Raw genomic sequence first — 101,396 nt, forward strand, 5'->3', positions numbered from 1 at the left:
AGGTGTATAGTTTTGATTTGCATATTCCGCTGATGGTAAGTGATGAACATCTTTTCATGTCTGCTGTTAGCCATCTGGATGTCTTCTTCACAGAAACATCTGCTCATGTCTTCTGCCCATTTCTTAATTGGATTATTTGTTCTTTGGGTGTCGAGCTTTGTAAGTCCTTTATATATTTTGGATACTAACCCTTCATCAGATATGTCATTAGCAAATATCTTCTCCCTCTGTAGGCTGCCTTTTAGTTCTGTTGATTATTTCCTTCACTGTGCAGAAGCTTTTTATTTTGATGACGTCCCAATAGTTTATTTTTGCTTTTATTTCTCTTGTCCTGGGAGTTTAAAGCCTTTGCTAAGATTATTAAGGAAAGGAGCATCCTTCAATGGAAACAGGGGCAGAGATTCAAAAAAAAAAGAAGAAGAAGTTTACAAATGATAAGAATCATGTTGTACATTCTAATGGCTAAAGCCTTTGACAATAGAAATGATTCTCAGAATCAAAGAAAATTCTGCCACATATCAGGAGTGTTGTAACAGCAAACATGTACCAACCAGGAAGGTACGGTAAAGGAATGAATGAAATGAAAAGCTTTTGAGCACATATGCAGCTTAAAGACCAGTGTGGACTCAGAATATGTGAGACTAATGTAACTAGAATCTTCTAGATACTGAAGATAGATCAATGAACAAAATGAAAGTTCCTGCTCTCATGGAACTTTGTAAGTAAGAAGAAATAGATGGAAAACAATGGGCTTACCAGGTGCTGTTAAGTGTCATGGAGAAAAATAAGCATGGCAACTGGGTTAGGGAATAATGGTGTGGGCAGGACAAAGGAACATTGGTATTTGTACTCTGTGGTCAGGAAGACCTCTCGGAGGAAATGGCTTTGGTCAGAGCTTTACTAAAGGTGAAGACGTGACTCTTTGAACTTTGCAGATTTAAACACAATGAAAAGGCAGCCAATGAAAATTTGAAATTTTAAAAATTTAACTTTTGTTTAAATGTTTAAATATTTTTGGTTATTTAGTGTGGACTGGGGCAGAGGACTTGGGCTACAAGACAGAGAGTCTAGCAGGCTCAAGGCCCCTTGGGGAATGCTGTCACATTAAGAAGGCCTGTAAGCCAGCTGGGACACCAGAGCTGCTGGAATTTTCTCAGACACAGAGATTCTCAAGGAGCCAGTTTCTTGCTTGCTTTACTTCTGTGTCAGCCAGCTGCCAATGGAGCTGAAACTGGTCTGTTTTGGCAAAAGACTCATGATGATACAGTCATCACTAATAGATGGTAAGTGTATTTGATTTTAAAGCCTAAAATTAACTCATGCCTCTATGAGGTAGAAATGATCTGGGAAATACAAACTTCGACAATTTTAGCCATTTTGATCTTTAAGACCGACCTCGTTGGCGAGCTACAGTGCTGGTAACTCATTCCCTTCTCTTGTAGTTCTTCGCAGAAAATAGACATTTGCTTTGCCTTCTAGAAGCTGGCAGGAAATCTTGAAGGCTGTCTGTCATTTGGGGCCCTTCTGATGAGACTCATGTACCCTACACTCAGCCCCCGGGGAACATCCCTTCCAACTTTGAGAGCACATTTGTCACGCATCTGCAGGCACCAGCCTGACACAGAAACTCTCATAATTCAAATCCAGTGGCTTGGTGTGATGAGGCAGAAACAAAGCAAAGCAAAACTCAGGGGAAACCCAAAACCAGCCCAGCTGTCAGCTCAGATGGCCTGACTCATGGCCTCTGTGCCCAGGGGAAGAGGGTTGGCCTCTGGTGACACTCCCACAAGCCAAATCAAGCGCTCTGAGCTGGACTGTTCTGGGAGGAAAATGGGAACATATCCCTTAATTACTTAATATCCTAAGAGTCCATCCCTATGATGTGGAACGTGAACTCTGGGGCCATTACCTGGGTTTCCAGCTCAGCTTTGCTACTGACTGTGGGACCTGGGCAAACTGCCTCTGTCCCTGCTTCATAGGACAGTTGTTAGGGTAAAATGAGATAAAATGGGAACTTACTATGTGGGTGGAACATAGTAAGTTTTGAATCAATGGGAGCTAGAGGTGTTATTTCTGCCCACTCATGATCTCTTCCCTAGATGCCTGCAGTAGTTTCTCAACTCAACTGGCTTCTTGCCTCCAGTCCTCACCTACCATCCCATACAATTTTGCCAAGTCATCTTTCAGCATGATTCTAAAACCATCAGTGATTTCTCTGTCAGGATATGTCCAAATCCATGCAGAGGATGTATCAAACCCTTTACCGTGTGACACTTCTTCACCTCTGCCGTGACACATGCCCAGCCTAGAAGACCCTCACTCACCTTGATAACCTGGAAAACTCCCAACTCATTCCCTAAGATTCAATATAAGCATCAATTCCTTCAACCTCCCCGTGCCACTCATTGCATAGTCAGGCATCTATTTCTTTTCTTTTCTTTTCTTTTCTTTTTTTTTAAGGAGGCTCCACACCCAGCATGGAACCCAACATGGGGCTTGAACTCACAACCCTGACATCAAGACCTGAGCTGAGATCAAGAGTTGGACACTTGACCTATTGAACCACCCAAGCGCCCCTCAAGCATTTATTTCTTTGCTTCCCGCAGAACACTCAGTGTTGGCTTTTGTGAGGCACTTACTGCCATTGTTTGCCCGGCATTCTTACCCTCTAGGCTGTTCTGTTTGGCCAGACCATGGGCCGGAGACCAGGTTGAGGCCCAGAAAGAATGGCAACTCAGAATCAAAGAGTGGTGCTTTTACTCTGGTTTTCCAGCACTTTAGCCAGCTGGTGATGCGTGGAACATGCACAATTCAATGCCATCCTCTGCTCTACGGTGCCAAGGACTTCAGGTGGTACTCCGAAGAGAGAATTATTGTAAGAAGGGGAAATGAGGTGATCAGTTTTCAAGAACTGATTGTAAGGACCAACACCAGAGGCAGGAGATGAGGGAGAGGAATAAGAGGTTGTAGTTTCCCAGACTAAAGAAGATGACAACCTGAACTAGGGCAGTGGCAGTGGGATGGAGAGAAATGGAGAGATTTGAGAGACCTCGGGGTCCCAGAACACAGTAACTGACTAGAAGCACAGGTGAGGAAGGAGTTGACTGGGAATGCTATTATTGAAGTAAGCCAGAAAGTAGAATTCTACAGGAATTACACATAAAATCAAGGGTACATAATGATGCAAATGGTGAGGGACATTCCTTGATTCCCATAGGGAGTGCCCACATTTCAGGAGTCTCACTAGCCTGCGGGGAGGGAGGAATTTGCTAGGTCAGGGAAGCCCAGAAATGAGGGTTTTCTCCTTTTCACGTAATTTTAGGACCAGGATAAGAACCCTGTAACATCCTGTCACTGGTCCTAAGGTTAGGTTCATAATAACTTGCTGCACCACAGTTATGCAAGACATTTACTTATACAAATGCAAGGTTTCAGGGTAGTAGGCCTGACTCTGGCTTACCAGACTGTGCACCTTCTGCTGACAGAGACAATATTTACATATGAGAGAGAGAGAGATAGTAGGCGCTCAATAATTGTTTTTTCAAAAAAATCAACAGCATCTATAAATACATATAATATTAACTTTGTAAGGTTATGTAAATTTGATGAGATAACTAGGTAAAGTCAGACTGGTGTTTATATACAGAAAAATCTTGCCGGCATCTATTGGAAATGAAAGTAACCATGCTTAGCCTTACCCAAAGGGAGCTAACCTATTTTATCATAGTCACTCAATTTTAATGTCAAGTCATTGATATTGAATTCAATTCATTGAATATCAATTCTTTCCATTTCAATATCAATATCAATTTATTCAATTTTATCAATTCATTTTGACTGAATATTTAGTTTATATAAGACATGTCAAAGCAAAGACATATCAAAGGCACATATAATCTAATGATCAAATGCTGTGAATATAAATAAAAATAAAAACAGGATGAGGGAACTGAGGTTGACAGGTAAGGACGATTTTGCGTGTTAGGGAAGCTTTCCCTTAGGAGGTAATAACTGAACAGATACTTAAATGAACTGGGGTATTACACAGACATCTGAGGAAAGGGAGTTCTAGGCTGAGAGAGCAGCAAATGCAAAAACCCTAAAACATCAACAGCTATAGTCACATTTTCCTATGTCTTGTAATGTCTAGTCATTCTTGTTGGGAAGCTAGACATTATAAATTTTATATTATTGAGTGTCACATCTTGTTCTATAAAAAGTACTCGATTTTTTTTCTGGTCAGGTAGGTAAATTACCTGGAGTTCAGCTTGATCCTTTTGAGCCTTGTTTTTAAGTTTGGCTTGTGCAGGTCTGAAGTAGTCTCCACTTTAGAATTAGTTTAACCCTATAAATACGGCACTAGCCCTTTGAGGTTTTTACTGAATGCTCTAGGAATTCACTAGAACAACCCCTCAACTGATTAGAACACAAACATCTTCCAGCTTTCTAGCCATAAGCACTTAGAATTTTTCAATTTCTAGGATCTAGGCATTCTCTGTTTGGTCTCCTGGCGGTTTATCCTATGCTTACATAGTTTGGTACTCAGCAACAGAATCGAAGGGACACTTAGAAAGATTTCTTCCTCTGTGCGGCCCCTTGCCCCCTCTTCGTTACTCTGCTTTGTCAGTTTTAGCCACCTTGGCCCCTCCAAACTCGAGTTTCTCCTCGGCTCAGCAAGGTTGCCATGTTCTGCTTGGATTCACCCCTGCAGCACCACAGTCTGGAAAGCATTTCCAGACAGCAAACTGAAGTGATCATAGGGTTCACTGTGTGTGTGATTCTAGTTTTCTGATTTGAAGTTTCAAAAGTTGAGTCTGGCTGTTATGTGAATAGAATGAGAGATAAGAAGAGTGGGAACATGAGACCAGTTAGGAAATTAGAAAGTGGTCTTGGTAAGGGTAGAGTAGAGCAACTGAGGAAATGAGAAGTTAGATTCTGGATATATATTTAAAGATGTATTTATTTATTTTAGAGAGAGAGCATGTGTGTGAGCAGTGGGAGGGGCAGAGGAAGAAGGAGAGAGAATCCCAAGCAAACCCCCCACCGAGCACAGAGCCCAACATAGAACTTGATCCCAGAACCCTGAGATCATGACCTGAGCTGAAATCAAGAGTCAGACACTTAACTGACCAAGCCATCCAGGCACCCTTGAATACATTTTGAAGGTAGAACCCACAGAGTTTGCGGAGAATTATATGTAGAAGTGAAGGAAGAGAAAAATCAAGACTTTTTGACGTGAGCAGCAAAGTGAGTTGTGCTACCATTTATAGGATGGAGAACACTGAAGGAACTGGTGGGATGGGGTGGGAGAAGAGATGAAAAGTCCGGTTTCAGGCATGGCAAGACTGAGTTTCTTACCAGCATCCCTGGGGAGATGATACATAGGCAGTTGGTTATGTGTCTGGAAGGTAGCTGAAAGGTCAGGATTAAAGACATAAATCTGGAGTACAGAATGAACTTAAAGTAAGAAGTAGGAAAGATCACCTAAAAGTGAGTATAGGTAAAGAATAGGTTCAAAGCCTGAGGCTTGGGGACTTCAATGTTTAGAAGGCAAGAAGCCAGCAAAGCAAACTTATTTTCCCTCCCATCATCATAATATTTCTCCATGGCATCTAAGATGTGAGGCTTCCAGAAAGGATACAAGGCCCACATCTTAGTGCAATCCTGAAGAGCCATCCTTTCGTTATCACCCCAGAAAGTACAACCACCCTACATGGCCCACATGTGCCTGAGACCCAACTGATTTGGAATTGGCCAATGTAAGTTTCTAAGTATGACATAATCTAGTGACAAATGCATAGGATAAGCATCAAAGATAGGAGTTCCACTCCAAACAATGGCTTTAATTAACTGAACTCAAGCAAATATCAACTTCCCTTAGTTTCTTCACCTATAAAATGAAGACATTGAGCTAAATGGTCCTTAAAGTCTCTTCCAGAATTTTATTTTATTTTTTTAAATATTTTTCTTTCTTTATGCTATAGAGAGAGACCACAAGTAGGCAGAGAGTCAGGCAGAGAGTCAGAGAAAGAAGCAGGCTCCCCACTGTGCAGAGCGCCTGATGCAGGACTCGATCCCAGGACCCTGACATCATGACCAGAGCCAAAGGCAGAGGCTTAACCCACGGAGCCACCCAGGTGCCCCAAAATTTTATTTTAAAAATCCGAGAGAAAAAGTCCTGAACGCCAAGAAAGAGATATTTATAATTCCATCTTCCACTGAAGATATGACCCCTAGACTGCTCTGAATGTTCTGGAATAAGCAGTGCCTCTTCATATCTAACTGCTGCTGAGCCCTATGCCCCGCTTCCAGAAAGGTGACTATACAGAGAGGACCCAGTAGGCCCCTAAAAAGGGAGGAACTTCTCATCAGAGCTCTCAAGAGTTATCAAGACTCAGAGTACCTGTCAGAGTGCAGTCCATACCACACCAACTACCACAGCAGTTATTTGGAAAGAGAAAATTTAATGCAAAGAGTGGTTAGCTAGATTTGGAAGAATTGAAAGGGCAAAAGAAAAGTCTAAGCTATCACTGAGGTAACAGGTGCAGGAAGTAGTTCCCACCCCTAGGCCTAGGGAAACTAATGGAAGTTGGAATTAGTAATACCTAGAAACTTGGGAGGAAAGACCTGATGGGACTGGGGTCCAAACCTCAGAGGAAGAGGCACTAGCTTCCTGGCACTGTTGGCCCATGTCAGGCAGGGAAGAGTTGTGCCACGAGGCTGATTCTAGAAATGTTGGGAAAACTACCAATTGGATTCACCTGCTGCTATTGGACTAACTTGGCCCCACCATGGTGAAGAAGCAACGTTGCTGGTGTCATGCTGGGAAGCACCAGAAGCAAAACGACAGGGTCATGTCCATGTCTATTTTTCCTCTTCCGGCCTTCCTCTAGCACTGCCTACTGGTGCTACCCAGGAACAGCCAGCAAAGGAGAAAGGTGATTTAGTACAAGAGTGCCCCCTTATCCATGGGGCATATGTTTTAAGATACCCAGTGGATGTCTGAAATGGCAGATAGTACCAAACTCTATCTACTGTTTTTTTTCTATACATACATACCAATGACAAAATTTAATTTGTAAATTAGGCACAGTAAGAGATTAACAACAGCTCTTAATAAGATAGAACAATGATAACAATACAGGGTAACATAAGTAATGTATTCACATTACTTTACATTACTTTTTCTCGTTTTCTTTCTCAAAATATCCTAGTGTATTATGCTCACCTTTCTTCTTGGGGTGATGTGAGATGATCAAATGCCTACGTGAGGAGATGAGATGAGGTGAATGACAGAGGCCTTGTGACCTAGCTTGAGACATCTACTGACCTTCTGTTTCCTGAACACGGTTGACCTGGGGTAACTGAGACCGTGGAGATAAAACCACAGATAAGGGGGTTCTCCTGTAAAGAAGAGCACATTTGAAGCTGGGAGATAAGAGTTAATTACTGACCCACTCATTTATTTTGAAATTATTAAGAACAACACTGGGTTTGTAATCTGTAAGACACAATGTAGTATTTTTTAAGTTCTCTGCTGAGCAATCGAGAACTTCCTGTGTTTATTTTTAATGGATCTGAGTCCTACACTTCTAGGTATGTTTTTGAGCCCAGTAAATAAGTGCTCCCACGATACCCAGAAGGCATCTGCATATCACATTCCATTACACACTGTCAACTAATGTTTGAGCAGCTATCATACACTGCCTGTTATTGTAGGCACTGGTTTATTGCCCTCTGGTGCCCTGGCATGTTGGTGAGTCCTCTAAACCTCTTACACGATTCACAAATCCCTTTCCCAACATCCTCTTGCCATTTACATTCATTATCCCGTTGATCCTCCAAACCACACATAGAAACAGAGATGAATATACCCTTGTCCTAGACATCATACCCAGGGCACTGAGGTGGTGAGGATGCAGGGTGGTGTAACATGGCTTTGATATTCACAGATGATTTATTTGCCCTCTATCCCCAATAGCAGACAAACAGATCAATGAGAACCAGTAAAGCTCCTTGAAAAATGGGGCATGGCCTTTTATCTCAGAAATTTCAAAGACCCTTTACAAACGTTCATTAGGACCAACCTCATTCCATTGGCAGCAAGTGGAAGACCCAATATTAGCCATTGATTGTACTCTACCTCTATCCCTTCCAGCCCAGCCTTACACAATCACCTCTCTAGTCGCATCTGATCAATGAGCCATTTGCTTTACTCCTTTACTTTTATTCAGCCCTCAGCAAGATAGCCAGATGCAGTCTTGACAAGGAAGCAGCTATGTTGATGTATGGTGGCCTTCTCCCTTTCCAGAGAGAGTAGGACGATCACTGGGAGAGCAGATACAGCAAGAAAGAGTGGCAGGGACTGAGGTGAATCTCTGGCTTCTGTCCTCAGGGCATTTGGTCATCCCCAAAAGCTAAAGAATTGTTGATCTCACCATACCATATATTCTGTTTACCACAGTTAAGTGGCTTATTTTGACCACAAGCTATACTCTCAGTATCTCATTTTCTGGTGAAGAGGTTACCTTTGGAATCAGAAAGATGTGGGTGTTAATCCACTTTTGTTATATAATAGCTAAGTGACCTTCAACAAGATGGATTACTCTTGGAGCCTCAGTTTTCCCCATCTGTAAAATGGGAATGACAATAATAGTATCAGTCTCACAAAGTTGTGAGAACTAAATGAGGAAACTCACCTGAAGCACTTAGCCTATGCCCAGCACAGATTAAATGCTCAATAACTATTAGCCAATATTAAAGTTCACCAAAATCCCCTGAAGCAAATATTAGATATCATTAGTCCTTTTTTACAGATGAGATAAAGGAGGATTCAGAGAAAAAGTCATTTCCCAAGGTCACCAACAGGAAGTAACAGAACCCAGACTCAGTGGGGGTGTAACTGACCTGGATCCCACACTGGTAACCACCATCATGTATGGAATGGGTCACAGACTACAACTGGGGGGCTCATGGCCTCCATCCCAACCCAGCCATGTTCCAGTCATCCTGACAGGGTGCAAGACACAAGGAAGCAAAAGACTGGAAGATTTGGTTGGCCCAGACATGAAGTTCAAACCATCAAATATAAGTATCAAAGCAATGACAAGCAAAGAAATGCTTTGGTCTGAGATACTATTAATGCTTTTATTAAAATGGAGAAACTGAGGCTCAAGGGGTTAGGTGACCTGCATTAAGTCACATAATGAGTAAGTAACAGAGCCAGGACTGAAACCCAGACTTTCTGGCTCTTACCTGCTACGTGACATGGCTACAAGCCTATAGATAGCAGGTACCGTTGGCTCTTTCTGGGGCTACATACAGAACATGTCCTTGCTTCAACTGAAGGAGAAAAGGAAACATATCAACCTTTACTGAGCACCTCCTATAAAATACCCTGCATATATTCATTTAATCATGACAACAACCCACAGGAAAAAGTTTAATTTTACAGAGAAGAAAATATAAGTTCAGTCTCTAATTCAGGTTAATCGACCAAGGCCACCACTTGGTAAGAAGCAGGGAACTCGAAACTCCACTTTGGCCCACCCCGCTTCCCACATCACACTACCCCTTGGGGAAGGCTTGGGAGAGCCCATTTTCTCATGGACATGGCAAGCTCTGGATAACCTTTAGCCATCTGGATTTTTTTTTCTTCAAGAACTGGGACAAGATCAGCTCAGGCTGTTGAGGGGAGAACTGTCGTCAAAACCCATATTATTTAAAAAAAAAAAAAATTATACCCACTGGGAAGCTGTGTTCAAAGCTCATCAGGAGGGTACATAAAGACTGGCCACCTGGGGCGCCTGGGTGGCTCAGAGGGTTAAGCCTCTGCCATCGGCTCAAGTCATGATCCTAGGGTCCTGGGATTGAGTCCCCGCATCGGGCTCTCTGCTCAGCAGGGAGCCTGCTTCCTCCTCTCTCTCTGCCTGCCTCTCTGCCTGCTTGTGATCTCTGTCTGTCAAATAAATAAATAAAATCTTTAAAAACAAAAACAAAAACAAAAAAAGATCAGCTACCTAAAAGCAGCCTCTTAGACCCTGCAAGAGGGGTGGAGGGGTACCAGGGCTGAGATGACAGCCTCGAGGCCCATAAATTTCATGGAGGAAGATTTGTATCCTCATAGCTTCATCTGGCAAGTGACAATAATACATAGTAATGGTGCTTATGGCAGAAAGCCATAAACTCAGAGGACTGAGCTTGATTTAATTTCCAAACTAAAGCTATTTTTCTTCTATGATTACAGCTCTTAGTTTGCTCCAAGATTATTGACTCTTTTTCCTTTCTGGAGGTATGTTTTGGGCCAAAAACCTCATTGCAGGCTGCACTAAACGTAATGCTCGCCAAGATGGGTCTGGAGGGGTTGGGTGGGAGCTACAAAGCAAGCCTCTTCTTGCAGGGGTCCCAAATCCCAGAAACCCCAAGATCAAACAGGATCTTAGTGCAGCCCCCTCATAAGTCACTTTGGTTCCCATCTTTGGAAAGTGGTCCCTTGTTGGCACACAAATGTCTGGGTTTTCTCTGCAGTCTGGGAAAAGTTTGAGCTCATACTGGGTTAATCAGTGCCTGTGAACCACAATGAGCATTTTTCTCTCCTTTACACTTGGTGAAATGCTCTGGATTAAACAGGTTATTCACGATACATAAAACTGCCACTTTTCAAGTCAGGTCATGTTAAAGGAATGTCAAAAGAGGGTGGATAAGAGAAAGATTCAAATCACTTTTAGGATGTCTGTAGATTTCCAAAGGATTAAAGGTTTGCTGTGTGGCCAGCCCAGAGGGTGTGCTGTCTCTTATCTGAATGGGGAGCTGAGACGCGGCTCAAATTAAGAGGGCTGTTTCCCCGTGTGTTCGAAGAAGAAAAATACCATTAGTCATAATAATCATGTGTACTTATATAAGACCTTTCATCTGTGCCTCTCAAAGTATTCTAACCACCACTAATTATACCTCCCAACGCACCTCTGAGGTAGGTAAAAACTATTATACCCATTTTACAGGTGAATGAAGGACTACCAAGAGAGGAGGAGTGAATTATCTGGGGCCACACATAAACCAGTGGCTGAGCAAGCAATTCCTGCCCTCCAGGTCAGGGTTAGAGCTGCCCGGTTTCTGTCGGCTCTTCTCTCTGAAGAACTGAACTCTGGGAGAGAGTCAACGATGCTATTGGGATGCCATCTCTAGGGGCCAATGGAATCAACTTCTCTTAATCCAGGCTCTTAAAAAAAAAGTAAAGCAGGGGTGCCTGGGTGGCTCAGTGGGTTAAGCTTCTGCCTTGGGCTCAGGTCATGATCTCAGGGTCCTGAGATGGAACCCTGCATCGGGCTCTCTGCTCAGCAGGGAGCCTGCTTCTCTTCCTCTCTCTGCCTGCCTCTCTGCCTACTTATGATCTCTCTCTGTCAAATAAATAAATAAAATCTTAAAAAAAAAAAAAGTAAAGCAGCCTATTTATGGAGAGTATAAAGGCACTGTAGTCTCGGGCTTTGGTCATTGTCCCTTAGGATAGATATGGCTGGTGATCTGAGGGATGTTCAGGACTCAGCTTGGACCATGACTCAGCTGCCTTGGGCCCTGACCAAATTGTTCCTTTCCAGTAGTCACAGATTTGGGTCTCAAGGTGAATCTCAACCATAGACTTTCTGCACAACGGCTCTTCCTAATGACCAGGGCTCTATCTTCTCAAAGGGCTGTATCCCCCATCGCCCCTCACCTTCCATTCCCCATTGTCCACACCACAGGAACACCTAGCGGGGATAGCTCACCGAGTCTGGGGGACTCGGGAGAGCCCAAAGGAAGGGCGAGAGAATGCCAGCAGAGGGATGGGGAAGGGAAGTATTTTAGTTAGAGGTAACAGCTGCATGAGGTTGAGAGGTGAGAGAAAGCCTAAGTGTGAGGGACCCCAAGGCATTCGTTATGGATGATATGCAGCATATGTGAAGGAGGAGTGAGTGGTAAGAGCCAAAATAAGGAATTTTACAGGAGAGCATCAGTAGAGAGTGGTGAAACCCAGTGGAAAAACCCAGTTATTCTATATTTTGGGAGTGGTTTGCCTTTGGGGACCCCAAGAGAAGTCCCAAGTGTGGGTGGATGAATGCTAGCTCAGCTGGGAAGTGCAAACTTTGAGGCCCCGTGGGGCACCCAACTGCAGATCGTCAGAGCCTGGGCTTGAGATGGCTATTTGGGGTATTCAGGGGCACCATCTTTCATATTTCTAAGATCTCAACCAAAGGTTTAACAGTAACACTTTGTCTTCAGCTTTTCCTAGCAGCGTCCTTGATTTGATCTTTGCTCGAAAGCCAGTTATTAGTTTTAGCACCGTTTGCCATCTGGACAGACTGAGAAGATTCAAAACAATCTAGTCCTGGCTTCCTTTTGCTTCACAGTGCTTCCACCTGGTTATCCCTCTCTTCTCACATTGCGCAACAAGCCACAGGGAGCAGTCAGGAGACACCTTCTATTCTTCACTTGGAAATCCCATCAATTGGATCACCCACTGCATTCAATAGATTGTCTACTGTCTACTTTCACTTCACCAGGCGATGGTGTTACTTATCATTTCTGCCACTCCCTAAGGATCGCCGGTCTTCAAGTTTCCAGTAAGATTTTCCTTACTCTTAAGCCCTCACTTAGCGAAATAAGTCAAGCAGAGAAAGACAACTATCATATGATCTCCCGGGATGTGAGGAAGTGGTGATGCAACATGGGGGCTTAAGTGTGTAGGAGAAGAATAAATGAAACAAGATGGGATTGGGAGGGAGACAAACCATAAGTGACTCTTAATCTCACAAAACAAACTGAGGGTTGCTGGGGGGAGGGGGTTTGGGAGAAGGGGGTGGGATTATGGACATTGGGGAGGGGATGTGCTTTGGTGAGTGCTGTGAAGTGTGTAAACCTGGTGATTCACAGACCTGTACCCCTGGGGATAAAAATATATGTTTATAAAAAATAAATTAAAAAAAAAAAAAACCTTTATCCTGGGGCACCTGGGTGGCTCAGTGGGTTAAAACCTCTGCCTTTGGCTCATGTTATAATCTCAGGGTCCTGGGGTCAAGCCCCATGTCAGGCTCTCTGCTGAGCAGAGAGCCTGCCTCCTCCTTTCTCCCTCTGCCTGCCTCTCTGCCTACTTGTGATCTCTCTCTCTGTGTCAAATAAATAAATAAAATCTTAAAAGGAAAAAAACCCTATAGCCTACTCCCAAAGACACTCCCAGTTGAGGTTTTTGATATGGTAGTGCCCCACCTCCAAGAACCAAAATCTGTATTAGTTACCTGCTACTTTAGAACAAATTACCCCAGAACTTAGCAACTCAAAACAATGAACATTTATAAATTCATGGTTTCCCATTGTCAGAAGTCTGGAAAGCAGTTGAGCTGGGTGGTTCTGTGTGGTTCTCTCTAACATGTCAGTCAAGTTAGTTGACAGCCAAGGCTGCTATCATCTCCCAGATTGTCTGGGGCTGAAAATTTTTCTTCCAAGACCAGTCTCATGGTTGTTGGCACACCTCAGGTCTTCACAAGCCGTTGACTGGCAGCTTCAGTTCCTTGCCTCACAGGTCTCTCCATCAGGTAGCTCACATGGCAGCTGGCTTTGCCCAGAGTGAGAGATTAAAGAGAGAGAGGGGAAAGACACCCAAAATAGAAGTCTGAGTCTTTTCCAACTTAATCTTAGTGGTGACATTCCATCACTTTTGCCCTATGCTGTTGGTCACACAGACCAACAAGTGTGCAGACCAGTAGGCAGGGATCACTGGAGCCATCTTGGAAGGGAACTACCACAGCTGGGGAAAATTAACTCCTCCAGTTTTGTCTCCTTTCTCCCTCCTAGTTCCTAGGTTTGCATCCCTTCTTCTGGGGCAAAGACTGTGCTAGGCACTGGATACAAGGACCACCAGACCCTGCCCTTCCACAGGTGTTTGTCTTGTCTAGTCAGTGGAGATGAAATACGAACACAAGTAAGAAGAAAGAGAGAATTTACATCTATACTCACACCTCTTATGGACAGGCACTTTGCTAGACACATCCGTGCATTTCATGTCCATGATAATCTGACAAGGTAGACACACCGATGTCCAGTTTTATGGATAAAGAAACTAAGACTCAGAAAATCTAGGAATATTGCCCACATTCTCTTAACTAGTAAATACCAGGAACGGGATTTTAATTTAGGAGTTCAGGTTATGGAGGGAGGCTTGAGGAAGGAGCCTGCGTAGAAACAGGAAATAGCTAAGCTATCAAGAAAGCACTCAGTCGTTCAAGCACACATTATAAACTATTGGAAGAAATGTTGAGACAGGAGGAGAAGCAGCTACTGGTGGAGTTGCAGATATGAGTGACAGTTACTAGGGAGCTATGAAGGAGATTCTGACCCCTCCGCTTTGAACCTGACCTTTCCCTGCCAGGCTCTGCTGAAAACCTCCTCACACTTGAGTCCCCATAGTCATTGACTCGCTCAGCTCCCACCTCAACTGTCATCCTTAGGTTGTCACATGTGGGATTTAACAACCCTAGGCACTGACCCAGCCTGAAAACCCACTGGGCTTGCCTGCTGGTTCCCAGAATCCTTCACTCTGGTTGTAGCCATAAGTACCACACACCTATTCTGCCCCCAGTGGGTCTCTCTCTCTCTCTGCTCCCCACAACACACAGCCCATGAGGAGAGCTGAACCACAAATACAGGGTGGTGGGACATAAGAAACACAGTCACCAGCTTTTTGGTGGGTCTTCCCTTCTTTTGGGGTCAAGCAGGGGCCTCCCCTAGCAGTGTAAGTGGTTCTATCAGAGGAAGTTGCCTGCTTGGGTGTGTTTAATCAGATTCCTTAGTCTTGAGGTACCACAACTGGCTTATATCAGTCATAGGAACTGAAAAGCCATATTCCCTTTTCCCTCGCCCCCAAAGGTTTTTTTTTAGAGGTCAGTGATTTACCAGTCTTGTATAACACCCAATGTTCGTTACATCACGTGCCCTCCTTAATGCCCATCACCCAGTTATCCCCTTCCCCCCCCCACTTCGACCTTCCAGCAACCCTCAGTTTGTTGCCTATGATTAAGAGTCTCTTATGGTTTGTCTCCCTCTCTGATATCATCTTGTTTTATTTTTTCCTCTCTTCCCCTGTGATCCTCTGTTTTGTTTCTTAAATTACACATATGAGCAAGATCATATGATAATTGTCTTCCTCCGATTGACTTATTTTGATTAGCATAATACCCTCTAGTTCCATCTATATCATTGCAAATGGCAAGATTTTATTTTTTTTAATGGCTGAGTAATATTCCACTGTATATAGATACCCCATCTTCTTTATCCATTCATTTGTCGATGGACATCTGGGCTCTTCCCATTGTTTGGCAGCTGTGGACATTTCTGAAAAGCCATATTTTCTTAGCACATCTCAGTGTAGCAAGAAAATGTTGACCTCCACTTCCATCTAGAGGGTTTGTTATTCAATTAACAGCTGTCTCTCCTACTACACCTCGTCGGTTTGAATCACCACTGTATTCCCAGAACCTCACACACAGTAATAATTAATTATGTTTTGAAGAATGGATAGATAAATGAAACCAAAGAATGAAAGAGCTGAGGTAGATAGGATTCACCTTGACCTAAATCAAAGACTAGCTTCATGGGGGAGAATAGTGGAAGACAGATGGGAATCTGAGGAAGTTCAAAGGCAGAAGGTTGGAAGCTGAGGGAGTCTCTGCTAGATGTCTTTTACTTTTTCTGTGAGTTGGGGGGTGAGGGATTATCTCCTGAAAGGGAAGGGTGGCAAGAAAGAGGAGAGAGGGGGTGAGGAGAGAACTGAAGTTTTTAAACTTTTATAGGGAACGGGACTGAATGCCCACCAGAGAGTCATGGAGGGTTGGCTAGCAGCAGATGGCTCTAGGGATTCAACCATACACCAACGCCACCAAGGTTGGCGTAAGAGGGCAACAGATGCCATCAGCTAAGAAAGGGAATGCACAGGAAGGAAGCCGAACTCAGGGAAGAGATACAGGGGGTCAGACTTGCACATGGAGGTAGCCATCTCAGGCCAGCAGAATTTACCAGAATTTCCTACTACGTGCTGGACCTTTGTATCAAGTACAAAGAAAGATAGGAGAGCCCCTGGTTTGGAGGAGATAGAAAATGCATCAGATGTGAGGGAGTCATGAATGCCTAAGTAAAAGCATATAGTGCCTCAACCGTAAATACAAAGAATGACAAGTTCAGAGGTGTTTTCTCTTCTCTCTCTCCATTCTCCTTCTTTCAAACTAAACATCACAGTTCAGCTCCTTGTCTCTGTCCCCAAGACTTTTTTTTAGCAAGTACAACCTACACTGGGCAGTCTTAGAACACCACCTCGTGGTTCTTTGAGGTATTAAACATTGAGCTTCCAAAGGAAAGTGTTCTGGATTAAGACCAGGAGAAAAATGTATTCATTCTGCTGTATTTATTGCCCCCAAAACATTGCAACAAGCACCAGGAGTATGAACATATGCCCCTCAAGTTTCTTCCAATATAATAATAAAAAATTTAACTGAACTGAAAGTCTATATGAAAGCAAATTTAATGAGAACTACAATCTGTTGACTGAACTATGGTTCTTTATAGAAGAGAACATGGTATCCACTGTTAAATAGAAAATAGAAAATCCAAACTCCAGCCCATCCATGTAGACTCTCTCCTGGGCCTACTCTAACTTCTCTAGCTCTCCCAGTTTTGCTCTGAACAGACACTACAAAATATGACAAAACCCATGTCTTCATGGGGTGCCTGAGTGGCTCAGTCGCTAAGCGTCTGCCTTTGGCTCAAGTCATGGTCCTGGGGTTCTGGGATCAAGCCTCACACCCTCTCCCACTGCTCCTGCTTGTGTTCCCTCTCTCACTGTGTCTTTCTCTGTCAAGTAAACATATAAAATCTTCAAAAAACAACACATCTTCAAAGGTGTGAACAGGGTAGGCAACTATGGGCAGGGAAAGAGAACCAGACTGAAGCCAACAGTCCTGAACTTGAGCTGAAGAAAGCCAACCGAACTGGAGCAAAATCTTTTTCATGCCCCTGAGCTTCTATTTCTTCACTAGTTAACTGGAGATTAAAAAAAAAAAACAAACCTACTTTTCAGGGTGATTATATGAATCAAATAAGATAAGAAAGTGGGAAATGAGTACAGATCCTTTACCTCTTTGGTTAGGTTTATTCCCAGGTATCTTATGGTTCTTGGTGCTATAGTAAATGGAATCGATTCTCTAATTTCCCTTTCTGTATTTTCATTGTTGGTGTATAAGAAAGCCACTGATTTCTGTACATTGACTTTGTATCCTGCCACGTTTCTGAATTGCTGTATGAGTTCTAGTAGTTTGGGGGTGGAGTCTTTTGGGTTTTCCATATAAAGAATCATGTCATCTGCGAAGAGAGAGAGTTTGACTTCTTCATTGCCAATTTGGATACCTTTTATTTCCCTTTGTTGTCTGATTGCTGTTGCTAAGACTTCTTATACTATGTTGAACAAGAGTGGTGAGAGTGGGCATCCTCGTCGTGTTCCTGATCTCAATGGGAAGGACACAAGCTTTTTCCCATGAGGATGATACTTGCTGTGGGTCTTTCATAGATAGATTTGATGAAGTTCAGGAATGTTCCCTCTATCCCTATATTTTGAAGCGTTTTAATCAGGAACAGATGCTGGATTTTGTAAAATGATTTTTCTGCAGAGGCAGAGACTTTTAACCCACTGAGCCACCAAGGCGCCCTGCAAGGGTAGTTTTTTAATAAGTGCTGCTGATACAATTAGCTACCCATATAAGTAAAACAGAAATCAATTCCAGGTATTTTCAAGTTTTTAATGTGAAGGCAAAAAAAAAAAAAGAGTATACATATACATTTTTTTTTTGGCCAACATTTTGCCAAGAGAAAAATATATAAATATCCAATAAACTTCATTACAGGAAAGTACTAATTACAACAATGGTATAACGCTACATACTCACCAATAGGCAAACATTTTAAAAGCTAATATTATTAAGTGTTGTTGAGGATATAGAACAAGTAGAATTCTCATACACTGCTATTGGGAATGTAAGTGGTACAACCAATTTGGAAAACTATTGGAGGTGATCTGCTCAATTTGAATAAATGTATATTTTTATTCCTAGTTACACGCCCTAGAGAAACACACATACGTGTGTGCATGAAAATATGTACAAGAAAGCCCAGAGCAGGGTTTTCAGGAGCCAAAAACCTGTAGAACATTCAAATACCCATCAAGAATGTAACAGAAAAGTAAATTACAGTAAATTCAAAGAAATCCAGGTCAGAAAACTTTTCCCATGAAGGGCCAAAGAGCAAATATTTTAGGTTCTGCAGGTCTCTATCTCATAATTTTGGTTTTGTTTTATTTTTTTCTTTTATAACTTTATAAATGTGACAAGTATCCTCAGTCATGGGCCATACAGAGACTGCCACCAGCTGGATTTGGCCTGGGGGCCATAGCCTGCCACCCCCTGATACAACAGAAAATCATGCAGCGTTGAATGGATTCCACCTTGAGACCCCATAGGTGAATCTTACAAACATAACACTGAGCTAAAGAAGTGACACAAATACATGCACATAACACAAATTACTTACACAGACACGCCAGGTAAAATTCACAAAAATAGAATTCCATTTATATATAGGCACAATGTAACTATGGGGTTCAGCAATGCATAAATATGTGTTAAAACCACAAAGAAGTACACCTGGGTGGCTCAGTCGGTTAAGCATCTGCCTTCAGCTCAGGTCATGATCTCAGGGTCCTGGGATCGAGCCCCAGACTGGATCCGACTCCCTGCTCAGTGGGGAGTCTGCTTTTCCCTCTCCCCCCAGCTCCCGGCTCAGGGACATGCACTCTGTCTCTCTAATAAATAAATAAAATCTTAAATATATGTATAAATAAATAAATAATGAGCTTTTCTGGTATGCAGGCTGGGTCTGGATCCCATCAGCTGACCGCAGATGCCCTGCTCTCTCCTCTCTGCTGCACCGCTCCTTGTGGCTGCTCCCTCACTTTCTCTCTTCTGGGCTCGGGGGGCAGCCCAGAAGGTAAGCTCAAGCTTGTCAGACTTGGTCCCTGCAGGGCTGTCCTTTTATCCCCTCCTAATGAGAACACCGAACTACCCTTGGAAACTCATTTTTTTTTTCCTACTGCTCAACAGAACTATGTTAGGGATATTTAATGTTAAATAATGTGAATTCCTGTGAGCCATGGCCTTTCTTCTCTTTGGGCCCAAGAAATCAGCAGCCATCTTGTGACTCAAAGGTCTAAAGAGAGAAGCCTTCTCTCTCCCTGTCTTTTCACACAACCTGGCGGCCTGCATTTCAAGAACAATCCCATCAGGTCAGAGATTCTCCCTGGACCACTCGGTGGGGCATAGTACTCACCCAACGAGGCTCTCTGAGGAAAGCAAGCTTCTGATTTTTAAAATTATGCTCAAACCAACTTCTTGTGAAAGTGAGTCCCTTGCTCTGAAAAGCTAAGCCAAACCTACATGTGGACTTAGACCTAGCCAAGCATGTTTGGGCAACTGTTGGCCGGGGGCCAATTTTATATCAGGAACAAGTACCATCTTGGGAAATCATTCATCCTAATAGAAGAGTCTCTCAAATCTGGGGAGTCCGTGATGGTGGAGGGGAGGTGGGAATGCAAATGCTGGGAGAGGTCTTCCTCTCAGAGTGTACGCTCAGAGCTGTAATAAGGGTGGTGTACCAGGAAGCCAATGAATGGTTTGCCTAATAGCTCTATAGGACATCTGCTCTGTGGCATACGCAGGAAACCCAGCATAACACCCATGGGACTGAAATGCACTTTACTCTCTTGGAGTGAAGGCTGCAGCTCTTAAGGGCATGCAAGAAAAATGGTGCGGGTAAAGCTTGCAGAGATAGGTGGCTAGAAAAGCTTAAGGGATCAGAGGTCATCTCCGCTCAATTCCATTCCCTTCCATGTGCCAGACCCTGAGGAGCACAAATGAACTAGACCTAACACTTGCCTTCCCAGAACAGACCAGCTGGTGGGGGAAAACAGGTAACATCAGCAAGATAGAGGTTGGTATTGTGATAGAGATATACCCAAAATGTTACAGAAGCATGATGGAGGGGCACCCCATCTTGAAGAAGGGTTAGGCTTCCTGAAGGAAATGACACATGAGCTGAGCCTTTTTTTTTTTTTAAGGATTTTATTTACTTATTTATTTGACACACAGAGAGAGATCACAAGTAGGCAAAGAGGCAGGCAGAGAGAGAAGGGGAAGCAGGCTCCCTGTTGAGTAGAGAGCCCAATGATGCGATGTGGGGCTTAATCACAGGGCCCTGAGATCATGACCTGAGTCAAAGGCAGTGGCTTAACCCACTGAGCCACCCAGGTGCCCCATGAGCTGAGCCTTTAAATACGAACAAGAATCTACTAGTGAAGAAAGTGAGAAGAGCATTCAAGGTGGGGACAACAGTGTAAGCAAAGGCTCAGAGCATGAACAGGATGGGTCTGTTGAGAAATGACCTGAGCGTTCACAGGTCAGAAAGTAGGAAGACAGGCAGCAAGGAGCTAAGGCTGATGGTTAGGGAAGGGCCAGGCTTTCTATGCCAAATTAATCAAGGTGTTAGATTGTATCACATAAACTACTAAGGAAGCCCAAGGGGCTTTCTGAGAACTTGACCTATTTTTTTTTTCAAGTTCATGTGATCTAGAATTAATTTTTTTTTTTAAGTGACTCTTAATCTCACAAAACAAACTGAGGGTTGCTGGGGGGAGGGGGTTTGGGAGAAGGGGGTGGGATTATGGACATTGGGGAGGGTATGTGCTTTGGTGAGTGCTGTGAAGTGTGTAAACCTGGTGATTCACAGACCTGTACCCCTGGGGATAAAAATATATGTTTATAAAAAAAATTGTCCTATTTTTTTTAAAGACTTTATTTATTTATTTGACAGGCAGAGATCACAAGTAGGCAGAGAGGCAGGCAGAGAGAGAGGAGGAAGCAGGCTCCCTGCTGAGCAGAGTCCGATGCGGGGGCCCAATTCCAGGACCCTGGGATCATGACCTGAGCCAAAGGCAGAGGCTTTAACCCACTGAGCCACCCAGGCGCCCCAGAACTTGACCTATTTATTGGTTCCAAATCAGAGTAGGTATTGCAGATTTCTTCAAACTGTCAGGTTCCAGAGTGAGCTTTCTAATGTGTGAATCCAATGTTATTGCACAAATGAATGAATGAGGGGAGTTATTCAAGGACAAATAAAAAGGTTATCCGGCTACACTGAGGCTCCAGCTAAGATGACAAATCATGAATTTGCAGGGCTGCCAACCTGCACTGTTGCACATTTTCTCCAGCAACTAACCAGGTACAGGAGCAGGAAAGCCAGTGTAAGAGATGGATACAGAGTCAGAGTTTCACCATATCAGACCAGAGAGTGAAGGTTGTCAGAGATATCTGTAAAATTCTTACCTAATAAACAATTTAGGACAGTCAAAAGAAGAAAAAAAAAAAAAACAGCAGAATCATTCTTTCTTTAAGCAAGTTTAACATGGGGTCCTATCACTTGCCACTGGAAAAGTCCCGACTAATAATGCGCATAGCTCAGGACTCCAGTCTCTGGAGGCTTCTGTAAGTTTCCAAATGGCAGCAGGAAGGAGGCTATAAGAAAACCACTTGAGATGTCAGAAGTCAAGTTGTTCCTGGGAGCGGCAGCAGCATGGGGTAGGTCGTGGGAGTGGTCACTGAAGCAGATGGAATGAAAGGAAGAAGAATGAGCTGAGAGGCTAGGCCATCCTACACATCCTGAAATGACCCAGGTCAGTGGTAGGCGTGAGGTAGAATTCTACCTCAGAGAATGAGGGCTAATTGTTTTCTTTTCCCCTCAGAACCTCTCCCATACTCTGCCCCACCAAACTTTGGTTGGTCTGTCCCTGAATTTGCTTGGAAGCCCAACCACCCAGCTAATGGGAACTTTTCATTCTTTGTATCTCTGGAAAAGAAGCCAGAGAAAATCCAGTGTGCTCACTCAACAGGGAAGAAATCTTGAAGTGCCCCTGAGGGAGGCCTGGAGATGCAGTCTCCAGCCTTCCACTCCCATCCTGCCCCAGAATTGTTGTGGCTTGCCCGAAGAGTCTCAGAAACTTCACGTTATCACTTTGTTCTTCTCTCTCCAAAATCTCAAGTAACCATGAGGCGCTGGGGAAAAAGATGTGAGCATTGAAGAGCAGTAGATCTGACTTGAATCCCAGCTCTGACCTTGGACAAGTTACTTGGTATTTCTGAGCCTCGATTTCCTTCTCTCTAAAATGAGGATAATAATTTTCACCTCATAAGGTCGTTGTCAGAGTTAAATGAAATAATTTGTATCATGTTACTACGTTAGTGCCAGCACGTAGTTCCCACCTCCACCACCATCAGTCCCTGCCCCCCAACCCCAACTGCCTCAGAGGCATTATGCCTCCATTAGCCATTATTAGGCATGTGGATGGCCACACGGGGCAATGGAATCAGAACTGGATTAGCTGTCAGGAGCCCGCATTCCAGATGTGGATTTAGTCGTTCAACTGGACACAATACTCAGCCTCTTTGACCCTCAGTTCTAGCTCTGCCCACCTCACAGAATGGAGGTAATGTGATTTACAAATATTAGCAAAAAAAGACATGAACATGAACATGAAGTTTGTGTTAAAGTACCAGCAAGAACAACAGCACAGAGTGCTACTTTCCTGGAGAGTATTGCAGTGAAATGTAATCAGTCATTCATTTAATAAAACTGAACTGGACATCTAGTCTACCATGCATTCAATCCCTGTGCAAAGAATAATTTCACAAGTAACCCTTCTTCCTCCGTGATACTAGATAAGTGGGTTGAACATTCCTCATTCCCTCATTCTTTCATTCATTTAATAAATCTCTCTCCAGCTCTGAGATTTGAAATGAACTACAGTATTTATCTCTTATAGGAGATTATTTCAGTCTTACTAATAATTTCGTTGACGGTCATCTCCTGGTGACTAGACTGTAAGCTTTCTGAGGACTGGTAGGATCCAGGGTCTGTGTCCATTTACTGACCAAATGAACCCAAAGGACTGACCATTTCCTAAATAACACAGCTGACATAAGCTGCTTCTCTGACCATGAGCTATACTCACAGGGGCTCCTTGTCACCTTGGTCTGGCCCAGGAGAGGGAACTGGACTCATCACATTTCCATCATCCCAAGCAAACAACTCTTGCCCTCCAGATGACTCAGAGTCTCTAGTCCCTGGCCTGGCATCAGCCCCCAGGATGGCCCCAGGCAACACCATCTCTATGACGAGCACAGCCTGGCATGTGCCCAACCCATGATATTAGCACGCCAGTCCCTTTGCCGCCTACAGGCTCAGGGGCCATTAGGGCTGTCTGGGCCTCTGATATTAATGGGGGATGCTCTCAGCACAGCTCAGCTCTGCTTCCTGGGCATCAGCCCATCAGCAGGAGACAAATCTCACTGGCAAGTATACTTCCCTCCAGTCCTGGGCCACACCCAGGCTGCCTGCTAGATGGATGACATGGGATTTGGCTTCTCTCCCTCCCGTTGGCCTCCTCCCTTCTGCCATCTCCCATCTCCATCCTCCCTTCCCTTCCTTGCCCCCTTCACTTTATTTTTGTCCGTTCCCCCCCACATACATCTTCTTACTCCTTAGCACTTTTCCTGCTTTCTCATTGTCCCTCTCCTCCTTTGCCCTGTACATACCTCCCTTCCTCTATTGTCACTCTTTTTCATCTTTGTTAATTTCCAGCTCTCTGCCAGTTTGCCTCTTTCTGTCCTTTTGCTGTCCAGTTTGCCTGTCTCTGTCTCCCTTTCTGGGTTGTCCTCTTGCTCCCCACCTTTCCCACCCCTAAGTCCTCACCTTCAATCTGCAACCATTATAGAATAGGAAAGCAAGGATGGTTCAGGGCACAAGAGAAGTCCAGTCCTAAAGGAACGTGAGACACACAGAGGGGGCTAATCAGAGGAATCTGGGCAAGTGTTTGAATTATCTCTCAGACAAACTTGAAACCAGGATAAAAAGGTGTCATCCCAGCAACCTTCTCAGGTCCCCTCCCGCTTTGAGAGCTTTGTACTCTCACTCAGTAGACCTTGCTTTGTTGCCCACCACTTCGCCTGGTCTACCACTTCATTCTTTAAAGTGCCATGACCAAGAACCACAGGCACCAAAGGAAAAAATCCTGTAACACTACTTACGTCTATTTAATTCATTAGTTCTCAACAATTATGTAGAAGTTACATTTGAAAATTTCATCATATCAAGTTTGTATTGTTGTTAGAAAATTTTATAACAAATAATGAACTTATTTGACTAATAAACCCAGGTAGAATAAAAGCTTTACATCTGTGTTATTTTCTTTATAATACTTTATAAAGACATGTCCTCTTTGGGGCACCTGGATGGCTCAGTTGGTTAAGCATCTGCCTTTGGCTCAGGTCATGATCTCAAGGTCCTCAGATCAAGACTTGAGTTGGGCTTCCTGCCCAGCAGGGAATCTGCTTCTCCCTCTGCTCCTCTCCCTGCTCCTGCTCTCTCTCTCAAATAAATAAAATCTTTTTAAAAGGGGGGGGAGTCCTCCCAACCCCCCAAAATAAAGTACAAGTTATCACTTTATAACCACAAGACAGCTATAAATTTGGACATAATTTGGCAAGGATGGAGAAGCAACCAGAACTTCCACACATTGCTGTTGGGAGTGTAAAATGTTACAACCACTTTGGAAAACTGTCCTTTACTTTTCTCATAAACTCAACATACCAGCAAACTCAACATGACCCATCAATTCCACTCTTTGGTATATACCTGAAAGAAGTGAAACCTATTATCACATAAAAACAAAGCATGAATATCCACAGCAGTTTTATTCATAATAGCCAAGATCTAGAAAATACCCAAATGTCCATCAATAAGAAAATAATCATGGTATATTCATACAATGGAATATTACTCAGCAGTAAAAAGGAAAATGCAACATAATGAGTAACCTCTGACATGTTATGTTGACTGAAAGAAGCCAAACACAGAAGAATATGATTCCATTGATATGAAATTCAAAAACAGACAAATTGTTGCAGTTGACCTTGACTGCAGGCTTGTAAGTCTCTGAAACAGAGGGCCATTTTTCCATGCCCTAATTTTCCATGCACTAATCTATGGTAGGGGCACCTGGGTAGCTCATTGGCTAAGCATCTGACTCTTGATTTTGGTTCAGGTCATAATCTCAGGGTCATGAGATTGAGCCCCACATCGGGCTCTGTCATCATAAAGATGTATCGTGATGTACCTCACCATTTTCCGGTGGCTGGACAGGTACGTTGTTTCCAATTTTTCACTTTATAAATGGCAATGTCATGACAAACATAAATGGAAAAGTATAGATACTGAAGATTTTTTATATTAAACAAGGAGTTTAAGAGCAGGGATTCTGGAGTCCAGACCATCCAAATGTTTGAATCTCAGTCCCACCACTTATTTTTCGCAACCCGGGCAAGTTACTTAATCTTTCTCTGCTTCAGGGCACCTAAGTAGCTCCGTTGCTTAAGCATCTGGCTCTTGATTTCAGCTCAAGTCATGATCTCAGGGTCATGAGATCAAGCCCCATGGGCTCCGTGCTGGGTGTGGAGACTGCGTAAGATTCTCTCCATGCTGGGTGTGGAGACTGCGTAAGATTCTCTCTCTCACCCTCTCTCTCTGCCCTCTTCCCCACCCTCTTCCCCACCTTTCTCTTCTTTTCTAAAAAATAAATAAAAACCTTTCTCTGGGGTGCCTGGATGGCTCAGTGGGTTGAGCCTCTGCCTTCAGCTCAGGTCATGATCTCAGGGTCCTGGGATCGAGCCCCGCATCAGGCTCCCTGCTCATCAGGGAGCCTGCCTCTCTGCCTGCTTGTGATCTCTGTCTGTCAAATAATTAAATAAAATCTTAAAAGAAAAAAAAACAAAACCCTTTCTCTGCTTAAATTTCCTCACTAGAAGTGACGGTATTAATCATAACTCCCCTCATTACGTTGTTGTGAGTTAAATGGGGCCTTAGATATAAACCACTTAGAAAAATGCCTGGCATTTAGTAAGCCCTCAAAACGTGTTAGCTATTACTCACAGTATTGTTTGAGGAAAGACCTATAACTCGGCTTAAACAAGTGAGGTTACAAACAAATGAGAAAAAAATAATTATTGTTAGAAGACTGGAGGAGACTGGAGAGGGTTACCATTTACTCCAAAAGTCTGTGTTTGGTTTGGCAGTCTAGACCATGGATGGCATATTCCATATCTGTCTTATCCTTTGACCTTGGCTGACAGAACTCTTCAGTTACCACACTGTTCCCAGATAGAACCTTGAAATCCCTTTCATCACTCCAGCTTCCCTTAGTGTTTCAACCGAGTTGAGATAAGGGAGGGCTTTTTGACGTCCATGTTCTGGAGCAGTGGTTCTCAACCCTGGTACACACTGGAGTCCCTGAGGTGGTGGTGTAGGCAGACTGCCAAGATAGCCCCAGTGATCTCCACCTCCGGTGGGCAAGCCCTCATGAATCCTCTGTCCCTGAGTGTGGGCTGGACCTAGTGGCCTGTTTCTAATGAACAGAACATAGCAAAAGTAATGAAATGTCATTTCCATGAATGGGTTATAAAAGACGGTGACTTCCATCTTGTTGGCTGATTCTCTCTCGTGCAGACTTTAATAAAGTAAGCTTCCATGTCGGAGAGTCCCGAGTGGCAAAGAACTGAGAGTGACCTCCAGCCAACAGCCAAGAAGGAATAGACTCTCAGTGCAGGGCCTGTAAGGAACTCAGTGAGCCTGGAAACAGATCCTACTACAGCTGGACTTGACAGCAGTCTTCTGAGAGACCCTGGACCAATACCTTGACTACACCTTTGTAGGAAACCTTGAAGCAGAGGATCTAGTTAAGTGTCCCTGAGTACAGAAACTGTGAGTTAATAAATATGTGGGGTTTTAAATTTTTTTTTATTTTGTTTAAAATTTTATTTATTTATTTGACAGACAGAGATCACAAGCAGGCAGAGAGAGGGAGGAAGCAGGTTCCCTGCCGAGCAGAGAGCCCAATGCGGGGCTCGATCCCAGGACCCTGACATCATGACCTGGGCTGAAGGCAGAGGCTTTAACCCACTGAGCCTCCCAGGCACCCCTGTGGGTTTGTTTGTTTTTTTTTTTAAGATATTATTTATTTATTTGTGTGTGAGAGAGAGAGAGCATGAGCAGGGGGAGAGGCAGAGGGAGAACCAGACTTGAGCCTGATATAGGGCTTGATCCCGGGACTCCGGGATCATGACCGGAACTGGAAGCAGCCCAGCGCAGAGCTATGCTACTACGAGGAGCTCAGCTATTGTTCCCCTCCCTCCAGCCCTTCCCTGGATCCGAGGGCCCCTACCAGATTGCCCACTCAGACAACAGGCTCTAAACAGGGTTTACAAGCTGTAACTCTAAGAATATTCTTAAACAGTTATTCTTTGTAAAGTGTTCTATGGTCCAAACTGGAAAATAGGTGTCCCATCCCTGGGGGGTGGCACCTCCCTGACACTGACCATTTGACATTGATTGGTCCCCTGCCGTTGTTAACAGGCGGCTTACATGCTAACGTGGACACCCTCAGGAGCGGCCCCCACTGTCCGGCCGGCCCTCACATGGCCTTCAAAAGGGCTTAGGCGTCTCCTGGGTCACATGTACAAACAAGGGTTCACAGTCAATTTACTGGGAAAATATAGTAACACTGACTTGACCAACTTATCCTTTGGTAAGGTAGAGAAACAGAATAATGGAGTGTCTCATAAGCCAAACAGCCTGAGCATAAGTTGAAGCTCTGGCACTTACTAACTCTGTGTCTCAACTTTCCCATCTGTGAAATGGGTAGAATGATACAGCACTTTTCTACATGGGACATATTAATTGATTGAATGACTGAGTCAATTACTACCTCTGAGAGACTTAGGACAGCGCTGACTTTCCATTGGTAGTAATGGACCTGTATCTTCACAACAACCTTGTGAGATAGTATGGTTAATGTTCCATTTACAGATGAAGAGGGGTGCTTGGTCCCACCCTTGGTTTCAGCTCAGTTTGTAAGATCAAGCCCAGTGTTGGGCTCCCTGCTCAGCAGGGCGTCTGCTCAAGAGTCTCTCTGTCCCTCTCCCTCTGCCCCTCTCCTTGTCTCTCTCTTTCTCAAATAAATTAATAAATCATTTTTTTTAATTACACAGATGAAGTAACTGAAATTATTGCCCTCAGGAGCTCCTATCATGCGTCCCCCATGGCAGGTACGGTGAACAACAAGAGACTAAGGTCTTTTTTGCTTCAGCTCAGGAGAAGAGGGGAGTCACAAAAACAACTAAATTAAAAAAACAAAAACAAAATTTTTTTAAAGATGTTATTTATTTATTTGGCAGACAGAGATCACAAGTAGGCAGAGGCAGGCAGAGAGAGGAAGGGAAGCAGGCTCCCTGCTGAGCAGAGAGCCCAATGCAGGGCTAGATCTCAGGACCCTGAGATCATGACCTGAGCCGAAGGCAGAGGCTTTAACCCACTGAGCCACTCAGGAGCCCCCAAAAAACAAGATTTTTAAAGAATCCTTTAAAAAATGTAATAAAATAAAATAATAAAAAAATAAAATAAATTTTAAAACCCCAAGATGATATCATATAATCATTGTGCAATGAAGACAATAAAACAGGCTGATGTCAATAAGCAAAAATGGAAAATAACCCAAATGCTCATCAGCAGGTGAATGAATACACAAGCTGCAGATTAGCCATGTAGTGGAAGAACAAGAAATGAAACACTGACACTTTATATTTTTATATTTTAGCCAGAGGCTTCCATTGAGGTTCAACAATAACCTTGTTGTTTAACCCTTAAACTGTCCCTGCTCCCCTTCCCCCAGGGGACTTACTTAAAAACAAGTCCTGGAAACCAGGCCCAGGTAACAAAGCTCAAATACAAGGGTGGGTCAGGCCAGGTAGAGACATCCGATAAGTAGGGGGGGTATGCATACTGTCTCCCTAGTTACCAAAGAGTATGGGCCCCGCCCTTTGGGAGCCTTTTGGGCGCCAATTCTGACCAAGGTGATAGGCTGGGTCAAATGTCTACTATAGGGTAAATTGTAACTCAATTGGTCACCTACCATCACTGTGCAGCTTTCTCTGTGTGTTACAATCTCATTGGCCACTTGTGCGTGGCCAGGCCCAACTACATGGGTTTTGCTCTATAAAAGTTAGTCTGGAAAGCAGGGAGGGGTTGTCTTCTGTGTAAGGGTTGGCCCCGGCCGGTCTGTTTGACGGCTGGTCTGATTCTTTTTTTAAACGATTTAATTTATTTGACAGAGAGAGATCACAAGTAGGCAGAGATAGAGGGGGAAGCAGGCTCCCTGAGCAGGGAGCCCGATGTGGGGCTCGATCCCAGGACCCTGAGATCATGATCTGAGCCGAAGGCAGAGGCCCAACCCACTGCGCCACCCAGGCGCCCCAGTCGGTCTGATTCTTGATGCTTGGCGTGAAATAATGCTTTGCTTGACCTTTGCTTTGTATCAGTCTCGCTCCTTTAATCACGGACCCATTATTGGGACATAACAAACAGCATGGGTGAAACTCAAAACAATGCTGGGTGAAAAAGAAACACTGCACGCTATATGATTCTACTTACGTAACATTCTAGAGAACGCAAACACATTGGTCTTGACAAACCAGTGGTTGCCTAGGGCTGAGGGCAGAAAGAAGGATGGACGGGCTGCGCAGAGAACCATCTAGAGTGTTGGAAATGTTCTGTATCTCGATCATGGTCATTGTTTCATGGGTGTATCCATATAATGAAACTCATCAAATTGCACACTTTAAACGGATGCCATTTCCTGCACATTAATTAAACCTCAGTCAGGTTGGTTGTAAGACATGGGACCGTGACTATGAAGGTCAATAGAACAGGGCTCCTGGAAGCCTCTCAAAGAGAATGTTGTTTGTGCTGAGATGAGAATGTTCAGGTTGTACGAAATCAAAGAAATCAAGCCCAAAGGCACAGGCTTATGTTCAATCCCTGATGATCCAGAGGCTGGGAACAGTTGGCCCCTTAAGCAAGAAGGAGTTTCAGTGTCTAAGAGAATTTCAAAATAAGAATAAGACCCACCTAAAAGTTTTTATTATCCCCAGGCTCTGGCAATTCTAAACAACATCAGCGAGAAAATGTTCTTCCATGAAGACTGCTCCTATGCTGGTGTTTTCCACAATGGTCCACGGGATCAGAAAATTCTGTGTGGCGTGCAGTTCATGGTAATTTTTTGTTGAATACAGTGGTAAATTGTGATTGTAAGAATATGACTCTTAAACTTTGATCAGACCTATGTTACTTTGCCAGGACTCCTTCACTGTGCCCTGACTTTGTGACTTTTTTCATTGACTTTTATTGAAATCGGGCTGGGCCAGCTCAGTGCCTGCCTTGTCAGGTGGGAAACCCAGCCCATCCAGGCGCGGGGAAGGTAAAGTCAGACCCTGTGGGCCAGCTAGCTCACAAACGCTGGCTAGTTCAGGAAAACCGCTTTTGTCTTTCTCACTTTTAGGTTTGTTTTGTTATGTTGGACTGAAGACCATATTCTGAGATTAAGCAAACGGCATCTGCCCCAGACCATGTACTCAATGCCTCACATCTCATTTTTACCAATGAAGAAACTGAGACCCAGTGATACAAAATCATTTCTGGAATGGAATGGCTAAGACCAGGATTCAAGTTAGACTTTTTGCCATCTGTTGGGTCCCCAACGTTGGGTCCCCCAGTAATGGGTCCGTGATTAAAGGAGCGAGACTGATACAAAGCAAAGGTCAAGCAAAGCTTTATTTCGTGCCAGGCATCAAGAATCAAACTGATCGGGATGCCGGGGTGGCTCAGTGGGTTGGGCCACTTGCCTTCGTCTCAGGTCATGATCCCGGGGTCCTCGGATCAAGTCCGCATCCAGCTCCTTGCTTGGCGGGGAACCTGCCTCTCTCTCTACCTCTGCCTGCCTCTCTGCCTGGTTGCGTGCTTTCTCTCTCTCTCTCTGATAAATAAATAAAATCTTTAAAAGAAAAAAAAAAAGAATCAAGCCTACCGTCGAACAGAACCCCACTGATCAGATGTCTCCACCTGGCCTGACCCACCCTTGTATTTGGGCTTTGTTACCTGGGACTGGTTTCCCAGACTTGTTTTTAAGTAAGTTCCCCTGGGAGGGGTGGGGCAGAGTCAATTTAAGTTTGACAACAAAATGGCAGTTCAACGGGGTGGGGCCGCTCTGCCTGAATAGGCCCTTACACCATCCACCACACTGCCCCCACTGCATATTTACTGAATACCTTTAATATGCCCAGCCCTGCATAGCATCATCCATAGAAGATCTAGAAGAAATGGTCTCTGCCCTTCAGAAGTATCATCTTTGAGCCCAAGACTAAAAAGCAAGAATGCCTCAAGGAAATTTATTCCATTACTGAGTACCCATTACACACCTATTATGAGCTGGACATTGTGATAACGGACCCAGGGTTTTCCGTGGAATCATCCGCCTTCCCACCTGTGTCTTACTGACCTTCACAGCAGCACCAGTAAGTAGTAATAGAGGAATCCCATCTTACAGCTAGGGAGACTGCTGTAAAGACATGTTAAATTATGGGGCGCCTGGGTGGGTCAGTCGTTAACCGTCTGCCTTCCGCTCAGGTCAGGATCCCAGGGTCCAGTGAACCAGCCGCATCAAGCCCCGCATTGAGCTCCTGCTCCAGAGGGAATCTGCCTCTTACTCTCTCAGTCAGAGTCAGTCTCTCTCTCTCTCCCTCTCTCTTTCTCTCTCTCTCGGGCGCACGTGCGTCCTATCTCTCAAATGAACAAATATTTTAAAACCTTAAAAAAACAATGTTAAATCGCTTGCCTAAGGTCACAAAGTTTAGAGTAGAAGAACTGGGCTTTTCCTGGGTCTGTCTGACTCCAGAGCCACAGTTCCGCTGTGTCCCCGGCCTCTCTATTCTCCTGCCATCAGGACAAAAGAGAATACGCTCACCCTTAAAAGGACTACTGGCTAATAGGGGAGAAGGCTTGCCTGCGTCAGTTACCACAGCTTCTGATCACAGAGGCTGCGCACTCAGGTTGCATGGAGCAGGCAGTGTAGACCAAACCAGTTTGGTGTAAGAGCCTTACTTAGTACACTATAAGGCACCATAAAAATGCAGGTCCAAGGAGCCAATTTTAACACAGTTTCTATAGGTCTCCCGTACAGTAACATTCCATCCTCTTGCATCTCATCACCCATCTCACACCATAACAACGTCCATGCGCAATACACAACAAACATATTTTCTTTCTTTTTTAAAAAGATTTATTTATTTATTTGAGAGAGAGAGAGACTCAGAGGGAAAGGGTGGGAGGATCCCAAGCAGACTCCACAGTGTGAGTGGAGTCCAACCTAGGACTCGATCTCACGAACCCCAGATCATGACCTAAGCTGAGACCAAAAAAAGTCAGATGCTTAACTGACTGAGCCACCCAGCTGCCCCAACAAGAAGCTTATTTTCAAGAAAGAAGCAAGAATCAAGAAGTTAACAGATCATCTGAAAGCATTGATCAGTTTTCCAGAACAAAACACCAGAATATATGGTTTGACAAATTCGTATGTCCTTATAGGAACAATGAAATAGCATATTTAAAATCATAGCATATTTAAAGTTTAAAAATCTCAAAAATGAGAACTCTATGGGGACCTACGGCTGTTATAAAGCTTGGACGATATAAACACACACATCATTTATTTCTCTTGGAAGTAAAAAATGGCTCTAAAGTTTTTGAGAAAATAAGCACTGGTGGGTGTTGATTTTTTTTTTTCTTTCCCAGAATGGTTGGTTGGTGAAAAGAGTCCCCAAATACCGAAAAGTTCCAGTGGCATATACTGTGGCAGAGGAGTCAATATATCAGGTTAGGTGTGAATTCTATCCTTCTGGCAAAAAAAAGCTCCCTCAGTATTGAATATGCGGACCCCTTCAAGTCTTAGTCCCAATCTACTTTTCTAGTCTTCCTCCCCGCTCCTCCCTCTCTGCCTCAACCAGATTGAGGCCATGCCTGGGATCAAGCAGGCACTTACTTGATATTGGTGAGGGTGCTTGAGGGGCTCAGCTGGTTAAGCGGTTAAGCATCTGCCTTCAACTCAGGTCATGATTCCAGGTCCTGGGATCGAGCTCCATGTGGGGCTCCCTGTTCAGCAAGGAGCCTACTTCTCCCTCCTCCACCTCGTTTGTGCTGTACATACATAAATAAAATCTGTAAGTAAATAAATAAAATTTTTAAAACAAACCAAAAAATAGGTATTCGTAGAAAGAAAGAAAGAAAGGGAGGGAGGGAGAGAGGGGAAAGGAAATGGTCAATGTAATCAAGTCTTAAATGGACTCGTGCTATCTCCCTCTTCTAGGCAATCCTACTCTAAAGAAAAGATCTGACAATCTAAGATTTAAGTGTCATCGAACATGACCAGAAGAAGCATCTAACTAATGCAGAACAGTGGTTTTCCGCCCTGGCTGGCTATCAGAATCCCTCAGAGAGCTTTTGAAATATACTAATGCCAGGCCCCACCCCAGAGCATCTGATTCCATTGAACTGGAGGGACACCCTGGTCCTGGTGCTTTACTCCCAGTGTGTGGACAGGATTGCCCATCTCTGGCCCAGGCCAGTCCCCTCAGAGTTCCAGAGAGTTGATGTCACATCTCCACGGCTAGACTCAGTGTCACTGGGTCACTCTAGCCTTTATCAGCGCTCAATCTCATGAAATTCTTCCTTTTCTCTTAACTTTCTCAGACTTCAGTTCTTCTCGTTTAACAAGTAGTTATTAAGCACCTGCCATGTGCCAGGTATCAGGTGTACTCCAGTGAGCAGAACAGTCCATTTCCTCTCACCTTGACCTCAGCAGGAAGAGCCCTCATGCCTGGACACTTTTCCCAATTGGGACCAGTCGGTCTCCACTAGTGAACTTCTCAGGACTAGGAGCCCTACATTAGTCATCTTTGGAGCTGCAGAGCCTAGCACATTGCCTGGTATGAAGGCAGATTTGATCCAAGTTGGATGAATGATTCCTAAATCCTCACAGATGGAATAAAGAAAACAGAAAACGGTCAAGAAGTTTACTTTCATTCGCCTGGACTTTCTCAATTCTACATCATAGAAATCTAGTTTAAATTCTCCCAAAGAAGGTATTTACTTGCTTATAAGAGGTAAGACAAGTGTACAGAATCTCGGAGCTCAAATCATGTCATTAGGGCTCAATCTCTCTTGGCCGCTCCCAGCTGGCTCAGGCTGTGTCATCTTGGCATCTTTCCTAGTTCAGGGCCTCTCCATGAGACAGGCAAGATGGTCCTCCAGGAGGTCCCAGGTCTGTAACCTCCGATTTTAGCAATCCAGGCACGGACTCCGGACTCCGAGGGCCCCAGGTGCACATTCCTGAACCAAACATTCTCTGGCTCAAACATTCCCCCAGTACTCTCTGAGTATCTATCATGTGCCAGGCCCTGTGCAAACAAGCAGGCAGGTCGTCAGCGAACAATTGGATAGATGGAGGGATGGAGGGATGGAGGGAAGGTTGATTGATGGATGGGTGGATGGGTGGATGGGCAGATGATGGGTGGTGGATGGGTGTCACTAGTATCCGAGCCTGAGGCTCCCTTGTTGTCCCCTGTTCTCACCCCTCCACCCCAGGCTATCCCTTCACTTTCCTAAAAGCCTCCTTGACCCTGAAGCCATTATAATGATCCTTTCTCTTGGTCCTCAGGCAACAGCTGGTACTTTCCCTCCCTCCCGCCATCCAGCATCCAGCGTCCAGCGTCCAGCGTCCAGCATCCAGCCGAATCTGGAATCGATACCAGTGAACTGGGTGTGAACGGAAGGAGACTGGCTCATTATTTGCCATTGTTTACTTCTGAGTGTGTGCATTCTCACCGCTTCCCATTCTGTCTCTCCTCTTTCCTTCCCACTTCTTCCCACTGGCTCAGCCACAATACAAACAGCTCATCAGCATTTGGCCCTGGAGGACCTGCGGACTCAGGGGAGGAGGGCAGAGGCGGCGGGCGGGAGCAGCACCGCGGCGGTGACAGCGCACAGCCGGGCCCGGCCGCGCCGCGCCGCGCCGCAGGACGCCCATGCCCGGCCCGAGCCGCCCAGTGATTGCTCATGAGGCCTCTGGCGAGCGGGAGTAGGAAGAACCGCGGCGTATCACTGGGGCTCCTGGCCCTCTTCCTGGCCGCAGCCCGGTGTCTGCAAAGTAAGCGCTAGGCGGCAGGGAGGTTCCGGGCGCAGTGGGGGCCGGCGGGGGCCGGCAGGGGTGGCGCTGGGGACGGAGAAGTGGCTGTGGGGCTCGGGCCCCCCCCACACACACCGCGGGGCACAGCGGGGAGCGGCGGAGCTCGGCTGGGCTCCGGGAGGGGGGCGGAGCGGACGGACGCGGGCGGTGGAGCAGCCGCGGGGCTCGGGGCGCAGCCGGGGACGGCGGGTGGCGCGGGGAGTCGCGGCGGAGCTCGGGAGGGGGCTGGCGGCGGAGCGGAGCCCCGCGGGGCGGTGCGGCGGACAGCGGAGCTGGAGGGGCCGGCAGGGGGCGACCCGGAGGCTCCCGGCGCAGGGTGGCGGCGGGGGGGCGGCGGTGCGGAGCAGCTGGCTGGTCCCGCGGGTCGCGCCCCCGGCCCCCCGGTCACAGGCCCTAGCCCACCTCGGGGGCCCCGGGTGTCAGGGGACGTGCTGCTTCCTCCGGGGTTGGGCGCTTCTTCTAGGGCTCCGACCGCAGGCGGAGGGACCTGGCCAAGTGGAGGCTCTCCCGGCCCGGCACCCAGGGCCACTTCGGGGTGCCCGGTCCGGCCCCGCCCGTCAAGGCGTTATCAGAGCCGGAAGCCGACGGGGAGATAACCGGCTCCCGGCCCCGTGGCCGCCGCCTCTACTGTATTTTCTATTTCTTTTTCCTGGAATAACCAGACTTGCAGCTGAGGTGTCCCCGACCCCAAGGGTACACGGGGCCCCGCCCACTACGGTGGGGATCCCTCGCCCTCCCGCAGGGTTCCCCGGGTCCCAGTACATTCTGTAGGCCTCTCCCCTCACGCAGAGGAACCCACAGCCGACCCTCTTGAAGAAAGGGAGTCTGGGGGGTTGGGGTTGGGTGTTGGGGCCTGAACTCAGGCCGAAGGTGGTCCTCGCTACTGCGCATAGAGTGGTGGGCGTTGGGTGGCTCGGCCGTAGAATCTCCCTAGTTTGATGAGCCTTAATGTAACTCACAGCGGCACAAACTCCCGCTGACACAAACCACAGATCCTAACACAGCTTTCTTTCTCCTCTAATCATTAACATCATTGTCATTCCCGTGTTACAGATGAGTCCGCTGAGATTCAGGGTAAGGACTGTGGGGCCGTGGGAGGTGGGAGCACCGACAGTAAGAGCTGGCACTGACTTAGCACGTGTGCGTTCACCATCCCTGGGACTCGACAAGATTTTTATCCCCGAATCCACAAGGCAACCCTCTAAGTGCTACACGATCCCTGTTTCACAAGTGAGGAAACTGAGGCACGCAGAGGTTGTTGCTTGCACAAAGTCCAAACCGAGGCAATCTAGCACTGGACTCTTACCGTGCTCTGACCAGAGTCCAGCTTGGGAGACTCGCAGATTTCAGAAACCTAGAAGGGCTGGGATAGGACAGGGACCTCTGGCTGCCTATTGAACTAGAAATAACCTTGTTAGTCCTTCAGGTCTGTGGGTGTGTTTGGCGTTGCAGTGGCCTTTCCATTGTTTCTCAACCCTCCAAACTGCTTCCAGCCGCCATTCTTACCCAACACCTAAAGATGCTGCCGACACGTGGGGACCAGGCCTTTGCCGAGCTCTCACTCACAGCACGTGTTCCTGGAGGAGGCAGGCCACCGTGGGGAAACTGGTTCACAGCCTTGGTGTTCTGAAACCTAGTGTTTACACATTTTCTTTTCAGCTCTCTCTGCATTGACAAGCAGCAATCTTGCTCTTTCCTCTTGACTGCTACCCCTAGTCATCACAGAAATATTCTAGTTTGTACTTTGCCAGCCCTGTCTGGATGGACATTGAAATTTTCCGTGTTTAGCCCTCAGGCAGGTGAAAGCAGCCTCCCTCCCACAGAATGGCAGGTTCAGTGCTAGGGAGAGGACAGGGAAGGCTGGGGCCACCTCCAGGCTGCCAGGGTAGCCCCAGGCCAAACACTTCCTTTCCACGGGGATAGTGCTCAGAAAAATGCTTGGAGGAGTAAATGAAGGATTGAGGGAGGGGTAAGGACTTTCAACCAGAAAGTCATCCAGATTTCTCCATTTCCGATCTCCACGGGAGATCTGAGGAACTCTGTGCTGGTCTGGGAGGAGGCCGCAGTCAGGAGACGCCCCTTTTCTCCATTACCACCAGGACCTGAGGACGCCTCTATATTTCATTCCCTGTAAGACTTTTCCTTTTAACATTTATGTATTTGTCTGAGAATAATTGGCATACAATGTTATAGTACCTTAAGATGTATGCCATATTGATCTGATCATTCTATACATTACTCAGTGCTAATCACAGTAAGTATAGTCATCATCTGTCACCAACAACATTATTTAAAAATGATTGACTGGGAACTCCTGGGGGGCTCCTTTGAATAAGCGTCCAACCCTTGATTTCCGCTCAGGTCATAATCTCAGGGTCATGAGATTGAGCTACTTGGGTTGCTTCCATATCTTTGCTGTTGTAAATAATGCTGTAGTAAACATAAGGGTACATATATGTTTTAAAATAAGTGTCTTTGTTTTCTTTGGGTAAATATCCAGCAGTGGAATTACTGGATCAGGTGATATTTCTATTTTTAATTTTTTTGAGGAACCGCCATATTGTTTTCCATAGTGGCTACACCAATTTACATTCCCACCAGTGGTGCATGAGGGTTCCCTTTTCTCCACATTCTCACCAACACTTGTTATTTCTTGTCTTTTTGATACTAGTCATTCTGACTTGTGCAAAGTGATATCTCATGTGGTTTTGATTTGCATTTCCCTAATGATTAGTGATGTTGAGCATCTTTCCATGTGTCTGTTGGCCATCTGAATGTCTTCTTTGGAAAAGTGGCTATTCAGATCTGTTCAGATCTGAACACATTTCAGGCTGTTTGGTTTTTTTGGTGTTGAACTGTGTAAGTTCTTTATATATTTTGAATATTAACTCCTTATTGGTTATATCATTTGCAAATCTCTTCAATAGGTTGCCTTTTTGTTTTGATGATTTCCTTTGCTGTGCAAAAGCTTTTTATTTTGGTGTAGTCCTGATCCTTTGTTTTTTGCTTTTGTGTCTGTTGTCTGAGGAGACATATCTAGAAAAATGTTGCTAAGGCTAATGTCAAGGAGATTAGTACCTCTGTTTTCTTTCCTTTTTTAAAAAGATTTTATTTATTCATTTGTCAGAGAGCGAGGGATCACAAGCAAGGGGAGCAGCAGGCAGAGGGAGAAGCAAGGATCCTAACCGGGGACTCTGATCCCAGGACTCTGAGATCATGACCTGAGCCAAAAGCAGATGCTTAATCGACTAAGCCACCCAGGTGTCCCCAGCCTCTATTTTCTTTGGTTTCAGGTTTCACAGTTAGGTCTTTAATCTATTTCAGTTAGCTTTTGTGTATGATTAGACAGGTGGTTCAGTTTTATTCTTTTGTGTATAGCTGTCCAGTTTTCCCAACACCATTTATTGAAAAGACTATCTTCTTTCCATTGTACATTCTTGCCTCATTTATTGTAAGTTAATTGACCATATAATCATGTATTTCTTTCTGGTCTTTGTGTTCTGTTCTACTGATCTGTGTGTCTGTTTCTGTGCTAGCACCTTACTGTTTCGTAGTATATCTTGAAATCCAGGATTGTGATACCTTCCACTTTGTTCTTTCTAGAGATCGAGTGGCTATTTGGGGTCTTTGTGGTTCCATACAAATTTTAGGAGCAATTATTATAGTTCCGTGAAAAATGCTCTTGGCATTTTGATAGGAATTGCATTGAATCTGTAGATTGCTTTGGGTAATATGGACATTTTAATGCTATGAATTCTTCCCATGATGGTCTATCTTTCCATTTGCTTGTGTTGTCCTCAATTTCTTTCATCAATGTCTCATAGTTTTCAGGGTATAGGTCTTTCAGCTCCTTGGTTAAATTTATTCGCAGGTATTTTGTTCTTGTTGGTGCTGCTACAAATGGAACTGTTTTCATAATTTCTCTTTCCGCTACTTCATTATTAGTGTATAGAAATGCAACAGATTTTTGTATATTAATTTGTATTCTACAACTTGACTGAGTTCATTTATCAATTCAAATAGTTTTTTGGTGGAGTCTTTAGGGGTTTCTATATGTAATATTATGTCATCTGCGAAGAGTGACCATTTTACTTCTTCCTTACCAGTATGGATCCCTTTAATTCTTTGTCTTGTCTGCTTGCTGTAGCTAGGATTTCCAGTACGTTGAATCAGAGCAGTGAGAGTAGACATCCTTGTCTTGTTCTTGATCTTAGAGGAAACACTTTCAGTTTTTTACATTGAGCATGATGTAAGCTGTGGATTTTATGAATGGTCTTTATTATGTTGAGGTATGTTCCCTCTAACCCCACTTTGTTGTGGTTTTCATCATGAACAGATATCACTTTGTCTAGTGCCTTTTCTGCATCTATTGAGATAATCATGTGATTTTTATCCTTCCTCTTGTTAGTATGATGTATCACCTTGAACGACTCGCAGATATTAAACTGCTCTTGCATCCTTGGCTTAATCCCACTTGATTGTGGTGACTGACTTTTTTACCATATAGTCGAATTCTTTTTTTTTTTTTTAAGATTTTATTTATTTATTTGACAGAGCGAGAGAGCACAGGCAGGGGAAGCAGTAGAAGGAAAGGAATAAGCAGGCTCCCCACCAAGCAGGGAGTCAGACACAGGACTCGATCTCAGGTCTCCAGGACCATGACCTGAGCTGAACGAAGACAAGATGCTTAACCATCTGAGCCACCCAGGTGCCCCTGTATAGTTGAATTCTGTTTGCTAATATTTTGTTGAGGATTTTTGCGATCTGTGCTCATCAGAGATACTGGCCTGTAGTTCTCTCTCTCTCTCTCTCTCTCTCTCTCTCTCTCTCCCCCTCCCCTCTTTTTTCTCTTTGGTAGTATCTTTGTCTGATTTTGGTATTAGGATAATATCTCATTACCTCATAGAATGAATTTAGAAGTTTTTCTTCCTCTTCTATTTTTGGAAGAATTTGAAAAGAATAGGCAATAAATCTTCTTTAAATGCATCATAGAATTCACCTGTGAAGCCATCTGGTCCTGGACTTTTGTTTATTGGGAGTTTTTTTTATTACAGGTTCCATTTTATTACTAATAATTGGTCAGTTCAGATTTTCCATTTCTTCCTGATTCAGTTGTGGAAGCATGTATGTTTCTAGGAATGTATCCATTTCTTCTAGGCTGTACAGTTTGGTGGCATATACATTTTCATCATACTTTGTTATAATTCTCTGTATTTCAGTGTTGTTGGTTGTTTTTTTCCCCCTCCTTCATTTCTGATTTGATTAATAGAGTCCTCTCTCTTTTTTTTCTTGATGAGTCTGGTTGATCAATTTTATCTTTTCAAAGAACCAGCTCTTGGTTTCATTAATTTTTTTTCTACTATTATTTCAGTCTTCTTCATTTATTTCTGCTATAATCTTTATTATTTTCCTTCTTTCCACCAGCTTTGGGCTTGTTCTTCTTTTTCTGACTCCTTTATATGTATGGTTAGATTGTTTACTTGAGATTTTTCTTGTTTCTTGAGGAAGACCTGTTGCCATAAACTTCCCTCTTAGAACCGCTTTGCTCTGTCCCAAAGATTTTGGACAGTGGTATTTTTATTTGCATTTGTCTCCATGGATTTTTTTTTCCCCTTTCCTTTTTGATTTCTTCATTGAATCCTTTAGGGGCATGTTGTTCAGCCTCCAGGCGTTTGTGTTTTTCCAGTGTTTCTCTTGTAATTGATTCCTAGTTTCATATGGTTGTGGAAAAGATGCTTGATATAATTTCAGTCTTCTCAAATTTATTGAGACTTGTTTTGTGGCATACTATGTGATCTGTCTTGGAGAATGTTCCATGTGCCCTTGAAAGAATATGTTTTGGGGATGTTGTTTTGGGGATGGAATGTTCTGTACATATTCATTAGTCTATCTGGTCTAATGTGTTGCTCAAAGCCACTATTTCCTAGTTGATTTTCTGTCTAGATGCTCTGTCCATTGATGTATGTGGTGTGTTAAAGTCCCCTACTATCCCTGTATTATGTTAATGTCTTCCTTTGTGTCTCTTAATAATTGCTTTATGTATTTGGGAACTCTATGTTGGGTGCGTTGATATTTACAATTGTTCTATCCTCTTGTTGGATTGATAGCTTTAGCATTATGTAGTGTCCTTTTATCTCTTGCTACAGTCTTTATTTTATAGCTTATTAATTTCTGGTAGAAGTATTGCTATCTTGGCTTTTTTTCCCCCTCCATTTGAATGGTTTTTGGTTTTGTTTTTTAGAGATTGTGTGAGCCAGCATGGTGGAGGGAAATCTTTTGTATAACTTTGTAACTGATTAACCTATTGCTTTGCCGTATGCTCCCTTTTACTTGTGAAATTTTTTCCCTTTCACAATTTTTTTTACTTCTAGTGATGGCCTTTTCTTTCCACTCAAAGAATTCCCTTTAATATTTCTTGTAAGACTGGTTTAGTGGTGATGAACTCCTTTAACTTTTCTTTGTCTAGGAAACTCTCTCCTTCTATTCTGAATGATTAATTTGCCAGGTAGGGTATTTTTGGTTGTAAGTTTTTCCCTTTTAGCAGTTTGAACATATCATGCCACTCTTTCTGGCCTGCAGAATTTCTGCTGAGAAATCAGCTGATAGCTATATGGAGTTACCCTTGTATGTAACTGTTTTCTTTTTTCTTGCTGCTTTTTTTTTTTACTTTTGTTCCCCCTTATTTTATTTTTTTTTATAATTTTTTATAAACATATAATGTATTATTAGACCCAGGGGTACAGGTCTGTGAATCGCCAGGTTTACACACTTCACAGCACTCACCATAGCACATACCCTCCCCAGTGTCTGTAACCCCACCACCCTCTCCTTACCCCCTTTCGCTAGCCCCTCTCAGTTTGTTTTGTGCATTAAGAGTCTCTTATGGTTTGTCTCCCTCCTGATCCCATCTTGTTTCATTTATTCTTTTCCTACCCCCCAAGCCCCCCCACGTTGCATCTCCACTTCCTCATATCAGGAAGATCATATGATAGTTGTCTTTCTCTGATAGACTTATTTCGCTAAGCACAATACCCTCTAGTTCCATCCACATTATCACAAATGGCAAGATTTCATTTCTTTTGATGGCTGCATAGTATTCCATTTACATATATATACCACATCTTCTTTATCCATTCATCTGTTGATGGACATCTAGGTTCTTTCCATAGTTTGGCTATTATGGACATTGCTACTATAAACTTTCTGGTGTTTCTTGCTGCTTTTAAAATTAAAAGTTCAGGGGCGCCTGGGTGGCTCAGTGGGTTAAAGCCTCTGCCTTCGGCTCAGGTCATGATCCCAGAGTCCTGGGATCAAGCCCCACATCGGGCTCTCTGCTCAGCAGGGAGCCTGCTTCCTCCTCTCTCTGACTGCCCTTCTGCCTACTTGTAATCTCTGTCTGTCAAATAAATAAATAAAATCCTTAAAAAAAAAAGAAAGAGAGAGAGAGAGTGTGTGTGTGTGTGTGTGTGTGAGTGGGGGAAGGAACAGAAGGAGAGGAGGGGGGAATGAATCCTAAGCAGAGTCCACAGAGTGCAGAGCCCTACACAGGACTTGGTTCCACAACCCTGGGACCATGACCTGAGCCAAAACCAAGAGGTGGATGCTCAACTGACTGAACCATCAAGGCACCCCTACTTTGGGTCATTTTAATTATTATGTGTCTCAGTGTGAACCTCTGGGAATTAATCTTATTAGGGGCTCTCTTCGCTTCCTGGATCAGGATGTCTGTGTCCTTCCCCAGATTAGCTGTTATTTCTTCAAATAAGTCTTCTGCCCTCTTGTCCCTCTCTTCTCCTTCTGGGATCCCTATAATGCAAATGTTATTACACTTGATGATTTCACAGAGTTCCCTAAACCTATTCTCATTTATTATTATTTTTCTTCTTTTTTGCTGTTTAGCTTGGTTGCTTTTCATTGACCAATCTGCTGTAGGACTTTCTTTTTTATTTATTTATTTATTTTTAAGGATTTCATTTATTTAGGTGACAGAGAGAGAGAGAGTGAGACAGCACAAGCAAGGGGAACAACAGGCAGAGAGAGAGAGGCAGACTCCACTGAGCAGGGATCTTGAAGAGGGGCTTGATCCCAGGATCCTGGGATCATGACCTGAGCCAAAGGCAGACCCTTAACGGACTGATCCATTCAGGCGTCCCCGCTGCAGGACTTTTTAAAAAATATATTTTAAATTGTCTAAAGTCAGGATGCATCAGTATCTAATCAATAGCTTTGCTATAATCTCTGTTGGCCTGGATCGAAGTCAGGCCCTTCCTGAGAGGATGTGTGTTGCTTCTGTCCATAGCCAGAGGCAGCTTATCTGGGGAGCAGGAAAGACTTCTTGAAGGAGGTGAGGCTGAGTCTTGAAATAGGAGTACGTGTATACAATAGGGCAAGATGGAGAAGAGAATTCTAAGTATACAGCAGGCACTCAAAAAATAGGTATACTGTTCCTTCTGGGGCCTGACGGGGTCTAGACATGCTAAAACAACAACAACAACAACAAAACAGAAGAGGAAGTGGGCTTCTGCCTTAGCAAGCATCTCCCAGGATCTTGGCAGAAACCCCACTCCACAATCCTGCCGATACTAAGCCTCCTTGCTCCAGTGCATTTAGAACCCTGGTCTGCCCGCACCTGCGTTTTCCCTGGAAAATGGGCTTGTGGAAGGAGTGTATTTATTTATCAAGAAGAAATGAGGGTAGGAGAGAGGCTAGACTGGCACGTTCAGAGTTGGAAAATAATTTTCTCCTGTCACTGGTTTGCTGGGCGGGGGATGCATCAGTCAGCCCTGTGAGCATAGGGGAATGACACAGTGGACCCTAAGGGGAGCACAGGATGTTCCTCCTTCACATATGGTGCAGGAAGCATGTTGGCCTTTCCCTGTGCTGAGATGCACCCTGCGGGAGCTCAGGCCTGTGCCATGCTGACCCCACAGGAGACTTCCCCGGGAATCCCTAGTCGGCAGAAGAAGAGTCTGGGTCCCAGTCCCACTGCTGGCTGTAAACCCTGGATGCAGACAAGGCACCTTCCTCCTCTGAGTGCACATGGCAAGGAGGGTGGGCTGGCTTGGTGCTTCTCCACCAAGTCTGCACATTAGAAGCATCTGGGGGGCTTGTGAGAAGTAAGGACAACCCACAACCTACTCTATAGAGTGAAGTGGGTGTCTCCAAGGGCAGTTCCCCATACTGCTTTGTTCCTTGGGTGAGTCTAATGTGTGGCAAGGCTGTGCCCCTGGACTAGGCTATTTCTGGGTCCCTTCCCTTAGTCTTGTCCTAGGGAAAGAGCCTGTTATGAAGTGTGCGTGTTTCTTCCACCTTCTATTCTCAGGAGGCCCACCATTGTGGAGCTGAGTCTCACTGACATCTTTTTTTCTTTCAAGATTTATTGATTTACTTTTTAGAGACAGAGAGCATGAGCAGGAGGGGGAAAGGGAGGAGGAGTGAGAATCTCAAGCCGACTCTGCACTGAGCATGGAGCCTGATGTGGGACTTGATCTCATGGCCCTGAGATCATGACCTGAGCTGACATCCAGAGTCTGTCAGTTAACGGACTGCACCACCCAGGCACCGATCACTTATGTCTTATTCATGGTTTTATCCTGACAAACCTATAGATATTTCCCCCTTGGCTTAGGGTAGGAGACAAGGCTGCTTTGCTGGGGAGTTATGTTTGCTCAGTAAGCAGTTCCTGAAGGGTACATGGATGGCTCAGTCAGTTAAGCGTCTGCTGTTGGCTCAGGTCATGATCCCAGGGTCCTGGGATGGAGCCCCACATCAGGCTCCTTGCTCGGTGGGAAGCCTGCTTCTCTTGTAAGGGCCTATTTAGCCAGAGCAGCCCCACCTCAGCTGAACAGAAATTTGTTGTTTATGCAGTAAAACTTAAATTGACCCTGCCCTGCTAGGGGAACTTACTTAAAAGCAAGTCTGGGAAACCAGTCCCAGGTAATAAAGCCCAAATACAAGGGTGGGTCAGGTCAGTTAGAGATAACAGAGCCCGAACGCAGGGATGAGTCGGGTCAGGTGGAGACATCCAATCAGTGGAGCCCACATACTGTCTCCCTAGCTACCGATCAGTGTGGGCTCCGCCTTTTGGGCGCCAATTCTCACCAAGGTGATAGGCTAGTCCAAATGTCTACTATGGGGTGAATTGTAATTCAGTTGGTCACTTATGTGTGACCTGCATGACTGTGCAGCTTTCTGTGTTACAATCTCATTCACCACTTGTGTGTGGACAGGCCCAACCACATGGCCTTTGCTCTTGAAAAGTTAGTCTGTGAGGCAGGGAGGGGTCACGTTCTCTGTAAGAGGTGTGGCCCTGGCTGGTCGGTTTGATTTTCCATGCTTGGTGCAAAATAAAGCTTTGCTTGACCTTCACTTTATATCAGTCTCACTCCTTTAATCACGGACCCATTATTGGGGGATCCAACATTGGGGACCCAACACACTTTCTCCCAGTCCCTTTGTTTGTGTTCCCTCTCACTGTGTCTCTCTCTGTCAAATGAATAAATAAAACCTTTAAGAAAAAAAAAAAAAAGCTCCTGAGTACCTACTGTGTGAGATGCCCTGTGCCCACAGCCAAGGATATTCGGCTGTAGGGGATGACATGGCCCAGGGGCAAAATCAGATTCCAGCCTGATGATTCAATGTTAGAGGCCCTGGGGACACAGAGAAAGGGATTTACTTCCCTTGGTTGGAGTTGGGAAGAGTTCTAGAAGTTGAACAGTGAGTCTGGGAGGCCGAGTAGGAGGTTGCCAAGGAAGGAGAAAGTTCTGAGCAACGGGAAATCATAAACACAGACACACTTTTACCATCTCTTCTCCCTTTGTGCCAGTAGCAGGGGGACTGTTCTTTTTTTTTTTTTTTTTTAATTTTATTTGTTTATTTGACAGAGACCACAAGTAGACAGAGAGGCAGGCGGAGAGAGAGAGAGGGAATCAGGCTCCCCGCTGAGCAGAGAGCCCAATGCAGGACTCGATCCCAGGACCCTGAGATCATGACCTGAGCCGAAGGCAGCGGCTTAACCCACTGAGCCACCCAGGTGCCCAGGGGGACTGTTCTTTAGTTAAACTTGGTTAAATTTAATTAAATTTCTTCTTATTTCATCTTATAAGTTCTATAGCAGGTAAAAGAATGGAGCTTGGGAAGACTTTTAGGTGGAAGGTGCTGGAGTAGTTCCTCTGATAGGCCCTGACCCTGGTGCCAGAGACTCAGGAGGGAGGTGTGGGTCCCTTGGCACCAAGCATGACTAGGGGACCTACGTGAGGCTCCCCTGATGATTTCCCCTTCTGCACCTGTATCAGATCCCTGCCTCAGGCTCTCCGGGGTAATGGATCGCATTCCCTTTGGGAGCCAATGCCCAGAAATAGAACAGCAGACCCGCTCTTCCCTGTTGCCGTCATCCACACCTACCACGCCCAGGATTTCAGGGGTAGTGGAACCAGAGCTCACTCCTTCAGGTCAAGGGGACTGTGACAGCCCCAGCCTGAATGAGCTGTCCACCCATCCTATCACACCCTGGGAGCGCTCACCTGCTCCTTCCAGCAGGGAGATGAGCGTCATTCCTCTAATGTGAACGCACAGCAGGCTGGGAACTGTGCCCCTGGAGGGGGAGGAGGGGCCTCAACGGAGCACACACCTGAGACAGGCAGTCAGGGTCTCCCCACTGAGAAAGAGGAGACAGAGGCCCAGAGTGGGCCATTGTCTGGTGAACTGGAATTGGGTGGTGTAGAGTCTTGAGATGGGGATGGAAAATTGAGTTGAGAGCAGACCCAGGAGAGATACGGCCAGATGTGTGGTCTAGAAAGATCACTTAGAATAGCCTCCAGCCGATGGAAGAGCAGAAAAGCCAGTCTGTCCTGAGTTGTTTTGATTGTTAATCACAGTCACAAGACAACACTGTGTGTGGCCGTGTATTGAGCTCGTGCTTTGCAGCAAGTACTGCAAAGGCGACTTTCTGTTCACCCATGTCGTCCTGCAAACAAGTACAATTCGCACCCATTTTACAGGTAAAAAGTGAGACTCAGGGCGGTCGAAGAACTCGCCTAGAGATATTCATTCCATTAGGTGCTTACAAAAAGCCCACAGGGCCAGGCACTGACCTGGGCCCCGGGGATTCAACAGCCAATAGCGAAGAAGGCAGACCCACCCCTGGGTTCAGAGCTCACAGCTGATCTAGAAGGATCAGCCATTCATCAAAAAGAATTACAAGGGACTGGGGTAAGTGTGTTGCTAGGAACAGATGTTATGGGCACATAAGGCTGGGAACCTAACTGGGTGTTGAGAGATTAGGAAAGGCTTCCTGGAAGAAGTGATGTTTAAACTAAAATCTTCAGGATGAAGAGGAATTGGCCCTATAGTCTCTCTGAAGGAGCAACTTCATACCCTAAGTGTGGTACCCCGTCAGGAGTGTGCCTGAATCCTGTGATTGCTCTGTACCCCTCTGCCAGGGGCCTTTAGTCATCCTAAAAATTCCCAAAGAACTATTGGGATGTCATCGCATCTTGTCTCTTCCTTAGTCCTCTGTGCCACACACATTACCTGCAGAGGTGCCTGAGAAGCCCACTTTCCAGTTCCCCAGGCTGGGCACTGGTCCAGGCCCGACCATGAGTCATACAGCCCATGGCTATTCAGAAGAGTTCAGCGTCCCAGCAAGGGCGGCTCTTGCTTCTGTTAGGAAGATTCCAGGAGGAATTCCACCAAGAGGAGTTTCAGGTCTTAGCACACTTCCACAAGGAAATCACAGATTTACAAATGCCCATTCCAGTCTATACCTGCTATGTGATTTGGGACTTGAAGAACCAGGCTCCTCCTCCTGGTCTCAAATACACGGCTTCAATCCCAGATCTGATTCCAGCTTCTGCTTACACACCCCTGGGTATGGGGAGCTCACTATCTCAGTGAGCAGCTCCATGGCTCGTCAAAGAATTTTCATTAATTTTAGCTGCTATTTATTGAGCGATCACCAAGTGCTAGAAACTATGCTAAGCTCCCCACCTGTATTGTGTCACTGAAACCTCATTCTGCTGCAGGAGGTGAGCACAGCACTATTACAATATATTTATTTCATAAGTACAGTAACAGAGGGTGACAGAAACTAAGGAATTTACCTCCAGGTCAGGCTGTTACTGGCAGACCTAAATTTTGACCCCAGAGTCCATGAATGCATCCATTATACCCACACAGCCTCATTTCTGTTTATCAGTACCTGCCTCCTTTCAATCTTTACCAGCCGATTGTCCTTCTGGCAATGACCAGAGGGCCCACGTCTTCCCTTCACCAGGATGAGAAGTTTGACAGCAGAGGCGGGTCCCCTGTGTGGCATAGTGGTGTAAGCGGGGTTCAGAAGGAGAGAAGGGGCTGGGCTACGGGGATATTGGGAGCATCCTCAGTGTCCCCTGTGCCCAAAGGGCTTGCAGAATCATAACTGCCAAAGTTTTAACCGCGTGGTCCTGGGACCAGCAGCAGTGTCACCTAGAAACTTGTTAGAAATGCCAACTCTGAGGCCTCACCCCTAACCTACTGAAGGAGAAATGGGAGGGGCCTAGCCACTTCATTTTCACAAGCCCTTTAGGGACTCTGATGCCCTCACATGTCAAGTACAACCACATTATAGCTCTGGAGGATGCGGAGGGCAGTGGAATTCCTCCCTAACCCCAAAGCATTGCTAGAAATTATAAAGTTTGAGGGATGCCAGAAAAATTCTTTTCCCCCTCATAGCTCACTGCAAGGGCTGACACAGGTGCCTCAAACGTTCTGCTCTGCACCTGGCAGCCAGTCTTTGCTTTGACTTGAGGCTTTGTCAGTGCCCCCTTTGAAGGGCTGGGAGCTCCGGCTGCTAACCCCTTAGCGTGGATTCACTCAGTCCTTACCAGTCTTGGCTGCACAGTGGGGACTTTTAAGAACCACAGGGGCCTCGAATCCTTCTCCCACACTGCCCCCAAAGATTCTGAATTCAGTAGTCTGGGGTAGGAATTTTTTTCTTTTTTTTTTTAAGATTTTCTTTACTTGAGAGAGAGAGGGCACACAAAGAAGGGGAGCCTCGGGCAGAGGTTGAGGGAGAAGCAGGCTCCCCGCTGAGCAGGGAGCCTGACCCAGGACTCCATCCCAGGACCCTGAGATCATGACCTGTGCCAGACACAGATGCTTATAACCTACTGAGCCACCCAGGTGGTCCCGGGGTGTGATGCTCAAAAGCTTCCCCCAGGTGATCTAATGTTCAGTTGAGGATGTCAAGGTTCCATCAGGACCCTCAGCTGTGGTGGAATGAGTAGATGAGGTCCGGTGGCCCATCTTGGTGCAGTCTGCTGCGGCCGGGAGCCCGGCTGAAAGGCCCTCTCTGGGGGCAAGTTGGGGGGCTCTGAGAGTGCCTGTAGGACACTCTCAAGGACCAAATTAACAATGTCCTTCCACACAGAGTGAGTGACCCAAGCTGGTGCCCTATAAATGTCACTCCCTTCACTTCCCTGCCCACGTGCTTGTAGAATGAAAGAAGAGTGGACTGAATTCTCCGGGCTTGGAATCCGGGCTTTGTCCGGGTGAGAAATCAGGGAAGGGAGGTCCTTCTGTGACCTTTGGAATTGTTCCTGGGTATCAAGTTCTCACACCCACATGGTTTGGGGTTTGTTTTTAATTGGATCATTGACAACTGAATGGTGATGGTCCCTAATTATAAATGAGGAACTGGCCGGTCAGAGAGGGAAAGGGCTGTGCAGAGTGACGGAGCTCGGGTGTGGTGCCATCCATACGGCACCCAGGTCTCTTAGTTACGTGGAGTGTGAAGGCACTGGGCTCCCCCAGCCCACACCCTGTCCTCCCTTGCCACCCTCTGCTCCCACCGGCACCTGTGCTCTTCCCAGCATCTGAGGAAAAGCCAGAGCTACCCTCTTAGAAAGCCAGAGACGCTTCCACGGTGTGGACCGAGAAGAAGCCAGGAGGGGACGCCAGGATGCCTGGTGAGTCTGGGGGCCCAGAAGGCACAAGAGTGTTTCAAGCAGGAGAGGTGGGCCGCAGTGCCCAGCTAAGCATAAAGAGGAATTTGCAGGTCTGAAGAGATTGGAGGGAACTGGTCAGAGTAATCATGGAAGAGGGAGCCAATTTACATGAAAAAAGCCATTGTGAGATTGGTAGTAGGGAGGGCCATCTTGAATGTGATATTCTGAATGTTTGGAAACTGTAGGCTTTGTTGTGGGAGTGTCTGCTGTGGGACGGTCTCCCACAGTGTCGACTGCTCAGGTTTGAGCAGAGAGGAAGTAGAGCATTGTTGACCCAGTTCTGGTCAGAGAACACAGAGGACAATGGTGTTTAAGGAACTGGCCATAGTGCTTGGAACACCATGGGCTTTGGAAGCCAGGCTGACTGCGGAGGGGAGTGAGGATTACGAATGAGGAGAGTGGCAGGAGTCGGAGGGGAAGGGTTGATGAGGCCAGTGGGAACAGTTGACCAGTAAACAGAAATGAGAGAGGGCTGTGGTCAGAGTGGCTGCTTCCTCTGAAGGCTAAGGAGAATGTTCTGGTAGGCAAGGATGCTGGATGGGGCGTCCAGGGGGCTGTTGGAGGTGCTTACAAAGATGCCATACCCCCCACCCCAGTAGAGTTGCTAACATGTTTGAAAACTGAAGAAGAAAGATTGGGGTGGGGGCGTCTGGGTGGCTTAGTCTGTTAAATGGCTGCCTTCGGGGCTCAGGTCATGATCTCAGGGTCCTGGGATCAAGCCCCATGTCAGTTGGCAAGGAGTGTGCTTTTCCCTTTTCCTTTCCCTCTGTGATCTCTCTCCTCTCTAATAAATCTAAAAAAAAAAAAAAAAAAAAAAAAACTGGGGGACTTATCATGTTAAAAAGAAGAGAGGGTAGAGTCACTTCAAGAGAACAGGATTTTGTTTCGCAAGGTGGTGAGAAGTAATCCTCTAAACCAATGCGATAGAAATAGAATGCAAGCCCCATTTAACAAGTAGAAAGAAACAAGTGTAATTTAATGATATGTTTTTAGCCGTATACCCAAGGTATTATTTCAAAATGTAGTCCATGTTTAAAAAAAAAAATGCATTCTGTTTGATATACTAAATCTCTGAAATCCAGTGTGCATTTTACACTTGAAGTACATCTCAGGGTGCCTGGGTGGCTCAGTTGGTTAAGCTACTGCTTTTGGCTCAGATCATGATCCTGAAGTCCCAGGACGGAGTCCTGCATCGGGGTCCCTGCTCAGCAGAGGGTCTGCTTCTCCCTCTGACCTTCCCTTTCTCACGTACTCTCATTCACTCTCTCAAAAAACAAAACAAAACAAACAAAAAAACCAGAAACACACATCTCCATGTGCACTAGCAAATTCCAGCTGTGTGGTAACATATGGCTGGGGGCGCCTGGGTGGCTGAGTCAGTTAAACTTCTGCCTTCAGCTCAGCTCAGGTCATGATCTCAGGGTCCTGGGATCAAGTCCTGCATCGGGCTCTCTGCTGGGTGGGGACCTGCTTCTCCTTTCCCTATGCTGTTCCCCCGCTTGTGCACACACACTCCCTCTCTCAAATAAATAAAATCTTAAAAAAAAAAAATCAAGCACCCCTTAAAATCTTTTTTTAGACAAGAAGAAGGACAATAAGTTTTTTTTTCTTCTTTTTATTGTATTACGTTAGTCACCATAAAATACGTTAGTTTTTGATGCAGTCTTCCAAGATTCATTGTTTATGCACCACACCTAGTGCTCCATGCAGTATGTGCCCTCCTTAATACCCACCACCAGGCTCACCCCTCCCCCAACCCTTAACCCCTTTTTTCCTTAAAAGGAAAAAAAAAAAGCAAAAAGCGTAGTTATTGAACTCAAGTCTCTGGCCAGCCTCCCAGAGGGAGATAGGGCTTGTGAAGCACTTTGCTAATTGTGCACAGGTGAATTACTAACGCTTTCAAGTGCGAAACACCTGCAGCTCAGACCCAGTCTTGGCATGCATTTTACTTGTTTTTAGGATCCCGCCTTTTTTTTTTTAAGTCCTTCCCAAACTTGCTAAAATGGTCCCGACTGTTCAGAAGGATATAAAGTGAAATGTAACGTTTTTTTCCACCCACACATCCCATCCTTCCCCGAAGACCACCACAGCCCTGGTGTTTAGGGAATCGTCCTGGAGATTTCCTGTGCATATACAGATGAGCGTGTGTGTGTACATACATATCATTAAATAGAAGTATCTTCTATGTACTGTTCTGCCTTGTGCTTTTTCATGATTTTTGAGATAATCTAATATCCGTGCATATAAATATAGTGTATTTTTTTAAATGCCTCTGTATTATTAGAATGTGAATATTGATCATTTGTTTCACCAAGTTTGATACAGTAAGAAATACTTATTTGGTCTTCTCTGCCTGGTTTCTGACGCAGAGTCCCTACAATCCTAGTAATTTCCTGGGTGATAGGAGTGCTGGGAGCCTCTCCTGTTAGAATATTTGGTCTTACTTTCTGGTTCCTGATGTAAAAACTTCCTAAGACCCTTGGAATCTCCAGAGTGCTAAGTCTGTTTTTTTGTTGGCTAACAAGGTGGCTTTTGGAAGAGGAAGGCTGGTTGGCAGAGGAACTAACTGTGGGATGAGAGGGTTGGAACTTTCAGCCCTAAACTCCCTCCCCACCTTCAGCCTCTGGGGATGGGAGAGAGGCTAGAGACTGAATCAGTCACCAACAGCCAGTGCTGTCATCACTTCTTCCCAAGTAAGGAGCCTCCCCCAAACCTGAACTGGAGAAGCTCTGAGAGCTCTGGGTTAGTGAACACAGCAAGGCTTGGAGGGAGCCCAGAGAGAGCACGAGGCTTCGCAGCCAGTCCCATGTACCAGCTGTGCATCCCTTCGACATCACTGCTCCTGAGCTGTGTCCTTTTATATTAAATATTTTATTTATTTCAGAGAGAGGGCGAGCACATGCTTGTTCAAGTATGGGGGGGTGGGGCAGAGGGAGCAGCAGGCTCCTCCCTGAGCAGGGAACCTGAGCAGGGAACCCGATGCGGGGCTTGATCCCAGAACCCTGGGATCATGACCCAAGCCCAAGACAGATGCTTAACCAGCTGAGCCATCCAGGCGCCCCAGCTGTGTCCTTTATAATGAACAGGTAATAGTGAGTAAAGTGCTTCCTAAATTCCCTGAGCCATGCTAGCAAATTATTAAACCTGCAGAGGGGGTGGTGGAAACCTATGACTTATAGCCAGTTGTGGGGGGGGGGCGTGGACTTGTGGTGGGTGTCCAAAGCGGGGGCATCTTGTAGACAGACCCTTAACCTGTGGCGTGTGTGCTAACTCCAGGTAGCCGGTGTCCAACGTGTCATGGGTAGCCTAAGAACCCATTTTACTTTACTGGCCCCTTACCATTGAGCATGATGGTCCCGACTTTCTTTCTCGGCTGTCTCCTGTCTTTCTCGGCTGTCTCCTGTCTTTCTCGGCTGTCTCCTGTCTTTCTCGGCTGTCTCCTGTCTTTCTCGGCTGTCTCCTGTCTTTCTCGGCTGTCTCCTGTCTTTCTCGGCTGTCTCCTGTCTTTCTCGGCTGTCTCCTGTCTTTCTCGGCTGTCTCCTGTCTTTCTCGGCTGTCTCCTGTCTTTCTCGGCTGTCAACCACACTGTGCTTCAGAGATCAAATCTACATCTGTGTGCCCTTACCGTTTGTGGGATCAGTTCATAAAAGTGGAGTTTCTGGATCAAGAGGTATAGGGCTAATAATTTTTTCTAGATTCTACCATATTGCCCTCCAAGAAGGTTACGCCCATCTACAATTCGCACAGTCCTGTTTGAATGTGACTTCTGCATACTTCTGACAATACAACGTTATCAAACTTCCATCTTTCCCAGCTGATAGTGGCGCAGTCGTTCAACTTTCCCAGCCCGGGTTTTGCTAGGCTGTGATAGTGGCCCAGGACACCTAGTTCTGATCAGGTTACCGACCTGATCACCCTTTCGGTTACTGACCAAAACGGCAGCTAGCGCTATTTTGCAGTGATACATAGATCTCTTTTCTGGTTGGGAGACGATGACAGGGGCACAGCCTGCCAGCCTCTGCCTCAACCTGCCCCTCTGTCCATGTTGTTTGGGTGACTCCCCAAGGAGTCGCCAGGAGCTCCGTTGAGGACAAGCTAAGCTTTGGTCCCGGAGTCATGGGGTGCTGACGGGGGAATTACTACCTGAGCTAACAGGAGGGGTAGAAAGCCTGAAAACTGTGCAGAAGTCCATCTTCCACACTTCATGGCATCTAAACCCAAAAGCTCCGACGCGAGGGCTTTTACACGGAACTATTTGCAATATTCCAGGCTTGCTTGTTTCAAGAAGGACAGTGGTTAGACAGCGATGTGGATGTTCTTGTTGCAGCTTAAAGCTGCTGTTTCTCCTCTGAGCTTTTTGACCCTCAGCAGATCAGGGGCTAGGAAGGGGGTCTTGCCAACACTTCTGTAAACTCCACCCAGACCCCCCCCCAATCCCTGATCTCTCCAAAAGGGCAGCAGTTGGACAGGGAGAATATGCATGTCTTTATTTGTTCTTTCGTGCCAGGCTATTGTGAGTGCCCACAAAGTCCCAGGCACTGTGCTGGACTCTTCGGCTGAGCTGGGTGATGAGTAAGGAGCTCCAGGGCAGACCTACTCTGCACACATGCCCTGTCTCATGCTCCACCGCTACCCATCCACACCGGCCCCCCACCCCCAGCCACCCCAGTGCAGGGTCTCGGGCTGCCCCTCCACTGTTTGGCCTCCATTCATGGGTTCTCAGGAAGGTGATAGGACCGGCACAGGTGGTGGGCTCCAGGCAGTGCAAGCATGTGCATAAAGAATAAATCTGGGGCGCCTGGGTGGCTCAGTGTGTTAAGTCTCTGCCTTTGGCACAGGTCATGATCTCAGGGTCCTGGGATCGAGCCCCACATCGGGCTTTCTGCTAGACAGGGAACCTGCTTCCTCCTCTCTCTCTCTGACTGCCTCTCTGCCTACTTGTGATCTCTGTCAAATAAATAAATAAAATCTTTAAATAAAGTCTTAAAAAAAAAAAAACAAAAAAAGAATAACTCTGCCGCCAGATGGCCCTTCCAGAAGCCAGGTTCAGATGCTGCTGAGCCTCTATGTGAATACCAGGCTGGGGAATCTGGAGGACTCACTCCCACACAGTCTCCAGCCTGTCACAGATACCTCCCGCTATAACCTCCCTTCTTACTCAGCAGGTCTGGGCACAGAGGATTCCGTCCTACTGCCCTGGGTGGGCTCACAGTTCTCCCAGCCTGGTGTGCACCTCCTCGCCTTCGTGCACCTTGAAAATCGTACTCTGCAAGCCTCCGTTGCAGCAAGTGTCCTCTCCCTCTCCTTCCTGAGACTCCCTGGCTCATTAGCGGGACAGCAAAAAAGTACACAGGGTTTCATTCTCGGCTCTGCCACTTACCCTGACGTGGAGCGCATTCCCTAACCCCAGGGAACTTGAGTTTGCTCCTCTGAAAAATGGGGATATTAATGCTCTTCCCCAGGCCAGCACCCCTGAGAGCCAGTGCCCTGGGGCGGAGCACGGGATGGCAGGTGGGGCAGCATTCAGTGACTGGAGGGGTGTGGTGGGATTGCTGAGGTGGAAATGAGCTAGGAGATGAGCCTAACGGGTCAGGGAGGGGTAGCTTCGGTCCTCACCCTGCTCCACCTCTGCACCCCACCCCTGGCTGCCTCAGAAATCCACTCTTGTATCGCTTGGAGTTTTCTTTTTCCTCTTGGACATTTCTCCGAGGCTCCGGGTGACCAGCTGTCCTGGTTTGCTTTCCGCACTGAAACTCCCCAATCCTGGAAGAACTCTCAGAGCATGGCACACCTGGAGGGTTGGTACCCCCAGACCCATGGCACAGAGCTGAGCCAAGGAAGGCAAGCGTGGGGGCCTATGTGCTGTGCCCTGCTGGGCCCCACACGTGTCCCGCCCCTCGACGCCACAGCCTTCCTCCGGAAGCTTTCCTACCCTCGTTCTGGAATGTGAAGGTACTTCTCCCCATCTCACAGTGAAGAGGCTCCTGGTGGAACCACACAGATCCTGCTCACACCAGTTGTCCCGATGTAGGTGTCCCCTCTGTGACCGCGGAAACCCGGAGGCCTCGTCAGCCACCTGTCTCCGCAGTAGCTGACGCACTTGTTCATCGAAACTGTGGTCTTCAGAATAGAACGGACTTGCCTTGCGAGTTCAGGAAGTCTATGCATCTTAAATCATCAATTTTTTTTTTTTTTTTAAGCTGCCAAATACAACCTCCCTAATCTGTGTGTCTGAAAAGGCATAAGGAGCTGTTCATTCTGAGAATTCTATTTCCGCCCATTTCCATTTGTTTGCATGCTCCATTCCAGCCGAATTCACTGCTGGCACATTCCCTCTGGGTGGTTCTGAGTGGGGCTCCCCAGCGCCAGGAAGTCAGGCTTTCAGGAAGCCCGTGGGTTTGTGCTCCAGTGACTTCCCTGCTAAAATCTTTAGTTCTCTGACTCCTTCCTTAAAGGCGGCATCTGCAGCTATCCGGGAAATGGGTAGAATTGAGGACTTCTCTGCTTGTCATACAGAATGCAAGTGAAGATGTAAAGCGAGGTCAACCCTGAAACTTTCTTTAAGCCACCAGATTGCTTGGTCTAATCAGCAGAACCTTAAAAAGTAAAAAAAATACACTTCTTAAAATATATTTTATTTCTTATTTCAATAAATACCTGAAATTCAGAAGCATATAAATGTGTAATTTGGAAAATAAAATTCTGTGGCCATCCAGTCTCTGAGGCAATCCCTTCCATTTTTCTCTAGTTAACACGTACATATTTATACAAATATAAACAATCGTATGCTGCTCTATAAACTTATTTTTTAACTTAGTACCACATTGTAGGTATTCCTTGTCTATACAGAACTGCTGCTGTTTAGTGGATGCTGGCGTCCATATTACAAGTAAAATCTCATTGAACCCCCTTGAATAGAACCTTTGAGCCAGGTCCGAGTAGTGGTGTAGCTATTAGTGTTCTCTAACTTGTTCTGAATGATTTTAGCATGAGATGCCGAAGTGGTTACTCATTAATTCAGCTTCTTAAACCGGTGACAAGCAGTTTGCCTTTAAGTTCTTGGAACTGTTAATTTTCCAACTTTGCTATAGACCATTTATTACTAATTATATGTGGCAGATAGATAGAAGAAAGAACTCTTTGTTCCAAAAACCTAGTTAAATGCCTGGCTAGTCTGATTAGTAGGAGGGTTTTTTTGTTTTGTTTTGTTTTGTTTGTTAAGATTTATTTATTTGAGAGAGTGCAGAGCAAAGAGCGAGGGAGACAAGCTTACTCCCCATGGAGCAGGGAGCTCACTGTGGGCCTCAATCTCAGAACCCTCAGATCATGACCTGAGCTGGAACCAAGAGTCCTATGTTTACTGATTGACCCTCCAGGCAGCCCTGATTCAGGCAGCCCTGATTAGGGGGAGGTTCTTACGGTCAAGAGAACATGAAACCAACCATCTAGTTGGCCCATTTCCACGTGTATCAGCACCTCAGAAACTTGGGCTTGTTATTTTTATTTGCTTTTCAGTTTAGTACCTAAAATGCTTAAAATGAAGACCTCTAAGCATATTGAAAGTGCTGGTAGTATCCTAGGGAACTGGTCTTCTATAACCTTGACCAACATGTTTCACACAGACTATCCAGGAAATACACAGATTTGTCATGAGTTCCAAATGTGGTTTTCTGAATCTTCCAGTAATCACTATTTCAGCTGCTGATATCTGGGATCAGAGAAATCCAGAAAACCTAGATAAATAGGTAACAGCTACAAAGTCAAGTGGAAAAAACAGTTTTTGTATTTTTTTTTTTTTATGGAAGTAAAACTGACATACAATGTTACATTAGTTTCAGGCGTACAACATCATGACTTGACAGGTCTTTATGTTATGCTATACTCATCACAAGTGTAGCTACCATCTGTCACCATATAGCACTGGCCACACCATCTGTTACACTCCCCGTGCCGTCCCTTTCATCCCACGACTTCTTCCATAACTACAAGCTTGTACCTCCCACTCCCCTTTACCCATTTTTTTTAAAGATTTTATTTATTTATTTGACAGAGATCACAAGTAGGCAGAGAGGCAGGCAGAGAGAGAGAGAGGAGGAAGCAGGCTCCCTGCTGAGCAGAGAGCCCGATGCGGGACTCGATCCGAGGACCCTGAGATCATGACCCGAGCCTAAGGCAGAGGCTTAATCCACTGAGCCACCCAGGTGCCCCTCCCCTTTACCCATTTTGCCCATCTCCCTACCCCAACCTCTCGGGTAGCCATCAATTTCTTCTCTACATTTATGGGTTTGATTGTGCTTTTTGTTTGTTCATTTTGTTTTTCAAATTTCACATATCGGTGAAAGCCTATGGTATTTGAATTTCTGGCTTATTTCACTTAGCATCATACTCTCTAAATCCATCCATATTGTTGCAAATGGCAAGATCTCATTCTTCTTTATGACTGAGTAATATATTCCAGTGTGAGTGTGTGTATGTGTGTACCCTGTCACTTCTTTATCCATTCATTTATTGAACATGTAGGGTTCTTCCATAGCTTGGCTGTTGTAAGAAAAAAAAAATGCTGCAATAAGCATAGCAGTAAAAATATCTTTTCAAGTTAGTGTTTTTGGCTTCTTTAGAATTCCAGCAATGGAATTACTGTATCATATGGTATTTCTGTTCTCAGGGTTTGTTGGTTGGTTTGTTTTTGTCTTTGTTTTGTTTTGTTTTAAGATTTTATTTATTTATTTGACAGACAGAGATCACAAGTAGGCAGAGAGGCAGGCAGAGAGAGAGGGGAGGAAGCAGGCTCCCCACCAAGCAGAGAGCCCGATGTGGGGCTCGATCCCAGGACCCTGAGATCATGACCTGAGACGAAGGCAGAGGCTTTAACCCACTGAGCCACCCAGGCGCCCCTGTTTTTGTTTTTTTGAGGAACCTCCATACTGGTTTCCACAGTTTCCATTTACATTCCTATCAACATTGCATGAGGGTTCCTTTTTCTCCGCATCCTCACCAACACTTGTTATTTTTTTATTGTGACCACTCTGACAGGTGTGAGGTGATATCTCACTGTGGTTTTGATTTGTATTTCCCTGATGATGAGTGATGTGGAGCATCTTGTCATGTGTCTGTTGGCCATTTGGTTGTCTTCCTTGGAAAAATGGCAACTCACATCTGCTATCCATTTTTTAATTGTTTTGGCATTGAGTTCTGTAAGTTCCTTATGTATTTTTGGATATTAACCTCTTTTTTAAATTTTTTTTTAAAAACTTATTTGACAGACAGAGATCACAAGCAGGCAGAGAGGCAGGCAGAGAGAGGAAGGAGAGCAGAGCAGAGAGCCCGATGCGGGGCTTGATCCCAGGACCCCGGGATCATGACCCAAGCCCAAAGCAGAGGACACCACCCAGGCGTCCTCTTTTTTTTGTTTTTTAAGATTTTTTTAAAAATTTATTTATCAGGGGGGGGGGAGAGAGCGAACACAGGCAGACAGAATGGCAGGCAGAGGCAGAGGGAGAAGCAGGCTCCCTGCTGAGCAAGGAGCCCAATGTGGGACTCGATCCCAGGACGCTGGGATCATGACCTGAGCCGAAGGCAGCTGCTTAACCAACTGAGCCACTCAGGCGTCCCCGGATATTAACCTCTTAATGGATATGTCATTTACAGATATTTCCAATAGGTTGCCTTTTTGTCTTAATAGTTTCCTTCGTTGATGGTTTCCTTTGTCTGTTGGTATAATCTCAATTCCTTATTTTTGCTTTTGTTTCTCTTCCCTGAGGAGACCTATCTGGAAAAATGTTGCTAAAGCTAATGTCAAAGAGATTACTACCTCTGTTTTCCTTTAGGAATATTTTGGTTTCATGTCTCACAGGTTTTTAATCCATTTCAGCTGAATTTTGTGTATGGCGTAAGAAAGTGGTCCAGTTTCATTCTTTTGCATGAGGCTGCCCGCTTTTCCCAACACCATTTATTGAAGAGACTGTCTTTTCCACATTGTATAATTTTGCCTCCTTTGTCATAGGTTAATTGAACATATAATCATGGGTTTACTTCTGGTCTTTGTATTCTGTTGCATTGATCTGTGTCTGTTTTTGTGTCAGTGTCATACTGTGGTTTTCTTTTCTTTTTTTTTTTTTAAGGTTAATTTGTCAGTGCACACCCACAAGCAGAGGGAGAAGCAGGCTCCCCACTGAGCAAGGAACTTGATGGAAGACTCGATCTCAGGACCCCGGGATTGTGACTCTATCTGAAGGCAGTTCCTTAACCAACAGAGCCACCTAGGGGCCCCAATATCATACTGTTTTAATTACTATAGTTTTGTAGTATATCTTGAAATCTGGGATTGTGACACCTTCTGTTTTGTTCTTTCTAGACAATGCTTTGGCTATTTAGAGTCTTTTGTAGTTCCATATACATTTTAGGATTATTCTAGTTCTGTGAAAAGTGCTGTTGGAGCACCTGGGTGGCTCAGTGGGTTAAGCCTCTGCCTTTGGCTCAGGTTTTGATCTCAGGGTCCTGGGATCAAGCTCCACACTGGGCTCTCTGCTCAGCAGGGAGCCTGCTTCCCTCACCGCCTCTCTGCCTACTTGTGATCTCTATCTCTCTCTGTCAAATAAATGAATAAAATCTTGGGGAAAAAAATGCTGTTGGCATTTTGATAGGAATTGCATTGAATATGTAGATGGCTTTGGGTAATATGAACATTTTAATGCTACTAATTCTTACCATCCATGGTATAGCTTTCCATTTGTTTGTGTCATCTTCATTGTCTTTCATCAATGTTTGATAGCTTTCAAAGTATGGGCCTTTCACCTCCTTGGTTGAATTTACTCATAGGTATTTTGTTCTTTTTTGGTGCTGTTGGAAATGGAACTGTTTTCATTCTGCTTCTCTTTCTGCTACTGTATTAGTGTATAGAAATGCAACAGATTTTTGTATATTTTGTATTGTGCAACTTTACTAAATTCATTTATCAGTTCAAATAGTTTTTTGGTAGCATCTTTAGGGTTTTCTGTATATCGTGTCATGTCATCTGTAAACAGTGACCATTTTACTTCTTCCTTACCAGAATGGACCCTTTTAAATCTTTATCTGCTTGCTGTCGCTAGAATTTCCAGTACTATGTTGAATCAGAACAGTTAGAGTGGATATCCTTGTCTTGTTCCTGATCTTGGAGGAAACACTTTCAGGTTTTCACCATTGAGCATGATGTAAGCTATGGGATTTATGAATGGTCTTTATTATGTTGAGGTATGTTCCCTCTAACCCCACTTTATTGAGGTTTTCATTATGAATGGATGTTGTACTTCATCCCATGCTTTTTCTGCTTCTATTGAGATAATTATGTGGTTTTTATCCTTCCTCTTGTTAATGTGATGTGTCATGTTGAATGATTTACAGATATTGAACCATCCTTGCATCCTTGGCTTAATCCCACTTGATTGTGATGAATGATGTTTTTCTCATATAGTTGATTTCTGTTAATATTTTGTTAAGGATTTTTGCATCAATGTTCATCAGAGATACTGGTCTATAGTTCTTTCTCTCCCTCTCTTTCTTTTCTTTTGTTTGGGGGGGGTGGTCTTTGATTTTGGTATCAGGGTAATAATGGCCTCATAGAATGAGTTTAGAAGTTTACCTTCCTTTTCTATTTTTGGAATAATTTGAAAAGGATAGGCATTAAATCTTTTTTTTTTTTTTTAAGGTTTACTTATTTGTGAGGGAGGGAGAGCACAAACAGGGGGAGTGGCAGGCAGAGGGAGAAGCAGGCGCCCGCCCCATGGACAAAGGAGCCCTATGGGGGACTGGATCCCAGGACCCTGGGACCATGACCTGAGCTGAAGGCAGATGCTTAACCAGCTGAGCCACCCAGACATCCCAAGTCGTCTTTAAATGTGTTGTAGCATTCACCTGTGAAGCCATCTGGTCCTGGACTTTTGTTTGTTGGGAGTTTTTTGATTACCAATTCAATTTTATTACTAGTAATTCTTCAGTTCAGATTTTCTATTTCTTCCTGATTCATTTGTAGAGGAGTGTATGTTTCTAGTAACTTATCCATTTCTTCTATGTTGTCCAATTTGTTGGCATATAAATTTTCATAATCTCTTACATTTCCTTATATTTCTAAGGTATAGGTAGTTATTGCTGCTTCATTTTTTATTTGATTCCTTTCCTTTTTTTTGTTTTTTGTTTTTTGTTGTTGTTGTTTTTGTTTTGTTTCTGGTTTTGGTTTGCTTTGGTTTTCCTTTTTTTTTTTTTTCCTTAAGTTTAGCTAATACTAATTTGGTTTATCTTTTCAAAGTATCAGCTCTTGGTTTCATTTATCTTTTCCACTGTTTTTTTTTTTTTTCAGTCTCTATTTTACTTCTTTCTGCTCTAATCCTTATTTTTTTCCTTCTGCTCACTTGGGGCTTTTTCTTTTTCTAACTCCTTTATATGTATTGTTACATTGTTTATTTGAGATTTTCCTTGTTTCTTGAGGTAGGCCTATATTGCTATAAACTTCACACCTAGATCTGCTTTGGCTAAATCCCAAATTTTGAATTGTTGTATTTTCATTTTTATTTGTCTCTGTGTATTTTTAAATTTCCTCTTTGATTTTTTTCATTGGAGTCTTTCACCTCCCTGATTAAGTTTAGGCATTTTATTCTTTTTAGTGCAATTGTAAATGGAGTATATTCTTAATATGTTTGTTCTACTTCATTATAGTATATAGGAATACAACAGATTTCTATATATTATGTATTCTGCAACTTTTTTTAAGACTTTATTTAGCCTCGGGGCGCCTGGGTGGCTCAGTGGGTAAAGCCGCTGCCTTCGGCTCAGGTCATGATCTCAGGGTCCTGGGATCGAGTCCCGCATCGGGCTCTCTGCTCAGCAGGGAGCCTGCTTCCACCTCTCTCTCTCTGCCTGCCTCTCTGCCTACTTGTGATCTCTCTCTGTCAAATAAACAAATAAAATTTTTAAAAAAGACTTTATTTAGCCTCATGATCAGACTATTACACTTAGCAATCAACAACATGGTTGCCAAAAAAATCTACATTAAAACTCTTTGTTGGAATGCTTTATACTTTCCACAGAACAGAAACTAAAATCACCTGTTAAACAGTTAGTCACAAATACAGTCCTTAAGTTTTTTGCCCAGACACATGAGTATTGTCTAAAACATGTCTTCTTTGTAGCAGCTTCTTTGCTGAGTTCACAAATTTTTGTGACCTGTAGCTTTCCTGTCACTTCTCTGGCTCTTCTTTCCTGCTAAACTTTGTTTCCTGGCAGTAATTAAAACCTGCTACTGCCGTAGCTATTGCTGCTGCTGGAACCAGCATAACCACCTTGGTTTTGTGGTTTGGTGAAGTATTGGCCTCCACCACCATATGGGCCAGAGTTTCTGCCTCCAACATGTCCTCCTTTCATAGATCCAAAAGTTGAGGATGGATTGTTGTAATTGCCAAAATCATTATAGCTTCCGCCACCTCCAAAGTTGCTTCCATCATTACCAAATCCATTATCGCCATTACCATTGCCCCATATGCACCACCACCTGGACTGCCACCAAAGCCACCTCACCCACTGAGTTTCCTCTACAACCAAAGCTGTCATGACCACCAAAACCTTCCCCACGTCCTCCTCCAAAGTTTTCAGAACCACTTCAACCTCTTTGGTTGGGAGAAGCACTACCCATCTCTTGCTTAGATAGGGCTCTCCTTACTTCCCAGTCATGGCCATTCACAGTATGGTATTTTTGAATGACAATCTCATCTACAGAGTCATGGTCATCAAATGTTACAAAAGCAAAACCCCTTTCTGCCACTGCCCTGGTCAGTCATGATCTCAATCACTTTGATGTTCCCATACTGTTCAAAATAATCTCTTTAGATGATGTTCTTCAATGTCTTCTTTAATGCCGCCAACAAAAATCTTTTTCACAGTTAAGTGGTCACCAGGTCTTTAAGAATCTTCTCTAGAGACAGCCCTCCTTGGTTCTACAACTCTTCCATCCACCTTATGTGGCCTTGCATTCATGGCTGCATCCATTTCCTCCACAGTAGCCTATGGGACAAGCCCAAAGCCTCTGGAGCATTTGGTGTTTGGATCTCTCATTACCACATAGTCCATAAGTGTTCCCCATTCCTCAAAATGGCTCCTCAGATTCTCTTTGGTTTCAAAGCTCAGACCTCCGATAAAGAGCTTCTACAGCTATTCAGGCTCTTTGGGAGACTCTGATTTAGACATGATGGTGGTGGGAGGGAGACTTTAATGATGCTTACTCGGCAGCGACCATGGGCAGAAAAGCAGCATTCTGCAACTTTACTGAATTCATTTATTCTTTCTTTTTTTTAACATAATGTATTATTTATTTCAGGGGTATCAGGGGTACAGGTCTGTGAATCATCAGTGTTAAACAATTCACAGCATTCACCATAGCACATACGCTCCCAGTGTCCATTGTCCCTCCCCTCCAGCAACCCAAAGTTTGTTTCCTGAGATTAAGAGTCCCTTATGGCTTGTTTCCCTCCCTGGTCCCGTCTTATTTCATTTTTTCCCTCCCTGACCCCTATAACACTCTGCCCTTCCTCTCAGATTCCTTATATCAGAGAGATAAAATAATTGTCATTCTCTGATTAACTTATTTCGCTTAGTGTAATACCCTCTAGTTCCATCCATATCATTGCAAATGGCAAGATTTCAGATTTTTTGATGGCTGCCTAGTATTCCATTTTGTGTGTATGTATGTGTGTATGTGTGTGTGTGTGTGCACGTATACACACACACATATGTATACATCTTCTTTATCCATTCATCTGCTGATGGACATCTAGGCTCTTTCCATAGTTTGGCTATTGTGGACATTGCTGCTATAAACATTCAGGTGCACATGCCCCTTCAGATCACTACATTTGTATCTTTACGGTAAATACCCAGTAGTGCGATTGCTGGGTTGTAGAGTAGCTCTATTTTCAACTTTTTGAGGAACCTCCATGCTGTTTTCCAGAGTGGCTACACCAGCTTGCATTCCCACCAACAGTGTAGGAGGGTTTCCCTTTCTCTGCATCCTTGACAACACCTGTTGTTTCCTGACTGGTTAATTGTAGCCATTCTGACTGTAAGGTGTGAGGTGTATCTCACTATGGTTTTGACTTGTACTTCCCTCATGCTGAGTAATTTTTGAGCACTTTTTCATGTGTCTCTTGGCCATCTGGATGTCTTCTTTGCAGACATGTCTGTTCATGTCATCCATTTCTTGATTGGATTATTTGTTCTTTGGGTGTTGAGTTTGATAAGTTCTTTATAGATATTGGATACTAGCCCTTTATCTGATACATTGTTTGCAAATATCTTCTCCCATTCTGTCCCTTGTCTTTTGATTTTGTTGACTGTTTCCTTTGCTGTGCAAATGGTTTTGATCTTGATGAAGTCCCAATAGTCCATGTTTGCCCTTGCTTCCCTCATTTATTTCTAATATCTTGGTGGTGTCTTTAGGGAAAAACATAGGGCTTTGATCAGACAGAACTGCATTTAAGTCCCGTCTTTTCCATTTCCTAGCTACATGGGCATGTTGCTGACTTAAGTAAAACATTAGGGAAGGATTGCTAAGTACAATAAGTATATAATCTAGTAACTGGCACATAAAATCTTGACTAAATTATAGTTCTCTTTCTTATTTGTGTGTTACCTTTTAAATGTGCTAATTTTTCATACCACTTCAGCAGCAACAATTCTACCAGGAAATCTCACTTTTCTTGTTAAGTATTTTGTCATTTACTTATTCATTCAGTCAACAAATACCTGTTGACCTATCACTATGCATCAGGGACTGTGTTAGGGGACACAGAGAAGAAGAAGGGCTGACCTGGAATTTGACCTCTGTTTTTTTCCTGAGAGAAAAGGGTAAATGTGCCGAAATGTTCATAACTAGTAAACTAAGGAGAGGATACATATTAATTGTACTTGCCTTTCAAAACTTTTCTCTGAATTTAACATGTTTTAAAATAGAGTTGGGAGAAAATGTATTTTTGTTCCTTGGCAGTTGTCATTCTTGAAAACCATTACCACTTCTCGGTTTTTCCACATGCCTTTTATCAGGCTGTTCATAGTCACCTTGCCAAGAGCCGTAGGAGAGGACCACTAAAGGAATGTGCTGGGGATGAGAGGGGACAGTGAGACAGGCCTGGAAAAGGAACAGGTGTGGTTACCTGGAGCCACACGGCAGGGGCTCGGGGCAGCTGGGCTCTCAAAGACTGAGGGGGAAATGGAGGTGGAAACCGAGGGCAGGGCTCCAAGTTTTGGTCCTGCCCTGTTCATTATCCAATCCAGCCAACTCTATCCAGTCGTCTCAGGGTGTGGGCTATTTGTCACATTCTGTGCTCACCACCACCAATCACTGACTACTGATCCAAGCTTAGAGGTTAAACATTTCAACAGCAGCCTTTGTGTGACTCTTTGCTTTGCAGAGTGAACTTTGCCAAGCTCATTAGTCCTGTGGACGGTGAGGCTTGCTCTGTGCTTGATGGCATTGCAGTAGGTTGTGGATGAGACCTTGCTGAGACGATGTGTGTAATGTGGTTGGCGCAGGGCTTGTGCGTGGTACCTACATAGTACATGTACAACGGTGTACACACCTAACTTTATTCAATGGCACAATGACACATCTGCATGCGCACACAGAAAACTCTGATGCCTCTGCCTCCCCCATACCCACATCTAGTTTGTCAGCATATTTTGTCCTCTCTGCTTCCAAATACATAGCCTAAATCAGACCACATTCATGCTCTGTGAGGCTATACCTCCATCTCTCGTCCGACCCCTGTAGCAGCTCTCTGATGGCTCGTCCTGCTTCGGCTCTTGTCCCCTCACCCCCCAGTATGTTCTGCACAGCAAACATTGTCAAGCTTAATGGATAATATCACCTTCCACCTAAGCCCCCCTATAGCTCCCATCAGCCTTGAGTAAAGCCCCACTCCCACCCCTCACAGCATGGCCTGTGTCCTGCCTGCTCTGCAGCCTCACTCTGTCTCTCCACATTGCTCACTGCATTCTAGCATGCTGGCCTTTCTGTCCCTGAGACTCACCAGTACTTGCCCTCCCTTCAGTCTTTGTGCTTGCTCCCTCTGCCTGAGATGCTCCTCTTGCGAGTGTCCACATGCTGCCTGCCTGCCCTTCCGGTCTCCATTCAGATGTCATTTCCTCCATGAAGTCTTCCCTGACCATTATCTTAATTCTGTGTGCCATCCCCACCCCCACTGGTCAGTAGTGCTTGCCATGATCTAAAATGATCTTGTTTATTTCACCCTTGTATGTCTCCCTTATAGAATGGAGCCTCCGGGGAGGTTCACTGTCCATTGAGCACACAAGAACCTTGTGTCTTGTTCAGTTTTAGTCTGTAACAAAATAGCACACACTGAGGGGCTTAAGCACCAGAAATTATTTTCTTGCAGTGCCAGAGGCTGGAAAGCCCTAGATCAAGGTTCTAGCAAGGCAGTTTCTGGTGAGTGCTCTCTTCCTAGCTTGTAGACAGCTGCCTTCTCCCTTCTTGCTGCAATCTCTGAGTATTTGCTCCCATTTCCCCCTTGCATCCCTGTAGAGAGATAATGAGTGACAGAGCACTCAGGTGTCTCTTCTTATAAAGACACTAATCCTGCTGGATCAGGGCCCCATCCTTATGACCTCATTTAACCTCCATTACCTCCTTGGAGGCTTCATCTTCAATTATAGTCCTGCTGGAGGTTGGGGCTTCAATATAGGAATTTCAGGATTGGGCAGCGGGGATTGGGGATACACATATTGGGCCAGCACCAGAACCTAGACAACAGCCTGGCACGGAACAGGCACTTAGTAAGTATTTGCTCAATAAATGAACGACTCCCGGCAGTCCCCTCCCCTGTCAGCTCCTATATAAGTTGCCTCCGTTTTGTCACCGGGTCCCGCAGGTCAGGGCGTGTCACTGTACATCCCCCAGTCCGCCATCAATGCCACGGTGGAGGAGGACATCCTGCTCTCGGTTGAGTACTCCTGCCATGGCATCCCCACCATCGAGTGGAGGTATACATCTAACTGGGGAGCGCAGAAGATCGTGGAGTGGAAGCCAGGGACTCAGGCCAACATCTCCCAGAGCCACAAGGACCGACTCTGCACCTTCGACAACGGCTCCATCCAGCTCTTCAGTGTGGGCGTGAGGGACTCCGGCTACTACGTCATCACGGTGACGGAGCGCCTGGGGAGCAGCCAGTTTGGCACCATCGTGCTGCACGTGTCAGGCAAGACGGGGTGGGGGGTGAGGGGGGGTCCCCCCCGCTGAACTGCCAGCCCTGGTGGGGGGGAGTGATTCATGATACTCAAAGAGACCTTGTCTCCCCGTTCCCCTCCCCGCCCGTAGAGATCCTCTACGAAGACCTCCATTTTGTTGCCGTCTTCCTGGCTTTTCTCGCTGCTGTGGCTGCGCTGTTAATCAGCCTCATGTGGGTGTGTAACAAGTGTGCATACAAATTCCAGAGGAAGAGAAGACACAAACTCAAGGGTAATTCTCTGGGCCCTGTGATCATCCATTCACGCATTCATGGTTGGGGGATGCCTGTTAGCCTGGTCTCCCCAAGAAACCCCCCCCCCCCAATCCCCGGGCTGATGGGCACCTGCCTGGGCTTGTCTCTTGTTTTGCAGAGAGCACCACCGAGGAGATCGAGCTGCAGGATGTGGAGTGTTAACCAAGGCTGCGCCCAGTTCCATTCCTACCTCAGAGGGAAAGTGTTATTTTTCCAACAAAAGGGGCCAACATGGCGGAACCACCCTCCCATCCTCCTGTTGGCCAGCCTTGACCAGCCATTCCTGAAGGCGCTAGGGCTGTGAACAAAATCAGCTGTGTGGAGTTGAGGACTTGGGTTGGACAAAATCAGTTCTAGCACTCACAAGAAGTTCAGGGAGGCCTGGCTGCTTGCTCAACTGCGCTCTGGGGCCGAGGCCAGGGCACATCCAGACGGAGCGTGCAGCCAGCCCTAACAAGCAATCTGTGTTCTTCCCGCCCAGCCTCTGCCCGGGGAGCTTCTGTGAAAAGTTCTACCACGGTTTGCCTGCCGGGCAGAGGTGGAAGCTGCGAGGCTGCCTGAGGTGCTCAGAGCAGGGCCAGGCCCTGGGCTGGAAGCTTTAAGGTGAAGAACTTCATTTGTGCATGAGGGACCAGCACTGGAAACAGGAATTAGGGAGAAGATTGCTTTTCTCTTCCTCTCTTATTCTGACATTAATTGGATTATCCCCTCCTATGGCCTCAATTTAAACCAGTGGGAGGAACCGGGATATTCTTAGCCACTGTGGGCAGCAACTGGTGTCCAAAGGACTTCCTGACAAGCTGGGTCATGGTACTTGTGTGAAAGTGAGCCTGCGTGGGGGCTGGAATGACTGGAACGTTACCTGAGGCTTCAGATCTCCGCCCCTCAGTCACCAACTCTTTGTTTCCAGTCAGGCCCTTGCGCTCTCCCAAGTGGGCTTAGGGATGCTTGCCGCTCACCTACCTCACCAGGGTATCACATGAAGCCCACAGTATGCATGGAGCTCCTGGGCAGTTGAAGAAAAAGCATGAAGATTCTTCAAGGATCTGGAAAGCAATAAGCCTTCTACTGAACGCTGCCAAGTGAGAAAATGCTCTGGGGTTCTGGGGCTCCAGGTGAAATGAGGGACTGGCTCAGAGCTGGCCTTGGCTCTCATTCTCTTAGCTTGTTAGTCACTGTGTTTACTTGAAAGTGTCTCCATCCAGCCTTCGATTTGGCAAGCTCTAAAGTAGGAATGAATTTATTTTCCATTCTTTCTCTCTCCAACATTCTTAGCTACAAACCAAAGGAAGTACCCCAGTTACAGTGGAGGCCAAGGTCAGGAGCTAAGTCCTCAGCCTCCAACTGCAAATTCACCCATGCAGACATGAAGGAGAGCTAGAACATTTCCTCCTCTTTTCCTTAAGTCCCCAATGTCCCATCTCTTCTGCTTGCCATGTGGCAAGCAAGAAGTTGCCTGGGGAAGTTGGTAAGAAGCCTATCTCTAAATAATCCAAGGATACAAGAAGAGCTCTTCCTGGAGGAGTCAGACAGGAGCTTTGTGATCTTCCAGAAGGACTCTTAAAGGCACTGTTTGATTCGAAAAGCAAGAGTGCCATTGGTCCACAGGCCTCATTTGTAGCTGGTGTGCGGGTCACAGAAGGTTCTCACATTCAGGCCACCTTCTGTACACAATTGTGTCCTTTCCCCAGGCAGCAGTCGGAGGAGCCAGGTCCCAGGGCCTTGAGGAAGCCGGGTGGTGTACCCAAACAAAGAGGGTCAAGGGTCATCTGATTCATTCATTTCTCCTCTTTCACACAGAAGGCCCATGGGCAGGAAACCGGTTTGGATCTGGGCAGCGGCTGCTGGAGTTCTGTGTCCTCTTCAACACTCCCTGCTTTCCAGAGCTGAACTTCTTGGCGCGTCAGAAGTCAGGCATGGCCGTCTTCAGAATACAAGGAAGCGTGGAGAGATGCCTGGCTGGCTCAGGAGGTGGAGCACGTGACTCTTGATCTCAGAGTTGTGACTTCAAGCCCCATGTCAGGTAGAGAGATTACTTAAAAATAAGATCTTGAAAAAGAAATGGCAGAGCATACTGAGGGAGAGGAAGGCCTCTGTGGGCAAACCCAAGTGTAAAATAACCCCCCCACACTCATGAAAAGTTAGCCCCTGGCTGTTTCTTTATTTTGTACTTTTAAAGCTCCCTCCATCCAGAACATTCTTGTGGGAAGTGTTTGAGGCCAGAACCTAAAGGTTTTTTGTCTTTTTTTTCCAAAAAAGTATTATGTCCTAGAGGGTGGCTACTGGAAATGTTAAGCTATAAGTTATGTTTTAAGCTGTGAAAATTTAAAGAATGAAATAAAGCCTGGAAATAAAAGACCTTTCCTTTGTGTGTGACCCCACTCCTGCCAAGCACTCTGAGGCCCTGGGGGAGGTTTCCATCAGCTGTGGGCACAAGCAAACCACTCAGCCTCGGCCACAGGTACTAATACTGATTCTAACTATAAGCATTCTTTAGCAATCTTGGAAAACAACCCCTCCTCAGCCCACCATTCTGCCCTGCATCTTCCCAAATTAATTTTGAAGTTTTTGCTTCCAGAATCCTTTCTGCTTCTGGAAAGGGCCGAAATAAAGATGTGGCCAGTGTCCCACCTCGCCGGACAGCGTGTGAGATGCAGGACGGAACATTCATGCTGTCAACAGAATGTCCTTGCAGATTGCAATCTGAGAAATTAAGAAGGCATATACTGTACTTTCTCATTTCTCATTGGAAATAGGAGGAGGGTGGTGGGGGAGCAGGGGCACACAGTGGGCGGGGCTCACTCCGGACCCAGGCAGCGTGGGAGAACCAGGCGATCAGGTGCTGCTGTGTCTGTCCATGAACACAGCTCCCCTTGGGCTTGGCACCTTTCCAACCCCTGCAACGTGCTGCTCCGTGCTCAACTGCCACTGCCCTCTAAATATCAGGTTGGTGTTTTAGCTTGGTTTAATTGCAAAGGTGAGAAATCTTTTTTTTGTTTTTAAAGAGATTTGAAAGAAAGCGCACATGTGTGAGCATGGGGTGTGGGGTGGGGGTTTGATCCCAGGACCCTGAGATCAGGACCTGAGTCAAAGTCAGACACCTGCCTGAGCCACCCAGAGCCCTGAGAAATCTTTCTTTAAAATGATACCACGGGGGCGCCTGGGTGGCTCAGTGGGTTAAAGCCTCTGCCTTCAGCTCGGGTTATGATCCCAGGGTCCTGGGATTGAGCCCCGCTTTGGGCTCTCTGCTCAGCGGGGAGCCTGCTTCCTCCTCTCTCTCTCTGCCTGCTTCTCTGTCTACTTGTGATCTCTGTCTGTCAAATAAATAAATAAAATTTTAAAAAATAAATAAAATGATACCACAGCACCTAGCGTCAGGCTCTTGATTTTGGCTCAGGTCCTGATCTCAGGGAAGTGGGATCAAGCCCCACCACTGGTGCCAGGTTCAGTGCAGAGTCTGCTTGTCCCTCTCTGTCTGCCCGCTTGCTCTTTTCTCTATGTGAAATGAATTAATCTTTTAAAAAATATTAAAAAGATACCGGAGCCTATATAAACTCTAAAGTTCTCCCTCCCTCACCTCTCCTCAGAGAAAACAATAGCATCGTTCTAGACTTAGGCATATATGAACGTGTCTCTGCATACACAAGTCACACGTCGCAGTAGTCGGCCATTTTCCTTTCAGGCAAATGGGATTCTGTTATACACATTGTCCTACAATTTGCTTGCTTTCCCTTCATGTTTCTTGGGCAGAATTTTGTGTCTCTACTTATTCCTAAACTTCATTCTTCTTGCCTGCACCATGTAGTCCCTAGCATCGATACATTCCACTTGTTCACCAAAAAATCACTTTTCTTCCAAATGATAGCTACGAAAATACATCTTTCTAAATACATCTTTCCTCTTCTTGTTAACTAATGCTTTTGTTGGGTCCATGGTCAAAGGAGCGAGACTGATACAAAGCAAAGGTCAAGCAAAGCTTTATTTCACGCCAAGCATCAAGAATCAAACTGACCGGCCAGGGACATCTCTTGCAAAGAGGCGACGACCCTCTGCCTTACAGACTAGCTTTAAAGGGCAAAGGCCATGGGGTTGGGCCTGGTCACGCACAGGTAGCCAATGAGATTATAACAGAGAAAACTGCACGGTCCTGCTAGGTCACACATAAGTGACCAACTGAATTACAATATACCCTATAGTAGATATTTGAACTAGCCTATCACCTTGGTCAGAATTGGCGTCCAAAAGGTGCCCAAAGGGTGGGGCCCATACTCCTTGGTGGCTAGGAGACAGTATGTGCCCCCACTGGTTGAATACCTCCACCTGGCCTGACCCACCCTTGTATTTGGGCTTTGTTACCTGGGACTAGTTTCCAGTATTTGTTTTAAGTAAGTCCCCTGGGAGAAGTGGGGGGTAGGGACAGTTTAAGTTTTACTGTATAAACAACAAAGTCATTATTTAACCGGATGGCATCGCTCTGGCTAAATAGGCCCTTACACTTTTAGCCCTGTTCCTAGGAATCCTTCCCTCTTTCAGGACTTCAGAGTCATTGTTTTCTCATATTGGTGGGTTTTATGGTGAAGCTTATCAGAGACCATTTGGGGTAGGAAGAAAAAGCATTGTTCATGTAAAATAAATCTGAAGTTTTTGCTGTAGATTGGACCTTATAATGTGGACACAGAGGGAGGTTGAATTCCTTGGATGCAACAGACCTGTGATTATGCAGGTGAGTCTGGCCCTTAAAATACTAAGTCTTTATCCTTCAGGTCCCTCATGGTCTACAAGAATATTTTACTAACCAAAATGAATGTATTAAATAATAATTTAATTTTCTGCTTTTATTAATAATATAAAAGTGTCATTTAGAATTCCTGGTCAGGGGTGCCTGGCTGGCTCAGAGGAGCATGTGACTCTTGATCTTGGGGCCATGAGTTCAAGCCTCATGTTGGATATAGAGATTATTAAGAAAAATAATCCTCAAAAAAAATTTTTTTAAATACAATTCCTGGTCAAAATGAAATAATCAGGGGTATCACTTTGATTTCATGGTGTTTTGGCAAAGCAACCTGATGAAGTTTTGTGGGGTAAGTGTAAGATTTCCTTTGGGCTTTTTCAAATACCAAACACAGATACTAACTCTCTATTGCTGCCTTTTTGGGGGGGGGGGTCCCAATGGGCTTGGATTGGGAGTACTTGTAAACTGAGTCAAATGCTGTGAATGCATTTAGGTGAAATCATGCCACAGGCCTTAGCAACTTGGTATACTCACTAAATTACAGGAAGTTTTTCAGATTATATGTTACTTTTTTTTTCCTGCCCCTTAGGGTTAATCTTTTTTTTTTTTTTTAGAAGATTTTTAAAGATTTTTTATTTATTTGACAGAGATCATTTGTCTTATCCTTTTACAGAAATAGTCTCTGCTTTCTTCCAGTGAAAACTCTCTTAATGCCTTGAGCTAGACATGGCTTTTTTTTTTTTTTAATTTAAATTTATTTATTTATTTATTTATTTGACAGAGTGAGAGAGATCACAAGTAGGCAGAGAGGCAGACAAAGAGAGGAAGGAGCAGGCTCCCTGCTGAACAGAGAGCCTGATGTGGGACGCTCAATCCCAGGTCCCTGGGATCATGACCTGAGCTGAAGGCAGAGGCTTAACCCACTGAGCCACCCAGGCACCCCCCTCCTTTTTTTTTTAATCACACAAATAAATGCAGCCAAGGGGGTGCCTGGGTGGCTCAGTGGGTTAAGCCTCTGCCTTCAGCTCAGGTCATGATCCCAGGGACCTGGGATAGAGCCCCTAATTAGGCTCTCTGCTCAGCAGGGAGCCTGCTCCCTCCTCTCTCTTTGCCTGCCTCTCTGCCTACTTGTGATCTGTCAAATAAATAAAAACTTTAATAAATAAATGCAGTCAAGATTCTAAGCAAAGTGTACATTTTTAACCTCAGGAAGCATTGGTTTCTGTTTTGATGTACAATCAACGTGCAATGTTCTAGGAGTTTCAGGTGTACAACAATGATTTAGCAGTTCCATATATTACTCGGTGCTCACCCCGGTAAGTGCAGTCACCATCTGTCACCATAATAATGTCATCACAATATTGACTATTCCCTGTGCTGTACTTTTAATCTGTGACTTATTTTAGAACTTGAAGTTTGTACCTCTTAATCCCCTTTATCTACGGCCCACATCCCCCGCCCACCTCCCCTCTGGGAACCACTCATTTGTCCTCTAAGAGTTTGTTCCTTTGTGTTTAGATTCCAATCCTATGGTATTTCTCTTTCTCTAACTTATTTCACTCTGCATTATACCTTCTGTGTCTATGTTCTCACAAATGCCAAGATCTCACCCTTTTTTATGGCTGAGTAAGTCCATTGTGTATATACACCGTCATCTTTATCCATTCATCTGTGGATGCACACTGCTGCTTCCATGCCTTGGCTGTTGTAAATGGTGCTTTAACAAACACAGGTGCGCATCTCTTCGCTTTCTTTGGGTAAATATCTAGCAGTGGAATGACTGGATCACATGGTAGCTCTAATTTCAGTTTTCTGAGGAACCTCCATACTGTTTTCCACAGAGGCTGCACCCATTTGCATTCCCACCAACCATGCACGAGGGCCCCCTTTCCTCCACACCCTCACCAACACTTGCTCTTGCCTTTGGGATTTTAGCCATTCTGATGGGTGGGAGGTGCTATCTCACTCTGGTTTTATTTGCATTTCCCTAATCATCAGTGATGTTGAGTCTTTTCACGGGTTTATTGTCTTTTTCTTGTTTGGAAAAATAACTATCTAGATACTCTGTCCTTTTTCTGGTCAGTTTTTTTGTTGTTTTGGGGGGTTTCTGTTGTGGAATTCTATCAATTCTCTATATATTTTGGATATTAACCCTTATTGAGTCTGTCATTTGCAAATATCGTCAGTAGGCAGCCTTTTTGTTTTGTCCATGGTTTCCTTTTCTGTACAGCTTTTTGTTTTGATGAAGCCCCGATAGTTTATTTTTGCTTTTGCTTCTATTGCCTGAGGAGACATATCCATAAATACGTTGCTAAGGCTGATGTCCCAAGAGATTATGGCGTATGTGTTCTTCTTGGAGTTTTATGGTTTCAGGTCTCACATTTACATCTTTAATCCATATGAGTTAATTTTGTGTATCATGTAAGAAAGTGATCTGGTTTTTCCTACTCTGTTCATTGAAGACCGTTTTTTCCCCATATATTCTTGCTGCCTTTGTCATAGATTAATTGACTCTAAGTGTGGACTTATTTCTGGGCTCTCTACCTTGTTCTATGTCTGCTACTTTTCTGTCTCAAAAATCTCCTTCATCCCTTATTTCAAGCCAAATATAGTCTGTTCTGCAACAAATGTTTTATGATCAGTAAACAGGGAAACAAATACATAATATGCAAAAGTTTTCCTGGTTCCTAATCAAAGAGAACCAGCATATTTGGAGCAGAAAAACTCCTTGGCCCTTTGAGCTCAACTTTTAGAGATCTAAAAATGAGCACCGGTATTTGAGGCTCCCTTATTACTATAATGTAGTCCTTCTCATTTGGACATTTAGATTGGTCTCATCTTTCACTTTTACAGACCTCCTTGATAACCCTTACACAGCAGTCTTTGTGAATCTGTGCTCTGTGAAGTATGCCTCCAGGATGAATTTCTGGAAGTAGACCGGTAGACAGGAAGCAGCAAGCTCTAGAACAAAGACCAAGCTCCGGTCACTGATGGAGTGTCAGTCGCACGCACGTCCCGGTGCTTGCTATTTCAGACGGAGGGTTTGTTGGGGATGAATGACCTATGATGTCCGTTCCCATCCTAAAGTGCAATTCCAAGAGCCTTTGGCCCCAAGTACATAAGGCCGCGAAGACGTGGAGCAGGAAGTGAAGGGAGAATGAAGGTATGGAGACGGACCACACAGCATGGCTATCAAAATGAGCTGGAGAAAAAGACAATTTTCATGGCCACAGATGCACTCAGTCTTTACCATCTGTGAATGTGAACAATGCAGGACATTCTGAAATGCTTTCTCCTACTGGTAAATGAAAATACAGGTGGCATCTTCACTGCTTCCCAAATTCGAAAACGCTTGACTTTTAGAGTCGTTTGATGTTTGGTATCTGCACAGCACTTTGGAATTTCATGCCCCTTACCAACTGTACTGAGGGAGGCCTCTGAACCATCACTGAGGTGAGCAGGGGGCATCCTTGTCCTCGCTGTACACCCAAGGGAACTGGCTTCGAGGGGGCAGCCTTGCCAAATGGATGCAGCTGAGCAGAGGGAGAACCGACATCTGAACGATGCTCCTGCCGGCCTGCGAACACAGAGTGAGGGACTAACTGGTTTTCTCCAACTGGTCTCCCAAGTTTCACAGCGCCTCTTTCCAACACCAGGTTATTCAGGCTGCAACAATAAGCTGGAAAATGTGAATCGACACAAGGCCCAAGAGCTGCCATTTCCTGCCCCTCCCCCACCATTACCTCAGTTTCTGTAGTGGGTCATGGCTCTTCACTACCCAGTGATTTAAAATAATGGAGACAGGAATGCATATGAAGATGGTGTCAGTCTTCAACTGTTCTACTCTCCTCAGATGAAGTTTAAGAGAACAGGAGGTCGTCCCTGTGCATGCGCTCTCTGCTCCGCTCAGCGTGGTCCTGTTGAACTAGCTCATGACGAGAGAGAAGCAGCAGCATCCAGAAATGTTTGCTTGATAGCCAATTTTATGTCTATTATCATAAAATGGGAGGGTTTTTGTTTGGTATCCCTTTAAAGTTTAATTTTTCTAATTCATTTTTATTTACCAAAATACCAATCTGCAGTGGATGGAAATTTTTTAAAATGTTAATCCTCTGGCAAAAGTCCATGGAGATTTGCTGTATCAGAGTGTGAGCCCTTAAAATCACGTAAGACTCCTCGTGGGAGAAGAGCTGTCCAGATGAGCTCAGGATAATTAGCTAAGGCAACTTTTGTGGGCTACCATTGAAAAGGCTTATTAATTCAGATTCAGACTGATTTTTTAAAAAATTTCTGTGTAAAGAAGGATTAAAAGGGGACAGAAAAGCAAATACGAAGATGTTACGGTATTTGGGGCTTACAAACTCCATTTTTCTTTTAAACTTTTTAAAGTTACTTCAGAGTCACCTTATACATGATTAAAAGGGTTATCTTCTAAAAAACTGAAAGCATTTCTCACAAGGAAAACACTGCTTATGTATTACTTATGGTGGTTCCAATCCACCAATCCATTAGTATTTTCCCCCCAGGAAAGAATGTTAAAGGAATAAGACAGGAGGAGACTCTCACTGGAAGAGGAGGCCAGGGTTCCTGGGGGGAGGCTGGAGAAGGGCAGGGGCAGGTGCGGAGAGGTGTGAGCACATCCAGTCCGAATGGGTGGAGGTCACTCACGTGGGGGAAAGAGACCAAAAGAGAGGACCCAAGGAAGCCCTAGAGGTCCATTACACCCTCTGTGCCTTCAGCTTGCACCTTCCAGGAAGCTCTCAAAGTACCAGTCTTGGTGTCAGACCTGGCCATACCTAAGACAGCTGAAGGAAGAGGTACTTGGTTTGTTGAGACAAGCGCTGGCTCCCCCTGCAGGCACTGTGTGCTGTTCCACTTGCTTCTGGGGTGAGTGTGCTCCTGGAGGAATGCTCCAGGATTATGAATTATGCATTCATGCTCCTGGATGAGTCAGCATTCCTGACTCACAAGAGTGTTTAGATATCCTTACGCAATCTTTTCAACAAATAGTGGAATGAGACGCGTTGGCAAAAGACACAGTATATTTATAAGAGTTCAGAGAAGATCTGGAATTTTTAACCATATGCTTTATTTGATGACAACATCAAAGGGATACTTGAAAAGTTGAATTCAAACCCATAAATTAGTAACCTTTCAAGTTAACTGCATAAAAAAAGTTGTTCTGCATCTCCCCTACTTATATCCTATCACTGTACATAAGTGTCTGCATTTCAAAGCACTGTCACTTATAAAGTGAAATGTTTCAAAATGCTAGGTAAACATTTGTTGTTTTTTTTTTTAAACAATGCTCTTTTGGAAAGTTTCTCTTCCTTGTGCTTAGAGTTCATCTCTCTCAAGTCCGTTTCTGGAAACTTCTCTGGAAAAAAATAAACTAGAAACGGTTCTGGAAACAAAAATCATAGTAGGCAAGGGCTAAGTGCAGACATAAGCAGCTCCATTTTATAAACAAAGTTTCGACCTTCCATTTTATTCCACTGAACTTCTCTGAACGGTCCACGAAGATGATTCCATTTGCTATCTTGTAAAACGTCACTTTTTGGAAGATCTTTACACTGGTTACGGGGAAACTGAACCATGATCTTGCTTCCACTTTCAGGGCCGTTACGAACTGTGGAGCAAAACCAAAATATCAATGTAATTTCCAAACTAGAAAACAAGGGTCCCACAACTTCATTCTACCACGAATACAAAAACCTTGTCTACCAACTTGAAAGCTCTTGTTAAAAAGAGGCGGTCAGTTTTAATATGCTAACCACCCTCTCCCAAAACCCCCAAAGCTTGCTTATTTATATATACTAGGCCAATATAAGTATTCATGAATTACTGTTTGCACCATAAAAATGGAGCAAGATGAATTCTGGCTTAGGAAAGTCAAATGTCCTATGTATTTTCACAAGATCAATCTATATTTTTTCTAAAACATGTAATACACACCTGATATGAAACTCAAACATTTGGAATCAGGACTGGGAGAGATGCAGACAAGATTTTTTTGAATTAAGAACTTCAGGTTTTAATGAAGCTTCATCACTCAGCAAAGAAGAAATGGGCATTCTGAAACTCTTATCAATAAAGACCTGGTAATGACCAAGCCTGCAGATTCACAAGCTGTGATTCTGTGGGCTAAGTTTTCTAATTACTCTTTCAAATATTTAGAGCAGGTATTAGAAAAGACCATAGTAAAGAGCAAGTACTCCAAAGATCATTTTCAACTAGATAACGCATGTTCATTAAAGTGCCCTGGACAGAGTCGGGGCTTAAAAATCCCCTCTCCTCTCTGGTCCATCCGTTCACCTCTTTGGGGACCACATGTAACTTGGCCTATTTGCAGCAGTACATTTCCCAAAAGCATTTATCCATCAAAGGTTTGGTTTGATACTTCAGGGTAACAATGCTGAAGGCAGTTTTCAGAGCTCTTAGGAAAATGTGTCCCCAAACAAAACATTTTTTATGACCACCAGAAAGAGAATCAATAATCTGTTGCTCTGAATAAGCACCATGATCAGATAAACGTTTAACATAACTCCTATATGAACTCACTGCAGAGAGAAATTACTCTGAAGTATGTCTAATGAATACAGGGGAACATTAAGTCCAAACTCTAGAAGATCTCGTCCCATTCAAGGCAGCGGCCCGTACCTGAAATAGCATAGTCCCCACTTGGGGAGGCCACGGTGATGGCAGAGGCATTGCCAATGCTCTCTATGGGTCCAAGCCCCACATGATTGCTGAAGCTGAGCACCTGCCAGCCCATGACCTTGGCGAGCTGCTGAACTGCATGCACCTGATGCTGTGACATCTGCGAACGAAGAAAAGGACACTTTATGCATCTTCACCATGGAGATTTCCTTTGCAGTAACCTGACATCATGATTGTAAACTTTTTTTGGGGTGCTCACTGCCTAGCACGGGAATCCTCCTCTGTGACTGTTGCGGGGAGGATCCCACCTTCCACTGCAGAGGCTAAAATGGCCTGAGACTCACTTTCCCTGTCCACTGGCCAGCTTGAGCACAGGAATAGGACCAAAGCTTAGCCAAGTGGAGACTCCCACCTCGGCCACGAATGTGGATCAACATCGGAAGTAGCAGGGGGTGACTCTTCCAGTTACTTCTTCAAATCCACTCACCACCCTCCTCTGCCCAGGGAGGATCACCCATATGGTTCCATCCTCTGGCTTTGGGTTGGGTTCAGACAACGGGAACCACTCAGGTAATGGAAGCCAGAAGGATGGCGGGGAAGAGAGTAAGGTCAGGGCACTTATAACCCCAGTACACTCCCCTGTGAGGTTGTATCCTGTGACAGAAGGTGTCTGCTTTTCTCAAGTGGCCTGGTGCACAGGACTCTGCTTCAGGGCACCCATAAGCGCCCCTCTTATCTCTTTGGCCTAGGACTGGTGACCACTAAGCCCCCCAGGCCTGCTTACCTGGTTATTACTAGCACTAGGTCACCACGCTCTCCCAGGCGTTCTCCGACACCCACACTTTTGTAAATCCTTAGTAATATGAGCATGCCACCTACTTCCTGTTAAAATCCTGTCTGATGCACTGGGGCCATCTGGAGTGCATTCGGCCCCTATTGAGGAAGGAAGTAGCAAATCAGGATCTTCAAGCCTCCCCATCAATTCTGGGAGCTACCCACCAGCCTTCCAATATATTTCTGTGTATACATGCTTCAGGTGACCAAAGTCATTTAAGGTGTAAGCTGTAAGCAAGCAACCAAGAGGTACTGTACCTCACAGATGCATTTCATTTACTTGGCACCAGAGTCAGGATAATAGATTATTGCTTCTAGGATGGAGAGCATCAGTATTTTTTTTTAATTTTATATGAAATATGTGAATTTTTTGAATGGTATATCAGCATTTCTAAACCCATGCTTTCTCCCACAACTTGGTTTTTCACTGGATCATCATAACTCCATGAAGAACATAGGAAAAATACTGTTCTTAATTTTATAGAACAGGAAAGAAAGGTCCAGAAATTTATCCAGTGTCACAAAGCAAACGTGTGGTGAAGTTGGAACTAGAACCCAGCACTTTCCATGCTGCTCCTTAATACTGAAGAATCTTTTCTTAGCGCTTAAGCAGAATATTCCACTGTTATGGCGAATGGTCACTACAGTTTTCTATGTGATCTGCCCTTCTCTGGTTTTCTGAGGTTAATACTTCTTCACTTTTATGAGGTCCCAAAGGGGTTGGCTGACGTAAATCTTGGCAGACGTCAGAAATAAAAAAGTTTGTAATCTCAGAGCTGGTCCTTCATCGTCAATACAAACTAACTGGAAATAAATCTAGGGCAGTTTATCAACATTTTCAGTTAACCCATAAATTGTAAAATATTAAATAAATGGCAGAAAAAATGGCTTTCTTTTTATAACTTAATATACTTGAACTACTCCTTACTCACTTTGTTCTTTAAGCGCTACGAGAGGTTCAGGACAGCCATGAACCCTTACCTGGGACAGAAGGAAATCCTGGAGCTCCTGCTCCTGATGAGACAGTGTAATCACCCTCCCATCTCTGTGCACAACTCGGATCTGCTCAACTCCGATATTCAACTGCAGCTGGATGGACCTTGATAAACACACATACTAAAAATCAGAAATGTTCAAAAATTACCTTATACAGTCCCACAAATATTAAACCTTAACATCAAAGAAACAGAAAATACCAATTTGGATAACTTGTGCTTACACCCATAGGGGCAAGGTCCATAGGACTTTCTGGGGTTCGACGTAACCATCAGACTCCTGCTGGCCTTCCCGAGGCCACGCTGAGCACCAGTCCGCTCAGAAGGCTGCAGGCAAGGAAGCAGAGCTTGCGACCAACCACTGACCACTGCTCCTCTCCTCGGGCAGGCCTTCCGCCTTCGCTGCAGTGAGCAGAGATCCACACTGGGCTCATGTGGGACCTGCTGTCACTTAGAAACCTCATTCCCAGAGGGAGCCACATGTTCTCATAACCACTCCATAGGTATGCTTTCCAAGGGCCCCACAAATGATACTGCCCAATTTTAGAAGTCACCCCATCTGGGGAAATCCACAGCCATCCCTATCAGGCATTTCTAATCCCTACCAGTCCGGACCCATTTTACCAGTCTGGGATCATTTTTTCCAAAAGCCAATGTTGCCTAGTAACGCAGATGGCATCCTTTCTAATCAAGTTACTCAGGAACAAAAGCTAGAGAATTAACCAAAGAGCAAATTCTCATACAGAAAGGGAAAAGATTTGTTAACTCTATGCCCTCTCTTGAAACAATCCTCAAACAAGTCAGACTATGCCTCTATTAACTTGGCTTACGTCAAAGAAACTCACAAAATAACATGCAATGACATTCTTCCAAACCAATTCACAAGTTTTTAGCATAGCATATGACACGTACAAGAAACGTAAAATTCTTCAAATCTAACCAACTAGATGAATAGTGCAGAAAAAATAGCATTCTGTCTTTCCCTATTTGAGAGTACCTGATTTATAGACTTTATTTTACAGTGAACATTTAAGAATAAGACATTTAAGCAATTATCTCCACAGAAGTATAATTTTAACAAAGTAAAAGTTTACACGTTTCTTTCAAGAAAACGACAGAATTCAGAGGTCTTAAAAAAAAAAAGCTTGTACATCTAACCAAATTTTAAAAATTCTGAGATGACTATTGATAGGGGCATAGTTACAGCAGCTACTCTGAAAAAGCAATTTAGTAACATTCATGAACATTTTAAAGGTCCGTATCTTCTGGCCAGCAATTACACCTGTAGGACTTGATCCTACACCTAGACTTACACGTGTACAAATTATTTTGCTGGCATCCAACTAAAATGTTCAGCAGCAAAAGGCTGATTAAAAGTTGTGGTACACACAATGAACACAATAAAGCTGTAAAAAAGAAATAAATCTGAGGTAGTGATAAGGATGTTTATTCACCAATATAGTGCCGCTGAGTTGGAAAAAAAAAAACACACACACACAAACTGGGAATGACTGCTGGTATAGGGTTTCTTTTGGGGGTAATGGAAATGTTCTGGAATTAGACCGTGATAACAGTTCTACAACATAGGGAATATACTAAAATCCACTGAACTGTACACTTGTTTTTTTTTTTTTTTTTTTTTTTATTTATTTATTTATTTGACAGATAGAGATCACAAGTAGGCAGAGAGGCAGGCAGAGACCGGAAAAGGAGGAAGCAGGCTCCCCGCCGAGCAGAGAACCCTATGATCCCAGGACCCTGAGACCATGACCTTAGCCAAAGGCAGAGGCCTCAACCCACCAAGCCACCCAGGCACCTTTTTTTTTTTTCAATCTTTTTAAATAGGCTCCACACCTAAACTGGGGCTTGAACTCACAACCCTAGACTGAGAGTCAAATGCTCTACTGACTATGCCAGCCAGGCATCCCTGAACTGTATACTTAAAAATAGTGAATTTTAGGTTATGTGAATTATATCTCAATATTTTAAGGCACAAAATATTGTAGGAAAAAAGCAGGATATATATATATATATATATATATATATATATATATATATATATATATGCTTGTAAATGCATAGACTTTCTGGAAGGATGTGTAGAAACTGTTTTAAATGCTTGCCTTTGGGGGAGCCTGAGTGGTTTAGTCCATTAAGCACCTGACTTCAATTCAGGTCCTGATCTCTGGGTCCTTGGATCGAGCCCTGCATCAGGCTCTGAGCTTGATGGGGAGTCTGCTTCTCCCTCTTCCTTTGCCCCCTCCTCTGCTGGCTCATGCTTTCTCGTTCAAATTAAAGAAAGAGAGAGAGAGAAAGAGAGAGAAAAAGAAGAAGAGAAGAGAAAAGAATAGGAAAGGAGAGGAAAGGAAATGCCTGCTCCTGGAAAGTTCTGAGAGAACTACTTTGAACTTTTAAGTAGCATAAGTTGACCCCAGCTACAAAAGATGAGGAAAGGGTGTTCTATGACCTCCTTTCCTTCCTGATGCTATCAAGGCTATGTTTATCACTAACTCTTCCTCACAGAAGTTTATAACCACTGGGTCCTGTGAACCAGTCTCACATTTGTCTGGTCTTAGATCTAATGTAAGTAACTCAACATTGATAATTTTTTTCCTTTTCCACTCCTTTGTGCTCTTTCTCTTAACATTTTATTATGGACCTTTTTAAACACAAACATAAGTATATAGTACTATAGATTCTGTATATAGAGTAACATATCCAAAAGAAATATGAAAGTCAATGGCCCCTTTACCCAGCCCTAACAGTTAAAATGCAAGCCAAACTTCTTTTATCTTACTCAACCACTACTCTCCCACCACACCCCAAGTCATCCCAATTATTCTGTTTCTTTAGGTATGGGGGAAGAAAACCAGGATCTACCTTCACCCCACCATCTTTTCCTGGAAGCTACAAGACTGATTTCCATTGTGTATTCTTTTATCTTCTGTTTTTTTCTTTTTTTTTTTTTTTTTTTTAAAGATTTTATTTATTTATTTGACAGACAGATCACAAGTAGGCAGAGAGGCAGGCAGAGAGAGAGAGAAGGGAAGCAGGCTCCCTGCTGAGCAGAGAGCCCGATGTGGGGCTCGATCCCAGACCCCGGGGATCACGACCTGAGCCAAAGGCAGAGGCTTTAACCCACTGAGCCACCCAGGTGCCCCTTATCTTCTGTTTTCAATCTTCTAAATCATGTTCACTATTTTTCATTTTTAAAAAACAGTAAATTAAAGTCTCAGTATTAAAAAAGTACAATTTAAGGGCATTATATTTGAGGTGTCTGAGTGGCTCAGTTGGTTAAGCAACTGCCTTTGGCTCAGGTCACGATCCTGGGCTCCAGGGATCGAGTCCCGCTTAGGGCTCTTTGCTTAGCAGGGAGTCTGCTTCTCCCTCTGACCCTCCCTGCTCTCATGCTCTGGTGTGTTTTGCTTACTGGAGAGACCACTGTGACTGGTTAGGTCTGCCTGAAAGAAGCAACTAACGTTTGAAAAAAAAAAACAGGCATTCACCAGCCTTGATGAATGTTTGCCGCTGGCTCACTCAGACTGGCCTAGGGAAGGGCGCCCCCACTGTATCCTGCCGTTGTTAAATGTCAGAGAGGCTCAAATGGAGGCCAAAAATGCCTTTTGTGGCTACTTGCTAATTTTATTAACTTCATTTACTCCCCCGCAGTTTTACTGAGATGTAACTGACATATGGCATTAATTAGTTTAAGGCATACAGCATAATGATTTAGTAAGTGTACATATTGTGAAGTGATCATCATAGTATGTTAACACCCACCTCCTCACATGCTACCCATTTTTCTTCTTGTGATAAGAACTTCTAAGATGTACTCTCTTAGCTACTTTCAAATATACAACATGGTATTATGAACTATAGTCGCCACACTATGCCCTGCAGGTTATAACTGGAAGCTTGCACCTTCTGAACACCTTTACCCATTCTGCCCCCCATCCACCCCACACCCCTGCCACGTCTGGCAACCACCAATCCGTCTCTGCATGCTAGCTTGTGATTTCTGAATGTAAATCAGGAACAACACCTCTCTGTGAATGATGGGGTTAAAAGTCATTTCATGCCCTTCATGGACACAGCTCTCAGCCCCCCCCCTTTTTTTTTAAAGATTTTATTTATTTATTTGTCAGAGACAGAGGGAGAGAGAGTGAGCGAGCACAGGCAAAGAGGCAGGCAGAGGAAGAAGCAGGCTCCCTGCCGAGCAAGGAGCCCGATGTGGGACTTGATCCCAGGACGCTGGGATCATGACCTGAGCCGAAGGCAGCTGCTTAACCAACTGAGCCACCCAGGCGTCCCTCTCAGCCCCATTTTAAGGGCAAAATCATGAACTGGATTAGATTAAGTTTAGCACCACGCCATAGTTTTGTGGCCATGAGAAAGCCACAAAATTCAGGCTGTTCTAGGCACAATATGGAGAGAAAAGGCTCTACTATAAATGGTCCTACTCACTTCAAATACCCCAGGCTCAAGACCACAGCCCCCAGCCAGCAACTCAAGCAGATCAGCCTGAGGTGTGGTAGCTTCCCCCTCAACACATGACATTTACATACCAGGCACTATTTCAGACATTCTTACCTCTCATCCAGACGCTCTACACTTGATGAAATTTACCAGAATGTTATGTCACCATAGCAAATAAAATCCAAAAATCTCAATGTAATCACTCAACAAACATCAACACATAAAAGCAACTTAACATTTTAAATGAATGACATATTCTTGACACTTACTTGCATATCTGTTCATAGCCTTGCGACGTGATTAAAACCTTCACACTAGACTCATAGACGTCATTAATATTTGACCAGTGAGCCTGTATCTGAGGGTCCTCAATGCGACTTGCTAAGCTGTCAATGGTCGCAGCAGTTCTTTTAAAGAGAATAAGTCAACATTTTTAAAAAGGCACCATATAAACCAGTAAGATTATAAATACTTATTAATGTTAAGGCTACGTGAAAAAAAGAGGACTACTTTTCAAAAATACCACACCTGAAGAGCAGAGACTTTTCTTTAAAGAAAAAAAAAGTCAGATGAGGGGATGAGAGCATTCTTCAGGCTGCCTGGCGCAGGTGCTCAGTGCCCCACTATGACACGTGCTCTTGCACAGGCTGACTTCCTCTGAACTCCAATCTGTTTTCTCTCAGGAAGGCTTACCAGAACACAGGGAAGAAAGGTACTCTTAGGGTACAAACCTCAGCTCTAAAAAGAACATACACCACTCACAGATGACAGTCCTTGGTCCCTGGTAACACGGGACACACCCACAACTAAGGCCCATCACTCACGTAATGACAACTGTTTTCCTGAGAAGCCAGAGAGACTTTGTGCACAATGGAAATCTTACACTCCAAGAAAGATAAATAATGTATGTACACCTGAGAGAGAGGATTCAAGTCTATATGTACGCACCAATGACCCTGTCAAATACATACCACTATTATCCCGATTTTTCAGTCCAGCCATGTTTAGTGATGTGCCTAAGGTTACACAGCTGTGAACTAGGGCACAAAACTGGTAGCCTAACTCCAGAGCCAAAAGCCCAGGGGTATTAACACTACAGCCGGTAATCATCCTTTTTATACATGCTAATCAACAGCCACTGCCCAGAAAAAGCATAAATCATGAAAGGCCCTTGGGTTCCAGTTTTCTGATTCTAGCACTTGATTGGGAAGAGAAGGAAAAAGCCAGAAGACATGCAAACAGCCACTGAGGTCAAGGGGCATTGGGATCTGCTCTTTTACTGCTTCTGCTCTGGTACGGGTTTCTTTCAATCCCTTAACTTTCTCTTCCTTTCCTGGGATTGTTTGAAAGTGCTTCAGAAATTCCTAGGGCAGACTGGGCTATATCCAAGAGCATTCATTCTTATATTATGTTTTAACAAACTGGAAATAAAAAGTATCTGGCACATGAGAATTGGTAAAAGAAATCGGGGACTATTCACAAGATGAGGTATTACATATCTATTAAAATATCTCTGAAAAACATTAAATGAAAAATTTAAAAACTTTACAATATTAAGTGAAGGCAGGACATAAAATTTTATGATTCCAGATTTTGTTTTTGTTTTTTTTTTTAAAGACACACACACCCTGGCACACACACATCAAAACACATGAGCAGTCAGTCTTGCTGTGTATGGTATTGATACAGATGAGGCTGATACATTGGAACATCACTTTTGTAATTGGGGGAAAATGGAAGCATTTTGCAAGCTTTGCTGCTTCCAAGACTGTGACTAATACTCTGAAATGCATAATGGCTCTAAAAATAGCTACTTCTATGCCCCTGACTTTTGGGTAAAGGTTTCTATAATTGAAATGCACACGTGGAGGGGCACCTGGTTGGCTCAGTGGGTTAAGCCTCTGCCTTTGGCTCAGGTCATGATCCCAGGGTCCTGGGATTGAGCCCCACATCAGGCTCTCTGCTCAGCAGGGAGCCTGCTTCCTTCTCTCTCTGTCTGCCTCTCTGCCTACTTGTGATCTCTCTCTGTCAAATAAATAAAGAAAATCTTTTAAAAAAAATTAAAAAAAGAAATGCACGAGTGGAAGGAACAATAGTAATCTGCCATACTTGATTTTTATAAGGAACTTCTGCATACATTGTTTAATTTGATCCTAAGACCAGACTCCTGTATCCTTAACTGACAGATAAACACGTAGAGGGCCACAGACATGAAAACTAAAGTTAGTTAGCAGGTGACTGAGCTCTGGCTTAGACACATTTTTTTACTCCAGAAGCACCACCCTAGCTTCTTTAACATGTCTTCCTAATTCATTTTACTAAAAGCTATAGACATTAAGTTTCCATTCAAAGAATACAAACTAATGCACCATTAAAACCAGGACTTGTGTTAGTAGGAAAAAATGAAAATCAAAAACTATCACCTAGAGCAGAGTGGGCCCATACCTGAAGGTCTGGAGTTCTCGCCAGGCACAATTTTGAAAAGTAAAAATAGCCCTCTTCACTAAGGACCAAAAATAAAATACAAGAGCACCTCCAGCACTTGAAAAAGATATATTGAGGTCATATCATGCTAAGTTCTTTTGTAAATGATGTGTAGAGAAGTAAGAGGAGCGTGAGGTTTGGAGCTACACAGACTTGGGCGCAGATCCTGATTCTGCCACTCTCTTCAGCTGTCTAACTGTGAGGGAGCTACAAAACTTCTCTAGGTTTCAACCTTCCCATCAGTGAAAATGGGCTCACACCACCTATGCCAGAGAAGAAGACCTAGATAAGTCAACATATGGGAAAGTGCCTTCTAAAGTCTTAGGAAGTGGGACAGCCAAAACATAGGGAAAGCTTCAAGAAAAGATTAAAATCAGTTCAGGAACAGGTTTCTGGTGGATGGGTCACTGAAGAAGGTGAGGAGTTCTAAGGCACATTCCTAGCGAGGTGTCTTTCAAAACTGTAGCCAGTGTCAGAAACCATCTTGAAAGTGACAGGAGCCCCGGAGCTCAGACTTCTCCAAACCTGAAAGGACCATCCCCAGATGCAAATGCTTTCCCTGCAGTCACCCTCCTCTTCCTAGGAAAGAAGGTCATCTCATGGCAAAAATAATGTGTATAAGGTAACTAACTAATAAAGGAAAAATGACTGTAGTTTCCAAGAAAAATAGTTGCTTTGTTCATCCTTACCTGCTCCTCAGGAATATATGCTTTGCTTGTTTAATGATTTTTTCTAGAAGCCCTTCACTGGACTGTAGTGAATTAATTTCATTTTTATCAAAAGCCTGAGGACCTGAAAGTCTCATTCTCTTGTGACCAAAAGGGGCACTTGCTGGATGAGGCATCACGATGGAACTCAAGGTCTGTTTATGAAACTGTAACAAGAACAGCCATTTATTATTAATATTTTTGTTGAAGTATAATTGACAACTTAGATTAGTTTAAGGCACACGACATGATTTTTGTATATATGGTAAAATGATTCATAACAAGTCTAACCAACCTCTGTCACCATAAAGTTACAAATTTTTTTTAAAAGTTGTTAAAAAAACAACTACTGCTTATACGTTAAAGGCAGGGGAGACTGGAATACACACTTCTGTGAAGTTTCTCAGGGGGTTCTTTTGAAATTAGCCTAAACTGTGAGCCAGCTCCCTGGAAACACAGTTCTAGATAATTGGAGTAGAATACATCCTGAAACAACCCAACTATACTGTTCATAGGCTCTGGAAAGACACTGTTCCCATCACACAACCAGAACTACCCTTCCCTCCCGTACCCTGCCTGCTCTTCCTACACGCCTAGATGTAACCTGTGGTATATTTCCACCACCACAAGCGATGCTCAGGAACAGACTGATAATCCTGCTTATCTGTGTGTTCCCCCAGCCCAGAGCAAGGATACTGCACAGAGACAGTGACTGTCACAGAGAGGAGCTTATGCATGTGTGCTGCACCAGACATGCCTCCCACCATGCAAGAAGGAACATTTCGCTCATTACCTCTCTAATTAGTAGATGCAAATTATGCTCTAAGACATAAAGATGGTCTTCCGGACTTGGCTTCTCAGTAGCGGACTTTTGGGATTTCTTATCATTTGAGGAATGGCACAAAGAAATCAGTAACTGTAAGCCTATTTATAAAAAGAAGCAGGACAGAGGCAAATCAATCAAAGACATAGGAATGCATGGTTGTCTTCAAAAAGTACAATCACAGCCCGTTCTCAAAAGATCCATTCGAAACTGAAGATCAGGCTTCATGATTAACATTTTCAGACCAAAATGACTATCCGTGAGTGTGATAAACTATGATGCATTTTAACAATACAAATTCTTTGACATGCAATGTGGCTGTTGACCTTAAGCTATGGTTAGACAAGTGAACAGAAGGTGTATGTTAACTAATTAAACTAATTAAATTTTGCCTTTAAAAAGAGCAAAAACAAAACACAACACCACTTTTGGGAAAAACAATAAAATACGGGATTGTAACTGGTCTTACTGATGAGAAGACTGGTACTTTTCCCTGTTGCCAAGAAAACCAAGATGGAATTTTTCAATTCTAAAAACCCATTCCTTTGACAAGATCCAAGAAGATACATCTCAGAATTTATATAAAAAACAAGTACACATGGGGCGCCTGGGTGGCTCAGTGGGTTAGGGCCTCTGCCTTCGGCTCAGGTCATGATCCCAGAGTCCTGGGATCGAGCCCCGCATTGGGCTCTCTGCTCAGTGGAGAGCCTGCTTCCCTTCCTCTCTCTGCCTGCCTCTCTGCCTACCTGTGATCTCTGTCTATCAAATAAATAAATAAAATCTTAAAAAAAAAAAACAAGTACACAGCTAACTACAAACTGATCTCTGAGGCAGGTCTGACTGCTCTTGAGTAATATAATTAAAATCCCAATTTCCACAAATTTAGGAATATTATAGATACTGAATAACCACTGTTACTTAGACATCAAGACAGGATCCCTGAAAAATCTTCCATAAATGGTGTTAGCATAGACCTCACAGCCACTGCTGCCAAGTAACAGCGTTACTGGTACAAATGTTTAACATGCACTGTTTAAAAGCCAGGAGTTAAGCTACTTAGGACACAGGACAGAATGAGGTTTGTCCTGCATGCTTTATGAGCTACCATTATAGCTAGGAGGCTGCCTCTTTGCTCTGTTCCCCCAACACATCCAAATATATAGTTACCCCACTCTGTCCTGCTCCCCAAACCACAAAATCCTATTTACAAACTTGAATGGGTTGGCTGCTCTTACTTGGAAAGGGCTGAGAGATAATCTGGTTTTTCACCACAATGTGAGGGATCTGTGACTTAATTTGAACAGCTTCCCGAGAGAGCTGTGCAAAAATTTCTTTACACAAGAGAACGTTTTGTGCGGCTTCTAATTTCGTCTGCCAGTGTGGGGAACCTGAAAGACAGGAAACATATGTATATATCAGTTATCTAACTATATTATGCATGAATTAAATGGTGATCTGAATACATATATCAAAAGTTCAGAAAACACTATATCAGAGCATATTGTTTCCAAAACACAAAAATTTTCCTTTCTTTTACACAGAGAAAATTGGTGAAGAAGTTCAATCTTAAAAACAAAAACAAAAAACTGCACAGCTATTCACTAATGGTTAATGAACAGGTTATAAATAATAAATTTGCAATTGTTCTTACTCTGAAGTACCTATTTTCCCCTCTGCATTTATCATCAGTTTATTTGGAAACATAAGCTCAGACACAACTATAAGTTAGAGGACAGAACATAACCACACCTGGTTTGGATTTGGGCAAAGGTCGTTTAAAGAGGTTGACTGTGCCCAGATCACCTATGTCTGGAGCTTGTTTCTGAATTGAAACCTATGGGACAATAAAAACATGAAAAGGTGTTAGCAAATTAACTTCTGGGGTAAGTAATAATTACTTAAAATACTTGACAAATACCTTGATATAGGCAGACCCTTCTAAATCGCTAGGAATCTGAACATCAAGAGGACAGTAATCTTCAGGTATCTTTTTATCCAGATCAATATCTGTATTCTTTATTACTTCAAATGTACCGTGATGGGGAAAGAGAGATCCTAATGGGGTATTAAAAACAGGAAAATAAGAACCAGTTAACACATTAATTTAACATACATTAGTAAATAATACAGTAAATATTTCACTGAATGTAACATTACTGAATCATAAATTAAACTCCCACCCAAAATGTGTTTTGGGGGACATGAGGGAAGGATAGTAAGCAAAAGGAAGAAAAGGAAGCAGGAAAAAAAGGTATTTACCTTAAAAAAAAAAAAAAAGAAAGAAAGAAAAGAAAAAGAAAAAAGGAAAAAAAAAGGTTTTGTCATCTTGAACTCATCTTCAGAGTAGGATGCTACCTTCAGAATTCAGAATTCCTCAATTCCTTTGAATGCTGAAACACTCAGGTGCTCCAGTGTCTTGACTTAAAACACCTCAACTTGAGTACTACTGATGGGGGTTGGGGGTCAGTAATGGCTTACTTTGGCAAATGAGTCCTTTTAAAATATGACTCAACTATTGTTATCACGTTGTAGTCACAATAATCACAACCAGGGCTCCTTGCTTCATCCCTTGATATTCAAAGCTTTAACGTTACTGAGCTGTAAATCTTGTAAACATTTACTGTGTAGCTTCTCTGAATATCCCTTAGCAGCTTACAAACCATTACCATGATTACCTCCAAAAACCTATTAGAGCTCAACAACAAAGAATTATACAAGATGTGAATTCAAGCTCATCAAATTTTGGTACATTGCCAACAAAATATATTCCTGCAGCCTTGGCTGAATGGGAGAAAAAGGCAGCAAAGTGTTTTCACTGCCCTCTCTCTTTTGCCCAGGATGTGAAAACAGCTTAGATGACTTAGGGGAGGAAAAAAGAATTAACATAAAATGGAAGAATCTTTTTCCTTTTATGCTTAGTTTTTTTTAAAGATTTTATTTATTTATTTGACAGAGAGAAATCACAAGTAGATGGAGAGGCAGGCAGAGACAGAGAGAGAGGGAAGCAGGCTCCCTGCTGAGCAGAGAGCCCGATGCGGGACTCGATCCCAAGACCCTGAGATCATGACCTGAGCTGAAGGCAGCGGCTTAACCCACTGAGCCACCCAGGCGCCCCTATGCTTAGTTTTTAAGGGTTACAGGTAAGCTCCTAATTGAGAAGATATTTAGCCTCTTGACTAAAACGTCATTTATGATTTAGTATGTGTTAACATATAAACACAATCTTTAGAGTTTCTGCTAAATGTACAGATCCAGCGGGATTTATTCTAGGCTGCAGGAGCGGCTCAATATTCGCAAACAATCAAGACAATGCACCACATCAATATAAGAAAGGATGAGATCCCTCTCAAAGATGCACAAAAAGCATTTGGAAAAATACAGCAAACATTCTTGATAAAAACCCTCGAGCAAGTAGGGAGAGAGAGAACATACCTCAACATGATAGAGGCCAGGATCAAAAGACCCACAGCTACTATCACCCACAATGGAAAGAAACTAAGAGCTTTTCCTCTACCCTCAAGAACAAGACAGGGACGTCCACTCTCACCACTACTATTTAACATAGTATTGGAAGTCGCAGCCTCAGCAATCAGACAACAGAAGAAATAAAAGGCATCTGAATCAGCAAGGAAGACGTCAAACTTTCACTATTTGCAGATGACATGATGGCTTATTTAGAAAACCCAGAAAGACTCCACCAAAAAAATTGTTAGAACTCATACATGAATTCAGCAAAGTCATGGGATATAAGATCAAGAAAGAGAAATCTGTTGCACTTCTATATACCAATAAGCAGCAACAGAAAAAGAAATCAAGGAATGATCCCATTTACAACTTTAGTGAAAACAGTAAGATACTTAGGAATAAACCAAATCAAGGAGGTAAATGATCTGTACTCTGAAAACCACAGAATACCTATAAAAGAAATTGAAGAGGACACAAAGAAATGGAAAAACAGTCCATGCTCATGGATTGGAAAAACAAACATTGTTAAAATGTCTAATACTGAAAGCAATCTTCACATTTAACACAATCCCTATTGAAATACCACCAGCATTTTTCACAGAGCTAGAACAAACAATCCTTAAATTTGTATGGAACCATAAAAGATCCTGAATAGCCAAAGCAACCTTTAAAAAGAAGAGCAAAGCTGGAGGCATCACATTTCCAGACTTCTAGCTGTATTACAAAGCTGTAGTCATCAAGACATTATGTTACTGGCAGAGAAACAGGCCCACAGATCAATAGAACAGAACAGAAAATCCAGAAACGGACCCATGTAATCTTCAACAAAAGCAAAAATGAACTAATGGGACTCCATTAAGATAAGAGCTCCTGGGGCGCCTGGGTGGCTCAGTGGGTTAAAATGCTGCCTCAGGTCATGATCTCAGAGTCCTGGGATCAAGCCCTGCATCGGGCTCTCTGTTCAGCAGGGAGCATGCTTCCTCCTCTCTCTCTGCCTGCCTCTCTGCCTGCTTGTGATCTCTATCTGTCAAATAAATAAATAAAATCTTTAAAAAAAAAAAAAAGATAAGCGCTCCTGCAGAGTGAAGGAAACAATCAACAAAACTAAAAGGCAACCGATGGAATACAAGAAGATATATGCAAACAACATACCCAATAAAGGGTTAATTTCCAAAATTTATGAAGAACTTATCAAACTCAACACCCTGAAAAAACCAAGTAATCCAGTCAAGAAACGGGCAGAGGACATGAGTAGACATTTTCCCAAAGAAGATATCTAAGATGGCTAACAATACATGAAAACATGCTCAACATCACTTGTCATCAGGGAAATACAAATCAAAACCACAATGATACACCACCTCACACCTGTCAGAATGGCTAAAATCAACAACACAGGAAAAAGCAGGTATTGGCGAGGATAAGGAGAAAGGGGAAGCCCCTTACACTGTTGGTGGGAATGCAGCTGCAGCCACTCTGGAAAACAGTATGGAGGTTCTACAAGACGTTAAAAATAGAGCTACCCTATGACCCACCAATTGCACTACTTATTTACCCAAAAGATACTAAAATACAGATTTGAATGGGGCATGTGCACCCTGATGTTTATAGCAGTGTTGTCAACAACAGTCAAACTATGGACAGAGCCCAAATGTCCATCAACTGATGAATGGATAAAGATGTGGTACACAGGCACACACACACACTGGAATATTCCCAATCATCAAAAAGAATGAAATCTTACCATTTGCAACAATGTGGATGGAACTAGAGTGTATCGTGCTAAGCTAAATAAGCTGGTCAGAGAAAGAACAATACCTTAACATTATTTCACAAATAAGTAGAATTTAAGAAACAAAACAAATGAACATAAAGGATTGGGGGGGTGGGATGAGAAACATTATCCTAAGAGACTCTTAATGTTGGAGGGCTGGTGAGGGAGGTGGTTGGAGAATGGGTTAGATGGTGATGGGGATTAAGGAGGGCACTTGTTATCATGAGCACTGGGTGTTGATGTAGTGATACATCACTAAATTCTATTCCTGAAACCAATATTGCATTGTATGTTAACTAACTAGAATTTAAATAAAAATCTGGGGAAAAAATCAGTATTAAAATAAAATTTTTGCTAAATGTACTCAAAGGTAAATATATAAATAGTTTAAATTCAATTCTATAAATAAATGTCTATGATAAAAGTAATTCCAGCTTATCAGGTTTATGTGTACAGAAATTAAAACCTCAAAATGTAATATATTTATTATACAATATATTATACAATATGCAACATTCTAGTCAATCCTGTATAGTTTTTTGACACACTGTAGTTTAAATGCATAGTTTTTAACAATGATCTATACCTGCACTTCTGTAGCTCAGATCTCCCAGAATCTTATCCCCAACTTTTCTGAGTTTCCAGTGTTGCCGTAATCTCAAAAGCTCAGAGTTGAAGTCTCTTTGCAGTTTATTTTCTTGGTTTTCCGTAACTGATTTGGTCAGTCTTTCTGCCCCCTTCAACAGGATCTGGGCTGCTCCAGCAAGCGACTTCTTTTTCGATATCAACTGCAGTGTCTGTGGATTCTATCAGAAAGAATAGTGTAGTTCTGCATTTTTAAACGATTTCAACATTCTCTTAATAATAAAATAACTACTCAAGAGAAAACTGAGAAATTAAAGACAATCAGGTAACACCGTTTTTTGAAAGATAACCACCTGAACCTATTTCTCCGATCAACTCAAATAAACTTATGTTAAACCACAAACACCACACCGGACTACAAACGAGAACTTACACCAGCTCTGCCCAGCTTGGAGTCTGCTTGTCCCCTTCCCTCTGCTCCTCCCTGAGCTCCTGCTCTCAATCTCTCTCTAAAATAAATAAATAATTCTTAAAAGTGGGGGCACCTGCGTGGCTCAGTGGTTTAGGCCTCTGCCTTTGGCTCAGGTTGTGATCTCAGGGTCCTGGGATTGAGCCCTGCATCGGGCTCTCTGCTCTGCAGGGAGCCTGCCCCCCCATCGAATAAATAAATAAAATTTTTTAAAAATCTTAAAAGTGAGGGGGAATTTGGTAAGCCTTAAAATATTACATTATTAATGAAACTTCACTCTTCTGAAGGTCACAGGGCCATTAATAAAATAGTAAATAAAGGAGATGCTATTTTTATGCCAGTTTGTTTTAAACCCGTTAGTCTTTAGATCTTCATCTAGACTTAATTTTGCATGAAAGGTAAAGGAGACAGTAGGCCCATAGCCTGAGAAGTGGTCCTGGACTTAATAAAATGGTACCATTATTCAGTTGAAACCCACACATACCTGTTTTGGAGGAAGTGCGTCCTGAGAGACTGGATCAAGAGTCATAAATTTTTTATCCCTAACAATACTGAGGACATCGTAGAGAACACACATCTCTGTTAGGGCACTTCTCAAGTTATTCCTCACAGAGTCCCAAGGCCAAAGAGAAGGCTGAAATTTTACCAACCCTAAAAAGAAAAAGGAAAAAAGAAATTCACAGGTATGAGTTATAATAACTAGAAGACAAATCTTATTTAGATGTTACAAGTATGAAAAAAGAAACAATAAGTTATTTAAAATTATTTCCTGTTTTATCCCACTTTGTCCACCCTTTCTTGAATCTCTGTAAATATTTAAGTTAGCATTTCCTATACTGGCAAAACAAATTTGGTATCTAATCTCCACGTATTGCAGTATTTTTTAAATTTATACAAATAACCTTTTTCTACCAGATCTTAAAACTTGAATAATTGGAGAGCATTTCCAAAATATTTTAAAGTACAAAAATACAAATAACCTATAATGGCAATATTCAGATACTAAACAATGTTAACATGCCTTCCAAGCTCTGAAATCATTTTGCTAAATTTCACCACTACTTGCTCACTGCCCAGAGTTCAAATAGAGTTATAGAGTAGGCTGTGGAGATGCCTAGAGGATTAGATTTTATGCCTGGAATTTTTCAATATTTAGAGCGAAACTGAGAGGTAAACAGTACTGACAATTGGGGTATGCCCATGCAAATACTTTTCAATGCATTCACATATATTTACTTCCATTTTTCTATTACTTGTTTTTTTTCCAATTACTATGTCCTAGAGAGACTTCCATGCCAGCACATATAGATCTATTTAATTCTTTTAACTCTGTTTGACGTTCTGGAGCATGTATATTATATATCCATATATAATGGATAAGTTTATAATGGTAAGTTTAACCATTCCTACTTCATGGACAGGTAGGTTGCTTTCACTAATGCTAGTAGTGGTAAACACGTTGAACACACATCTGTGTACAACTTTTTCTGAAAGCTAAATTCCTACCTGTGATTTTTTGGGTCCAAAGGAGATGCATATTTAACACTTTTGACACATACTGAACTGCAAAACTGGCTTCCAAAAAGGTTTCACCAATTCACATTCCCAACACAGATATTTAGTCTTTTAAGTTGCTGCTAATGGTATGCGCGAAAATAGTGTTTTAATATTTTAATTTGCCTCTCCCTACTAGTAAGATCCCATGTCTTTTTCAGCCAGCTGTTTATACCTTCAGGCTATTTTTTTTTTTTTTTTTTTTTTTTTAAAGATTTTATTTATTTATTTGACAGGCAGAGATCACCAGCAGGCAGAGAAGCAGGCAGAGAGAGAGGAGAGGGGGAAGCAGGCTCCCTGCTGAGCAGAGAGCCCGATGCGGGGCTCGATCCCAGGACCCTGAGATCATGACCTGAGCTGAAGGCAGAGGCTTAACCCACTGAGCCACCCAGGCGCCCCCAGGCTATTTTTCGAGTGAGTTATCTTTTTTTCTCCCAGTTTGCAAGGAATCTTTGAACATCAGGGACAGCAACCAGTATGTGTCCAATAGGTTGCCAATAGTCTTCCCAGTCTCTCCTCTATTTTCTTTGTTGGTGGCACCTTTTATCATTACTTTAAAATTTTATGTAATTAATCTCTCTTTGGCTTTATAATTTGTGTTTCCTATTGTGCTTAAGATCTCTTCTGCTGCCAAAGTTCTATGCCTACAACTTCCAATTTTTTAATATTTTCATTTGCATTTCAATCCTTGTGAAAGTAATCAGGAGTGTGAAATATGAGATAGTATCTATATTTTACTCCCAAATGGACCCCCAACTGTTCTAACACCACTAGCTCGAGAACCCATCTTTAAATTCCTATTTACACAGGGTCTGTTGCACATACCTAAATCAAGAATTGTATTTTTTAATCCCTGATAATAATGAGAATCCAAAACCCACTCACACTTTTTCTACTATTCTCTCCTAATTAGGCTCCCTCTTTTCAGTTTTGTTTTCCCTGTAACCCATTTGCTACAACGGATCTTTTTTTGCTACCTTTTTGCTACGAAGCAATCTATTTAACGTACAATCACCTGTTTCCTTAAAATCCTTCCAAAAGCTATCAGCTGTCCTTCTAATAAAACCCAAATGCGGGGCGCCTGGGTGGCTCAGTGGGTTAAAGCCTCTGCCTTCAGCTCGGGTCCTGATCCCAGGGTCCTGGGATCGAGCCCCACATCGGGCTCTCTGCTCTGCGGGGAGCCTGCTTCCTCCTCTCTCTCTCTCTCTGCCTGCCGCTCTGCCTACTTGTGATCTCTGTCTGTCAAATAAATAAATAAAATCTTTAAAAAAAAAAAAAAACAAAACCCAAATGCTTATCTGGGCCTGGTGGCTCGACACGATTTCGCCCCCGCCTACCTCTTAGACCTGACCTCATATTCCAGTCAACACAGACCTCTCTCTTTTCAGCAGGTGTTATCAGCATCATCCCCATTCCTCAGGGAAGCAAAGTAACTCGGACAATAATGGCAAGAGCAGCGATATGAACCGCAGGCCTCTTAACCAAGTGTGCCACATTACAGACTTGAGCACTTCATCAGTGAGTGTCTCAAATGCTCCCACTCGAGAAACGGTGCGGGAGGAGAAGGAGAATTAAGAGACAGGCAGCGCCATCAACTGCCCAGCTGCGAAAAGACCCCAGTGAGCATTATCAGTATTCCGCACGGGACTGTTCTGACACCGACGCAACCACATCTCTCTCCGCGCGGGAGAGCCGGAGTGGCATTACGTGGGCGGGTACCGGGGGTGGGGGGGTGCCCCAGACCCGCCGGCGGCCGAGAGCAGCACACACGGGCCTAACCTTCCTCATCGTCCTGGTCCGCGCTGGAGCCGGCGCCAGCCCAGTCCTGCGCGTCGCCCTCGGCCCCCGCCGCCTCCTCCTCCTCGGAGCCCGAACCCTGGCTGAAGTCGATCCGCTGGGCCAGGCGCGCCAGGTTCTGCGACATGGACAGCGGCTGCAGGTACGTCTCAGTGCCATCCAGGCCCACCTCCTGGACCTGCTTCTCGCAGGCCGACTCGATGCTGATGCGCACAGCGCGCACTCCAGACATGCTGGCGGCGTCGGGGGGAGGTGTCGGGAGGACACCCGCGCAAGCCGAAACCGGAGATGAGAAGCAGAGGCGCCCCCGACGAGCGCCCACAAGCTGGGAACTGCGGTACCTCCGCGGACCTCGGAAAACCAAACACTGCTGCGGGGCGGGAAACAAAGCCCTGAGCCAAGCGACTTTCCCAGAATGCACCGCAGTCCCCTGGCTTCCCTCGTAGGCTCCTGGAGGCGCCGGCGCTCTGGGCTTCCGGGGGAGCGCTTCCGGCTTTCCCAGCGCCGCGTAAGGAAAAACTTCCTGGTTTGTAGGAGGCGTGGCCGGGATTGGGGGAGAAGGGGGAGGGGGACCTTGGTGCCGAGGGCGTGGATTGGCTGGTGCGCGATGTCCGTCTGCATTTTAAAGTGTTGTTTGCTTCAAGTGATGGTGTATGGGAAGTTCAAGAAGGCCGGAGAGAGGCAGGGAAAAGGAAATGAATGGATCCCTGGGTCTTCGCGATTAGAGTTCCTCTGACAATGCTGAGATTTGAGAGTTTACACCTAGAGAAACGTGTCTTAAGAGTTATGAAATAAGGACGTAATTTGAGGAAAAACATAAATCGTGCTTATCACTACTTAAAATTGTACTGCACAATTAGTTTATTATGTTTTCCTCTTAGCTGTAACCTCCTGGAGAGCGACTATCTCCAGGAAGCGTAATAGACGCTGGCACGTAATCTGAGCTTAATTTTTATTTCATGCCCGAGTAACTGAGAATAAGTAGTACTTTGAAAGATGAAGAAGCAATTATATAACTTCAGTCTGAGTCCTCAAGAGTATGTCATCAGTATTAATTCCACAGAGGAGGCTAGATTATTTTATATTACAAAACTCTAAGGAATTGTGTATTTATCGTTTTTTAAGGATTTATTTATTTGAGAGAGAGAGCATGAGTGGGGTGGAGGGGCAGAGAGAGAGGGAGAAGCAGACTCCTGCTGAGCAGGGAGCCGGACATTGGGCTGGATACCAGGACCCTGAG

The 101,396-nt window shown here is 44.2% G+C and overlaps 2 protein-coding genes across 3 annotated transcripts; one reads left to right on the forward strand and one right to left on the reverse strand.

Annotated features, from left to right (window-relative positions):
- The first annotated feature begins 34,811 nt into the window (after window positions 1–34,811).
- On the forward strand, window positions 34,812–71,160 carry VSTM5 (V-set and transmembrane domain containing 5). Its single transcript, XM_013061963.2, has 5 exons — window positions 34,812–35,260; window positions 68,193–68,519; window positions 68,639–68,779; window positions 68,920–69,883; window positions 70,602–71,160. Exons 1-4 carry the CDS (start codon window positions 35,170–35,172, stop codon window positions 68,961–68,963), a joined length of 603 nt encoding a protein of 200 aa, XP_012917417.1. The 5' UTR covers window positions 34,812–35,169; the 3' UTR covers window positions 68,964–69,883; window positions 70,602–71,160.
- A 7,440-nt stretch (window positions 71,161–78,600) lies between these two features.
- Window positions 78,601–100,643, reverse strand: MED17 (mediator complex subunit 17). 2 transcript variants are annotated; one of them, XM_004763595.3, is made up of 12 exons: window positions 100,139–100,641; window positions 97,290–97,456; window positions 96,338–96,557; window positions 92,431–92,567; window positions 92,262–92,346; window positions 91,748–91,900; window positions 90,483–90,613; window positions 89,672–89,856; window positions 86,768–86,905; window positions 82,009–82,126; window positions 80,194–80,353; window positions 78,601–79,162 (listed from the first exon to the last, which is right to left on the reverse strand). In XM_004763595.3, exons 1-12 carry the CDS (start codon window positions 100,386–100,388, stop codon window positions 78,951–78,953), a joined length of 1,956 nt encoding a protein of 651 aa, XP_004763652.1. In that variant the 5' UTR covers window positions 100,389–100,641; the 3' UTR covers window positions 78,601–78,950. The 2 variants fall into 2 exon arrangements, 1 of the variants encoding a protein (XP_004763652.1); XR_001181283.2 differs by lacking the exon at window positions 78,601–79,162 and adding an exon at window positions 80,978–81,126 and having other exon boundaries at window positions 80,232–80,353; window positions 100,139–100,643.
- Between the last annotated feature and the right edge of the window lie 753 nt (window positions 100,644–101,396).

This window comes from Mustela putorius, unplaced genomic scaffold (genome assembly GCF_011764305.1).
Source record: "Mustela putorius furo isolate JIRA1106 unplaced genomic scaffold, ASM1176430v1.1 tig00001069_pilon_pilon_pilon, whole genome shotgun sequence".
Lineage (NCBI taxonomy): Eukaryota > Metazoa > Chordata > Mammalia > Carnivora > Mustelidae > Mustela > Mustela putorius.

Bases quoted from the DNA above. Each gene is read 5' to 3' on its own strand.
- VSTM5 (XM_013061963.2), top strand. From the start codon at position 35,170: ATGAGGCCTCTGGCGAGCGGGAGTAGGAAGAACCGCGGCGTATCACTG. The intron at 35,261-68,192 runs GTAAGCGCTAGG...CGGGTCCCGCAG, and splicing joins CGCAGCCCGGTGTCTGCAAA to GTCAGGGCGTGTCACTGTAC. The intron at 68,520-68,638 runs GCAAGACGGGGT...CCCCGCCCGTAG, and splicing joins CATCGTGCTGCACGTGTCAG to AGATCCTCTACGAAGACCTC.
- MED17 (XM_004763595.3), bottom strand. From the start codon at position 100,388: ATGTCTGGAGTGCGCGCTGTGCGCATCAGCATCGAGTCGGCCTGCGAG. The intron at 86,906-89,671 runs GTAAGGATGAAC...TCTCTTTAAAAG, and splicing joins CATATATTCCTGAGGAGCAG to AACTGCTGCGACCATTGACA. The intron at 80,354-82,008 runs GTAAGGGTTCAT...CTTCGTTCGCAG, and splicing joins AGGATTTCCTTCTGTCCCAG to ATGTCACAGCATCAGGTGCA.